The sequence below is a fragment of the Pholcus phalangioides genome, unplaced genomic scaffold, assembly GCF_987345545.1.
Source record: "Pholcus phalangioides strain wild (caught in Gottingen) unplaced genomic scaffold, Ppha-v1.0 ptg000009l_1, whole genome shotgun sequence".
Classification (NCBI taxonomy): Eukaryota; Metazoa; Arthropoda; class Arachnida; order Araneae; family Pholcidae; genus Pholcus; species Pholcus phalangioides.
Genome location: NW_028301602.1, coordinates 48,100,067 through 48,221,962, shown reverse-complemented (window position 1 = coordinate 48,221,962; position 121,896 = coordinate 48,100,067). Strand labels below are relative to the sequence as shown.

Genomic DNA, 121,896 nt, shown 5'->3' with positions numbered 1-121,896 from the left:
GTGAAATTGGCTTCGTGAAGATCGTGAAAAACCCGGATATTTTTGTGAAAAAGTCGGGACAGCGAAAAAAATAGGAAAAACCGGGGCTGTCCCGGCAAATACGGGATGTATAGTCACCGTAATAAAACCCGACTCTAAGCTGCAATTCTAATGTTCCACTTTTGTTTCGACAAAATATAGTCATAGTGTGATGCACAAAAATGATTTTCAGACGGTTGACCTTCTGATAGTTGGCAATCGCATTTGGGCAGTTGAGTCAGCCATTTTCGCCTGCAGTTTTTCGTGGACATATTGTCGCAAGATAATACTGAGGGAAGACATCTCGAAGACTTGTTTGATTGTTAGTCAATCAATAGACCGAACATCATTCGCATTGGCATTTAATAAAGGAGAGAAAACTTTGTTAATCGTAAGTGTAAGTCGCCGTGATCACTATTGTAGTTAGTCTATCAGCAATCATTTGTGAGCTATTGCACACTAACCTAAGCCTATTCGCGTGAGATAATCTCTGAGAATTGAATGTGTATTTTCAAATGTCATTTTTTGTGGAATCGCATATGGCCAGTGCCGTCTCAAGTCATGGGCCCACCTGGGCACCTCAAGCGAAGAAGGGGCCTCATAAAAACCAGATCTGGTTGAAGTATTTCGAGAGTAAGCCTCCTAGGGCCTCAGAAAAATCACTTGGCCTGGGGGCCCATGATGCTCTCAAGTCGGCCCTGCAGATGGCATTCAGATATTTGCTTCTATTACACGCTAATTATTGCTAATTATACTTTTACATTTTCCCCCTTCCCACACACGTTTTAGGGATGTGCATATGTCGAGATTCTAATTTATATAATTCGAAAACTGGGGAGTGAAGATATTAGATTGTTCTTGTGAATTAGAGTTTTAGATTTATCTGAGAAGGGGTGAGGGCAGAATAAAGCCCTGGCATACTCCCATCCCCATAGGGCAGTAATTCTCAAAGTATACGTTGAATTCTATATGCAATAAACTTGAATGAGATGCATTGAACTTGAGTTCAATGTACAAAACAGCACAGTTTCATGATTTTCGTTTGAGAATTAAAAACTCGGCATTTTTATATAGGCAGTGGATATGTATACAGATCTTGACTATTCGGTGCACAATAGATTTGATTTAAGCCCTGTCACTGTCTTGCTGTATCTTTTGAAAATAATGGTTTTTTCACTTGTATTTCAAAACTGATATTACGTGTTCGCAGAGATGCCACTGGACTCTAATTTACCTGGGTCCCTCAGGTTATTTGAAAAATCTGGGCCTTTTTGAGTGAAAGTGGGTCCCTCTCAAAAAATTATCTTGGGGAAAAAAAAATTATGCCCCTCCCCATAATTCATTGGTATCTCTCTGAATTTTCTTCCAGCATGCTCCAGGTATTTGAGATCACCTGCTTATATTTCTTCATTGAGACTGAGTGGTGGGTAAGATAAGAAGGTACCTGTGTGAATCAAGTATAATTCATTTCTAAAAACATGTTCTATCCAAAAAGGTTCATTTACTGCCATTGTCTACTAGTAGGAAAAACTTGCAAAGAAGCTTTTCATTAGCACTGAGAATTTAACGTACGGAATTCTGCACATGTAATAAATCCAAAAGAAATATACAGTTGATCCCGCTTATAACGTTTCTCCCATTTAGAACATATGAACTTATTTTCGTGGTCCTAACAATAAGTAATTCTCATTGACATTTCCTGTTAAAAGTATTTTCCTATTTATAACGTTTTTTATGACGGTTTTTGTAAAACGTTATAAGCAGGATCTACTTTTAATTAACAGTTGACGGCACACGTTTATATATTTACTATTAATCAATGTATAAATTCCCTTCTGATTGATTTTACATTTCGTTAAAAATATCTTAGCATTTTCAATATCTTCTGATCAAATTTAAAGTAAATTAATTCTTTCTCAGACGCTTATCTTCTGATTTCCTATTCATACCTTGGTTTTCCTGGCAAAATGATTTTATTTTCCTTTCCTGATGGTTCACCATTCTGATCTGTGGAACAGGTGCTGTATAATCCAGAGATTGGCGATTTTGGCGACTTTTTTCGGCGCCAAACACGTCCATCTGCCTGGACAAGGTCGCCAAGACCGATTATCGCCGAAAGAAACAATCGCCAGCAAAAAAAAAAACAACAATAGCGGGAAAAATATCAATGAAACTCAACATCTGAACAAAAATATAACAATAACAAATGTAAATATTCTGGATTAAAAATATTCTGGGTTAAAAGTAAATAAATTTCTGGGTTAAAAAGAAATAAATTTTTAATAGTGGCGGCCGGAAAACATGGAAATCTTGTACTCTTCCCATTTAACCTCTCTATTTCCAAAAAGGTATTAAATTTGGCTTTTTTTTCAATGCAAGCCTTTTTGAAAAGAAATAAGGCCAAACAAAATTTGAAATCTTTCTGCCGATTATATTCGGGCAGCAAACTCTTAACGTGTCGCCAAAAGCTTTCGATGGTGTTTGTGTGGGAACCTGTCTCTGAGTTGACAAATTACACACTGTGGTTCACTTTTAAATGGGTGTACCCTCTCTCACCTAGACTATTATACGTCTTCCAGCAGTCTGAGTGGATTGTCGTTCCCTTCTCTATCCATGTCTCGATGAACCCGAGGAGCGTATCCGCAGACCGATCGTGGATGGCTACCAAGAACAAATTGTTTCCCTCTCTACTCCCCAAAAACTTATTGACCCTCCACTCTATGACCTCTATTATATTTCCTCTTACTAAATTTAGATTCGTCTATCTCGACGACCTTACCTGGCCCACCTATTTTCTCCGACTTCAGCTCAATGTGGTCAAGTATAGTTTCGTTTATAAATTGACGCCAGTCGGCTAAGGTATGTTTGGAGAAAAAAAATTCCTGCGGTATCCTAGAGGTGCTTTCACCTAGCACCATTGAGTACGTTAGCAGCAGAATCTCGTCGAGATTCAACTTGCTGCACCCAAACCACGACCCATGCCCAATCGATTTCTGGGTGCCACACCTGCAAAACCAAACGAAACCATCTGAAAGGGATTTTTTAACACCCGGTCTCATGTCGGAGCCACATTTTGGGCAAAGCATCTCTAAGAAATTGTAGAAAAAGGGGCCTATTTCGGCACAGGTACGCCTGATAAAAAACGAAGTTACCTACTCCCTCATTGCCCAAAGTTGGCCTACCATTAGAAAATTTAAGATCCAGTTCATTTGAAATAACGTCCTGGTACTTCTTGACCACACTGAGGACTGAAAGCATGATAAAATAGTTGAGAAATCACAAAAATCTAATGGCAAAAAAATGGCAAAAATCCGGAAGAAATAATCCGAGGGGAAGTAATCCATTGGAAACTAGAAACAAAATGACCCTATTGCACAAAGGGAAAAAACGCAGTTGTCCGTTTGAATCGCCCGCGCTTTAAATGCCATCTATAATGGATGGGTAATAGAAGCTTCTAGAAAGAAGCCACTGAGGAACAATCTAGAACAACTACAACCTGGCAAAACAAATGAGAGCACTGGCATTGGCGACTTATAGCGCCTTGGCGATCTGGATTATATTGGACCCCTCATCCGGGCAATGGCTAAAATTGACAATGGTCGATGGAGCCTGGAAGGTGCACGGAATGAAATGGATTATATTGGATTTGGCGGTCTGGATTATACAGCACCTGTACCAATTTGTGTTGGAGAAACTTAACAGTGTGCTTATGTGTGTGCCCAGCATTTGGCATGTTTTGTGTTTAGTAGGTGGTGCCATCTATCTAGCGCCGCAGCTAGATACTTTTTCAAATGGGGCAAGTACACATTTTTGCACACCCATGTAATGAAGAAGCAGTTATAAAGGGTGAATTTGGTGCCCCCCCCCTAGTCCAGGGCCCAGGACACTAGGTCGCCTGCCCCTCCCAGTTGCGGCCCTGCATCTATTCTCCAAGCTGGTAATGTGTGCATTTGAAGTTCAATGTGCGCATATTTGTGTGTACGTCTTTGTGATAGCTGTTTCAACCAGAAGTTTTTTCAAAGAAATAGCCAACTCAAAATTTGAAAGCCTGAGAAAATCACATTTTTAGCCGATTACCATTGTGCAATCGCCAGTTCCAAACACTGATTTTCACCAAAAGCAAAATTTGGGGGGGGGGGGTTATAAGGGTAAGGGGCCTCTTCCTTTCCTCTCCCCCCTCTCCCGGAGATCAAAAATTGAAAATATTTTTGTAGAGAATTAATATATGTGAATAAAATAATTTTTTATACTATCTGTGAAGAATTAGATCCTTGTGTCCCTCCAAAAGCCGATTCGGCGTATACACACCTATGATTTCAGTAATGCGAAAAGGGGAATACTACATAGCAGCTAGATGAGAAAACTGGATATTCAAGGCCGAGTTTTTACAGATTTAGTTTTCCACGATATTGGGAAGGTTTTACAATTTGAACGGGTGTTCTAATCATTAACTATTTTTTAATAAAAACGTGCATTCGCAATATTGTAGGAACAAGAATTCACACTGTATAAACGCGGTCTTTGAATGCTGGCCAATAGCCGCGAAAGTACTGTAAGTACGGAAGGGGTGCAGGTGTAATCTGCAGGGTAATAAAAATCCAAATTTTGAAACTTCTGTACACGGCCCCTCATTCAGGAAAGCAACCAAATATCCCTTCTTCAACAACCTGCGTGTATACACCCACGTCATATACATATCAATACAGTAGTGTGCAAAGTAGTAAAACCAGTTTTTCAAGGTCATGCGATCATGATACATGGTAAAAAGAAAAAAAAGAAAGTGGGAAAAGTTGGGGTGATTTTTCTCTCGACCTTTTTCTTAGAACTAGGAAAGAACGCATCCCGGAGGACGCGTGAACAAAATTTTTACACGTCCTTTTCCGAAATTCCAGGTGTTTGGCGCGTTTTAACGTGTCAATAGCATCTCTGGTGTTTGGCCATCCTGGAGGATTGCCTTTGCACGAGCCTTGACAATTCATTTTTAATTACAGTGGAACCCCGATTATACGAACACATCGGGACCGAAGGGTGTTTGGAAAAGTGAGAAGTTTGGAAAATCAATTTTGAAACTAATTAGATAACACAAAGGAATGAATTGAAATTCAGCAACAAAAACCTTAAAATTAAAATTTACCGACTTATTCTGAAAAGTAAATGAAAAAAGCATCACAAAAGAAAAAAAATGAATCCATCTTGCGTATATGACATGTTGCCATTTCATCCCGTAATATTTTTGACATTAAAAATTGAAGCAGATCAGTGTTAGACCGCGATTCTAATCACGTGAGACATTTTGTGACTGCCGTTGGTTCATCTTCATCACTTTCACAGTCATCCTGATCAACTTGATCGTTCATAATTATTTCTTCGTCATCCAAAAAAAAGAAAGTGGATCAAAATTTTTTGTTGAAATCGAATGGTAATGTGATGTTGGTGTAAATCTTGCGTTAATGTCTCTCACATTAGTGATCCAGAGTATATCCAGTGGGGAAGGGGTGATAGAGCCAGGGAACAAAAATAATTAGGGAAATAATTGTTCTGTCCCATAAAATACAGAATGTATTGTCATATAACCTTTATTCATATTAAAATGCCCCTTGTGCCACATCTCCCTCGATATGTGTCTGTCAGATATTTTGACAATCTGTAATATTTAATATTCGTATTTAACTGAAAAAATATACAAATACAACGCCACAACAGGCAAATTGCCCAACGAGGTGGCTGACTTAAGAACATCATGGATCCCCGAGCCATTTTTTGGAGGACCTACCTACTACTGCTACACCACACATGCACCCCGCGGAACCCCCCAACGAATTGGTACATGCGGGAATGTGCGTGTACGTGTAGTGAAACCTGACGTGGAGTTTTTGTTAATTTTCTGTAATGCTTGTTATGTGTAGTGCTGCCATCTGCCACCAGTTTTTCTAACTATGTGTATGGGAGAATGTGGTAAAGGGTTTAAATTGAATAGGTAACTTATTAAATTTAAGTTAGAACTTCAAAACCTGTTAACTAAGAAAACTTAACTTTCAATTATAGTTTCTGTTCTGTTGCGTTGGTGGAGTTTTTGGAAGACGAAACAGAGCGCACAAATTAGCCTAAATTATTTTTTTTCGTTATAAATTTAAATGATTTGTGAAAACTTGATTATATTTTGAAGCCTATCTCCATGTGCTATCACTAGATGCTGCTGATATAGATGAAAAAACTCTTAATTATTTATGATAATGACGTGACAGTGGACATCTGACAGAGAAAAATCTGGTTACTAAAGACATAAAATGAATATTAAGTCATTTTGCAAAAGTCAAATCCAAAATTGTTGATCAAGCACTAAAAGTAAACCTTTCAATGGGCTCCAAAGTTTTATCAGATTTATCTGGTATAAAAATATATTTCCCAAATGACCGTAACGGAGTGGACATTTGAAAATGGGAAAATTTTCGGGACACAGATTTTTCATAAGAAAAAAAATTTTTTTTTTCTAAATTTTATTTATCTATGGCATATATACAGTCGAATCCTGTTATAACGAACACCAAGAGACAGAAGGAATCACTTCGTTAAAACGAAATTTCGTTATAAAGGAATTCCAGGTTACCTAGCATTGTTCCCATGTAAACTTATTTAGGGAAATTAAAAAAGTTTTTGTTAAAACAAGATTTTCGCTATAATTGTATTCGTTAAAACGGGATTCGACTGTTTAAAGTGTGATTCCACGTTTTCAAAAAAAAAATCCAGATTTGCACCACGTCTTTTTGTTTAACACTTTTTTGAAGCTGGGACAGTCAGATTTTGATGTTACAATGATTTTGTTAAAGATTAGATAACATCTGAAACAAATTAAGAAACGCATGACAGAGAATTAAATGAAGAACTAGAAAAAAATTGAAATTACCACCAGAGTGCTCAAAAATTTTGTAAAACAAAGTTAGTCTCAGAAACAGTTTGTACACTTTTTTTGGGAATGACCCATACACACCCGTGATTTTTGCGATGCGAAACGGTGACTACAACATAGCAGTTAGATGACAAAACTGGATATTCAAGGTTGCAGATTTTTTTCTGAGCAATCAGAAAATGTTTTAAAATTTGAACAGGCATTCCAAATCTTTTATAATTTCTTCAAAAATGCACATTCGTAATCTTGTAGGAACAAGGTGAATTTATACTGTATAGACGATGTCTTAGAATGCCAGGAGATAGGCGTGAAAGTACTGTAATTTTCAGTATGTAACTGGGGGGGGGGGGGAAATTTGCAGGTGAATAAAAAGAAGAGGAAGAAACGAGAGGAAAGTTGGAGTTTATCTATCCTTTTCTTGGAACTAGGAAAGAACGTGTCCTCAGGGATGCGTGAACCAAATTTTTATGAATTATTTCCCAAAATTCTGGGTATTTTACACGCTATAGCATGTCATTGGCATCTCTGCAGAAGACTAGGTAGAAGTGATGTAATTCTCATGTGCAGGGTTTAAGCTAGATAAAAAATTCCTTAAGCAAAAATGGAAAAAAACTTTTGCAAACTGCTAAAATGCTAATGATTGATGGATGGATGTCTACTTGTTTCGTACCTGCTGTACAAATTCTTTACGAAAGTGCTACTACTTTTGCACTTTGCATAAAATGTGACCGTAGCTCAAACCCTGCTCATGTGTGCTATTGTAAAAAAAATATATATTAGAACTGTTTAATGCGCCAACCGCTGTCAGTGCAGGCAGTAGTGTGTTGAATCAGCATTGAAGGTGCAGGATTCATTGTTCCAAATCCATGTAGATGACATTTGAACTTTTATTCCTTTATCAGTTTTTTATCTTTCAAACCAGCTGATTTGACCATAGATTTAGGCGGGAGACTGGATTTTTCACCCTTCTTGCTTTCCAGAATTATTGGAAATTTTCTCCAATGTTAGCCAAAAATTAGATTTTCCACACAATGTTAGCAGGAAAATTTTCAATGTTTACTGCACGTATATCATTTTCAGTATACTCTTTGGGGAAGAGGAATGAACTAGAGAGAGAGTTGCCAGACGATCGCAGATGGCAAAAATCTCATCGCAAATGATGGGCAAGGGTTTTTTTTCTATTGTGAAACTGGCTCCTTTGTAAAAAATAACACTTGTATGACAACTTATGTAGTTTGATAACCAGCGTACAGCGATAATTGCATTCATCAGGACTGGGAACTCTGTGCAAAAATTAACATTTTGTGCCATCGTGCTGCAATAGTGTAATTTCATATTTTTGTGCGCAAAATAGCGAATTTTGCTTCAGTATGCTCAGACTTTCGGAAAGGACGGCAAAGATTTTTTTCCTGCTTGCCGCGAAACGATTCTTTCAGAGAAGAGTGTTTTATTCCTCTGTACTTAAACTATCGCAAAACCCCAATATTATCCGTGATCATGGAACTGAAGATTATTTGCAATGGTCTTTCAGCGTTAAAGCACAAATGCGAGTCAGTTTTCATTAAAAAAAAAAGTAGCCACTAGAAGCAGCAGAAATTACTGTAGTCAGGGTTGGCAAGGTTTTGGACAGCATGATAAAAACCACGGTAAATACTGTGGTTTTTACCGTACTGTCCAAAACCTCCTATTTATAACTATAAGTGAAAAACTGCAATTTGATGAAGAGATAACTTCTATAATCAAATAATAAACTTTGTTATATAAATTATATATTATATTATTAAATTACATTAAATATAATAAAATTTTGAAATTCAAAACAGTATGTGAAAAAGGTTATATGACTGATATTAGGTTATCAAACAATTGAGAACTGAACTGTCTTGAGGTTAAATATTAGATTTATGGAAACATGAAAGATATAAGAATGGGATAGAAATTTGTCACATGAAAATTAGAAAGAAGCAATAGATATGACTACAGAATGAAATTAAATTTACATAATAATTGAACACTAATAATCAAGCGCAGCTGCGCCTTTTAAAATTTGATAACACATAACTAATTTAGCTGCCTTATCTGTGCCAAGATGATTTCTAAGATACAAAATTTAAAAATATTCTTTCACTTGATGCATAACTTGGGGGGTGATGCATAACTTGGGGGGGGGGGGGCAAAGCAGAATATGCCAAAATCTGCGATGTAGATCACAGAACAATTAGCGCTATTGCAGAACAATTTGGAATAATTTTAAGAAAAAAATATGAAAAAAACACTATTACATGTATGGGGACTTTTACCGAAGAACATTCGCAGTCAGCTGAGGGATGGTCGCAGAACAGTGCTAAATATTCTGCTTTGTGGGGGGGACGACACGAAAATGAAAAACTCTGTTAAAGACAGTCTTTCGATAAGCCTTCAAGTGTTTTTCTTATTGCTGTCCTCCATGTGATAGAATTGTAAATATAGCTTGAATTTATTCGGTGAAATATTTGCTTCTAGTCTCATAAGAGCAACAATTTAGATTTAACAAAAATTTCGGGTCTTGAAGTCTGCGTAATCAGTGTTTGTGAAACTGTGTTCTGTTAGTCATGAGTAGGTGCTACATAGTGGCCTCATTTTCTTGGGATATTTTCCTTTATTTATAATTAGTTTTAAAAAAATGGAGAATGTAAAATAGAAAGATCAATTTTTAAAATTTAAAGAAAAAGTTTGAAAAGTCAAAATAGAACAATTTGCATGAAATAAACACTACACCATTGATATATATATTCACATTATATTGTTATCTAATAAAAAATAATATTTATGCTGAGTTTCACAATAATGCAATGATTATAACTGTGACTATGCATATTTGGTACCTTCAATATAATGTATTTTTTTAAAGAAAAGTGTTTGGAGAGATTCCGCAGGGTTTTGGACAAGCACTGTCTTAAATACAGTACCTGCTTCATAATCACACATGAAAAATAAGATGTGAAGTAGAAATAACATTTACAAGAAACTAAAAAATTTAAAACAGTGTTTATTTAAACATTTATATGAGCGATATTAATTTATCAGATTTTCAGCTTAAAATCATAAATTTGGTGAAACAATTAACCAAATGACTCCTTTTTGAAATATTTTTGATTCAATTAGTTTTATTTTTTGCTAGTATTTTTTTTTAACATGTTAGTATCATAGGAAAAAAACCAAAGGTTTCCACATATCATTTTGAAACTTGGAGGTTTTGGACAGTTTTTTCCACGTGTCCTGTCTAAAACCCCAACCGTGACTGTAGTTGATCGTCATTGCGTCAAATCCTGATGTTTCATAAAAAAAATTTTCATTCTGGGAGTAAAAAGAGCAGCATGTCAAACAAATTATGATTGCTAATTTAAAAACTTTGCCGAATAACGAGCTTTAAATTGCCAATCTCGCCAAATAATGAGTGCTGAATTGCCAAACCGTGTTGATTCTTCTTAAACTAATTTTGCAAAAATTTCTTTCCGAGTAGAAAAAATTGAAAACGTGTATAGAAAATTTTTAGCCCATTTGAAGTGCTGCTGTTCCAGACAGCAAATAGTTCCCTCAGTAAGCAAAAATCATGTTAAATAGACGTGCGAAAAATATCATGGAAGCCACTCTTTCAAACAAGGTGTCAAAAGCCTAAAAAACACGCTGATGAAAAAAATGATAACAAAAGACAGTGCAGTTTTATTTTGAAAAGGGGTTTTATTTTGACAAATATTGTTAATTTCACTGTTCCAATTTATAAATATCTTCTCCAAATCCTATAGGCCTATTTTGCTGCTTTAAAACTTCTCTGAATCCTGAATTTTGCTGTTCCGAAATGGACTTCGTCACTTCCCACCCCTGTTATGTTTCAGATCTACTACATGCAAATCATTCGGAACTTCCTCTCCTAATTCTAGTGAGGGTAGGATCAAATCATGTTTCTTATTTTTGGCCAGGTACGGCATTTCGATTCTAGGCACTATCAGGAACCTCACAGCTGAGATTGAATGTCCGCTTCGTAACGCCTTGAGTTTAAGCCATGATGTTGGGCCCCAATTTCATAAACGACAGCAGATGGAGGTGCATCTCTTTTCCGTGAGGTCGTGGAATATTGTTAGACACTTGATATTGGAGGGGTTTTAAATTAACGCACGAGACTACGGAATTTAACTGACTTTATTTCAAAGCACTCTCAAAACAGACACCCATCGAGGATGAAAGCCCCATTCTAGCTTCTCTTGGAAAATAGATTTTCCTGTTCTCACTACCTTTTAGCAACTTATATATAAACAAAACACGTGGTATAAGGCCACATAGAGTTAGTAAAAATGTCCATACTGAATAAAATAGATTCTATACATCGATATATAATATATATATATTTAATTTTCATTCAAAAATACCGATTTAGTTTATAATTGTGATGAATTTTAAGAAAATTGATATTTGCCCATCAAATATTTGGTATTTTGCCAAAAAATTAGCAATGTATTTGGTTATTTGACCAAATCATTATTTGTCTCGTCCATAATTTAGTTCCAATGATATCAATACTCGTGAAGGGAAAAAAAAACACAATTGGATTAAAAAAAGTGGTTTAATATCAGTAAAAATGTAAAACTTGAAAAAAATCATTTGTCTTGGTGCTCAGCTAGCCTGTTCTGCCAATTTATTGTTTTTAAGCTGGAAAATAAACGACTGTTTGACATGGCCGTTTTCTGAATTGACAATCTTTTACTTTGATATATTTTTTATTCAGTCTTATATTACATTTATGGGTTATTGTAATGAGTAGGATAAGAATTGGTAATTTTTCAAGGTGTTCTCTTAAATTAGCTAGTTAACTAAAATGAATTTTTCTTTCTTTTTCAGTCTAGCATTTGAGTGGCTATGCATCACCACAGGCGACATTCGTCTTCTGAAGAAAGTGATCTATATAGTTCCAGTCAAACAATTAGAAAACGGAAACCTTCACCATCTACTCGTTATAAATTTGATGGATGTTCCAAGAGAAAACGCCACTCAAAATCTGATAGGTAAACTGCACAGTTTTTTAACTGGTTTTTTTATTGCAGCTGCAGTGTTGTTTGGTTTAAACCAGTTTAAAAAAAAAAACATAAGTGGGCTAAATATACTTTTTTTCGTTAAAAATATCATTGAAAACTTTTTGCTAATAAATGAACCATTCTCACCACATTTTATATGCTTGGGGGTACACTCTGATGATAGGTCATTAAATGGTATAAGATGATAAAGTGGTTTTTTTCAAGAAATCTCATAAAAGTAACCTGAATATATATATATATTTTCATTTAAAGCAGGGTTGTTTGGTTTAAACAACATTGGTTTTAAACATGTGGTTTTTAAAAAGAAAATAACACAAATGTGGCTTCAGTATAATTTCCCCCCCCCCCTTCAAAAATATATTGGCTCATTACTAGCCAAAATGATTAATTCTTGCCACATTTCCTATCCGTGGGATATATTCTGATGGTATATCTTTAAATGGTGTAAGATGATATAAGTGGTTTTTCAAAAAAGTCTCATAAAAGTGATCTGAATAAACATTTTCTTTCATATTAAGTACTTTAGTTGCTGAAAATTATATACAGTATTAAAATTGATCATTCTTATTGCATTTTCTAACTTTGCGCTACATTCTGAATATTCAGCAAATTCATGAATGAGGATTGCATCAAACCTATGTGGTGGTGGTGTATTTTTTATCTCCCAGGCTTTTATATTCCTTCACATAGAAGCAGCAACAGTGGTAACTTTACTGTCGTGCTAAGGGAGGGTGGTCCCTTAATCCAAAAAGACACCAGCTGTTCCTAAAAGACAAAAACCAGTGTACTAGTTGTTACATTACCTCACAGACATTTTCATTTTCTTTCCATAGGAAGCCGCACATATCGTACTGGATATTGCCACCAGGCATGATATTGAATTATTTTTTTTACATATTTTCAACATTACCCCCAGTTAATCAAGGTTCTACTGTACATTAGTAAAAACCTGAAATTGGCTAGTTTGTGAAGTGACCTCTCCAAATAATTTTCAGAAATTCCTTGGAATATGGACTGGGTCACCGTTTGGTTAGGATGTACAGCAGTAAGTGATTTATGAAAAATAATTGGCTATATACAGGGTGATTATAATCAAAGTTCTAAAAAAAAAACTCTGGACTTTTTTGGGGAAAAACATGCTTTGTTCGTAACAAATTTGGCTGGCACCTTTTTTTTTTGAATTGTCCAGGCCTGGTGGATAGCACAACTTGTATCAACGGTGATGCACATTGCAACACCAGCGAAGCAGCTGCTGAAGAACCATTTTGACAACAAAATGATATAACACCCACCTGGTCAGCATGATCACCTTACAGGTTAACTCTACTATAACTTTTGGAACAACCCAAAAAGTTATGTGCAGTGGTCGGATTGCAAACTTTGGTGAATTGAAAGCACCTCCACACATCATTGTCATAAAATATTCTGATCCGTAGTTGAACTAGCATTTTTGCCCTTCCACCTCACAGCCAGAACACGGTGGACAACATATTTAACATTTCTTGTGTAAGTTGTAGTTGTGTGTTTAAATGACTTCATTTTTGGGATGTTTTCATGAATTACAAAATCATGCCATACTAATTGCATCATTTTGCATTGACTGGCTATCATATCCATTCTGCAAGCAAATTTCCCATGTGCTGAATGAGTGCAGCATCATCTATTTTGCATTTTGAAGTATTTTTCTCCCCTTCGCCATACAAAATTCCATTGCCTCATTAACATTCATGCAAATTTTTAAGTCATTCTGACCAGTGGTTCTTATTTTAGTGTTTTGAAATCAGAACTTTAGTTATAATCACCCTGCATATTGTAAATCATTAGTAATAAATTGCATTAATTATTCTTCATTGAATACACTTTAATTGCATAGTTTTTATCAGTTTTTGCAAAATAGTCATAATTAAACGTATTGAAAGTAACTGGAAAAATCATCTTTATTATATGATAATAGCATTAAGAATTCTATAACAAAATAATTTGAGTTAAGCTATAGAATGATTAAATTGCAAACGTTAGTTTTTATTAAAATGTAAGAAATATTTATAGAGTAACAACTATGGGAATTGTGTAAATTACATTAACAAACATTTTATTTTAACTAATTAGAAGCTGGAATGATTTTTCAGAAAGTTTATTTTTGTTTTTAATGTAAATGTTATTGAAACCAAAAAACTTGGTAAAAGACCGGGGTTTTCGGTTTAAAAAACTTTGATATGAAGTATCATAGTTAAAGTTATATATAGAAACCAGAATTTCTCATTCTTGAATTTTCTAATTTTTGGCTACATTCAGATGCTCTATCTTTAACAAATTCATAAATAAGGATTGCATTATGCATCTAAATGTAGTGGTGTATTATCTTAGGGTTTTTTTCCCACAAAAGAAGCTGCAACACTAGTGACACTATCCTACTAGGGGCAACTGGTCTTATAATCCAATAAATATACCCGCTGTCTCTAAAGGACAAAGGACTAGTGTACTAGTAGTTATATTATCTCAGACATTTTCATTTTACATAAAAAGTGGCATATCATGTACTGTATGTCACCCAGTCTCAGGGTTGGTCCAATTTAGCCCAAACCCGAAAAAACCCTTGAAAAACCACACCTTAAAACTGCATTTACTCACAAACAGTATACTTTCTAATGAAGTTATTGCATTGTCATACTCTATCTCAAAAGAAATGCATAAATAAATATGTGTATTCAATGCTATTTGAATTATATTTCTCCCCATCGTAAATGTCTTTTGTTTACAAGTAAAGAAAATAAACATTTTCATTAATGTTTTCTAACTCACAATTATATATACCAATCCTTTTCAATAACACCTGTTGATTTTTTTTGAGTGATCTTTCACTTATATAATATTTCTTTGTTTTTTCACATCCATGTTTATTTCTCAGTTTTGACCATACCAGTCCAAAAGTAAAAAAAATACGCTCAATTGATGCAGATGTAATTGAATGCAGTTCTTCCAAAAATTTGCAAAAGTCTGCATTTAAAATCTTATTTTTCTCTGCCTTGCAATGCATGAATTTCTGCCACTTTTGTGCTTAAACTGACTCCATGTTTTGTGAAAACATTGTTCCTGGATAGAACTCTGCGTCTTCTATTTGAAACATCTGTAGTGCAATAAATTCTGTATTCAGTTTTTCGATCCATTGTTCAGCGGAAGCTTCTTGTTCCTTAGTTAATCTTTTTTCTTTCAAAACAGGATCAGTCATATTTGCAAGGAAATTAAATGGAGCTGATGTGTAACATACTCATACAAAGATAATTTTTTACTTTCCAATACATCTCTAGCCATATTTCTACTATCTGTCCAAGAGTACATCTATCTCTTTGTATAAATTATCTCTATGGCTTTACCAATACTCTAACTTCATTTGCAATGATAATAAATTTGCAAGATAATAAAGTAGAAGGATGGCTGTACAGAGATGGCAGCACATGTATGACAAATTATTTCGTCATATCTATGTGAAAAAGACCAAAAAAAGTCTGTGCTTCGGCAAATGCTGTCGTAGGCACCAACATTACGTATGGCAGCGACTGCAAACGCTGTCATAACCACTTGACTGGTTAAGTGGGTGCTCTAGCTAGTGTGGATACTCACTGCGATCATGGAGTCAGCATTTCCATTTGACCAACCATCCAACATCAGAGTGATAGTTGAATTTTTCAATTTCTCTGTCATTAGCATATCGACAGCTTTATCTGCCTTATCTAATAATGATCCAGTTAATTTCTTCCTATTAAGAGGGATATAACCTGGATGCAAAGCATTAACCACTTCTTTAAATGCATCACTGTCTGCTATGTTAAAAGGTATATTATTAGCATAAAAAAATTTGGATACTTTTCAAGAACTAATCTCTAGCAGTCATTTGTTTTAACAATAAATTGTCCTATTGGCCTTTGGTTTTTGATATGTTCCAGCATCCACAATAATATTTGAACTTCCGCATGTAGAAACATCTTCAAGAGGTTGCTTTCTTTTCAATGAAGTAGATGTCTCTTCACTCATGGTTTGTACGGTTCTTGAAAAATCCTTGAAAAAAAAAAGTTCATTTACAAGGCCTTGAAAATCCACAAGAGTCCTTGAAAAAAACCAGTGTTTTTCCGAAATAGTTTCCGCCACTTATTTTTTGCTCCGTAAGTGACATCCTTAAATAAAAGTGCAAAGCTCAGGGAAAAGGCCTTGGCAGCCAGTAACCCTGGATAATTTGATTTAAAGCACGTTTTTTTCCCATTATTCTTAAGCTAGGTTTTCCTAGGAGCAGATTTTCTGTGCCGTGTGCAAAGTGAGTCGCCCAGTGTGACACGCCGTCCACTCACCAATAATAAGAAAACAGGTTCGACTATTTTCCTAGAGAGCGCAACAAGCCTCATGCCAGTGTTTTACGTCAGCCGTGATTGGCAGACTGCTTCTGGAGGAGTCAAATGCGTTGTGCGCCACGTGTTTCACCGATCTTCTCTTCATTTTTGTTGTTTTCTTTCACTTCCCTTCATCGAGCTTGATGCTTCTTTTCAAACCGGAGCATGCAGACGACAGAGTAGCTGATGCACCACGGTAGTAAAACACAAACGCGTAGTGTGATTATGTAACGTGTTTCTGTCAGCGCGAGATGATCCAGTTCGGTTCATGTGGCGCCAAAAACCTATGTTTTAGAATGTCTTTTCCTGTGCCCGTGGAACAGCTCGGCTTGACACAATATGTAAATCGCTGGTGGCATGCTCTCACCCTCGAGAAAGCTCGACTTTATATTGTATGCTGGTTTTTTTCTGTGTGTATGTTGGGATTGCTTTTTTCTCCCTGAGATGGCCGGTTATTTGTCGGCCGTTTTATTCATTTTTTTATGATCGTAAATGATCTTGTTTGTTTTTCTTTGCAACTTCTATGGAATAAAAGCTAGAGTTCAAAATGAACTTCCGATCATTGTTTTTTTTCTTCAACTCAGTCGGCACGCTCTGGCCCCCAACAACCCACTTCTAGGAAAACCCAGCATGTGTCCTGCGATCGTATGTAGACGTATTTGGAGTCATTAGAAGTCATTAAACTTTTGTACTAGGTATTTTTTCTGGAGGACTTGAGAAATCAATATCTTAGAAAAAAAAAGTTTCCTAATTTTTGCCGAAATAATTTCAACCTTTTGGTCCGTAAGTGAGCGAAGCTTCCTCTGATTACTGTCAATCATAGGCGGAGATTGACTTGGAAGTCTGGGGGGGGGGCACGATGATGATGATGTCAATTCATATATGCATATATACATTAGATCAGTCAACCTCACCTTTCACGCTAGGGCCCCCCCCCCCCGCCGTATCTCCGCCCATGCTGTCAAGAAAATATTTATTTAGGAGTGATGTGAAGCGCTTGTACAAGGTTCTTTAAAGAAAGAAAACAAAAAATGAGTAGCAAGTGAGTGTACTTTTAATTACTTGTGGCTGAAAAATCCCTTCTATCAAGATTGGTTGCTGAGCGTGCCAGACAAAAATGCCGCCAAATGTGAGCTGTGCTTCAATGGGTGAATCGGCGCTGAAATCCATTGTGCTTATATTACTGGAGGGAGTATGACGCAGGGCCATAACTAGGACTTTTGTTTTGTCTTGCCGCCCCCATCAATTCGGAATTCGATAATTTTATAACGGTGTTCACCTAAAAATTGCCCACCCCGTGCCCTATAGTAGAACTCCTTAATACACGATGTCTTACCCTGTAGTACCGGTGCTGGTATGGCGTCAGCGGCCTATATCATTCCTTGGAAGATCACGTGATGCGTTGAATGTCGGCGCATCTCAGTTATTTTCTAATGGCATCCATAATTGTTTAAAATAAAACAATAAATGAAAGAAATAATTTCAGTATCGATGATATGGTTCCAAAATTAATGAAAGAGATAGTTCCAGAATTAATGAAAGAGATAGTTCCAGAATTAATGAAAGAGATAGTTCCAGAATTAATGAAAGAGATAGTTCCAGAATTAATGAAAGAAAAAATTACAGAATTAATGAAAGAAAAAATTCCAGAATTAATGAAAGATAATTCCAAAATTAATGAAAGATAATTCCAAGATTAATGAAAGACAACTTCAGCATTGATAAAAGAGATAATTCCAGAATTTATGAAATAATTTTAGAATTAATGAAATGATTTTAGAATTAATGAAATGATTTTAGAATTAATGAAATAATTTTAGAATCAATGAAATAATTTTAGAATTAATGAAATAATTTTAGAATCAATGAAATAATTTTAGAATCAACAAAAGAAAGAATTTCAGCATTAGCGAAAGAAACAAATCCAGAATTGATGAAAGAAATAATTTTTCTTTTTCTATCTTTAGAAGTGTTCTTTTTTTTTAGTCTTTAAAAGAAAATTAATTGCAATATTTAGAGACTAAACTACGTTTCAATAGGGAAATTGACATTCACAAACTATGTTATTCAATGTGTCATATGTATGATATATATGTGTATGTGGCCTCCTTTATTCATTACGGATAATGTGAAATAAAGTAGGTAGAAATGTAATCTCTGAAAGTTTTAATCAAAATTAAATATGAAGCCTATTCATGTGAAAAATATGCGTTTGTAAAAAAAAGTCCTTGAATTTTCAAGTTTTACCTTGAAAAGTGCTTGAATAGTCCTTGAATTTTTTTTAGTTGGAAGAGTACGAACCATGATTAATGAAAGATAATTTCAGAATTAATGAAATATAATTTCGGAATTGATGAAATATTCAGCATTAATAAAAGAAAGAATTTCAGCATTACCAAAAGAAACAAATCCAGAATTGATGAAAGCAATTATTCCAGAAGTAATGGAAGAAATAATTCCATAATTGATGAAAAAATTCCAGAATTAATGAAAAAAGCAAATCAATTCACCAAAGTTTACAATCAGACCACTGTTCATAACATTTTGTGGTACCCCAGACAGCCAGAAGTTGCAAGGGTTAAGGTCAAGTAAACTGACAGCCGGCCAGGTGTCGTGCCATCCTGTTATTGTCAAAATGTGTCTTCAGCAGCTGTTTTGCTGGTATTGCAATGTGCATCTTGATAGAAGTTGTTCTATCCACACACTGATGCTGTGGAAGTGCCGAAATGATATGGTTACACAAAATAGATTATACTGCTGGCCAGCATCATCTATTTGCACATTTTACACTTTTTTCTTTTGCGAAAGAAACTTCCATTGCTTCAGGAGTATCCATGTAAATTTTTAATTTACCTTATTATAACTGACAGGGGTCTGTCCAGACTTTTTGCACAGGGTCCTGTTTTTGTGAAAATGTACCTTATTTTTGTGAAAATGTACCTTATTTTTGTGAAAATGTACCTTATTTTTGTGAAAACGTTCAAAATAGCAGTGAAAGTAATACTAATTAAACAGCAACCTCATTTTCCTATTTCATTTCATTTTTATTATCATTTTCCTAGTTTTTGATGCACTCACAGCTTGTTTTGTCTTTCTGGCTATATATATGCTTGTTGACACATCCTGTTGGGTGATCACCAAATTGCACCCCTTGGTCAATCCAGGGTCCCTTATCAAAAAATGTAGAACATATTTTGCAAAGAAAGCCAGATGCAGAAATGCTGTAACATAGCCAACTGTGAAGCTTCTCAAAACGTGCGATGTTCAACAAATTCGGTACTTTTGGACCCATTTTTCTAGCTTCTATAGATGAAATTTTCTTTAAATCCGGCTCTACCGACGAATTCGTAGCATCTTTCAGCGCTTCCGATAAATCAGCAATGTCTTCCACCGCTTTCGACGAATCGGTAATGTCTTTCGAAGAAACGGAATTGTCTTCCGCCACTTCCGATAAATCGGTCATCTCTTCCGCCGCTTCCGACGAATCGGCAATGTCTTTCGAAGAATCCGAAATGTCTTTCAGCGCTTCTGATAAATCGGTAATGTCTTTAGGCGCCTCCGATAAATCGGTAATGTATCGCGCCGTTTCCAAGGTTTCGACAGCGTGGTTCGAAACCGATGAAGGAAGCAATGTTTCAGTAATTTTTTCCGGGTTAGCACAATTGGAATTATCTGTATCTGACGTCTTTTTGGTGACGTTTTCAGATCCTCGTTTAAAAAACGATGTTATGGAGCTGCATCCCCGAACGTCAGTTGGCCGTATTTTTTTTAATGTAGTAATCACTATTCCTTGAATTTCCACCTGTTGGTGGTCGACCACGCTTCATATTAAATTTTCAAAAATGAAAGTGCATAATCCAATTCTACAATAAGCATCAACTACACCGATTTTACGCCTAACAAGAGGTTGTGATTCAAAGACCATTTGAGGAGAAGTGCAGGGCTAAAGCGTTTGTATAATGGCATAGGTTGTGCGATAAAATATCGGACGCGGTCAATCCGTGGTCAACCAGCGGGATGTCCTAACAAGAAGACTAGAAACAAGGAAAGCCCTCTCAAGGCCACGCTCTTTCTCCGATCGCCTTTTCAAGGTCATGTTTTCCGGTATCCAACCAACAACTTCTATAGATAAGATTACTCATCTATGGGAGAGTGGGTGGTGGTGTTGGGCCAACAATGCATGCTTAAAAAAAAAAGATCAATGGCTTTCTATTACGACTAGGGTCATAACTGATAAGAATTTTATCGCACAGCAGTCGCAAAAGTTCGTTTTTTACGACGTAATTTTCATGAAGGGTTCGTTTTCTGGAATTTTGTGATGGATCCGTTTATTATCCTCCAAATTTTGTGAAACATCCTTTTTTTAGCCCCGGAATTTTGTGAAGGGTCCGTTTTTTAGCCCCGGAATTTTGTGAAGGGTCCGTTTCTTAGCCCCGGAATTTTGTGAAGGGTCCGTTTTCCGGACCCAAATTCCGGCTGGACAGACCCCTGACCATGATTAATGAAAGATAATTTCAGAATTAATGAAATATAATTTCGGAATTGATGAAATATTCAGCATTAATAAAAGAAAGAATTTCAGCATTACCAAAAGAAACAAATCCAGAATTGATGAAAGCAATTATTCCAGAAGTAATGGAAGAAATAATTCCATAATTGATGAAAAAATTCCAGAATTAATGAAAAAAGCAAATCAATTCACCAAAGTTTACAATCAGACCACTGTTCATAACATTTTGTGGTACCCCAGACAGCCAGAAGTTGCAAGGGTTAAGGTCAAGTAAACTGACAGCCGGCCAGGTGTCGTGCCATCCTGTTATTGTCAAAATGTGTCTTCAGCAGCTGTTTTGCTGGTATTGCAATGTGCATCTTGATAGAAGTTGTTCTATCCACACACTGATGCTGTGGAAGTGCCGAAATGATATGGTTACACAAAATAGATTATACTGCTGGCCAGCATCATCTATTTGCACATTTTACACTTTTTTCTTTTGCGAAAGAAACTTCCATTGCTTCAGGAGTATCCATGTAAATTTTTAATTTTATATTCTGACTAGTACTTATTGTATAGTTATGGAATTAAAACTTTAATTATAATCACCCTGTATATAGCTGATTATTTCTCATAAATCTGTTACTACTATAGAAGAGAACCTTAATTAACTGGGCTTAACCATGAAAGTATAAAAAAAAAACCTGTTGAATATTAAGGATGGGTGATATATAGTGTGAGATGTGCTACTTCGTAAGAAAATTAAAATGTCTGTGAGGTAATGTAACTACTAGTTCACTAGCCGTTGTCCTTTAGGGACAGCTGGTGTCTTTATTGGATTATAGGACCACCTGTGCCCCTAACATGATGGTGTCACTACTGTTGCTGCGTCTTTGCGAAGGGAAAAAGAAACCCTGTCAGATAATACACCACTACATTTAAATGTGATGCAATCCTTATTCATGAATTTGGTAAAGATATATAGAGCATTAGAATGTAGCCAAAGGTTAGAAAATGTTGTAAGAATGAGAAATGTTGGCTTCTGTATATAACTTTAAATAAATAAGATACTTTATATGATAAAATATATATTCAAGCCACTTTTATGAGTTTTTGAAAAAAACCATCAGAATGTACCCCAAGAATATAAAATGTGGTAAAAATGAAAAATTTTGGCTAATAATAAACCAATATGGTATTTTTCAAGGAAAAATTATATTTAGGCCACTTTTATTTGAATTTTATAAAAAAAACCACTTGGTTTAAACCAAACAACCCTGATGTATAGCACAACTTTTATCAAGATGCACATTGCGATACCAGCAAAGCAGCTGCTGGGAAAACATTTTGACAGTAACATGATGACACGACACGTGGCCGGTTGCCAGTTCACCTGACCTTAACCCTTGCAACTTCTGGCTGTGGGGAGGTACCTCAAAATGTTATGGACAGTGGTTGGATTGCAAACTTTGGTGAATATGAAAGCACATCACATAGCTGCCAAGTCTTACGAATTTTAGCTTCATTTCTTGACCTCCCGAAAAGTTCTTAAATACCCCAAATTTTTACGAAAATCGCAAAGAATCCCTAATTGTCCCTAAAAATTCCTTACTTCATTTAAAAAGAATCTCTGCTTCTGAAAACGATCCTTACCCTAAGGAATTTCTTGTAGGGCAAAACGTCTTTTGCCTCTGTTTTTTTCCCATCCGAAATGATATCACATGTCGTAAATGGAGAAATAGTGGAAAATGGCTTTTTTAAGAAGTTTGTAAAACTTCCTTAAAAAAAGCAATTTCCCACTATTTTACAAACCCTCTGATGGTATCAAGAAAAGTTGTTTGTCTTATCGTGCAGGGAAATAGCTTAGCAGCTAATAGTCATGGATAATAATTGAAGATTAGTGATGAGCATGTGGTCAAAAATTTTTTTCTTTTGTTCCAAATTACGTACGTGTGATAACAAAACATGGATACTGATAAGCAAAAAATGTTTAATCAATTTTAAAGATACTTATTCCCCGATGAATTTCCTTTCATCGAAGGTTCCAGAGTACAAGTTGTGTTGCGGACATAGACATTGGTCATGGTGGAAATACTGACATCATCCATGTAAAATCAAAAAAACATCAAGCGTCACAAAAAGGTCGTGTTCTTCAAAAATTGGCATTTTTTTCCCTTCATTTTCTGATGATATTGGGGTCATTCGCCCAGAATGTTTGTTCACATCGTTTCTGATTAAACACATTTTTTTTAGATCACTATTGAACTTTTGGCCTCCAACTTCACTTGTTTTTTGCATAGGGATTTTATTCCGAAGGGTTTTAGTATAAAATACAGGTCCCTGTGAAAATCTCCTTAATTTTCATTTTCAAAAGTTGGCAGCTATGACATCATTACCATGACATAGCCAGATCTGTTGTTAAATGGGCATTTTTGTGGTTTCATCTCATAGACAGAACACAGTGGACAACATATTTGTTTCTTGATTAAGTTGTAGTTATGTGTTCAATTACTTCATTTTTGTGATGTTTCCCAGAATTATGAATTTGTGCAATGCTAATTAAGTTATCATTTTGCCCTGACTGGCTATTGTTTTCATTCTGCGAGCAAATTTCCCAAGTGTTGGATGAGTACAGTAATTTATTTTACATTTCTAATTATTTTTTCCCCCTTTGCCATACAAAATTCCATTGCTTCAGGAATATTCATGTAAATTTTGAAATCATTCTGACAATAGTTCTTTTTTGTAGTGCTTCATTAAATATATTATATTCAGCTAATTTTTATCAATGTTTGCAAAATAGCTTCCTAATTAAGCAAGCCTAGTTTTTATGGACGGCCGCTATAAACTACAGAGCTGTGGGAGATATTCTCAATACTACAAAAATCAGTTGAAAAAATATGGGGTCTTTAAGTTTCTTTTGGTGTGTGTGTGTTTTACTTATTTTTATTTTTTTTAATTCCATCCATCTTTACCATAACGATGAATTTGTATATGCATGTGAGAGTTGAAGCAGATCTGTTTTAGTCTGTGCGCAGAAGGCAATCTGTAAAGCTGCATCTAAACCCGCTGCTTTACTCAATGCTCAAACACGTAAAAACCTTGTGTTCCATCGAAACCGCCCCCACGCTGTGGTCTAAAATCAGGTTTTTGAGTGGTTCAGTGCGACGGGTCGGGACACGGTTTCATTTCCATGTATGGTCCGTCTTACAGAATTTATGTCGAAAAGAATGTTTCATTGTAGGTGCCATAGGAACTCTGATATGATGAAACCAGGGATGGCGGTCTAGGTTTTTTAGACGTCCGTATATACGGCCCACCAGAAATATGCAGGTTAGGATTGCATTGAATATTCATGAATTATTAAAGGCAACCTTAAAAAGTTGTTTTGGGGGGTGGCTGATGTCATCTGAGCCTTCTAGGTTCCAGTGCCAATGAGCGGTATTTAATGAACTTTCAATTAAAGTTTTTGAGTGATTTTTTTATTGCATTATGATTATGTTGTCCTAGGGGGGGTCCCCCCCCATGACAAAGCTTAATATTCATTACTACTGACATACTGACATTACTTCCTTTAAGCCAATGTTGGCATCAGGGTTGGGTTTTTGATGTGACAACTGTCAAAAACTGGTTTAAATCGTCAAAAACTGGTTTAAACCGTCAAAAACCTAAATGAATGCTTTGGGATGTTTCGAATAGAATAGGTATATAACCTAATGATGAGGCACTTTGATATTACAATGTTTCATTTTCAAACACTAATTTCTTAAAATTGAAACAAAATATTTATAATTTGCGATTTTGAATTTGAGGTACAAAATGTCTAGAATAGATATATAATTAATAGTATGGTTCATTCTTACCACGTAGCATCCGATAACATGTAACTAATTTTGCGCATTTTTCTTCACCTAAACGATTTCTAAGTTTTGAATGGACAAATCCAAAGTTAGAAAATACTCTTTCAATGGAGGCTGAGCTGGTGGGACTGGACAGCAAAAGCATTGCTAGTTTTATGAGTTCAGATGCAGGCTCAGCTGAAAAAGCATTACATTTAGAAAGTCCTTTCCACCAAATCACAGGGTTTGTCATTCTTCCTGCTGCACTGAAATAAGAAGGTGGAAAAGGAGTTTCTTCCGCTTCATATGAAATTAGCAATGGCAGACAACCTTTAATTTTCTCTGTTGCCCATGTGCGAGCCAAATCACTTTGCACATCAGTCAGTCCTTCACCTTTATATTTTGGGTGCAAATTATATGCCAAATAATGAAATGGTCTCAGAATCTGGTTCATCCTGTTTTGTATCTTTTCAATGTGAGGCTGAAGAGCACTTTCTTTGAGAAGGCTTAGCCAAACACGGCATGAGTCAGCTATTGTAGCTGTATCTGTTTGAAGAATATCCAATGCAACACTTATTGGCTTGAGTTGGAATGAAAGATCTTTACACTGTTTGTATAAATTATAATTGTTGATTAAAATAACAATTCCTTTGTCAATGTCATTTTCGTGATCTACTATTTTCTGAAAAAATGACCTATTGTGTAAAAATGTTTCAAGACAAGTGTACTCTTCCATCGAGTATCACCAGGTAATTGGGGTTTTATTGACTCCATATGTTCATTAAGCCATCCCGAAGGCAAATGATGGTTTCTAAAGTATTTTTGTATTTTAACCACCTAAATTTTAACCACCTGTTTGAACACAGCTTCAGGTGTTAGATCTTGTCCGAGTAAGTTGAGCCAATGAGTAGAGCACCCATATTCTATTAAATTTTGGTCAATCTCATTAAGCAAAAGTTGCCTGGCTTTCTTCATTACTTTCGCATTATCAGTTACAACTGCCTTTACTTCACAAGAATATTTATCGTGGGCCAAACGTATGGAATTGTCAATTATTTGCTTGTAGTAATCTGCATTTTTCATAATAGCACCACACTCAACAGCTTCAAGAAAATAGGATTTACCTTCAGAATGTATACATGTAGCTATGACTGGATCGTTATGAATATTGCTCCATCCATCTTCAATTAAAGTTACAGCTTTTCCACTGAGATTGTCTTTTGCAGTTTTCTCAACCTCTCTTGTAATTTCATCAAGCAATGACTGAGCCAAAGCTTTTCTACTTGGGTTATTATAACCAGGTCGCAAAGCAGAAACTAGATCTTGGAAACTTGAATGTTCAACAACACTGAATGGGATATTATTGGCATAAAAAAAACTTTGCCACTAATAAATCAATTTTTTTAGTTGTAGCAGAATTTGATTTCACAATGAAGTCATCAATTTTTTGCTTCTTTTTTTGAGTGAAAATCTGTTGATTCCGACAAAATAATAGGCTGTGAGGCAGTGGACTCTGTAGATGTTGATGTAGTTGCTTTTTGTACATCAGGTATTTGTTCAACATCATTGCCCCTTCCAATACACTGAGCTATATGGCTCTTCATCCTGTCCACACTTAACTCCACAATTAATGCATTTTGCATATATCTTTACATTTTTCTCTACTTTATCAAAATTTTGCCAGGCTATATGCTGTGGCCTTCCACCAAGATTCATTATATTTTAAACTAATAATAGACTAAATATTTATGATTTGTTAGAAATTGGTTTCCATATTAATCCTCACTACTTTACAATTCAAACAATAAATAGCAAAGTTGGACTTTTCTCTAGTACACTGGTCTTTGTCCTCTAAGGGCAGCTGGTGTGTTTATTGGATTATAAGACCATCTGCCCCTAGCATGATAATGCAGTCACTACTGTTGCTGCTTCTTGGTGAAGGAAAAAGAAAAACAAAACCCTGTGAGATATATAATATACCACTACATTTAGATCTGTGATGCAATCCCCATTCATGAATTTTCTAAAAATAGAACGTCAGAATGCATAGCCCAAGGTTAGAAAATATGGTAAGAATTAGCAATTTTGATATTGTAATATAACTTAAGTAACTAAGATACTTTATATAAAAAATATGTATATTCATGAGACTTTTATAAGGTCTTTTTGAAGGGGAAAAAAACACATTTAAAAATATACCACCAAATGTAACCCAAGAATAGAAACTGTGGTAACAATGAAAAATTTTGACTAATAATGAACTAATTAATTTTTCAGGGGAAAAATTATTTTAGGATAATTTAGTATTTTGATTACTGGATATATATATTCTAATGTTATGTACAATAAGAATATATTTTTATCAATAAGAATATTGTTTTAAATATCTGGGATCGTCTAGATAATATAATAACAGAAATCAACATTATATATAGCAAGCATGAAAGAACTTTTTAAACATGTATCTGTTGTAAAAAAAAAAAAAAAAGTAGAGCAGATGTTGATATGCAAATATATATATATTCATGTATAAATAAACAGTTGAAGAAATTTTAGAAGGTTGAAACTATCTTGAATACATTACATATCCTTCCGTAGTTTTATGCTTGCTCTACTCAAATTCTATATTTTACAAGTATATATACATGTATATAATTGTCCAAAATAATTATGTAGGGGGGGGGGGGAGATTATTTTAAAATCACACATTATGTATTGCAGTATAGTCACTTTAAGCATTACATGCAATCGATGTGCGTATTTTCAATGGGAATTTATATGTTGAAAAGCAGTATTTGAGGTTTTTGACAGAAGTTTTTGATGTGAAAGTTTTTGACATGACAGTTTAAACTGCGGTTTAAACCGTCAAAAACTGACATGCGTCAAAAACCTGCTAACCCTGGTTGGCATGTCTGCACATGTAAAATCTTATATATAAATGTGAAAGTATAATGTTTAACGCCAGCTGATGAACTCAATTCTTCCCTCAAATCATCAACACTCTGCCACGAAGTTAAAAAATTATCATTATTTACCAACATGCAAGTTCAACTGTAAAATGACTCGGCACTGCTATAATTTTCACATGAGTTGATCAAACTTGGCCGTAGAATTCCTGTAGACCCAAGCACTGGACTGATTACGTTCCCTAATGGATTTTGCCAGTTGTTAAACTCGGTTCAAGAACTTGTAGACAGTCTTTCCAAATATTTAACAAAATCACTGAAACCATGAGTGGCTTTGTGAGAGAGCGATTCTGACACTGAAAAATGACAGTGTGAACAAGATCAACGAAAAAATCCAAAAATTATTCCAGGAGATTCCACATCTTACAAATCAGTTGACAGACACAGCACAGACAGTTCTGGAACTTTTTGAATATTCTGAGTGTGCCACCACACAACTTGACCTTCAAAGTCGGAGCACCTATAATGCTTTTAAGAAATTTGGAGACACAGAGACTCTGCGTGAAGAAATTGCACAATTATATCATTGAAGCAACTATTCTAACCGGATGTGCCAAAGGAGAAGGCATCTTCATTCCACATATCCCAATTATCACTGAAGAAATGCCATTCACTTTCAAGTGATTACAGTTCCCAATTCATTTAGCTTTTGCCATGACAATCAACAAAGTGCAAGGCCAGTCGTTAGCAGTGGCAGGGATCAACCTACTTGAGCCCTGTATTTCTCATAGGTAGCTTTTTGTCGCATGTTGGTGATCCCAAAAATTTGTACATCTATACACCAGATGGAAAACAAAAAATATTGTCTATCCACAAGCGATTGCCTGAAGTTTTGAATTAAGATATTTATAAAAATAAAAGTAATTTTTTCTTACTTGATGCAAAAATTTTTTGTTTAAGAAATAGTAAGCTATATATATATATAAATATTTTACAGGACGGGCAACATTGCCGGGTATCAGCTAGTCAATTATAAAAATTATATCAGTCCTTTGACCAAGATCACACATCTTGCTGAAGCTCTTCATCAGACCTAGAGAAATTTCATTGAAAGCTTAAAATCCATTAATCTAATTTCAATCTAATTGCCAATAACTTTTTCAGTAACAAAACAATTAAACATTAATTTATTAAATGACACTGATCTCTTCCGCACTATTAGAAAATGAAAATTGTTATCTTATTTTAAAGATTGTTAGAAAACATTATTACAAATAATAGTTACAAAATATCAATGTTACAAAAATCCTCATTTTTCTCACTGCACTGCAACATTAAAAAACAAAAGTGTTTTTAGCAGTTGTATGCTGTAATCGATTTCTCAGCTTAGAACGAGCGAAAAGACGAGGAAATTCTTTTGAGTTCTGCAGAACTTGAAAGGGTTCTTAAAAGCATTTTGACTTATCTACCACCAAGTTCATCAGGTATTGCACTGCCAAGATTAGGAAGCTCCTTCAGAATTGGAAAAAATCATGGAAAAAGCAGCGGGAAGAAATATGTTTCTTCCACTAAATGTAAGAGATTGAAGAAATAGCTTTCTAAAAAATTACTTCCTTTCATACTCATGCAATCATAAGCTTAATTTACTGCTGTTACAGGAGGATTTTATCAACTGTAATGTTAATATAGTAGGCCTATCAATTTTGAAAGGATTTATTTGTATATTTGAATAAAAAGTTGTTTATTTATGAACTTCAAATTGCTTTTATTGACAAGTAATATAACCATTTTAAAATTAATTCTCTTCCATCAGTACAGTGCAACATTGTGTAACAAAACCTTTTTGTTATGACAGCCATTAGGCTGTTCCAAAATTGAGTGGGTGAATCCAGAAACATAAAGAAAAACACATGAAGAAACCCAACCCTGGACCTCGGGTTTGTGTTTTAACATTGATTCGTATGAACACACTGGGAACTGCTATATTAAAAGTTCAACTTAGTAATTAATGTGAACCTTACCTTTCATTGATGCAGTACTTTGCAAGACAAATGTTTTCACATTTTCTGTGATCATGTCATCAAATCTCATTTCTGAGGTGGCTGCAAACATTAATTTTAGTTTATAAAACCTGTACTGTATATATAAACCCAAGTTTGTTTAAAGACATGGTAAAAAACGAACACAATTACATATAATTTTTCAAAACTTATCATAAAGCTTTTGGATTGAGCAGTATTGGATAGTAAAGCAGTCTTTTTCCTTGATGCTATACTATTGTTAAAGTGGTTTTTGAATTTGTGTTTCAGTCCAGACAAACATCGCAGTAAGGATCATTATTACCAGAGGCAGCATAGTCCTGATAGAAGACGGTATAGGTATCGTGCTGACAGTCTCTCAGATAGATCATCAGGCACTGGGTCCAGTTATCGTAAAACACATTATGATTCCACTTGGTATAAAAAGAGAGGCCGGGACAGTGATATTTCTAAAGTTCGAAGGAAGAAACACCATGACTCTCCACCTCATTACAGGGTTAGTTCACAACTCTTCATTGCAAACCTTAAATTTTTATTTTTTGCTTATTTTTAAATCTGCAGTATGTTAAATGGTGAGAAAGTGAGTATTTCCTGATGAAATTAATCACTTGTTAGTCGATATTTGAGTTTTTTCCTTCAGAGCACGCGAATCATTTAAAACACAGAAAGATGAATCTGTAGCATGTGCGTATAGTTTTTTATAAAATTGAAAAATTCAATGTTTTTATATATATTCCATTCCCAACAAATGATTTTTTTTATACCAGCTTGTCAAATGGGGCTTTGTGTAAGTGGTAGGCAAGTTTTGATTTTTTTAAGTGCATATAACCACCTGTTGCTGATGTTTCTCTTTACAGTTAACATCAAAAAAGGATTAGGCTATTTAGCATGACTATAGATGTCAGATGTGTATAGATGGTTAATGCCTTGTTTTTAGTATAGTGGTATCATTATTACTGAAGATTTTTATAAATCGGGGGGAGAGTTAAATGGGAGAAAGGATTAGCTAAATTGACTATTTGAGTACTTGTCATTTGGAAAATTTGATATTTCATTTACTTGCCAAATTTAACATTCCCTTTTTCCCTTTCTGTTTGGTGCAGTGATGATTGGCAACAGGAGTTTTTTTAAAAAACGTGTATAACAATGTTTTTTAGTCTGGGATCCCAGGATATTTTGTGGAGTGATACGGTATGTAATTAGAAATGCAAAACGTTTTGTGGTTGTATGAACTTTGAGATATGTGAAAAATATTTTTTCTTTGAAATAAGCACTCCAGCATAAGCCGATACTGGTTCCCTGTATGTCTGGAATTTGTCAAGCCTTAATTTTGCCTTAATTTGGGATTACACTATAAAAACTTGATAAAAAATCTATAAAACTTGAAAAATACAACCAATAAGCATGTTTTTTGTTTTATTTTCAAGTTTTGTAGATTTTTTTGTTTGTTTTTTTAAGATCTTTTTCAAATTTTTATATTGTAATTCTGGCCTTACAAGTGCCCGATTTAAGTTCATCAAACTTTGTTTTCAACGTATCTGTCAACTGACACCCCATTCACCCCAGTTTGTGCATTGACTAATTGTTTTAGAAAATGTCACTATTGGAGATGTAAAATTCTCGAGAATCTTTAGGAGAATATTCTCATCAAAGAGAATATTCTCTGTTAGGACTATATTATAAATAACTTAAGAATATTTTGTTAAAATTTTCCTGCTGAAAATTAGATTTTACGCGAGCTTTCGTTGTCATGACGTCAATGGCTGCCGTCGTTCTTAAGGAAAACACCCATATAGGACAGTAGTGGTCATTTCCATCGAGCAGCCATAAAAAAGAGGCTTGGTGACTGCATTTAAGCAACTGGCAAAGTTGTGACTTTGTTTATGTAGTGTATATCGACAATCATTTATCGGGCATGACCTTGGTTGCAGAAATTCTTGTATAATTGTTATTGTATTCCATTAACAGCCGTGTGGTAAACAAGTTTTTTCATCAGCAGCTTTGTATTTTGAAGTTTTTAATTGTTTCCTCTGATTAAGTATGTCTTCAGAAATAAAATATAAAACTTTGAGCCATATAAAGCTTTTGAGTTCATGAGTGCCAGGGGCGTACCCCCCTTCGGGAGAATTTCTGGATTTCAAAAGTTGGCATGTCTGCATGTATTATAATAAATAATCTCGATAAATAAATTGATAATTATTATGTTCGATAAGAATATATTCTCTAGTAATTTATAATAGTAGTCCTTTGAGAGAATATTCTCTGTCCCTGTCTTTCTTCCCATCAAGATGATGAAAATATTGGAATATTGTAGACCACAATATTAAAGTTTGAAAGCAAGAAAATTAAACCAACCGAGCTGATTTGTACCACTTCTAAAGAAATGTTAGTGATACAGAATTTGAGTGTGCATTGAAGAAAACAACAGTACTGTATCTTAGAATGAAGGTGATTATATAAGAATAGCTTCCTTTATCAATCAACTATGGTTTAATTTTTTTTGTTGTGAACTTATTTCTGAAAATTTATCTAATTTTAAAATAATTTTTTAAGGTTTTAATCTAAAGGTTTCCAAAATCTTTATAAACAAACTTTTAAGGCACCTCATCATGACCTGGATTATTGGGGGTGATTATACCAAAAATTGTTTTGTAGTAAATATTTCAGGCAATGAAAACTAATTTATATTTCACAATATAAACAAAATTAGTAAAAAAATTTAAATTATTTAAAAGGAAATTATTCTATAATTATTTCTTGATTATTCAATTTTTACATCCTCACCTCATGTCACCTCGCATCTCTAGTCCCTATGACGAGAATGAGTTTGTCCTATTTTTCATTGGTCGTAACAAATTTTTACTCATTTGATAACTTAGTCTCATATTGCCTAAACTTTTTTTGTTCTACGGCTTTTTTTCCGAATTTTTTTACCTCATCCCTCTTTAGTGACTCAGCTGACACTCAAGATCCTATACTATACTTATCGCTCTCCTGGACTCTTCTATCACCAACTTTGAGAAATACTGGTCTATGGGAATTAGGAATATACAGCTATTATTCATTTCCTTTACTTTTATTCATATGGAATATAAGGTTATATTTTTTTCTCTTTAAGTATAGAAGTTAGGGGCCATTGAAGTGTTATGTTGATAAATTTTTAGCTGTTTTTGCCAACCCCCCCCCCCCTGCCAACTAAAGCAGGGTTTGTACGGTGCTTAAAAACTCCTTAAAAAGTCATTAATTTTCATTTCCTTTTTAAGGGCTCTTAAAAACTCCTTAAAATCCTTCCAGCTGTTTCTAAAAAAAAAAAAAAAAAAAGTAGACTTTCCCCCGCTCTCGATTTTGTCCCTGAAAATCGGATTGTGGTAACTGCAGCTCCTTATTCAAATTATCAGCCCCTCATCAGGCAAACCCGATCATATCCTTGATTGTACAGCCGAAGATGGGTTACTCCAGTCCAGTGTTCTTTAACAACCGACCGCGGTTTCCGTTTTCAACATGTTTAACATGTTGCAGTAAAAAACAAACATATCCATACTTAATCATCTGATATGATTCGAATCAAAGATTCATCCCACGTTCACTGGGATGGATCCCTGCCACCCTCCATGAAGAGGAGCTATGCTATATATGTTATGGTGAAAGTGATAAAGAGCTGTTATTATATGAATAATCACCGGCCATTTCGGTAAGTTTGATAAATTTTGCTCATATACCGTGAATCTATCACATTTGTAGGTCATTATGCATAATTGTCAAACCATGGTTAATGTGCCAAATGAGTCATCGCTGTGTTTACGTTATCAGACCTGCCAACTCTCCGGATTTAGACGGGAGACTCCGGATTTTTCATCCTTTTTTCCGCTCTCCGGGTTTTTTAAAATTTCTCCAGATTTTCGCAGAAAATTAGATTTTAGCGAGCTTTCACATTGTCGTGACGTCAATGAAAATAGTCTTTAGGGAAAACACCCATAGAGGACAGCCGTGGTCATTTCCATCAAGCAGCCGTATAAAAAAGTCTTGGTGACCGCAACTGGCAAAGACTGTTTAAGTAGCGTTTATCTGCAATCATTTATAAGGGGCATGACCTTGGTTGCAGAAATTCCTGTATAATCCTTATTGTATTCCATTAACAGCCATGCGGTAAACACAAGCTTTTTTCTCAGCAGCTTTGTATTTTGAAGTTTTTTAATTGTTTCCTCTGATTAAATATGTCTTCAGAAAGAAAGTATAAAACTTTAAGCTATATAAAGCTAGATATAAACCTTCTGAGAGTTCATATACTCAAGATTATCAATCACTGATAGCATCCACAAAAGGAAACTTATGTTTTATAAACATTATAGGTAGATGTGATTTCTCTATTCTGCATGGAAAGACTGACATGGAATTATATTCTGCGTGGGGGGAGGGAGGAATGGAAGTTTTTCATAATTTATTTTTAAAAAATGTTTTCGAAATTTTTTTTTTGATTGAGTCTATGAGTGCTGGGGAGGGGGTGGGGGTTACCCCCCTTCGGAAGCAAACGCAGCAGCAGGTTAATGATGATTTTTAGTTTATGTACAATTATATTTCAGCCAATTAGAGCTTTACACGTTCAAAGTTTTCAACTTTCCCATACAACCTTCAGATAAGTTTTCGATAACTTGAAAAGTCTGACGAACTCCTTATTTGAAAATAAAAATGCATTGTTAATTTTTTTTTAATTTTTTAAAATATAAATCATAAAAAAACTTTTATTAAAGAAAGAATTTAAGTTATCTCGCATAGAAGAAAAAAAATGTTTTCTAAGAATCAAGCTAAGAAGTGGGTAACCTTGGTTCTTAACTCGATTCTTAACTATGGAATAAAAACGATTCTTAATTAAGAATGTGGTAGCAAAGATCTTTCTCAATTCTTAATTAAAGATCAAATCCATAGTTAAGAAGCAGATTCTTATTAAGAATCAGAAGGTGGTACATCCCCTGTAAAGTCAGCAAAATTTCGTCGGCACTGCCCCACCTCCTAACGCATATTGGTGGGGTCAGAAACGTACATGGGGGACATAAGGGGCTCGTGCACCCCTCTCCCAGAAAAAAAAAAAATTTTTAATGTAAAAGCAACACAGTTCCAGAACACTTAAATGATCCGTGGCATATTTACAGATTTCTTGAGTGACATGGGGCACAATTTTAGAGCACTGAAGCGAGGCCCCCCCCCCTACTTCAGTGTGGTTCTACATCACTCAAGTTACCCGCGGAACATTCCCAGATAATTTAAGTGATTCGTGGCATAATTACAGATCACTTGAGTGATGCATTGCATATTCCCAGAGCACTTAAGCGGCCTGGACACATTTCCAGAGCACTTGAAGGATCTGTGAAACAATTAGAGATCGCTAAAGTAGCTCTGTAAGGGATTTATCATTAGGGAGAATGTTAGTTCAGGTGCCCAATAACTATCAAAAGATTTTTGTCGTTTTTGACGCACCGAATAAGATGAAATTAAGAATATTTCATATCTTCATAAAGGGTGATTGATGACGTAAGCATCGTGCAATCCCCCTCCCCCCTTGTCATCAAAAATCAGCAAATCGGAAACCCTCTCCCCCATCGATGCTGACGTAATACTTGAATAACCCCTTATATTCAGGTCATCAATATAGAAATCAGCGTCTTAAATGTTACAAATACTATACTATATGTCAAACTTCTTTCCATTAATTTAGAATGCTTTCATCCACCTTCTCTATGGTCTTTTTGGAAATTAAATAATTTTTTTCCTTGATTTAAATATATCATTCTACAAATGTATGCCTTACTCTTCCATTATTTATACAACCCTTTCTTTTAGTAGAAAACTTGAGATACATTTTGCATTTGAATAATTTTTACCTGTATGAGTTTTGGATCACGTGATATTTCCCTTTCTTTTTTTTTTTTTTAAGGGACATACAGCATAACCAATATGGCTACTTCCTGTGCAATTCATGAAAGAAACAAATCTAAATTAAAGAAACATAGAAATGAATTGTTTTTTTTTCTTTTTAATGGGAGCTAGAAATTTTGAATTGTTTTTAAACTTCAAGTTATCGATCTGCCTGTTTATATCTCACAATGAATGACATTAAAGCATTAAGTATTTATACACAGTCACATCTCAGTTGTAAAACTATTACTTTTAATGTCATAATAGCAACATAAAATCAGGTTTACTCATTAAGTCATCCTTGTTATGAAGTAATTTTTTTCAGTCTCCATAGCAGTGGTTCTTAACAGAGTTGAGGTTTTGACGTAAAAAACATAACAAGCGTCAACAACTGGTTTAAACTGTCAAAAACCTAAATGAATGCTTTTTGATAATTTTTTGAACATAATAGGTTATAACATGATGAAAAACTTACTTTTTTGCATATCACAATGTTTTATTTTTAAACATTAATTTATTACAATAATTAAAATAAAATGTTAATTATAATTCACAATTTTCAATTTTTGCAATGTAAGAGTCTAGAACAAAGTTTCCCAACCTTTTCTGTCCCATCACCCTCTTCAGAAAATTTTTTCTCCCATCGCCCCCCAACCAATACCTTCTAGAGCAGAAGGCCTGACCCTGAGATTCGTGACGTCATCGAATTCCGTCCTAGAATCGTCTTCCCTGTAAGATCGTTTTCCAGCAGCACCACGCACTTATATATGTAACGCCGTTATATATATATATATATATATATTTTTTTTTTGATCCACCCTGCTGCAATATATTATATATTTTTTCTTATAAAAAAAGGTTGAATTAGCTAAGAATTGAGCACTCGAATGGACGAGTTTATACTTATAACTCAACATTATTTTCAAGTATCAATTAAAGCCAGAGTTTTTACGAAAACTTAACATTTGAAAAAATTACCATTTGACATCAAAATTTCCCCAAGAGAATTAATTTTTCGGAATTTCATTTGTTGATTTTAACCAAAAAAATATCCATTTAATACCAAAATTCAACTATGTATAAAATATCCTTTATTTTTCATTTAGACATATGCAATATTCACTATATATTTTGTCGTTTAAACAAAAATATATACAAACTTTTCATGTAATGTGTATTTTATTGAAAGGAAGAAAAAAGAACGTATGAACAAATAAATATCCTTTGCTTTGCTCTTTCCAGAAAATTTTAATGTAAACTGTGGATTAGATATAGATTGCATGATTCTCATTCGTACACAAATGCATAACATTTAAGTAGTAAAAAATCAAAAAAATTTTTTTTTCAATATATGTCACCAGTTTCTTCTTTGCATATAAAATTGTTTTATTTATAACTTCTCTTAAAAATTCATTTTTATTCGTAGATTCTTTAGAAATAAGCCAGAAAAAAAAAAAAAACCAAGAATACGTAGATAAATTTTCAGACTTGTGTTATGAAGCAAAGTGTGATCTATGTTCAAGATTATAAATATCATCAGGTTCACATGTTATTTAGGCTGGGGAGCGAAAATTCTATCCAATGTTTTCCACTATACACATGGAATTACACAATAAATAAAACTTGCTAGAATTGAAAAACAATCTTTAATTGAACATTTGCATTAAACACGAATTCATCATTTTTTAGTTTCTCAGTCATGATGTAATTATATAGAACATAACTAACAACTACAGGAGTTGGACACGACAAACCCCTTTAACCAAATTTCGTATGATTATGAAACTTCCATTGTTTAAACACATTTCTTTTCAGTAGTCTACTCTTTCCACTCTGAGCATTTAAGTTTTTTCATGAAAGCATGTGAGCAATATATACATATTTAGAACTTGATGCCAATTTTCTGTGAACGACTAAAATCGTAACCACCATCATTTATGTATAACTTTTTTTTTTAAAAAAAAAGGGGGAGGTGTGAAATGTACCAGTAATGAGACACTTATTTCAAAGATTTAAAAATAAAAAATGAATTTAAGGTGAATTTGAAATTTTGAGCTGATAATGATGGATAAATGTTTGATATTGAAAAGTAATTGAGTAAATATTATTTCAAGTTTGGGAGCTAACTAATTAAATGTTAAGTGGCCCATTACTTATATACTTACCAAACTTGATCAAAACATTCAAGTTTCCCCTTTGCTCATTTTTCATTCCTAATTTCCCCCTTTTTCTTTGTCACCAAATCATTTTTATTCATACACAGATTTTTGAGTAAAATATTAGATGAAATCCATAAAATTTTTTGAGCAATATCAGCTTCCCTGTGACCATTAAACAACATTTATATACATTTCCTAAAATTTCACTCTTCAAATGTGGTAAAAGCTGTGTTTACAAGAACTTCTCTATGCTTACTCTGATTATGCTTATTATATTATTATATGATATGATTATTATATTATGATATGATTATTATATTATGATATGATTATTATATTATATGATTATTATATTATGATATGATTATTATATTATGATATGATTATTATATTATATGATTATTATATTATGATATGATTATTATATTATGATATGATTATTATATTATGATATGATTATTATATTATTATTATGATATGATTATATTATTATGATGATATGATTATTATATTATTATGATGATATGATTATTATATTATTATGATGATATGATTATTATATTATTATGATGATATGATTATTACTATATATATGACACGATTATTACTATATATGACACGATTATTACTATATATGACACGATTATTACTATATAAATGACACGACTATTACTATGATTATCTGATTACTTTGATAAATTCAGCAGTATCGGTAAAATGAGGGATATTTCTGTCTGGACCCAATATATTTGAAGCCTCGCAAACAAACTAATTGAAGACTGAGTACTAGTTTGATGTTTTGTCTCTCTAAATTAGAAGGTCTGAGAGATTTCCATGTTAGCCCTCTTGCATATGAGACAACATTTGCAGAGTCTGTCATACAGTTGTTTCAATGATGCAAAAGATGCTGTACAAAAATTGTCAACTGAAACATCAAAGTTCAGGTAAAAATAGCACTTGCCATCATTTCTTTGATTCAACCAATTATTTCTGGTTTTTTTTAACAAATACACACTATCTATAATAAAAAATAGTGGTCTCGATGGACACTGAGGCTGGGGATACATATATAAATTCTTATGTGGCTTTGTGAACAATCTCATTGCTTTTCTATTGATAGTATTGTTATCAGTGACAACACCAATAACTGTGAAACCAATATTTTCTAAACCTAAAATAACTTAGGATAACATTATGTAGCAATACATGATTTATCTTGAACACAGGTAAAATATGCACAACTTCTTTAAATGAGGACATTAAGCTGGAAACCATAAACACAAAAGCACTCTTTGCAGCTTCTTCTGTATTGAAGGCCATGCCAACAAAACCTCCCTTATAATCAAAATAAGGTTTTATTTAAATCTCGTCAACAAGGGCTTTTTTATCTGCATCAGAAATATATTTTGCTCTGGCTTTTATGTATATCAAGAAATTTAGACTCACCTCCTCGGTTGGTGAAACTGGTAGTCGCTGACTAATTTTCCTCAAAGTTGATGGATGAGGCAGTATCATTTTATTGCTAAATCTTATAAATTTGTACGCTTGTGGCGAAATTGAATGTAACAGAGTAGCAAATACTATGATGTCATTAGAGTATTTAAAGTTGTTTTTTGCACAACAACTAATCTTAATTTGTTCCTCTATAAAATTTATCAGTAATTCATTTTCACCAGTCTTCAAACAAGACAGAGCATCATTGAAGAAATCTATTTTAGAGGAATTTTCCTCACACATAGGATTCATACTTTTAAGTGTGTCTAATATATCAATTAAGTCATTGAAATTTGTGAACTTATACAGGAGGGTAAATTTTGAAATTTTTTTCAATGCAATAGTTTTTAGATAAACGGAAACATTACGATTACTTACAACCACTGAATGCGAAATCTGTGGGTATGGTTGTATATCCAAATGATAAACACAAAATTTGTCACTGATTCGACACTTCATAAAAATTGTCAAGACCAAACACATCACTGTAGATCTTCCATACTGCTGATTTGTCTCTGTTGAGAATATGTTGCTGCCATAGAAGTTGAGGGATATCCTTCGAAGATGCATGGCAAAGCGTTCTTTCTTCTCTTAATTTTCAACGGAGCTGTTACAGTCTTGCCACTCTTTTGATCAAAAGCCGAGGATTATGTTATCAAATCCGTGGCCAGAAAATGCAGTTCACATACCTAGACATAAAATAAGCATAATCAGACTGATGGCTATTGGTAATAACATGAAATTATTTAGTCTCTGACCATTACTTGTTCTCCATAAGAGATGGGACAAATAATCTGCTGCTAAATTATACATAATATACTACTATTATAACTAGTTAAATACTAGTTCATAAATTATATGATGCATTACTAGTTAGGAGTAAATAATGATTTACATTTCCTTGATTGGATATGAAATTCTAATTAAAAACAAAAATCATTTTGTAATATTAATGTACTATGTATCTGTCAAATTTTGTCAGTATCATGGCAATATCTCCCAATTACCAGTTTTTCAATCTCTCTCTATTGAAATAAAAAAAATTCCATACTTAAAATTGAATATTTAAAATTACCAATAATTTCATTTTTAAATTAAAAGCACTAATTTCATTTACAATTGTGATGAATTTTAAGGAAATTAATATTCGGTCACGAAATATTTGATATCTGGCCAAAAGCAGAATTAGCTTTTTATACATTAGCCGAATATTTGTCCCATCTCTATTCTTAATATCGGAGTTGATTTTTTTGCATTCCGTTGTTTTTTTTTTAAATTTTTCTTAAAGAATAAAACAATATAATGTTAGGAAATGAGCACTTACACTACTGCGATCATTCGGTACGAAGTCCTTTCTTTGGATGGCATTCAACCACTTCTTCAGATCTTCACATTTCGGAAAATAAAATAGATACTTTTGGTCCTGACAGATAATTTCCTCTGCAATACGGGTCAGACATATTTCTATAAAAAAATATCTAATCGATAACCACGTGCCTTAGTTACAACCTGTTGTTTTAATGGCGATGGGAGAAGCAGAGCGTGGATCGGGGAGAATGCTGAGAAGAAGAAATTCTCTTTCTCGTTTAAGCCGGAGTGTGGTGACGTCACAGTATCGAAAATATCGCGGGCGAAGGCTTCCTGCTCTAGAAGGTATTGCCCCAACGCAATCTAATCCATAGGATCCTATGTTATACCTGTGGCTTCTACCGCCCCCCCCCCCCGAAACATTCCATTGCCCCCCAGGGGGCGTTCACGCCCATGTTGGGAATCACTGGCCTAGAACATATAAAATGTAATTGTATGGTTTATTTATCAAAGCTACTCATTACCTGTGTCCAATTCGCTAAGCGAAATAGAGCTGCTTATTCAAAATGTGTATGATAGGGCATCAGGGTTAGGTTTTTGATTTCAGAAACTAAATCTATTAAAATGGTCAAAAACATATTGTCGATATTGCCAAATAGTTTTTTAACCTGAAAGATATGTTAAATAACAACACTTTCATGTAGATTATAGGGTTTTATATTAGAAATTATAATTACTGAGAAAAAAATGTAATTTTGATATTTTAAATTTTCTAACTGCCCAAAATTTTATTTCTTATGAAAACTCACATAGCATTTGTTAATACACTAATTAAACTCATTTATTTTCATCTAAAAATTTCTTAACTCTGGGTGTATAAATTCACAAAGTTTTAAAGAGTACCGTGTGTACATATATGAATTCCTCAACTTTGCAGAGCTATTGAAAGAAAACTAAACAAAGTACAAACTTGTTCATTGGAAATCAAAAATAGCAGTTCAAAGTTTGAATTTGACACAGTTATAAGTGTTTGATGTGAGCCCACTTTAGTAACACGAAGGATATTGAGGCGGTATGATGGCTCATCCCACTCTTTTTTCAGCATGTCTGTTGTGATGGTTTGAAAGGCTGCAGCTATGCGTGTTTTAAGTTCGTTAACGTCATTTAGTAGGGGTGGAACAAACACCTGATGTTTGATCCACCCAGAAAAAAAATCGCATGGAGTGATGTCAGGGCTGCGAGGAGGCCATTAATAAAGAGCAAGGTCCTGGGGTGCTCGGCGACTAATCCAACGGTGTGGCAATTTGTCATTTAAAAACCCACGAACAGCTAATTGCCAATGGGGTGGTGCACCATCCTGCTGTAGAATGAAATCTGATTCTTCTAACTGTGGCAACAACAAAATCTCTAACATATCCAAATAAATAATCCCATTAACAGTCTTCTCATGGAAAAAGATTTTGTCATGCGACATAGCACAAAACACATTCACCTTTGGTGAATCGCATTCCACTTCAATGGTGGCATGTGGATTAGATGGTCCTGAGATGCCCACATTGTACCGGTTCACTGTACCGTTTGTCAAATGTTCCTTATTTCTTTGTTTTCAGTAAGTGCTTGTTCAGGTGATTGTATGACTAGCTGCAACTTGTATGGTTTGAATGCTAATCTCCTCCGCAACACTTTCCAGACCATCATAACAGGCATTCACAGTTCTTGGCTGGCATGTCGAATTGATTTGCTTGGACTGTTAACTAAAGTGTTTTGAACATGTTCAACATTTTTTTAACTCACACGTGGGCGATCATAGCTTTTACCTTTCAAATGCACCCTTCATCATGAAATTTCCGAAACCAACATAAGATATTCCATCAGGGTTCGTATGGGTCAGGGAAAACCTGGTAAAGTCAGGGAAAATTTTTTTATTAAAAAAGTCGGGGAAATCAGAGAAAAGGGTTGTTTTAAAACCTGGGAAATTTCAGACAACGACCTGGAAAATTGTCACGATTGTGATCTGATCGGGAAAAAAGATTCAATAAAAAAATAACGGAGAAAAAAATTTCCATCGAGATAAAAAAAAAAGGGAATTCAGATAACATTGTAAATATTGATAATCTGTAAAATATCACAAAAATTATATATACTGCCGAGGAGGAACGAGGATTTCGTAAATCCACTTGGAAAAGCATATTGCTACGACCTTATCGTAACTCTTTCGAGTGTTTCCAGAAACATCTTAACTGCTAATCGTAGAAAGCCATGGGTACAAAGCCCAGTTGTAATAATTTCGTAAGTTGACTTCAGTTAGGAACGGCGTATGACGCATATTACTATTACTGCCCATGTTCTTGATGCGCAAGGTGAATTATTTCTCTATTTTTATGTATTATAGTCTTTATCTCCTTGATCTGTGATCTAATAAAAGGACCAGGATATACTCAGGCTTATGCAGACGATCTAGTTGTGCTTATCCAAGGGCATGATTTACCAATATTGAAGAATCTTGCTCAACAAATTTTACACTATGTCAATAGATGAGGTGACAAACACCAACTAGTATTTTCTGCGGAAAAAACCAAAATAGTGATATTTACATGGAACAGGAAAAAAAATGAACTTGAAAATCTTACTTTCTAGGGACAGGAGCTTACCACATGTGACAAAATCAAATACCTTGGATGTCATTTGGGCTCTAAGTTCTCTTGGAAATTCCACATTCAAGATAAACTAAATGGGGCCACTAATATACTTATTCCATGCAAAAAAAATTATTGGTAAAACTTGGGGTTTAAACCTTGAAACCATCAAGTGTGGTATGACATTAGGTGTTAGTAAAGACCTTGTATGAGACTGCCCTACAAAAAGTGCAAAATTTAGTGTGCATTCTGATCATGGGACCTCTACCTATCTCCCCTTTAATTGCCCTTGAAACTTCTCAAGCTGCCACCTCTACAAAGAGAAGCTTTTAAGACCATGTACAGGCTTGAAAGAAATGTCTACCACTGTCTGCTGTGTAAAATAGAATTTCCTTCTATACTAATGCCAAAAAAAAACCTGTTCCAAAATAAAAATTACAAATAATTATACTATCCACATACCTGGGAGAAATGAAATTGCTGACATAATTGATAACATCCCAACTGGAGCCATCGAATGCTACACTGATGGCTCCAGGATAACCAAAACTAGGGCTAAAAAAATTTCTACCCTTGCAGACTCTATTTTTGGCGCTACTGACTTTTTTTTTCCTGGTCAACAAAGCTTTTTTCACCCTTTCAACTCCATTTGGCACCCCTCCTAGAGCGGCGCCCAGTATGGCCACACTGTCCGCCACTGGATTGGTGGGGAAGGGGCATGCTCTTAACAATAGTTAAGGGAAGGAGTTTGTACTAGGATGCTAGTTTTACATAACTTCTGTGAGATAACTTTTTTATATTAATGTCCTACTTTTCCGAAACATGTTGGAGAGAATGAAACGTTTGCACCCTTTCTTGTTTTTCGCACTCTCCCTCGTGCATTGCTGGGATGGTACATTATTCCCTCACGTATTGCTGGGATGTTGCTTAACATTGTAGCACCAACAGAACTATTAATTATGTGGGATGAATGGGTTGCACTATAATGCAAAGAATTACAAGAAGTGAAATCAGTTCAGAGAATAGAGAGATAGATATTGGGTAGTCATATTCAAACTTTGTAACCTTGAAAGCAGCCCAAAGTTCAAAATTTTTCCAGTTTAGGTGAAGGCTTTTTTATCTTTAGCACATGGTAACGCAGACAGTGAAAGAGAGTTCATTGTTAACAAATAAATAAAAGTCTGTTCGAACATTGAAAAATCTGTCCATCCAATGTTTTAATGGAATAAGACACAAAATCATGTTCAAGGGCATGAAAAATTTGAAAAAAATTGTCATTGAGATGCTGAACTTCTGAAAGCGACTTGTGATTCGTAATCTATTAACATGCTATTTGGTTGAGAAATTGTTCAAGTAAATAAGGTATTTTTTTTAAATATTTTTCTCGTTTTTTGCATTTTGCTTTTAAATTTAATAATTCTTTTAAATTCTGTGAGAAGCTAATTTTTTTTTCACGGAAACCCTTATTATATTCTTCACACACTTTTTTGCTATATCAGGATGAATAAGATTTTGGTGTTCGAGCAGCAGAAATTCCTGCTGCATAGGTTTTTAGTATGCATGTTGCTTTATTTGAAAAGAGTAATAATTTTCATTCGTCATTTCAGTAATGCATGTTTTAGTAGTGATAGATAAGATAATTCAGAAAAAATTTAAATGGATTTTAATTTGTGAAGGAGAGAAATTTATTTAGAATTATTTATTTCAACCATTTTTGGCAAAACTTTTGGGATTTCACAAAAAAACTACTACTTATATTGCAGATATAGTTTCTTTTTAGTTCTGCTCTATTTTCAAAATTTCTGCTCCAAAAATGAAATTTGCTGCTCCGAAATAGATGAGGGGGCGCTTGCACCCCTGACAACAGATTAACTTGGTACTAAGTTTCGTGAGCACTATACACTTGAAATAAAAAAAAAATTCCAATTCAAATGTGTTGAATAATTGATAATGAATATTTCATCACAAAGAAAGCCATAAATTTGTTTTATGCATTTGTTGGGAACATTTTGTAAAAATAGTGTTTTAGTGCTTTAAAATATTTTGCAAAAGCAATGTTTTACAGGGGCGAGCATATACATCTGAATGATTTTTATTAATATATTTATAGGGCTCCCACTCGTTCTACTTTTCCCACTTTTTGGTAAAATATCCTAATTTTGTATCTTGGTTTTGTCCTCCTTTTTTACCAAATCCTATCAACAGAATTCATGTAATTGAGGAGGGAATCATTGACATATTGCCAAATATTAAAATATTACTGATGTGGTAGATTGCAATTAATGATTCTGCTGAAGCAGAAATTGTATCGTTTTTAAGGTTATATGGGGAGGGGTGTGTGTGTGTGGACTGTTTGGTTTATTAATTTTTCATTTGCTTAGTTTGAGGGTTCAACAAGTAGAGTAGTCATTAGAAACTTGTCTGGATGGGAAAAATAATTTTGCATTTACTATTCCATGGCCTTAAACAGTAACTAACATTCATCATTCAAAATTATGGTGCACATTTTGTGTATAGGTGAAACAGCAGTTGCAGACTTGCCAACTTTCCGGATTTAGGTGGGAGAATCCTGATTTTTCATCCTTTTCCCCGCGCTCCGGATTTGTTAATATTTCTCCTGATTTTGGCAGAAAATTAGATTTTACATGAGCTTTCACGTTGTCGTGACGTCAATGACTGCCGTCGTCGTTTGGAAAAACACCCATAGAGTACAGCCGCGGTCATTTCCATCGAGCAACCGTAAAAAAAAAAGTCTTGGTGACCGCATTTAAGTAATTGGCAATGACGTGACTTTGTGCTTTGTTCACGTAGCGTTTAGCGGCAATCATTTATCAGGGGCATGATCTTGGTTGCCGAAATTTCTGTATAATCGTTATTGTATTTCATTAATAGCCGTGCGATAAACACAAGTTTTTTCGTCAGCAGCTTTGCATTTTGACGTTTTTTAATTTTTTCCTCTGATTAAATGTCTTCAGAAAGAAAATATAAAACTTTTAGCTATATAAAGCTTTTAATAATTCATATACCCAAGATTATCAGTCACTGATAGCATCCATGAAAGGAAACTGGTTTTATGAATAGTATGTAGATGTGATTTCTCTATTCTGCATGGAAAGACTGACATGGAATTATATTCTGCTCGGGGTGCAATGCAGAATCTACTTTGGGGGAGGGGGAGGAATGGAACTTTTTCTTAATTAATTAAAATTCTTTTGATTGAGTCTGTGCCGGGGATTTCAAAAGTTGGCACGTCTGCAGTTGGATACATAAGCCTATTCTAGATTCAGTGATTTTGATGCTACCCAATGGCATTAAATTTTCTTCTATTTTTAAGGCGTGAGGAGGCATAAACAATATTTACAATAATCAGAGCTAGAAATACAATTACAATACAAAGAGTTAGAAATGAAAGTTCTTCATTTGTCAAAAATTATTGCACTGGCATTGAACGGTATAATGTAAAATAATCCTTATGAAAAAGGATGTACAATACAGTAAAACCATTTGGTTCATCTTGACTTATTTACATCAGACCTTGTAATTTACACATTTTCACTGTGCTTTTGAAAGTCGTCTGGAAAGAGCATCATTCTAAAAAAACTTACATGCCTTCATAATTTGCTGTGCAATGTCAGAGTTGACAGACTGGACTGTTGAAGACTCCAAAAAAGAATGTAATATATATTGGGAGGAGTGACAAAAAAAGAATTGTGGTTTGGATAAAAATTGTTTTTGTAACCATGTCTTTTTTTTTTTTGTCATTTTGCTTTTGCTTGAGTCAGTGGTTCTCAACTTTGGAATCCCGCCGCCAGGTTTCATTTATTTTTGTAAGTGGAAGGCCGGTGAAACACATGAACACATGATTAACGGAACATGAATGAGGGGAAAAGGAAATGGCAGATTAGTCGCCGCCCGGCGGTTGGGAAACACTGTTTATAGGATGATACTTGAATAGTGCTATAGAATTTTTTTTTAGCGATTTGTTTATTATGCTATGATTATGGTGTCTGGGGGGGGGGGGTACCTTCCCCCGTTCTACTTTTTCTAATTTTTTGTGTGCGATCCCTGTATTTATAAAACTAGTTGCCCTACACTTGTGCTGTCATCTGATAATCATGAAGTAGTTACACAGCTTTTATATTTCAAAATAACGTATGTAAGGGATGTTACGGGGGAGTAGTGTTAAAAAATAGGTGGCAATTTTTAACGTACTGTCAGTAGTGAAAGGGTTAAAGAAAGAAACCTTATTTAGCTGGCAGATACTGTCAAAAACTCATGTTATAAACAGGGTTCTAATGAAAAATCATCTGCTCAGATTCATATAAATCTTTTTTGAGCAATTTCTAGCTGGAAGGATTTTCTTTTCCCTCCCTGATGGTCCACAACTGTGGTTTACCACCATGTGACTGCCACATATTACACACCCGAATGTGAGAGCTAACAGCGTGCTTATGTGTTCATTAGGTGGTGTTACATATCCTGCAAATCGCTAATGCGTGATTTGCAATTTAATGTGTATTTAAGTCTACTGATCATCGTGGCTGGGGTGGCTCGAGACAAAATATCTACCCGTGCTGAAACTGTTTTTTGGCGCCCCTCCTGTCCACTCTCATCCCAATTTTTCCCTGTCCAGTAACTCCTAAAATTATTTTTTTTTGCCATTTCACCTTGGATTTGGCACCCTTCCCTAGAACGTCATCCCACGTGGCCGCATATCCCAAAAACCGCTTCTGCGTCGTGGCAACAAAGCTTTTTTGAAAGGGGTAGCCAACTAAAACGTTGGAAAACCGCAGAAAATCGTATTTAGTTGACCACAACTGCGCATTAGTTGGTCCCCAATCCCGGATTTTCGCGATATCGGTAACTTGACTACGGTAGCTGAAAAAATTGTGGGTGTTTCTGACACAATTTTTACCGAATCGGCTTTTTCTACAATGATCTCTGAAAATTTTTTTACAATTCGAACGGGCGATCCAATCCTTTACGATTCTTCAAAAAGACGCATTTGCAATTTTGTGGGAACAAAGCGAATTAACGTGGTAAGTACGTGGTCTGAATGTGGACGAGTAGCCGCTAAAGTATCGTAATTTCGGATACGTATAACCCGAAGGAAAAAACTTTCAGAAATTGAAAAATTCCGTATAATGTATTCATGAAGATGTACTCTACGCTTGTTAATGCAAGATATCCCTAAAAATTGGCTATTTGTGTAGAGATACTGATTTTGGAAAAATGTCATTTCTGCTGCTACGGGGCCACGAACCTGGGTCCCTCAAATGCCGTTCGAGCACTCTATTAAGCCATAGTATTTCTCCTTTGGAGCGTGTATATTACATTCGGTGTAATAGCCTCTCATTCAGTGACGCAACCTGATATTTCGTCAACCTATCCGTTATAGCCGTCGGGGTTTATATATTTTTATACCAATGCAGTAGCGGTTCTCAAACTTTTGTCACCCACGATTTCCTTACCCAATGCAGGGTTCATATGCGATTCCCCCAGAATAGTTTGGTACGTATTTTCCCGTATAAACGAAGCACTTCTCGAAACATAATAGGTACTCAATTCAATCTCCAGCTCGACGCACACTTTGAGAAAGACTACCACTACTTAACCGTACATGCACCTCGTACACATTCCTCTTCGGAATTTCTAACGAATCGGCAGATGCCGGAATGTGTGTTCTGAGTGAATGTGTGGCCTTAATGTATCTATATGCTGTAGAGTTGCGCTTGTTTCATGTTCATGCTGCCATCTGTCTTCCATTTTCTGAAGTAAAGATGGAAATTCGTGAATTTTCATGTTATGTCAGGGTCATTCCATTTCAAATCACCCGGCAAAATGCCAAAATGACACCCATAGTCCCAGATTTTAGTGATTTTTTTTTTATTTGTTGCATTTACCATCCTTATTAACCGTGTGAAATATTATTTGCATATCTCTAAAACTTTTTGAGAAAAAAAATGTTGAAATTTATCAAAAACTGATGCAGATGACTTTTCCGAGGCTCAATTTTTAAGCGGCATTGTTTGAGAAAATAAATCATAACTTTTTCAATTTTCAGTATATTCAAGTGAAATTTTCACTAAAGTGTTCACAAAAACATACAAAATATGAATAAAAATAATTCATACACTTACATTTGAAATTTACATGCAAAAAAATTATGTAAACTTTGTTTTTGTGGAATTTTTCGTTAGAAAAAATACAATTTTTCAAACGTATTTTTAGACCAGAGGCACAGCAGTTACCAAAACAACTTTTATTTTAAATTTCTCCTAAATATATGAAGTAAAATACTGGAGAAAAAAAATAATGGTTTTTTGATCGCTAATATGTTTATTCTGGCTCGCAACACAAAATTCATCGAAATAAGACTGGATCGTTCCGATTTCAAATCATTCAACTAGATACTGAAATGCAACCCATCATCCCGGATTCCAATCATTATTTTTTGTTTATTGCTTCTACCATGCTTGTTGACCATGCAAAGTTTCATGTACATATCTTAAAAACTTTTTGAGAAAAAAAATGTTTTCTAACCTCACACGAATGACGTCTCTTAGGCTAACCCCATTCAAGCAATATTATTTGTGAAAATATATCATAACTTCGCAGATTTTCAATACATTCAAATGAAATTTCCACTAAAATGCTCACAAAAAAATGTAGATTATCACTAGGAAAGAAAATTTAAACCTTTGCATTAAAAAATTAGATTGCAAAAAAAATTGTTGAAATTTAATTTGATTCTTTTTATAATAAAAACGCAATGGCTCACCTTTGCTTTTTCATTTACAAAAGCTCTCCTGCTTTTCGCACAGCATATTCAGTGACATTGAACTCTTCAGATTTTTTTCCTTGTTCCCCTTTCTTAAAGCAGAGGCCAGAGTTAAAATTTGAGTTTTCCCCTTGTTGTGATGGTTAAATTGTCTTATTTCTAATTAACTTTATCAAAATAATCATATTTGCTTTTTGTTTAATACCTTCATTAAGTGTGCTTTGAGATTCATTTTCTGGTAATTCTTCAAAAACTTTACAAACATTTGATTTTAAAGTGTTGCAAGCAGATTCAACTTTTCTTTTGGCATTGTTTGACTTGCACTGTGGAGCTACCCTATGAAGTTTAATTGGTGACTCTTCTATGTTCTGTAGAGATGAATTTATTTCTTCAATTGCTTCTTGTTTAATAATTGACATTTTTCCAAGTTACTTCTCTACATTACTATCACTGTTCATCTCTTCACAGTATTCAGTTTCTTCACCTAATTTATTGTTGTTTATATTCACTGTCCCTACAGGCATGGCATATTTTTTGCCCTGGAATTGATTTTGTACAACCATTTATTTCATTTATACATGGAAAAATACAAGTTTACTATCCTTAAACCTTTTGTTATTTTTTTCTTATGACATTTTAAAGGATTAAAGCATACTTTCGGATATATTTCATAAACTTTGAGAAAAAAGCTCTATGATGCTTAAACACACAGTAGATAAATGTCCAGAACTTGCTCCACTCTTCAATATTGATGTCCGATAGGTCCAATGATGTAATGGGGAATAGATTTTACACTTTTGCATAACACTTTTTATGACAGTCAGATCCAGTTTCTTTTCCAACAAATTTCAAGTGTTTTTTCTGACATTTTACTTTGAATTCCAAAATGATGATATAAAATATTTAGCTCAAATGGGAATTGTGTTATCACAAGAAAAATTTGCTAACCCTGGAGTAGGCTACTTTATGGAGCACATTCTGTCTTCAGCAAGATCATAATTGAGACTTGCATCATTTGATGGGGGTGGGGGGGGGAAAGGACAAAGACCAGTGTGCCATAGTTTATATCTTCACAGAAGCTATTATTATTTTTTACAATCATCATCACAGCAAGAAACATCACATCTAATATATCACCTCCAGGTATTATATACATTATGTTTTCAATTCTACTCTCTTCCATCTGCCTCATTATTTCATTCTTTGTTATTTAATGCCTCATATTCTGGCTTTTTATCAGCAATTTTAAATTATTTCTTGGGAAAAATATATAGAGGCTTGTGTTAAATATTATAATGTAGATTTTTTTTCACACAAGTATAACCATTTCATATTTATCATATACATTAAATATATGTTTATTCAAATATATACTGTAAAAGTCGAAGTAATTAAAAAAAAATTTAACACTGTTGTGGTAAAATAACTTTATAATTAAGCATGTTAAAAAACTTAAAAAATTAATCTATATATATGATTAATATTATCTGGATTTATCAAATACAAAATAATTCTTTATGCAAAAATATATCAGATTGCAAAAGTTTGTCTTTGTTGCATCATAAGAAATATTTATAGATAAACTAAAAGTGAAATTAATTATTTGGAATTTGAACACTTCTAAGAATCTGAACATGAATGTTTAATTTAAAAAATTATTTCATTCACTGAAAACCTTTTTTTCACCAACTCCCATTTGGCACATTACATTAACATTTCTAATTATTTCATGAATTCTTTTAATCCTAGCATTTTAAAATTTATTAATTGTTTTGAATTATTGCATTAACTACTCATGAAACTTAATTTAGTGAATACTGTAATAAATGTATAAGCGTACATGAAAAATAAAATTTAAATTTCTTTTGACTAAGCATGAATCATTATATTAAGTCAAAATGTACAAATATAATTAATGTAGTCATATAAGTACAATTGTGTTTTGTTACTCAAATGTATTAACAGTCAAAGTAATGTTTACTTTTCTACACTCTTCTTAATATATTAATAGGATTAAATTAAAAAAAAAATATGAAAATTCATGCTGTGCATCCAAAAAAAAGTGTTTAAAAAATTGTGTTAAAAAAAAAAATTAATAAAAAAATTAAATTTAAATGACTTTTTTCCTCTAAGGTTTACATTTTTTCTATTCATAATCTGCATTTTCTTGTGAGCATTTTAGTAGAAATTTCATTTGAATGTATTGAAAATCTGCGAAGTTATGATATATTTTCACAAATAATATTGCTTGAATGGGGTTAGCCTAAGAGACGTCATTCGTGTGAGGTTAGAAAACATTTTTTTTCTCAAAAAGTTTTTAAGATATGTACATGAAACTTTGCATGGTCAACAAGCATGGTAGAAGCAATAAACAAAAAATAATGATTGGAATCCGGGATGATGGGTTGCATTTCAGTATCTAGTTGAATGATTTGAAATCGGAACGATCCAGTCTTATTTCGATGAATTTTGTGTTGCGAGCCAGAATAAACATATTAGCGATCAAAAAACCATTATTTTTTTTCTCCAGTATTTTACTTCATATATTTAGGAGAAATTTAAAATAAAAGTTGTTTTGGTAACTGCTGTGCCTCTGGTCTAAAAATACGTTTGAAAAATTGTATTTTTTCTAACGAAAAATTCCACAAAAACAAAGTTTACATAATTTTTTTGCATGTAAATTTCAAATGTAAGTGTATGAATTATTTTTATTCATATTTTGTATGTTTTTGTGAACACTTTAGTGAAAATTTCACTTGAATATACTGAAAATTGAAAAAGTTATGATTTATTTTCTCAAACAATGCCGCTTAAAAATTGAGCCTCGGAAAAGTCATCTGCATCAGTTTTTGATAAATTTCAACATTTTTTTTCTCAAAAAGTTTTAGAGATATGCAAATAATATTTCACACGGTTAATAAGGATGGTAAATGCAACAAATAAAAAAAAAATCATTGAAATCTGAGACTATGGGTGTCATGGCTGGGTGATTTGACATGGAATGACCCGTCAGTATCGTGTTGTAGGTCTGCCTGCTCTCTGCGGAGAGACTTTTTAAATAGGAGACCGGCTCGCATTCGCGCCTCGAAGTTGGAAAACCTCAGAAAACCAACTTAAGCCGATAACGACTGTGCTGGCAACAGGGTTCGAACCTGGATCCTCAGGACGAGAGTCCAGCACGATGCCCACACGACCGCACATCGGCTTTGAGAAACACTGCAATATAGTATAGTACGTCCTTTGTGTACTCGAAAGTAGTGGAAGAACTTTTCAAGGTCACGAAATAGCACGACCATGATAGTGTTTCCCAGAGTGGGCGATTGAAAGATCCGGGGGGAGGGCGATAGAAGCTACTGGTATAGCATAGGACGCTATGGGTTCGTTTGAGTAGGGGCGATAAGAGAAAAAAATTCCTTCGAAGAAGAGGGCGATGGAATAAAAAGTTTGGGAAACTGATAGACGGTAAGGAAGAGGGGAGAAAAAGTTGGTACAGAGGGTTTTTTCCTGCCTTTACTTTTTTTTCTCAAAATTCGGAAAGTACGTAAGACGTATGAACAAAAATTTTATTCGCCGAAATTCTGGGTATTTTATACGTCATCTCTGACCCTCGCCCCTGCATTAGAATATGTGACATTTCTTTTCTATTTGCACTAAAGTTATGGAGAAAAAAAGTTATTAAACCCCATATCTCTCTTCCCAAAAACGATGGCACAATATTTGTATCTCTTCCTCCATCCTCCGAGGGGAAAAAGGCATGAATCAAAGTTGAATTTTAAGGAATGACTGGTGTCGTGAATCGTGTCCAAACAAACATGACTTTCACACTTCCCGGATTCAGCTTGGCAATGCTGGACTTCACGTTTACAGAGCTTACGGACTATTGAATTCATATTGCTGATTTTCAATTATTGTCATCAACATAAAAAGAATTAAAAAATGAAGTAAAGACAAACCAAGTGCTTCGTTGTTTTCCCCTAATTCCAAACAAAGTCGTTTTTCCCCTTTTTGTCGCTCCCCATTACATTAAACAGCTCTTGTGACATCGCACCTTTCCCCCCAGAAATTTTAATTTTGGGCCCCAAATTAACTTTTCAGAAAAAATATTTTCAAAAATAAAATTTCTAAAGAAGACATCTTTTATATGGTATTTTAATCAATTTTTATCCATTGTGAAGGTTGGTTACTATATTTTTCTGTAAGGAATACCTAGTGCCTTCCCCCCCCCCCCCAAAGGTCGATCCCGCGAGTGTGCCACTGATCCATACTCCAAGCACGGTTTCGTGAGGCGGCCACATGGAGGGGTGTCAAATCCGAGTTAAAAACGCGATTAAAAAAAAGCTTTGTCGAGCAAAGAAACGTTAGCGGGGGCGCCAAAAATGTCCCGATTGTCCTTGGCCCTATCTTATGTGAACTGTGGTCACTGCAGTCTAAATCTAAACGCTAACGAACGTGGCAGCCCGTTCATTATGAAAGTTTTTTGACACGCCCTCCCTGTATCTCCGCCCATGATATATATCGAGGTGGTCAAAGGGTTCTTAACCCTTTTCAGCCGCGACCTAAAATCAGCTTCGCGACCCATGTGACTTTGTTTTTCTAAATTATTGGAAAAAGTGACGCAATAAGTGCATTTATAACAGGACTGTGCGTGGATTTGTACGGCTTATCACGAAAGCCCCTACGAATCACATTTGGGTCGTCATCCATAATCTCAAGGGCCCCTGGCCGTTAGTTGATTTGTACGACACATTTTGCAAGCCCCTGTACAACTACTTTCGGACGTCACTCATAGCTCAAGAATCCCTGGTTGAGTGAATTTGTTTGACCCACCTCGGAGGTCCGTGGCAAGCAAGTCCTAGTAGTGATCCACAAGATCCCCTGGCTGTTTGACTGTTAGTGGATTTTTATGACCCACCTCGGAAACCCCTGCCAATCAAGTCTGGGGGGACCATAGCTCGATTCCCAGGCTTAGTGGATTCGTACGACCCTTCTCAGAAACCCCTGCGAATTACGTTTTAGTCGGCACCCCATAGTTCAGTCTCCTTGGTTGCTAATGGATTTGGACAACGACCCATCTTGGGAACCCGGAGACCCGTAAGTTACCCAACGACCCCCACACCCCTAGTGTAGCCCTTTTCGAAAAGAAACTTTTTCGAAGTGGATGAAAACTCACAATGACACCTCGTAATTACAATCGACTGCAGATCCCAATAATTCCAAAGAGCAAAATGTCATGGGATGGTCGATGTTCATATTGTGCTATCGAACAAGAGAGTTCGACACAAAAAATCGTGTCTGGGGGTGGAAAACGGAGCAGTCATCACTAAATTTCAACATAGCAGGTTGGCATTCCACATTGAAGCAGACTAACACCTTCTCAAATCAAAATATCAATACTCTATTCCAAGAAATATTAACTTCAGAATATGTCAACTTGTATCGCAAATCTGATTCCGTGTAATTTCATGGACATGAAGGCGCACCAGGTAATGGTGGGTGTGCGCATCCTTTCACATGCAAAGGTGGTCTGCCTAGTCCATACGAAGCTAGTACATTTTATCTTGGCACCATCACGGATTTCCCCACGATAACCAATACTATCCTCACGACTGGCTTTTGACACGCTTTCCATAATAAGGGTGTGAACATAGTGTATCCGAATTTCAGATTCTGGAAACCCGCGTTGTCTCCGATTGGTTAAAAACACAAATTTCAAGTTTAAAAAAAAGTTGTAATTAGGGTTTTTAACCAATCGGAGACGACGTGGGTTTCCAGAATCAGAAATACGGACGCACTATGTTCACGTCTTAATAAAACTTCTCTCGAAGTCTGCCGGTGCGTGAATCAATTTCTCGAGCTTTTATTTGACCCGTGCGGCCACCGGTTGCCGAAACAGGAGTGAGGAATGAATATAGATGTAATAAAAAAATATTTTTTTTATGTCTGTAAAATTCAAACTATAGATGTAATTGAATGGACTAATTTGCAAAAAGAATAATAGTTTTTGATGCATTCCATCTACTAGCTTTGAATCAGAAAAACGGTGGATATATGATATATCCTATATCAGTTTATGAAGAGGAGCCCCGGGTAAAATTTTAATGGTTAAATTGCCCATTTTTCATCATATTACTTTGGCGGACACAAATCTGCTAGTTTTCTGCATAATTTTACTGGTGCGACCGCGACTCTGTAGCTTGACTGCTATGTTGGCCCTTGACTAGTGAGGAGGATGATTCAAATTAAATTTGAGATGCACGTGAGACGCACAGCCGCTCTTTTGTAATCAACGGAAATTAATAAGAAATGGCGAACTGAACCAGACTGTACACGCTACCGGGGAAAGAGTTTGAGAACCGCTGGTAGGCCTATAGGGATTTTTTGTCAATCCGTAGCGAGGGAGGGAAAAAAACAATTCTCATTTGCATTCTCTGTCAGCGCCGATGTTTCTCTGCTGTGAGCTCCGCGTCTGCAGTATTGCTCTCCACTGACTAAATTTTGGGAGGGGGGGGGGTGTCAAGGAACTAAATGCTAACTGGTAACCATAGGAAAACATTCCAAAAGTCGTTGAGGCTGAGAAACCGTGAATGGTGCCGATTTCGGACGTTTGTCGATTTCTCACATTTGTAATGGTTTTCATTTCAATTTGATCTTGATAGCTCTCGCCTAACTGCTACCTATTTGTTGAGATAAAAAATTTATCAACAAAAAATAGTATAAAAACACATTGCGCTATATTTGCATCAAAGAAAACCAAATTCTTGAATTGAAGCTTTTTTTTTTTGTTTTTCCTTGAACTCATTGTTCATGTGACCTTTTCGCAACCAACTTCCAAATTCGCTATCGTCTCGATCACGGTACGGAAACGTTTTTACGTGCTGTTCAGCGGATTATCCCGCTTGCAGATGCAACCGGGTTAAACAACGCTGAAGCAGTCATACTATACTTTCAACTGACCTCGAAAGCTCCACCGCGCCGTAAATATTCTTTGTGCGTGGAAAAAATGTCCACAATTTTTTTTTTTTAATAGTTAAAGATGAACGCGAGCACGTCTTCAAAATAAAACCCTTGGCAGCCAAACCAAATGAAGATCGAGTTCTTACGAAAAGTATAAATTTTGTATGATATCTAACCGTGTCATAGCTGAGGAAAGAAAGACTTGAGTTCGTATCTAAAACTTTTTGCACGATGTTGTCCTATACACGATCAAACCATTGGCAAAAAGCAAATTTCGTGTGCTCGTGTGTGGTGCGGTTTGAAGGTTTGCGCAGATGTTGGAACTAAATCGAGCCGACGGGGGGTGGGCGTTGAAATTATTTACGCTAAAATGGGAGTTTCGCTGGAGTGAGCTGTTTTGGAACTTTTCAATATTTGGAATTCCTCAAAGTACCTAAGACGTCGCAAGTAAGCGATCTTGTAGGGTGGGGGGGGGGGTGCCATTATCTGTCTATACATATTCGATTTTCTTTTTCACTATGAAATGGTGTATTTCGTATAAATTTTAATCTGATTTGAAAAAAAAAAAATTATTCAACTGACAAGTGTACGCCAATGAATAATTTATGAAATTGTAAAATTAAATATTTATACAATGCAATTTTTATCTTCGTGTGTTTCACCGTCTTCCCAATAATTTTATCTGGTTTCGTGCGAATCGACGTGATTGTTTCATTTTGATTTAAACTCGTGAATTTACTACTTTTTAAAAATAAATAGAATTTAAGATATTACGTCGGATAGAGCTGGGCTGTGAGATTGTATCGAGTTTTTTTTTTTTTAAATTAAAAGGTCTAACAATTGCGTGCGTTTTTTTCTGTGACCTATCTCAGTAGAGAGTAGTACAAATACAACTGTGTCATGAGTTTTAAATACCAGTAATAACCAACGTTTTCAGCGACACTTTCGGGACTATATTGAGACTGATGAGCTGACGCTTAAAACTTGGTTCGAACATGTGCCTTGCCATTATGTTGGATGCGCAGTAAATAGTGGTGTTTTCCTCGAGTTTCACAATTTCCTTATTCCTCGTAAAAAATGCTTCAGTTGAATTTGAATGCGTAATTCATCCATGACTCGTTCTTCCTTGCGCCTGTGGATGGATAACTTTTGATTTCTAGTTTATTTTTAGATCCCATCTTGGGTCTGTCCCGTGCGCTCATCGTCGATTCTGTCTGAGGTATTTTGCGCTTGTGAGAGATGGAGAGAAGAGACGCAATCTATTTAAAGATGTGCTTGCTGGTCTTCCTTGTCTCTCATTGCCAAAGAGGCAGCTTGCCAGTCCCAAAAACGCTCATAGTTCTTGAAGCACAACTGATGGCATTCGTTGCCGCGCACTCGGGAAATTACTTTCAGTCCGCTAAAAGTGCGCTGTTTTCATTTAAGACAATTTTCGTCTCGTCGGAGTTTCCCTCCCTGTCTTTCTTCTCGTCGGTGGTTCGATCCCATTCTATCGTAATCCGTTTCATTCCCTCGATCGACTCATTTACCGCTTGTTTTTTCCGGGACTTAATCAAACAAGGCCGTTTTTTTTCTCTTCTGTGGTTCGGCATTAAAGTTCGGTGAAAAGTGATATGGGAATGGAGAAGTCTTCATGCACCGTTTCTGAAACCGAATCGTGTGATAATGGTTTCGTTCGTCTCAGTTCGAAATTACTACGTAGCTTTTCCTCCCGAATGAGAATCAAGACCGAAGATTTGAAAAAATACGCGGATCCAGCTCGGCTTCAGAATTCAGCTGCAGCGGCTGAAAGCGTAACCACTATTAATTTCATTAGCATTCTACTTATGTTTAAAAAGAAAAATGATTTTATTTTTTAATTATTGCATGTTTTTGGAGTATGATTTTAGCGAGAACATCAAAACCCCTGTTCGTAAAATCGAAATTTTTTTTTTCTTTGAGTTATGGTAAAACGGATCATTTTCTGTCAATTCGGATGGTCCATATTCTTCAATCATTAATGTGAAGAATCTGTTGAACAAAAGTTCAAAAAATAAAATTTAAATACAGAATATTTCTCAAACGTATTGTAAGAAATCCCGCAAATTTCTATTAAAAAAAAACATTTATGAACACCAGCACAGTAATGTCAAAATGGTCCATTGTGTTGCATTGGGATCAGGTTTTAATTTTTAATAGTGTTAATCTGGCAATGATTAGGCAAACAAAAAGAAAAAAGATTGAAAAAGAAAGGGTTTTTCATTCTAAATAAAGAGATAAATAAGAAAGGATTCCCCCTCCCCCTCGGGAAGACTGTGCTTTTATAGCTAAAATGTTTGAGGTAGTTAAGCTCATTAGAAATATCAGGGATGATTTGATTTAAAAATATCAATGTGCATATTTAGAAGTTCCATTTTAGAAATAGAAAAGATATTGGAATGATATCATAGAGCAGGATAAACTTATAAATATTTATTCATGCATTTTTTTTCACATAAAAATGACTGATCTGTTCAATGTTGAAAAAAATGACTATGCATATGCAATTTAGTTGTTTTTAAATTAAAAAGCAAATAGTCTCTTAATATTTCAGTAATTGTTTACTTTGAAAGTATTATTCAAATGAAAACTTATTTGATTCGAATCATAACTAAGTCTTTTCGCTCTAATAACAATTAGAGCATGTTGTGCTATTAGTTTTATTATTTTACTCATTTTAAAAAAAATTGCAATTTTATTGCTGTCTAGTTTTAACATTGAACAGAAATGATTTTTTCCCTTATTCTATACTCATTATTTTTCATGCATGTTATTTATACATAGTGCTGTTTATTTGTTTGCACTATAAACTAATGTTTGACACGCCCTGCCTCCTGTGTTTGTGTTATTTACCATGTACTTGCCATCATCGTTGGCTGCTGAATTGATGGGGTGTTGGTGTTCCTATGGAATTGTTCCACTTTGTGTTCCTGAATGGTGGTTACTTGAATCTCCCTGAAAACAACCCCCACCGGGTGGAATTTTTCATTCCTGCTGGCATTGCTGATGGTATTGGTGAAATTCCCCTCTGATTCTAATGGAGCAGTCTTCACCTCCAGAAAAGTCAAATTCCTTGCAAGCAAGCGTGGTCGACGATGAAGACGGACATCTAATTTATAGGACCGGCGATGTTCTTCAGGAACGATGTACTCATAAATTTCGTAAACAATTTTTTTTTCATGCCGGTTTTGAATATCATAAACTGGAATAATCTATATTTTTTTTTCATTTCTAAAGATAAATAATGATTTAATTGTGGCAGTTTTACTTTAAAAAAAAATTCTTGCCAAAGGGCTTTTCTCTTAATCTTCTGTAGTCACTTACATAAACATATATGCATATCTTTAGGGGGTTTTTAAAATTTTAATACACGGCCTAATTTTAAAACTGCAATTTTATATCAAGCCGGTATAATCCACACTTTTTCTTTTTAGGGGGGGGGGAAGGATTAATATATATATTAGCTAGGATTCTGTACATGTTGTCCCATTAAGTAAGGGTCAGTATAGCCCTTCTAATTGTGGAGAGGTTTTATTAGACTCTCTGGAATATCTGTCCTTACACTATGTGGGAGAAAATATGATTAAATTATATAAATCAGGTAAAGGTCAAATCCTGCCAAGAATTTAAAAGGTTTTTATTCTTTCAACATCATCATTTCCTTCCCTTTGACTTTGCTTCATAAATACTTTTAAACTTGTTTGTATCAAGGGATTTTATGCCTCTCTTTTGCACTGTACTTTTGCCTATAACATTTTTTTTGCATTGTTATTGCAGACAAAATTATATCTACTCTTGGAGAAGGCACCTTTGGTAAAGTTGTAAAGGTTTCTGATCTTAATAAGTAAGTGTTTTAGTGTTGACATCCTGTATACAGGGTATCCTGTAAGTGCTAGCACAGCCTTTATCTCATCAATCATCCGTCATGGAGGTACGATTCCAATTTAAAAAATGCTCAACAGGCATTCAAAAACTGCCTTGTATTAATTTTAAGAGTGGAAATACAGTGTCACAAAATTAAAAAAAAAAAATCTCAATTTTTATACGGTTCCCCCTGTGCTCTAACTTCCAATTAGAAAGTTGCTTTGTCTCCTGATATCAACAAAAAAAAAAAAAAATCAATATTTCTAAGTGACAGAGATATTCGAAAAACATAAAATTTGGGAAAGAACAGCTTTAAGTGTGAAAAAACTGTTTTACCCGCATTTAAATGCTGTTTCCCAAATTTCCTCAAATCTTTTAATTGAAATATCTCAATGAATATTCCAGTTAAAAACATAGCAACTGAGTTGTGCAGTGGTAAGATGCTCATCTTCCACTAAAATGGAGGTTACTGTCAAGGTCCACGGGTTTGAATCTAGGCTTAGAACACCAGAAGCAAGCTCTTTCTTTCACCTATCAAACCTGGGGTGACCACCAATGGATGGAGCTTTCACTTCCCACCCAGCTCCACTGGTTGGAAATTGCCATATGGCGATATATGACCAGAGTTGGTGTGTGGTGAGGTAGTTGAAAACATAGAATCTCTTTTGTTGGACTCTGAAAAGACTGGGCAACCACTTTCTAATTGGAAGTTAGAGCACAGGGGACCATTTAAAAATTTAGATTTTTTATTTTGTGACACCACTCTCATAACTGGTACAGGGTCATTTTTGAATGCTTGTTGAGCATTTTTTAAACTGGAATCATGCCTCTGATGAACGATTGATGAGATAAAAGCTGTGCAGCACTTACAAGATACCCTGTATAATCCACATATGCAAATTTTACTTTTTGAAAAAAAAACCCCACATCGTACAGAGGTGGGAACTCTGCCCCAATTGTGCTGCTCTGTGCCAATATTAACATCTTGTGTCATCCTGCTCCAATAGTGTTTTCGTTTTTTTCTGTGCCAAATAGCCAAAGTAGTGAATTTTGCTTCAGTATGCCGCATAGGCGGAGATAGACTTGCCTAGCTATTCTAGACTAAATCTGGGGGGGGGGGCGCATGATGATGAATGAATGTCAATTCATCTATACATATATGCATTAGATCAGTCGACTTCACCTTTGGTGCTGCCCCCCCCCCCCCAGTACCTCCGCCCATGGAATGCCCTGAATTTCGAAAAGGACGGCTAAACATTTTTGTTCCTCTTTGCCGCTAAACAATGCTTTCTGGGAAGAGCTTGTTTTATTCGTTTCTACTTTTCAGCACCACCTCCTCGCATCTTCTGTAGTTGTACACTGTAAAGTAGTGTTGGGAAGAAAATTTGCGGGCTAACCATGTGTGTTTTTTACGCTTTGTAAGTGTTAGAGATATTTTTTACATTTGAATGAAAGTTTTCTATTATAAAATATTTACTTTTTATTTACTCTTCGCAACTTTACCCCAAGACAGTTTATTATTATTTTTTAAAGTGCTACAAGCATGTCTAACCGATAATCTATCTGCTCTCTAGTTGAAAGAGTTGCCAGAAGTCCAGAAAGATTGCGAAATTAGAGAGAAGGTAGCAGAGTTCTTTTTGTTTTTTTAAAATCAATTTTCAAATTTTCCTGTCAAGTTCCCGCACAACAGAAATGGCGACATGACTGCGGAAACAGTTGCTACCGCAGAGTATCTCCCATCGGGGAGTTAGCGCAACAACCTCTCAATGTGTATAAAAACACGCCTGCCGTTCGGAATCGACAATAAATTGTAGGTCCCGGTCTAATTAGCCCTTGTGTGCAGAAAATGACAGTGTTGCAACAAAAATGATCAAATGATCTATCTGCATCAATACTCTTATTAGTTATCTCAGGGCTGGACAAATCTCACTCAAACAAAAAATAAAATTAGGCGCTATAAAAAAAATTTTTCTGAAGGAAAAAAGGCTCAAAATAATGCTGCTTTTGACTTTTTCAGGGTATAGTGATCCTCTTTTATGTTGGTAGAAATATGCTGCTATAAATTCCAAACATTTTGTGCTGCTTTCAGTCTGCAATTTATTAACTACACAAAGAATATTTTAGGCTCCAATACCAATTCTTTAGTCGCCACGGCGACCGACCTGGCGCTTGTCCAGCTCCGAGTTATTTCTGAAAAAACTAATTTGGTGACATATTTTTATTCCAACCTCTTGGGAGGATAATACTTAGCTATCTATTACCCACATTAAGAAATTTAGATTTTTTTTTAAAACTTGTAATCCATGTAGGAAATTCTTGGTTTATTTGCTCTACCTTGCATTTGCAGTTTTTATTTTTCTAGAGAAACAATTGTCTGCAGAATAAACAAGTGAGTCTCCTTCATAAAAAAATGCTTGATTATTATTGTGGATGGTGTTTTAGAGTTTACTTAGTCACAAAACTGTTTATAATGCATATGTTTATTAGAGCGGATCAAAAACTGAAGTTTTATGACCACAGTCTGATTGCATGGAAAAATTTACCGAATTTGCCAATGAAAAGTGTTCAATTTGTGAACACACATCAGGTGGAAAATTTGCTGTAAAGCAAGATTTACTTAGGATTTCATTAACCCTTTAGGGTCCAAAGGAGTTTTTTTTTTCTGGTACTTCGTTGTTACTTTATATGATGCCCCCATAATTAAGATTAAAGGATGCTGCACCCCCCCCCCCCCCAATCCCTGGATATTAGCCTTTGATATTTTTGGATAGTGCAGACGTTTTGCTGAGAGACTGAACTTAAAAAGGCCTTGCTGTAATCGTGAGGAGATGTAACGAAGTGTCATTTTTTCCTAATGTGGATTCCACCTTAAGATAAGACTGCAAAGTCCTGCATTAATCCAATTCTAATAATGTCACGCACCGCATCAAAGCCCTCCACCCAGATGTTTCTTCTTACATTCTGAATGTTGAAAAAAATGAGTGGAGAGGACACAGTTTACAGTATATGAGGATTGTGATGTGGAGAGAGATTGGCTTGGTGTGCATAATCTTCGAACAAGGGGGAATTCTTTATTTTCTTTCAAAACAACATTTCTACAATTACATGCATAACCAACAATGGTTATTGATGAAAGTTTCAGTCAAACTCTTTGAATAATTTTATAATTATAATTCTGTTAATAATTTTAATTATCTTCATGAAGCTTCGAGAAGGAGTACTACTGTTGCTACTTGTCAACAGCTCCCTTGTTACATTATTACAAAAATTGATTTCATGGTTTAAAAAGGATTGGCTTAAGTAAGAATTCCTACTGTCATAGATCCCTTTTCTATGAATTATCACTTTATACTACTCAGATGTCTCGTAATCTAGTTATTAAAAATGAATTTATTTTCAGTAATCAAGTAGTGGCACTGAAGATAATAAAAAATGTGGACAAGTATCGTGAAGCAGCTAAACTAGAAATAAATGTGTTGGAAAAACTTGCTGAAGCGGATCCTAATGATGAGCAGTAAGTCGTCCATTGTAGTTAAAAATGTTATATTCATATATAATAAAGTTTTTGTAAACTCATTTTCTGACAATATCTTCTTTCGTTGAGTGATTGGATTTTATGTGATTCGTTATTTAATTTTTGTCATTGGTGCAGTCTTGAAACAACCGATTATTTACAAAATCACAAAAACATACGAGTGTAAATGTGTGAATAATCTTGAGTCTTCATAAAAAAGCGTTAAAATTCTAATAAAATGCAACTGCGCACCAAAAAGGGATTTAGAAATGTATGCATTAGCCATAATCTCTTATTTACCACACTTGTATTAAGCAAGTTGTATCTAAAAATTGTTTTCCAATTTTGGTAAAAGGGACCAAATTTCACATATAATGCAACGTGCCAATTATAACGTGCAAAATAACCCGCCAAGTTGTTTACTACCAAATTTGGAAAACCAGACATGCCTCAGACACAAAATTCACTTTAGGTCAACAGGATTTAACAAGTCCTGGGTTGCCGTGCTATTTAAAAAATTAATATTGATGCCTCAAATTTTCTGCTTTAGCTTCTAAAATCTAATACTCTTGGCTCCTTAAATATTTAATTGTTTAGATTTTTTTTCTCAATTAGTCAAGCTCCCAAGGTGCACATGTACAGATAAATCTGCATATTCCGACTTGTACCAATTCGTTAAAGGTTCAGCAGATGAATATTTGTGAGGTGCATTTGTGCGCTTTTAAGAAATTCCTCCAGATTGTTCTGTAACGTACGTTGTAGATTTCGGCGCCTGACTCACTCCGTATGTAGTGGTGGTGGCCTGACATTTAAAAAGTCTGATTCTAGAGTTCCACATATTCTTATACCCGCATACTCTAAACTGGAGGTTGGGAAAAAATAGAAAAAAAAATGTATACACAACCTCATAGAAATCAGATCTTGCGCTTCACAGGGAAAATGTCACCGCATGAAAAAACTGTGAGGGGAAAGGTACCAGGTATTGTATATCCCCCTTTTTGTAATTGTATTTTTAATTGGGTTCTATTTTAGAAATATACAAATACAACGCCACAACAGGCAAAATGCCCAACGAGGTGGCTGAGAAAAAGAGGCCCATACATGACATCTATATTTTTATAGGCATCTTTTTCTTAGGCATATGCCTTGTTGGGCCCTTGTATTTGTATTGGTGTAAGTAGTGGTAGACTAAATTTTGAATAATGTACTCTCTGTTTTGGTTATAAATCTATTCCTTGCCATGCAGGGTTATAGTGATTTAAATCAACTGGATTATTTTTTAAAAATCACTGATTTAAATCAATTTACTTCAGATATGAAAAAAAATGTGTTTTAATCAAATAAAATTATTTATGCAGCTTTAAAAAGTGATTTAAATTTTTATTAGATTATTTTAATTATATTTTTAAGTATTATTTATAGTGTATTAAAATATACATTAATATATATATATTAAATATCAGATGTGATAGTCCTACCAATTTAGCTGACAAATGGTTGCTCAAGATTTACAGTGATAAAGTTGTGGTAAGTAAAGCTGACATAGAAAATCAGACAGTTAGCATTGCAATCGAGAAATGGATATTCATACATCCATAATGAACCAATTGTGTGTGTTATCAAACAGTGTAGCAAAGTCGCCCATGTTGATACTATTGATACATTTGGCTCATCGCATACTGGAAATTATTTAGCAAATTTGGTTTTTAGTTCAGTGAAATCAACAGAAGAAAACTTCAAATGTAATGTATCAAGTTTTATTACAGACAATAACTGCAAATATGGCTTCTTCCAGAAAGACTCTGGATGAAGAGCTTGCCTTATCGGGACTTACATATGGGTGCAGTGGCCCTATTTTAAAACTAGCCAAAAATTTCATTAAAACTAATGTAACAAAGCATGTTATAAAAGTACAGTGTATTTAAATATTGTCACAATCATCTATCGAAAGCATGGTATAATACATAAGGTGAAAGTGTATTGATACTTTGTGTAAAGAGGCACGATGGAATACTTATTGTCATTCTCTTAAATCTTATGTTAAAATTGGTCAGTTGTTACCTATGTTTGTGAAGACCACAGATCTGAAATAGATAGTGACATCTCGAGTAAAATTATAAATTTTTGGTTTAAAAATAAATATCAAGGACATGATTGCAATTCTGAAATCGATAGCTAAAACTATTGATTTTGTACAAAAGAACAACTGCTCCCTAGCTGAATGGGTGTTCCTAACTAGCATGGAAAAGGCTGCAATTAAAGATAAAAGAAGAATCAAACAATGAAAAGGTCCTGTCTTCAGCATATAAAAATAGATGCACACTTTGCTGCATTTATTCTAAGCTCATCAGTGTTAATTTCTAATATGGGAATTAATGTCACAAAAAGAAGAGAGAAATAAGGGTCTTGAATTTATCAGACAAAACTGGCTCTAGATTCCCGGCAATTACATTAAACTTTTTGGGGAAGGTGGAACCATTTCATGCGGAAAATGTTTTTTTAACCCTAAGGTTGTTATGTCTGATTTTGAGTGGTCGAATAGTTTTTGTTTTTGGTAAAGATGTAATTATGAAGAGTGATATGAGATTTTTGAACCTGCTAACCACAGTCAAAGTATCGACTGCCTGTACTGAAAAGATTTTTTTCAATATTTGGTGTAGTTCATTCCAGATAGTGAAACAGATTAGGAGTAAGCAAAAGCATCAAAACTAGTGTTTCCGATTAAGCAAATGAACAATTATTGAGGGTAAAATTATTCAATACGATATATGTAAGATATCTATTCAAGAAATGTGAGGTTTTTTTTCTTATATTTTTCTTAATAAAATGTTCTGACATATCTCACAAGTATATGATTATTTTTCTTTAGTTTGCAAATATTTTTTAAATAGTCACTATTTTTATAAATTAAAATTTCTTTAATTGTTTATTCTAAGAAAATATAGAGTAATGACTAGCGTGTTAGTAATATATACATTTAAATATATATTTTGTTAAGCACACGAAATTTGTCAAAACAAAATTTAACCATTCAATTACTGATTTCTTGTATGTTATAAACAGATATCTGTTACAAAATGCTTGGCTGGATGCTCAGAATCAATTTTAAATTGTTGAAAAGAAATTTAATAATTGAGATTTGAATGTCGTGATAACATTCGTGATCTTTGAAATTTGTTTCCTGAAACAAATTAGCATAAGCAATGCATCTAAGTGCCACAAGCTTCCAGAAACATATTCATTTGATATCATGATATTCATTTCAATGAAACTAATTCATTCTACCACAGTGGAATGAAGTACAGTAATACAGATCCCATTACCATAAATACTGTAATTACATAAAGTTTAAGTTTAACGTGTGTGTGAAATGGAATGTCATGAGACCAAAATAATATTACATTTCAGACTGTTTCCCGTTCTATAGAAGTGCACTAATCATCTCAATGGGACTATCTTTTGATTTCATTCCAGACAGGCTTCACTGTGATATAGTTGAATACAACGTTCAAGACGTCTTATCAAAATGGTGCATGATGTAGGGGGGTGGGGTGGTGTAGTTGAGTCAATCACAAGAAAAATTTGAACAAATTGAAAAAAATATTCTGTAAAAAAAACTTGCTTCATGTTTTATATTTGATTGTACGATTCAGAGGTGATTTGTGGTTTTAAATACATTTTCAGTTTGTGCATCCGCATGTTGGACTGGTTTGACTATCATGGACATATGTGTATTGTTTTTGAGCTGATGGGCAGGAGTGTTTTTGACTTTTTGGTAAGTAGGTTTGTTGCAAAATATTCAAAAATACTTGCATGTTTATTTATTTATGAATTAAAACTTATTTATTTTTACAGAAACACAATAATTACCATCCGTACACTTTGGACCAGGTGAGGCATATTGGATACCAACTTTGTTATTCAGTTAAATGTGAGTATAATATCACAATAATATAATATATATTTTTTCAACTTTTAACTAGGCATAAAAGGTAGGGATAATGTCAGAAAATTAATCAGTCGCTTGTAACAAAATTGAAAAAAAAAATAACAGTGGAACTATTTATATATTTTTTTTATTAAACAAACAGCACAATGGACAAAACAGACAAAAAAAAATTTAGACAAACACTTTTTGACCTAAAAGGATATGAATAACCTTCCATGGGTCGTGTTGATAAATTACATAGAGAATTTGAGTAACATACAACAGTATATTTTACTACAATTGCTGCAGGCAAGTCACACCAAATATATTGCTTTATTTAAAATGTTACACTATAGTCTGATGTGTTAAAATACAGATATATTTTCTTGTAATAAATAAATAATTTGTTTATAATAAATATATAAACAAATTTTACTCCTTTTAATTTGCAATTTCATTAACCATTGAACGAAACGAACCTCTCAATATCTGCTATTTCCAGTATACAATCTTTTATAGCCTTTTTAAACATGTAAAATCATTGCTGTTGTCTAATAATATCAAATTCTCTACATATTCTTGGAGCAAGAAAACATTGATTTTTTGAAAATTGTTTTTTTAGGTAATGGTATATGATATAAATATTGTGATCTCATAATGCTTCTTTGTATATTCACTCTGGGATACCAATCAGGGTTCTTATACATGAATACTAAAACTTTATACAGATAAATTTGACGTATATCAAATTGGATTAATGTTACTCTATTATGTGAAGAACTGTTTGTTCGTATAATGTCAAGTCACAAACAATCATAAAGATTATCTATAGTATAGATTGGATTTTTATATGCTCCCCCAAACTTGCAGTCCATATAAAATATGTGGGAACACCCATGCAAAAAACACTTCTTTCAAACTTTGGTGTGAGATGATAACCTTTAATTTATACGTCATTGCTGTAATTGCTCGTAATTTATTAACAACTTGATCAGTATGATCTTTCCATTTTAGGTTAGATGAAATGATTCCAAGATATTTATAATGCTGTACTCTTTCAATGTATGAACAGTTACATGTAGTATTTGAAGGAAAGTCGTTACATTCATGAAATTTCATTAAATCTGTTTCTGTGCTTGAGTTAGTTAAATTAAAAAGAACCCATTTAGTTTTGTTAGCATTTAGCCTAAGTCGAAGGTTTCGAACTCTTTTATTTATTGTATAGATGTCCTTTTCCAAATTTATCAGTTCTTCAGTTGTTTCAGCAGAGGAAACAAGAACTGTATCATCTGCGAATGAAACAAGTTGACTGGAAATATTGATATGAATTTCATTAATGTCAATGGATTTTTACGAAGCGTCATATATAGTTTTTCCTTAATATTTATCATTTTAATTAGGTCTTCCATAATACATTCATTAAGCTTCACCCTATTTCTGTGTTTGACATAATATTTTTTTATAAATAAGTTTGAATTCAATCTAAGGATGTCAATAAAAAAAACGTATATAAGCCTTATTTGTATCGTTTTCATCTATAACCTGCATGAAATCAACACCCCTAACAAATCGTTCAAATAATTCATAATTTATCCAAGTTTTTAGTATATAATTCGAATCGGTATCACTATTATGTGGTGAACATTTTCTTATGTAACCAATTAGATGATAATCAGTAATTCCTGCATCATATACGCCCATTTTACGCTGAAAATTATTCTTTAGCGAACGGTAAAAAACATGGTCAACATAAGTTGAATCATTAAATCCGATTCTTGTAACACATTTTTCAAATGAAGAAAAACCATTTAAACAGAATAAATTCAAATATTCATTAATATTTATGTCAATATCATTGAATAGGTTCACATTCATGTCACCCATAATTACCATTTCCGAGTTTTTAAATTTGTTCAAATATATAAGTTCATCATTAAATTGTTCGATGGTATAATTATGAGATCTATAAAATAGTGAAAAAATAATATTTAAATCACAAATTTTTAGTGTTAAAATTTCTGTTGTCTGAAATTGACTAGAAATTGAATTGGTTTTTATACCTTCTCTAATGTATATGTAAACCCCTCCTGATTTATTATATTCACGGCAATTATAAAAACTATGATAACCTGGGATTATATACATATTCACTTCACATTCCTTAATCCAGATTTCAGTTAAACATATCGCATCAAAATTTTCATTAGTGTATTTTAAAAATATAAAATTATCAAAGTTTTTCCTCATACTTCTAACATTACAAACAATATATTTCAGTGTCACTATGGTATCTTTTGTCTGGGCATTCTCAAATATATACAGTCGATTCCCATTGTTACGAATACCGTTACAGCAGAAATCTTGTTTTAACAAAAAATTTTGAGATCCCCAAATAAGTTTACATAGAAATGAAATAATGTTATCTGGAATTACTTTATAGCGAAATTTCATTATTACAAAGTGATTTCTTCTGTCTCTTGGAGTTCGTTATAACAGGATTCGACTGTATTTAAAATATATATATAGCTCTGATAGAAGTGTATAGGAAAACCCCAAATTCACCATCTTTAAAATTCAAACCACCTATTTTCAATGAGAACTCAATTATATTATAATGGAAGACTATAGGATTCAACAGAGTAAAAGTGAGAAGCAGCAAAGGATTTTGCAGTGCTCAAAAGCATCCTGATAGAATGTCTTCCAGGAGTAAAACAAGGAGGGTATTACCAGCTGTAGTGGACATCGTGGAAATGTAAATTTAGGTATAAGAAGAATGAGTTAAGATAAAGAAATTTGTGTTTAAAAACAGGTTATAAATTTGCTATATATACATTGCGGAAATTGGTGTTTATTATAAGTATTCAAAGTGACAAAGATAACCAATAAGAAATTCACTGGACAGTTCTGTTGCACATGAATTTATTTCTCACACATGTTACAAACAAGTGCTAGATTGAGTTGAAGGAAGAATGAAATCATCTACAGAACCCAAAATTATGTGGTCTTTTAATGAAACATTGTTGAAAGAGTACCTCTTAAATTATTTTTTTGTTTTTGAAATTTGAATACAAATAAATTTTATTTTGTATGTATGTAGTTCTACATGACCACCAGCTCACGCACACAGATCTGAAGCCTGAAAATATACTTTTTGTCAATTCTGAATATGACTTGGTATATAATTCCAAAAAGAAGAGAGAAGTGCGCAACATAAAAAGAACAGATATCAGGCTTATTGACTTTGGTTCTGCTACATTTGATCATGAACATCACAGTACCATAGTTTCAACAAGGCATTACCGAGCACCAGAGGTCATATTAGGTTAGTGGGGAATTTTATTTTTACTATATATTTAGAAAGTTAAAAGATAATTATTGTTTTATCTACAAGTGTTTCTCACTATATGCAAATGCTTCTATAGCTTATTCCTTTAGGCCTGCTGGAAGGACTTTTCAGTCCCTTCAGGCTACAAAGTGTAATATGTGTGCTTTGTGTATGTGTAATGTGTGTATATGTGTAAATAAGTGTTTGTAATATGTGTGTATCTATTTTTGTGTGTGTGTGTATTATATGTTTGTATTCATGTAACACATGTTTGTATTCATGTAACACATGTTTGTATTCGTGTAACACATCTGAATTTGTGTATTACATGTTTGTATTTGTGAAATTAAAACTTAAAAAAATTGCCTGAAGCAAGTTGAATTTAGAACAGGCGAGATGGATATAATGGGTATCTTTGGAAGAATATATATGGATATACACTCGTGAAATAAACTAAGAGAATTTGCATATTTTATTGAATTTCATGAAAAGAACTGAACTGAATGTAAAACCACTGATTCTAGACAAAAATGCAAATCTTGTACGTCAAATACGTAAGCGTACACGTGTGTGTAGGCGGAACCAGTAGAGAAACAGGCTTTATAAGCGCACGTAAGTTAAGGTGCATTTCGTTCCCTAGCACACCTCGGTGAATTTCTTGGTGTTATTTTGCAGCAATCGGTTAATTTCAAATTGTAACAGTAAAAATGAGTAACCACCAACGTTTAGATGATAGAATGAGGTGATGAATTGTGGGGAGGCTAGAAGCAGGCCAATCTCAAGTCCAGATTTGCAGAGAGTTCAATTTAACGCTCAGCGTCGTGTGTAACTTATGGAAACGGTTGCAGGATACCGGATCCATCTAGAGAAAGCCTGGGCAAGGTCGTTCAAGAGCCACGACGGCCAGAGAAGATCGCCATTTGTCGATTATAGCGAGGCGTAACAGGAGTGCTACAGCTTCTCATCTCTTTCGTGACTTGTATGCAGCCACAGGAACCCGTATATCAAGGGTGACTGTTTCCAAAAGACTTCATGAGAGAGGGTTGTTTGCAAGAAGACCTGCTGTTTGCGTCCCGCTCATTTCTACGGACAGGAGAATCCGTTTATCATGGTGCATAGAGATTGGAGTATGGATCAATGGGCGACCGTTCTCTTCACTGATGAGTCCCGGTTCAGCCTAAGCACCGATTCTCGCTGTACGTTCATATGGAGAGAACCAGGGATCCGTTACCTACCCTCCAATGTCTGCGAAATCGACGATTATGGCGGAGGAGGTTTAATGGTCAGGGCAGGCATGTTGGATGGCCGCACACCTCTCCATGTCTTTGAAAGAGGCACTGTGACTGGTGTGAGGTATAGGGATGAGGTCTTGGAGCCCTATTTTTGCCTTTTCAGGGGTGCAGTTGGCCCTGAGTCCATTTTAATGGCTGATAACGCGAGGCCTCATAGAGCTCTTTTGCTCGACGATTTTCTAGAGAGTGAGGATATTCGCCGGATAGATTGGCCAGCCAGATCTCCAGACCTTAACCCTATAGGGCATGTCTGGGACACTCTAGGGAGGGCAATTGCAACTCGCAACCCCCCCTCCAGGAACCATCCAGGGAATGAAAACGTTATTGCTGAATGAGTGGGACCAATTGCCACAGGAAATGATAAACTGCCTTATTTCAAGTATGAAATCACGCGAGACCTGTATATCTGTAAGAGGGGACCATACCCCCCTATTAACCCTTTTTTTTTTGTTTGTTCTGCAACCGCTGTTTCATACCTTCCGACTCCAACGAGTGTTACGCACAATCATGCGTGTGTATTACAATTATTGAATGGTTATTTGTTTTGTATTGTATCAATGTATGTACATATAAAATTTCATTAAAATCGGTACAGTAGTTCTAGAGATAATCAACCAAGTCTGCAAATTCTCTTAATTTCTTACACCAGTGTATGTATATATATATATAGAGGATATTCAGCAGGTAGCGAAGTTTGTGTTCAAATTATCGGCCCCTCATCTTGCTTTTCATCGTTAACCCCGATCATATCCTTGATCGTACAGCTGAAGATGGTTTACTCTAGTCCAGTGTTTCTCAACAACCGACCGCGGTTTCCGTTTTCAAAAAAAGAAAAAAAAAAGTCGCCACTGCAAGCAGCAGAAATTACTATGGTAGATCTTCATTGTGTCAAATCCCAATGTTTCGTGGGGGGAAAAATTAATTTCATGAATAAGAGCTAGTCCGCCAAATTATGAGAGTTAATTTGTAAATTTTGCCAATTAACAAGTGTTAAATCGCCAAAAATTGTGTTGAATGTCCTGAAATTTGCTTTCATTTTGCAACAATTTCTTTCTGAGTACAACTGAAAAACAAGAAGGAAAATTGAAAAACTTTAAGAATATGTGTATGTGTTGATCCACTTTGAGCGAGAGATGAATAAAGAGTTGCTGCGAATATAAATAATTTTGTAAGAAAAATCGTTGTCAGCTGTGGATTTTTATTTTGAATAATTGGAAGGGAAATGAATATCATTTCTAGAATTTTTATAATTTATGTGATGCTGTTATGAATTATATTTTTGACCAAAACTTCAGTTTTAGAATACTTTGGTGAAAACAGAAAAGTATGTATGTAGATTGATTATTTTATGAATTCTGATGGTGCTGAGTAACAAATCAAAAGTTGTAATTTTTGAACCACTACTACATTTATATTTTTGAGAAGAGGGAAAACTTTGCAAATAAAAAGTAAATTCATATGTGTCCCCCCCCCCTTTTTTTTGTTGTAAAACTTATTAACTTTTTTATTGCTGTAAAAGTTATCAAGTTTGCCATGACTCCTTAAAAACTCCTTAATTTTTATTTAGGAAATTTTGTATGAACCCTGATTTTGTCTCGAGCCACTCCTGATAGATTACATTCTTGTTTGTGGTATTGCAATCCCATGCTTTGTCTGTTCCCTTGAGTTTTCTCAGCATCTCTGTTATCAGGGTATGGCTTAAAAGTTTGGTTTCACGTTGATTTTTACTGTTGAAATATAAATATTTTTGTGTCTGTCTAAAATCTACGCTGCTGCCTGGGTGCACCACACCCTCACTTAAGCCACCCCTGATCACAGGTTTACAATTACTTTTATAAACTTCTCAAAATTGTGTAAAAATGTATGAACAGATGGTACCTCTATGATATTATATGTAATGGGACTAATTGTGTTTGTTTAATTTGCTTTCAGAGTTGGGGTGGGCGCAACCTTGCGATGTTTGGAGTATAGGATGCATTCTTTTTGAACTTTACCTTGGGATAACTCTGTTTCAGGTATGCCATGATTTTTTTCCTTGTTTTCAAGGTTGTGATTTTTGTTTTTCCTCTACATAACTCCGGATTATAATGCCAGGCAAAAAACATTTTCCCTTACTTCAAGATAATCTAGAAGTGATAATTTAATAATTGATGTTTTATGCAGTCTATCATAGTTAAGCCATTAATTACTAACTATTTATAAAAAAAATGCTGGGAAAATGGAATTGGCATCAAATTTCATGTTTGTGACTGATCTATTGCCATTTATTTTGAAATTTACTCAAACTTACAAGGAAAGGATCTCTTGAAAGGTGACGTTTTGAAAAAATTATCACTGATTCTACACATGTACTCACAAAAATATGAGAAAAAAATCCAGCAAAATTATTATAGAACACTTTCAAATAAAAATTTAAATATTAATATTTTGAATTCCAACTAAAGTCAAGAATTTAAAAATGCTGCAACCCTATAATTAGTGACGTCGTTCAAACAACACACAGGGCTCGGCACGGGTCACTTTTTTAGAAACTGGTCACTTTTATTACATATTTTCAGGCCCAGGTCACTTTTTCCACTTTTTTAGCAAAAAAAACTCTGTCTCGTGCGCTTTTCTGCTGTCTGTGTTTTTCTTTTCTTCAAGGAGGAACTTTATCTGTTCAATATCGCTAATTTTTTCCCTCCCTTCATTGAACTATGATCGAAGGCATCTTATCTTTCCGGGAGCATACTGTGTGACGTCAGCATAACTTGATTTCAAGGCGCTTGGAAAGAAAGCTTAACCTTGTTAAAGAATCATTTTATGGAAAAGCCGGTCGGAAAAAAAACTAGCATAAAAGGTGTATACTTACAACAAAGAATTCCCCCCTCCCCCCACTACCATTCTTTCTTTTTTCCCCATGTGCTCACTCGTTCTTTCATTTTCATCTTATTTTAAAATTGATCCTTTATTATTTTTTTTGTTTTAAAAAGTTTTAGTCCTAAGGGCTGAATTCCTTTCTTGGAGCATCGAGCAAGTTACATTTGTTGTTTGTTCTATCGTTACTTTTGTTAATTTTTTTTAAATGTTATTTTAAATGACGATTTAAGAGAGCCCGTGCAGAAGCTAACTTACGCGCAGCGGGAGAATACTGAAGCGGGTATTAAAGAGGCGTGTTATTAATACGTATTAAGCGTATTAATATGCTTTGGAGAATACTCTTGTAGCTAGCCAAAGTTAAAGAAGCTCGCAGATATTTTGAATTTACTTACAATAAAAAAAATCATCCGATTGAAAATCGCGATCTATCTACGAATAAAATTCATACTATTTTGGATTTGCTGCCTCATTCCATCATACTAGTGATGATGGAAGGTGGTCGGTTTTTTTTTCCTAGTATTTATAGGGTTGACTGTGTAAGGAAATGTACTATGTAGTTGTAATTGTGTTAAGGTGTGGGTGGCTGCAGACACCCATACTTTTGCAGTGTTTTGTTTTTTGTTCTTGTTTTCAGTTAACAACTCTATTGATAATGGAGTTGGTTGATCCTAATGGCAGGATCATTTACTATTCTTGTGTGACGTCATAATTTGGTCTTAACGACCTTGACCATGACGCCAGAGGTCGTTCCCTCCGTTTTTCTATGACATCACCTGAAACCAAAACCTGGGATTGGTTGGCTCTTTTGGCTGCCAGACCTATTGTGGTGTGACTGCCGTGGTTTTTCTGTTATATAAGAAAACCGCTGTGGTGGTCGAGTGGTTATAGTGACGGACTCAGGATGCGAGGATCCGGGTTCGAACCCCACAGTGGTGGTCGGCTGAAGTTGGTTTTCTGTGGTTCCCAACTTCAAGGCACGAATGCGAGCCGATCTCCCCGTTAAAGTCTCGCCACAGAGAGCAACAGGCCTACAACGTTACAAATATTCAATCATTACACTTCACTCACAATTTGAAGTATAGATGGCGGCACTGAAATATCATACACAACACAAGCTACACACTCAGACTGTTAGGTGCACTCACTTTGTTCCAGACTCTGCCACGAAGCTGGGCTAGAAGAGATCTCGGAAACGGGATAAGTCTGGTGGCAGAGACCCTGGCGTTCATTTATTCATTGCGCTATCCTGCTCCAATAGTGTATTTTCATATTTTTCTGCGCCAAATAGCTAATTTTGCTTCGTATGCCCGGAATTTCGGAAAGGACGCCAAAAATTTTTGTTCCTGTTTACCGCGAAATGATTCTTTCTAAGAGCGTGTTTTATTCCACTGTACACCTTATTTAAACTATCGGCCTTTCCATCGCGAAACTCCGATAATATCCTTGATTGTGCAACTGAAGATAGTTTGCAATGATCTTTCAGCTTTAAAGCGCAAATGCGAGTCACAGTTGCCGTTTAAAAAAAGTCGCCACTGGAAGCAGCAGAAATTACTTTAGTCGATCGTCATTGCGTCAAATCCTGATGTTTCGTGAAAAAAATTTTCATTCTGGAAGTAAAAAGTGCGTTTTCGCCGAATTACGAATGCTAATTTAGAAACTTTGCCAAATAACGAGTGTCAGATCGCCAATCTCGCCAAATAATGAGCACTTAATTGCCAAACGTCGTGTTGATTCTTCCGAAATTCTCTCCCATTTTGCAACAATTTCTTTCCAAGTATGAAAAAATTGAAAACTTATATAAATTTTTTAGCCCATTTGAAGTGCTGTGGTTCCGGACAGCCAATAGCGCCCTCAGTAAGTAAAAATCATCTTAAATAGACAGGTGGGAAAAATTTTATGGCAGCCTTTCTTTCGAACAAGGTGTCAAAAGCCTGAAATACCAAAAACAAAAAACAAGCTGATGAAAAGATGTTTGATAACAAAAGACAGTGCAGTTGTTTTATTTTGAAAAGGGGTGAGGGTTAATGAAAATATTCTTGTTAATTTCCCTGCTCCAATTTATAAATATCTGCTCCAAATCCTATATTTTGCTGCTCCAAAACTGCTCCAGATCCTGAATTTGCTGCTCCAAAACTGGTCAGAATCCTGAATATTGCTGCTTCAAAGCTGTTCCGAAATGGACTTTGTCACTTCCCACTCCTGTGTTTCTGGGTAAAGGAGTAAATGTGTGGTTTTTTTGAAGGGGTGTATGTTGTGTGTAAAAAATTGTATTTTTACAAATTTTTCTCTCAAAAACCAAACAATTTCAAAACTGATTTATTTTCTCCCTCGCCCAAGAACAGTATTATTTTTGTGGCCCCCCCCCTCCCGCCTGTAAAATAGTAGACTAGCCCACTTTTCCCAGTCCAGCCATAGGTGGAGATAGACTTGAAGGTCTTAGGGGTGTGGCACAATGACAATTGACAATCATATATATGTATACATCAGTAGGCTCTGGCATTGACGCTGGGGAATAATTTAGTGAATTTAATAATTTAAATACTTTATTCAATTTATTAATTTTAATACTTTATTCAATTTATTAATTTAAATAATTTATAATTTAAGTAGTTTTTTAATTTAATAATTTAAAATAATATTGCTAAAAATTTAATTTTAGTTTATAATCATTACAGTAAGTGTCTTAAGATTTGTTGGAACGTATTATACAAACCTAGGTATGTAAATCAAATTTGTACTAGTTAAAAAGGTTTGAGTACATTTTGTATACTGTCATTCATAGCATAACACGAATGAAAAATCCACTGGAATGTAGATGGGACAAATTCTCTCATCAAATTTTGTGTTATTTCATTTTTTCCCCTTCTTTTTTTTTTTTTGAATGTGAAAACTTTTTCCCGTTTTGAAGTTTTTCCTGCTTAAATTGATTTTAAGATGGGTTGTGGAAAGCAACATGGGGGAAGGCATTGCTACTGTTATTCTCTCACACATAGTTGATAAATTTGATAAGTTATTCAAAACTTTTCTGGTTACAGAATGCATTTGAGTTTGATTTAATTATTTCACACTATTATGTAAAAAACAATTCCAATGAGTTCTATTGAAATGCAAAGTTAAAACTAAATTCAATTTCAATTCATTCAATTTGGTAATAATCAAAATTCATTGTCCATTTGGTCTCTTTCCAAAAATATTTTGGTCACTATTTGGTCACTTTTTTAAAAATTTTGGTCACTATTTTCACTAGTTTTGAGGCCATGATCCATGCTGACCCCTGAACACATGATCAGGTGCAGACCAGACGGAGAAATAAAATCTTGGCTGTTAAAGTGTCAGCACTGATTACAACAAAGTAAACTAAGTTAAAATTTTCACATGATCTTGAGAGGCTGGGTCTAATAACAGATCTGGAAACATCTATTACAGAACTCGTGTTGGGGGGAAATAGAATTATTATTTTAGATTGCATGTGTGTGTGTGTAAAATTGAAATGTAAATAATGAGTTGCCTTTTTTTGTTTTTTCAGACACATGACAACAGGGAACATTTGGCTATGATGGAGCGTATTTTAGGTCCACTTCCCTACAGAATGTGTCGAAAAACTAAGTATGTTAGTTTAAAATTATATAGAATATTGATAGAGAGAGCATCACAGTTCTTAACTATTTATAGCCACAACCTAAAATCAACTTATTTATCTACAGATGTAATCTGAATTTTTTCAAAATACTTATTAAATATTTCTTACCACAAGTTTTTTTTGTTTTCAAACTTAATACTCAGGTTCTACTGAAAGCCAGTGATGCAACAAGTGCATTAAAAACAGGCATTTTCTTGACCCATGAGTAATTGCTCATTCTTGCCGGTATGGAACATGAATTATTTTTTCAGGAAAAACTTAATATACTATACACAGGGTGTCCATAATTAAAAGACCCCTATTTTAAAGTAGCCTACAGGCAAAACCTGGTCTTCAGAAAATTGTGAAATTTTGTGGAGGAGTTCATGAATTAATGGGAATTTGTTTCAGGGGGGAAAAAATGGTTGCACATGTCGCCAACAAAGGGTGTTTCACTTTGAATACCTGTAGTAAACATGTTACATTTATGTGATATCACGCAGCAGCTCTTATAAAACCGTTGGCTGTTCTTCCTGGAAAAGGGAAAAAACCTATTTCTATAGACGCAGTACAGGAGGTTTCATTTCAGGTGGAGGAGGACAGAGCTTCAAATTCTCATGGTAGCACTAGTGCCAGGCATTGGATAAGGGGCGTTCAACTGTCCACAAGATCATGCGGAATATCCTCTGATATTATCCATACAAACTTTCACTTGTGCAGCTGTTGCTTCCACATGATTATGACGCTCGACTCTGGTTCTCACTGCAGTTTCTAACTCGTTGATTCAAAATGGCCTTGGAATATCGTCTGGACAGATGAAGCACATTTTCACTTGGATGGTGCAGTCAATACACTCGATATGCATTGCTGTTACTGAATGAAATTGTTCCGGCTCCAAGCACGTCACTGCCTTGCAGACACAATCTTTATGCAAGACGGAGCTCCTCCACACATTTTTAATCACACTATTAAATTTCTAAGTAATAGTGAATATTTATAACAAATTCTAAGAATTTGTAATAAAATTCTTAGGGGTTCAACAAAATTGTTTGGGTTCAGCCATGACATGGTTCTCAGAAACCTGGAAAGTCAGGGAATCAGAAAATGTTCAGGGAAAATTTGTCAAAAGTCAGGGACAAACTGAAAGGGAAAAAAATTAAAAGGGGGTGAATTCCCATTCCAGTGGTTCCTCTGGGAGAGAGTAAGTAAGCCTTATCAACAATCTTTTTCTGAATTTTCTTCTGGATCCCTTACTGAGAGGCAATTTGGTGTACATGAGCAAAATGTCTTATCAGTTGAAGGGTGAGATTTTACATACTGGAAACCAATGCCGGTCAAGATCACTGAACCTGCTTTTTTCAGTAAAATGGATGGGGGGGGGGGGGAACCCTACTTTCCATTTTCAACACCGTTTAAAACAAAGCTCTAATTTCTTTTCTATGTCTTCTGAAAAATGGTTTATCCTCTTGGGTTTTTTTTTTTTTTTTTTTTTTTTTTTTTTTTTACAGTTGGATGGGATAAAAAAAAACTCAGTGTTATATTTTTGTTTATATAAATTCTCCTTGCTACACAGTTCACAGACATTACAAGACACCACATTGGATGAAATTGAAAGAGAATTGTTTTCTGAATTTTTTTAGTAAGGCCGGTATTACACTTTAAAAGTTTGATAAAAGTTATTTTATAAAACTTTAAAAATGCAGCCAATAAGACTATCGGTTGCATTTGCATGAATATAATTAGTACTATTATTGATTGCATTTTTCAAGTTTTATAAAATAACTTTTATAGTGTAATCCCAACCTAAACCAATGCGCTTATGGGTTGAATTTTTCCAGTTTTATAAAAGATCTTTTATCAAAATTTTATAGTGTAATCCTGGCCCTAGAGATGAGTTGAAAATGTATAATGCTTGGAAATAGCTATAGGGGTCATTCAAGTGTTACGTCAGCATCGATGGGGGGGTTGCCGATTTGCTAACTTTTGATGACAAAGGGGGAGGGGGGTTTGGATGATTTTTACGTCATCAACCATCCTTTATAAAAATATGAAATATTCTTAATAGCATCCTGAACTGGCACCTGAACTAACAAATATCCCTATTGATAAGTCTCCTAGAATCTCTAAATGTTTCGTGGATCCTTCAAGTGATCTAGAAATGTGTTTGGGCCGCTTGAGTACTCTCGAACTGTGCCACGCATCATTCAAACGATCCGTAATTATGCCATGGATCACTGTAATCTGGGAATGTGCCTGGGTAACTTGAGTGATGTAGAGCCCCACTGGGGGGTCGCTCAAGTGCTATAAAACTGTGCCAGCTGTCACTCAAGGGATTTCTAAATGTGCCACAAATCGTTTAGGTGTTCTGGAACTGTGTCACGGGTCACCTAAGTGATCTGTGAATGTGCCACAGTCCTACTTGAGTGATGAAAAAATGTGCCACAGTCCTACTTGAGTGATGAAAAAATGTGCCACAGTCCTACTTGAGTGATGAAAAAATGTGCCACAGTCCTACTTGAGTGATGAAAAAATGTGCTACGGGTTACCTAAATGCTCTGAAATTGTGCCACGGATCACCTAAGCGATCTGTAAATGTGCTGCTTAGTTCATTTGTACAAATTAGGTTTGGGGGCAGGCAACATCAGATACCCTCCTTCCCGGGCCACATTTGGTCCACAAGACAAGGATTTATCATTATATGACTTAGAGGGTGGATCACAATGAATTTCTTAAAAGGAAATTTTGAGTTATTAGCCTTTAAATAGCATTGAAATTAACAGAAATTGATTATAACATATAAAGGTATTTTCTTTCGCAATTTTGATTTTAAAAAATATTTTTATCATTTGGGGGGCTATGTCCCCTCTTTCGTAGAGTCTCTGATCCCACCAATATGTGAATGGAGGTAGGGGGTGGAGATGAGGAAATTTTGCTGAGGGGGGTTAAAAATGGCTGAACAATTTCTGATGTTATACTTGAACAGCCCCATAGACATTTTTGACAATGTGGAATTTATATAGAACAAGTCTCTTTGAGGTAAGCCTGCTACCTTTGTTGGCCGTGCAGTAAAAGATCCTCCATTAAGCTTGAGAGAAGTTTTTTAAGACTGCCCCCCCCCCTCCCCCAGAGTGCAAGTCATTTCTAAAAAGATTTCAAAGCTCCAAACATTTCTCTATTTTTGTTTGAAGCTCTTTTAAGGTCTCACGTGTAAACTTATTGCAAGATTGGAATCTGATAAATTGGAGGCTGCAGCTTCTGCAAAAAAATTTCCAGAAATTGACCTGGGGATGTACCACCTTCTGATTCTTAATAAGAATCCGCTCTTAACTATGGATTTGATCTTTAGTTAAGAATCAAGAGAGAACTTTGCTACCACATTCTTAACTAAGAATCGTTTGTGTTCCATAGTTAAGAATCGAGTTAAGAACCAAGGCTACCCACTTCTTAGCTTGATTCTTAGTAAACATTTTTTTTCTTCTATGCGAGGAGATAACTTAAATTCTTTCTTTAATAGAAGTTTTCTATGATTCATATTTTAAGAAATGGAAATAAAAAATTAACAATGCATTTTTATTTCACAATAAGGAATTCATCAGACTTTTTAAGTTATCGAAAAGTTATCTGAAGGTTGTGTGGGAGAGTTGAAAACAGTGTTAGAGTCTATATACAGCACATATATGTTGATAATAGTGATATAATATCGGATTATTTCAATAAAGTTTGAAAAATTTTGCTACATTTATCACATTTACCAGTGATTATGCATAATTCTCAAATTTTCAATCCATAAATATCATGAGCGATGAGTCGTAAATACAATTTTTTTCATAATATGGGAACTTGTAGATTTGAAATTTTTTATTAGTTTAAAACTTGAGAGAAAATTGAATTTCTCCCACAAAATATGTGAGATAAAGCTCTAACCGGCCGAAATATAATTGTACATAAATTAAAAATCATTATTAACCTGCTGCTGCGTTTGTTTTTTTTTCACATACTTCGGTGTACGTGAAAAAGCCAACATTACAGAAGCGATGACCATTTTTAATATTGGTGTATTATCTGATCACTATATATTATTTTTATTTGGCCACGAAGCAGCCATTTACCACGTTCATTACCACGTACAGTACCACGTTCATTTCGCCATGACAATTAATTTAAAGAAACATGAAGCATGTTATAAAAATTATTGTTATTCTTGTAATGTTAGCTTCACTTACATACATAATGTAAACACAACGATGATTCATTTATCGCATTAACCATGGTTTGACAATTATGCATAATGACCTATAATGACAAAAGAATTACAGTGCCTATAATAGCAGAGTAAGCTGTCAATAGCTCTCTATCAAATATTTCAGGCACATGGTTGAAGGCCATTCATTCGTCCTATACACGGATCAGATGCCTCTCATATATGCCTTCAGCCAGACTACTGACAAGTGCTCACCTCGTCAGCTTCGACACCTCGATTTCATCAGTCAGTTTACCACTGATATCCAGAAAATGTTGTGGCAGATGCATTGTCTTGGATATCCATATCTACCATGGATCACACCATCTTCCACTGACTTCAAACGAATGGCAGAGGAACAACTCGAAGATGAGGATATTCAGCAAGTACTCGCCAATCCTTCATCTACTTCCTTGAAGATCCACTCTCTTCCTGTTGATGAATCAAAGCTTCAGTTGTACTGTGACATCTCTACAGGTTGCATTCGATCACTGGTTTCATCCTTGATGCGTAGGGATATCTTTACTGCCTTGCATGGACTGTCACATCCTGGAGTAAGGTCCTCTGCGAAACTAGTTCAAGAGCGTTTCGTGTGGCCCGCACTGAAGGCTGACATTACCACTTGGGCACATACATGCATTCATTAACTGTCAGAAGTCTAAAGTGAGTCTACATACAAAGAGCCCACATGGGGAATTTTCACCAGCTGATGCCAGGTTTGAACACGTCCACTTTGGTATTGTAGGTCCTTTGCCTACATCAGAAGGCAACAAATATTGCCTCACGTGTTTGGATCGCTTCTCCAAATATCCTGAAGCCTTCCCTATACCGTATACCTCTGCTGACGCTGTGGCAAGGTTTTCTATGCTGGATGGGTTTGTTGGTTCTGTTCACCTTACAGAATTACCTCAAATCAAAGTGTCTAGTTTGAATCTTTTTTGTTCAAAGCTCTAACCAAATTCTTGGGAACCAATCGCCAGAGGACCACATACCATCCAGAAGCAAATGGTCAAGTAGAACGCTTCCATCTAGACCTTAAGTCTCGATGAGGTGGCTCGACGAAAGTCGAGAGGGGCCTTGGGTGTCCCCCCTTGGGAGGACACCCAAGAGAACCCTCTCCCTCTTGTGGGCAGAGCTAGAAGAGAGTCAAAGATGGGGGGGGCTTTGGGTGCAGTGCACCCCCACCCCATCCCGCCCTACGAGCCAGGGCTGGTGGCCCCTGTGTCGGTTATCAAGGCTCATGCAACTAATCGCCTGGGTAACAGTACTTCCTATGATTCTCTTGGATTTTCGAGCCACCTGGAAGGAGTACTTGCTAGCTGCAACTGCAGAAATGGTGTATGGTGCACTTGAACAACTTCCAGAGAGTTTTTCGTATCTAGTCGTCATCAAGCTTCGTTGATCGGTTAAAGACCACCATGGAAAACTTAAGTCCTAGACAGACTGTTTGTCACGGAAAACACACTGTTTTTGTCAGTAAGGACCTGCTATCGTGCTCGTGTTTTCCTCCACACGGATAAAGTGAAGAAAGCCCTAGAACTTCCGTACGAGGGACCTTACCAGGTTCTGTCAAGATTGGAAAAGGTGTTCCAAATACTAATAAAGGGTCAATCAGTATCTGTGAGGATAGACAGAGTGAAACCAGCTTACATCTGCGGTGATGACTTGCCCTTCAATGCCCACAAGTCTTCCAACAATCAGCAGGCAACAACTTCAAAAGATCAACAGACTCCCAATGACGAGGACCAACTTTTCATGACCACCCACTTGGGTACTTGGGTAGACGGGTCAGGTTCAGGTTGTCCTGCAAGTAGTTCTCTCACTATCACTCGAAAGAGCGTCGTTCTTAAAAAAACTTGCATGCTTTCATAATTTGTTGTGTATTGAGGAAGAGAGTTTATACACTGGACTCTGGAAGACTCCTTAAAAAATAAAAAAATAAATAAAAACATTGTGAGGAGAGAATTATCAGTGGTTGCGAGTACACTGTTTTGGCCAAAAATTGTTTTTGCCACCAGATCATTTCTGTCATTTTGCTTTAACTTGAGTCAATCTTATAGAATATTGAAATAGTGGTGTGAAAAAATAAATTATTTTTGAATTTTTTTACAAATAAAAAGAATTTCTAAGGGACATAATTTTTTTTAAATTATGCTATTATGTCTTGGGGGGGGGTCCCCTCGTTCTACTTTTTTTTCGTGTGTGTGTGGGGGGGGGAATCCTGTGTATGCGTTTTGGCCGGAAAATTTTGAGTCATGGTCAGGAAAATGATAGAGCAGATTTGGCTGGGAACCCTGCATGATTGCACCATATAACTTTTGAACTCCCCCCCCCCCCTCCCCTGTGTCCCCTGACAGTGTAAATTTTTAAAAATCACTTGTTAGTGAGTTTTCACATTACAAAATAAAACTACTGACCAAATTTCATAAATATTGCCTCAAGCAGTTTTAGCTTGGGATGATTTCTCTAACTTTTGAACTCCTTTATGACCCCTGTAGGGGTAGAATTTTGGAAAACCCCTTCTTTAGTGAGTCTTTACGTCATGAAATAAAACTGACCAAATTTCATAAATACAGCTTCAGCCGTATCGGCTCGGCGATGATGAATCAGTCAGGACATCTTATCACAGTATACATATGCGTACAGAATTTTCTGGAGGGGGTTGTTTCAATTTTCTAATTTTTTTTTCCTCGGACGGGGTTTAAGTTTTTTCCTGTAAAATAACACAACACTATAATCTCGGCTTGGGGGGTGGGGGGTTAGAGCCCAAAAACCTCCCCTTTGCATACGCCAATGACAGTATATATGTAGATTAAGGGACTCTGCAACCTCAAAATGTTTCGGGAGAGGGGTCTCATGTGGCCGGAATCCTCTAGTTTCCAGTGCCACTGAGGTGCTGCTTAATTAACTGAATTAAAATTAAAAAAAAAATTTTTGAGTGATTATTTTTTATTGTATTATAATTATGTTGTCCTGGGGAGGTACCCCTTCCTATGGTAAAGTCAAACATCCATCACACCTGATGAGCTTTAAGCCATTTTTAGCATGTCTGCATGTGTTAAAATGTCTCTATGTTGAAAGTTGATATTGTAGAGAATGTAAAAATATAAATATCAAAAGAAGGTCTCTCAAAATTTATTTTTTATGATTTAAAAATAAAAAATAATTTCTTCTAGAGGAATTCTGTATGTATTTTGTGCCTTCGGATGTATGCTACTGTATATATGTATAATTTTTTATTACAAAATTTTAAAGTGTTACAAAACTGATAAATGCTGCTACAAAAATCAAATTTTCATTTTCCATCCCCTGTGTTATGTTATTCATACGATTCAAAACTGTCAAAGTCAATGAAAATGTTCGTTGTACTTTCTTCAAACCTGTTCAAGTTTTCAACGAGATTGTTGTTAAAAACAACAAGATTGTTCAAGTTTTTACAAAAACTGTTTTTTGCTTTCATGGAATTTTGATCTAAATTGAACATTTTTAATTTTTATTTGTCTAATACTCATTTCCTTTTTCGAATTGTGAAGTCTTTCAAACATATTCCAAAGGATTTTATTCTGAATTTCGACCACTCAATAAGAGTTGATAAACTAAGGTTGTCTGCTTAAAAAGCAACAAATAATTTATCAACTAAGTCCAAACATCTCTTAAGAGACAAATGCTTGCAACAAAGGTGAACTTGGATACTACCTCTAAAACGCTGGAGGATTTTGGTGCCAGCCTCCCCTTTTAAAAATGAGGGTAGGTAACAAGCGTTATACGGGGATCAAGTTACAAATAAGCTTGCGTAATCAAGTTAGAGCTTCTACACGGCTAACATCTGAACCCTCCGTATACTATTCATTTTATGTTTATTGTCTTGTATATATTTATTTTCAAAAAATAAATTCAACTTAAATTTTGAGGAATATTTTCACCCCCAAAAGAAAATTTTGAGTATTTTAACCCGCTAAGAAAATTTTGAGGTGGGAAACAAGTCTAGATGCGTATTTCCCAGGGTTGGGTTTTTGACGTCAAAAACTATCAAAAACCTAAATGAATGCTTTTTGATTATGTTTTGAACATAATAGGTATATAACATGATGAAGAACTTACCTTTTTGCATATTACTGTGTTTTATTTTTAAACATTAATTTATTACAATAATTAAAACAAAAAATTATAATTTGCAATTTTGAATTTTTCAACATAGTCTAGTACATATAAAATATAATTTTATGGTTTATTTATCTAAGCTACTTATTATCTGTGTTCAATTTGCAAAGCGGAATAGATAGCTGCTTATTCAAAATATGTATGATAGGCCATTAGAGTTAGGTTTTAACTTCAGAAACTAAATGAGTATTAAAACAAATACTTATTGTTTAATACTTCAATGTTGTCAAATACATTTTATTAACCTAATAGATATGTTAAATAACAAAACACTTTTATGTAGATTAAAGGGTTTTATATTAGGAATTATAATTACTGAGGAAAACGATATAATTTTGAATTTTCTGATATGCTCAAAATTTTATTCCGTATAAACTCTCATGCATCTGTTAATAAACTAATTAAAATCATTCATTTTTACCTAAAAATTTCTTAACTAAGGGTGTAAAAAAACAGTTTTAAATGGTATTTTCAACCAAATCAGAGCTGATAGGACTTGATACCCAAAGCATGTTTAATTAAATACAGCTTCAATTGGAAAACCATTGCATTATAAATGCTAGTAAATATACTATATCATAGTGCAAAAGTAAGAATAAGTAAGTTTGGCTAAGGATAAGTTACAGGAGTTTCTTAAGCAGCATATACAAGCTAGCATTGCCAAATTAAATGACATTTTAGTCCTACACTTTAGTATTTTGATCGCTAGATATATTTCAATGTTATGCACAATAAGAGTGTCGTTTTAAGTATTAGTGGTTATCTAGATAATTTAATAACAGGAATCGCACTATATAAGCAGTTGAAGAAATTTTCAAAGGTCAAGAACCATCTTTAATCAGGGAATGTCAAATGATTCCATAGTTTTCCCTTCAGTGTTTATGCTATGCTTTATTCAAATTGTATATATTATAAGGTAAAAAACCATATATATATATATATATATATATATATAATTTTTTTTTGTGCAAAATCATTCTATGGAGAGTAGCAAATTAATTATTTTACTGTCATATCAAAAACAACTTTTTGGTTTCAAATCATATTGAAATATTTCTAACTTTAAATTTATTAGATTAAAATTAATTTCTTCTTAATCTATATAAATTTTTGTGAGACCATTGTAATATTCTGTAATACAGTGAATCCTACATTAATTTATTTCTTCAGTTTCCCAACTTCAAGGTATGAATGCGAGCCACTGTCCCATTTAAAAGTCTCTTTGCAGTGAGCAGGTAGACGTTAAACATGAATAATATTTCTGAAATGTCTAAAATTTTTGTTGGGAAAACTGTTTTGCATTGTATTTTTTCTTATTGTGGCTATTCTTGGATATCATTGGTAGTGATGCACGTTTAAAATCAATTCATATTTTTTGTTTCTAAACAGTTATGTAGATTAATTTTTGTTTTCTAGGACCAAATATTTTTATCATGGAAGATTAGATTGGGATGAAAAAAGTTCTGCTGGACTTTATGTACGTGAAAACTGCAAGCCTCTAAAGGTCAGCTTTTACTTTTAGTTTTTTTTCCATAAGACATTGTTTTAAAAAAAAATCTACAAAATTAAATCTGGTGCATTTTTTTACAGCTTAACTTGTGTTAGAAACAAATCTTAGGTGAACAGTTGGGCTTTTTTTTTTCATTGCGTATTAACCCTTTAAGCAGCATTGATGAGATATCTTTCCCCACCTTCTGAAAAGCCTTTTATTTTAGCATTGACAAGCCCAGACAGTCTTTAAAGTTTATTTCTCAATGGAACACTTTTCCTTATACCCCTTAGTTTGTACCTGCTGAAATCAGAAGACATCCTACTTTATTAAAGTTTAGTGATGACCACCATGCAAAAGGGAAAACTCCCTTTCTGACAAAGCCACTTTGTCACACTTTTCTCACTTGCCCTGTTCATAATTCATCTGGCTCTCCAGAATAGTGTATTAGATATTGTGTGCATTCATAAATGAACCACTTCAAAGCATAAGAGGTCATTTAAGTATTATGTCAGCATCAATGGTGGAGAGGGTGTTGAATGATGTTTGTCATCAACCAACCTTTATAAAAATAAGAGATATTCCTAATGGCATCTTACTCTGTGCCAAAAACGAGAAACCCTTTCCTTAGTTTGTGGGCACCTGAAGTAACAATAAGTTCTCTATAGAACCAATTTAGTGATCTCTAAATGTTCCGCTGATCCTTCAAGTGATCTGGAAATTGAGTATGAAAAATCTTGATTTTTTTTTTTTTTTTTTTTTAAATAAAAAAAAAATCAATTTTTTTTATTTAAATCAGATTTTTTTTTTATTAAAATTAACTGACTGCTTATTAATTAAAACAAATCTTGTTAATCATTTAGAAAACATTTTGATATCACTTAACTGCTTTTTTTCCTAATCACTCAAATTTAATTCAGCATTAATGAATAAACTACAAGCAAAAATACGAACACCAGAAATCTGTGTTTATGTAACATGAAAGGTCATTGAGCTCAAATTAACTTCATGGATTAACATTTTTCTTGTAGAGAGTGCTTTTATTTATGAGAGCCCACTCCCCATCCAAGTGAATGAGTGGTGGGGAGTTAGTATCACACATATGGTGCAGGTATCTTGATTCAATATACACCAAAGGGTCATTCAGCATCAACTAAATAAAACAAAACTAAAAATTTGACAAGATTGTTTCTTGCACAATTGGTGGATGTATTTCTGACCTGCATGATGTTGCTCAATAGTTTATACATTTTTATTCTTTCACAGATTCAATGAGTTTTGGTAAAAAAATGAGCAAATTCAAAATTTTAATATTAAAAGTTGTCAAAAGCCCAATGATATTTATGTTGGTACAACATCTATTATTATTTTGAATCAGCAATTAGGACATAGAATTTGAGGCTTTGTAATGCATTGAAAATATTTAGTGCTGTTTAGGTAGTGCTAAAAGTTCAACTCCCTATGTTTTTCTGTAATTTTTTCCATGCACAAAATTTAGAAATGGAGAAGCTTTTTTTCTGTACTGTATTAAGGGATTAAGTTCAAGTCTTTATCTACCTCAAAGATCTTCTATACTTTTAATTATGAACTTTACCATTATGGTATGGTCATTATGGTATCAATGACATGTATACCATAGCAGGTTACTTTTCATCGATATCACTGACATTATGTAAAGGATTTAAATCGTATTTTCAATCGTTATTTAAATCAGTGTACCCTGCCTAGAAATATGTTCGAGCTGCTCAAGTGTCCTAGAAATGTGTTGCGGGCCACTTAAGTGTTCCGGAACTGTGCCGCATGTCACTCAAATGATTTGTAATTTGGAACCGTTCAAGTATTACATCTGCAAATTTTTAGCCATCCCCCCCCCCCCTGTCAGCAAAACTCGGACCCCCTCCCCAGTGTCAGCAAAATTTCGTCATCAGCTCTGCTTCTCTGAATCCTAATGCATATGGTTAGGATCAGAGACGTTCACCCCCCCCCCAATATATATATATATATATATTTTTTTTTTTTTTTTTAATTGAAATTTCGGAAGAAAATGCCTTTACATGCTATAATCAACTTCTGTCAATTCCAATGCTATTTGAAAGCTATGAACACAAAATTTATCCTTAATTCATTGTAACCAACCTTCTAAGCCATATGTGGTAAATTGCATAAAGGCCCTTGGCCCGCAGACAAAATATGGCCCTGGGTTATCTAATGAGGCCCCTGCCCTCCTGAAACATAATTTTGTAAAAATTAACTAAGCGGCACATTTACAGATCGCTTAAGTGGCTCGTGGTACAATTCCAGAGCATTTTAGCAGCCTGTAGCACATTTTCAGATCACTTAAATGACCCGGGACACAGTTCCAGAACACTTAAGCAATCCGTGACAGATTTAGAGATCCTTTTAGTGACATGTGGCATAGTTTTAGAGCACTTTAAGCTCTCCCAGTATGGTTTTGAATCACTTAAGTGACCCTCAACACAGTTCCAGATTACTTTAGTGATGCATGGCATAGTTCCGGACACATTGCCAGATCACTTGGATCCACGAAATATTTAGAGATCACTAGAGCCCAGATTATATGCACTAAAAAGTGGCAAAATATGCTTTAAAAATATGCAAATGTGCACTTATAAATGCAAAAATAAGCACTTAAAATACAAAATATGCACTGAAAATCCCGAAATATTCATTAACCCTCTGGCTGCTCATCCCGCGATTTCCACGGGCATGTGTTTTTCTTCCTTTATTGAGGAGCACATCCCGTTTTTTCCCCGTTTAACCACTGAAATAAATTATAATACAGTATTAGACATTTCATTTATGTTTTGGCCAACAGATGTCGTTTGTTGTCCACTAAATTGCGGCATTTGTAGGCACGTGGTATTACCACTCGAACTTCACTTTTTGAGTGAAAAAAAATTAGACAATTTTTGAAGCAATTTCGGTCCACAAATTGAGGAGTCAGAGGGTTAAATACCCCAGAATATGCACTAGAAATCTTGAAAAAGTCAAATTCTGAAGTATCTGCAAAAAATGAGAAAATATGCATTAAAAAAAATCACTATGCAAGAAAAAACATGTGTTTTTAAAATACATCTTTTCTATTTTTTAGTGCATATGTATTAATTTATAAAAAAAATATTCCCTCATATATATATACATACATACATACCGCATGTATGCAAATAACTTCTACATATTTTTTATTCAGGCATTTTTTAATTTTTAGTTTGCCGTAGCTGCTTAGTAACGAAAACACCGGTAACAAAAGAATTTTGACATGTCTCTAGAAATAGCCTTATAATAAAACGCTAAATGTTCGTAAAATACTTGATAAATATGTGTTAATTCACTACATTTCACCTGCGGGGAAAAAAATTGATGTTATTAAAATATTTATTTGAACAATATTATTTGTATGAACAATTTATATGAACAATATTTATTTGAAAAATTATTTTAAAAAATTGAGTGCGCTTAAATAAACCTTCAGAAATATGCACTCATACTGAATTCTTTGATTTTATTCATTTATATACGTTAATGCTAAAAAAGGCCAAAATATGCAAAAGCATATGCACATATGCATTTGCATATAATCCGGGCTCTAGAGATCACTAAAGCGGCACTACAGGCACTTATTAATAGGGGAATGTTACTTCATGTACCCACAAACTAGCAAAAGATTGTTCTTGTTTTTGGTGCACCGAGTAAGATGCCATTAAGAATATTTAATATTTTCATAAAGGGTGGTTGATGACGTAAGCATTATCAAACCCTCTTCCCCCCCCCCCTCCCCCTTGTCATTAAAAGTCAGCATATCGGAAATTCTCCCCCCCCCCCAATCGATGCTGAAGTAAGGCAAAGCGCAAATTGTGCAGCGTTCGTGACACGAAGCAGGGCAGGTGACACTACGCTAAGCGCGTGTACGCGCACACTCGTTGGAGCTGCTGTTGACCTGCAGATTTTCGTGTCCCGCACACGATTCTTCGTATTCCGTAGGGGTTTTTTAAAAATTAAACCGTCATTTTGATAGTTTGTATACTCTTATGAAAAATGTTGTTTAATATCAACGTTATTTACATATATTATCAATAATTTGTATAATTATTTCCTGAATTATTTTCTTTCTTTCTGAGTTTTTATTAAATATTATTGTTCTTTCCAAGGTTTTGACTTTTCATTAGCTCTAACTTTTAATTCATTATGGAGTTATTTTTCGGAATTCATTATGGGATTCATTAATTTGAGATTTTCATTAATACACAGAATTTTCACTAATTTTGAGATTTTAAATTTAAAAATTTGTCATTAATTCTGAATTTTCATTAATTTTTAGAGAAAAGAAATCCGCTTTTGTTTTTTTTAATAGCCTACGAAATATTTTCCATTAAATTTACGAATTCTCCTTTAATTCCGAATATTCATTAATTATATTTAATCGATCGATAGAGGAATAATATTTCATTAAATCTGAAATTTAATTATTAATTTCACTAATTCTGGTCTTCCTTTAATCGATTTTTCTTAAATATGAATTTCCAGCAGTTTTGGAATTATTTTAAATTTTAAATTGTGATCAATCGTTTCATTTGTTTTAACTTTTCACAAGTTCCAAATTTCATTCATTATGGGATTAATATCGGAATATTAATTCATTCCAATTTCTGTTAATTATATAATAATCTTTAATTAAGTTTATTGTGTGATTCATTCTAAATTTTGAATTTTATATTTTCATCAATTTTCGTAAGCTCTGAATTTTCATTAAAATTTTTATCCCTCTTAAATTTATCTTCATTTTTATCCATATTCAATTTTGATTAATTAATGTAAAGTTTTCATTTATTTATGTACCTTTTTAGTTTTTTTAAGGAATAATTCATCAGAAACATCTGAATTTTCAATAGTTTTTGAATTGTCATCAATTTCTTTGTGTTCACGTTTTTATAAACTGTATTTTAATGCATATTTTCAGCGCATACTCGTATTTTCCTTTTAATTAATGTTATGTATTCATTAACGTCAACTTTAATGACCAATAATCTAGGATCCGGGAGCCTCCCGAATGACAAGGTTCCAGTCCCCCGAAATCATTTCCTTTCGAAAATGCTCGTGCACTGGGAACGCGTTCCAATATGCGCATCCCCTTGCTACGCGTAGGGTATGCTGACGTCATTGCACTCTGGTCTCGCGAACACTGCACGAGACTCAATTTGCGCTTAGCCTAATACTTGAATGACCCCTTTGGGCACAGATCACTTAAGTGATCTGGGAGTGCAGGGATGGGATTGCTGCACCATTAGCAATTTCATGCTACATACTGCACCATAACTTTGATTTTCCGAGGAAATTTGGTGCTTCTGCGCCAATTGGGGTTCTCTGAAATTTCCCTCTTCAACTTTTGCTTTCGATGTCATTTGAGTCATGCTGTGACGTCAACCTCTGCGTTGCTACTGTAACTTATAGAAAACCTCTGTCTATGTTCCAGTTTTTTTTTTTTTTTTTGTAGAATTCAGCAAGATACCAGTTCTGCCAAGGTTTCCTGCATTTGGGTGTGAATATAGTGCGTCCGTATTTCAGATTCCGAAAACCAGCGTCGTTTCCGATTGATTTTAAAAAACTGAATTTCGTGGTAAAGTTTAGGTTTTTAGCCAATCGGAGATGATGCAGGTTTTCGGAATCTGAAATACGGATGCACTATGTTTGCATCATCAAGCTGGAGGGAGTATGATGCCAGCAGTCTTCGCCTTGGCAGTGCTGAGAACATCGTCCGTGACATAATCATTTGGGTGTGAATATAGTGCGTCCGTATTTCAGATTCCGAAAACCAGCGTCGTTTCCGATTGATTTTAAAAAACTGAATTTCGTGGTAAAGTTTAGGTTTTTAGCCAATCGGAGATGATGCAGGTTTTCGGAATCTGAAATACGGATGCACTATGTTTGCATCATCAAGCTGGAGGGAGTATGATGCCAGCAGTCTTCGCCTTGGCAGTGCTGAGAACATCGTCCGTGACATAATTCATCTGAAGATCACATGACTGTGAAAACGCACACAATCCCCGTTATTTTCTTATGGCATAAATATGAGTTTAAAACAATAAATGAAAAAAATAATTTCAGCGTTGATGAGATCATTTCAAAATTAATGAAAGAGAATTTCAGTATTAATGGAAAATAATTCCAGCATTAATAAAATTCCAAAATTAATGAAAGCGATAATTCCAGCATTAATGAAAGATAATTCAGCATTGATTCAGAAGTAAGGAGTGGAGTCCAGATAAGACTCATCTCGACATCATGAAATTCAGGTAGTCCTTTCAGATAAAAGTGTTTTGGTGAAGGCTTTGTTTCTGAAAGAAGCATTGGGACTTTTTGATGGCTTTCTGACATTATTTCAAAAAGAAGAGCCCCTCGTACACATTTTGTATGACGAGCTAGGAGCTCTTGTTAGAAAGATTATGGCGCGTTTTCTGAAATCAGCTATGTAGAAAGCAGTGAGAACTGGAAGGAAAATGTGGTTGTTGGTGCTGAAATAGAATCCCATATTGCTGAGCTGGGGGATGTTCTCAAGGAAAAATTTCTATTAGAGGTGCAAGCACTTGCTCAAAGTTTTACACTTTTAAAACACCATTCTGAAAAAAACGAAGTGTTTGCATTTGTCCTTCAGATACCCCTGTTCTCTTGGATGAATGAATTTCTCTGTAGTGTGAAGATATACAGGTGAGTTATCAAAGGTTAGATAAGTATTGAGGATTTATATTTGATCTGAAAAACTTGGATGGAAGTGCAAAGTTTGAAATTGTGCCTGTGCTCGTCAAAGCCTTATTATGTCTTGCCCACGTGGAAATGAAGACTGCGAGAGGGACTTTAGTTTAGTGTAAACAAACATTTCCTGCAACATAGATCAAATTTTTCGATTGAAAGTATCAATGGCATTAGGCAAATAAAATCTTATGTACAGCATTCTCAAAATGCTAAAGATATTGATGTCGATGCCAATCTTCTGAAAGCTGTTCACAGCTCGCATCAGAAGTACCAAGACAGACTTCAGCACCAAAAAGCTTTTGATAAGAAAGTTCCATGACCAGATGAGAATCAAAGACTAAAAGCGGAAGAAAGGGAGTTGGAAATTCAGTTATCATCGAAAACTATGCTGAACACTGCAGAGAAAATGATAGAAGTGGGGATAAAGAGAAAAACTTCATAGACATTGAAAGCGGGCAAGTTCGCCTGAAAACACAGAAAGAAAAAATGTGTAGTGCTCTTGAGAAACTATAGGGAAGCAGCATCATGAGCAGGGTTTAAGCTACGGTCTCATTTTTCGCAAAATGCGAAAGAAGTGGTAGCCACTTTCGCAAAAATGCATACAGGAGGTACGAAACGAGTAGACATCCAATCATCAATCATTACATTAGCATTTCAGCATTTTGCTAAAGCTTTTCTACCCATTTTCGAATTTTTTATCTAGATTAAACCCTGGTCATGAGTCAACTGAAACAGAGTTAACAAAATGTCATGAGGTTTTTTTTTATAATGTATGCTTATTCGTTTGATTTGTAAACTTTTTCTTACTCCCAGCTTGGATTATAACTAATTTTTACATCCCTACAAGTGGATGCAAGTTTCATCAAACATATAAAACTGATTTTCGACGCCGGAACCCTATAACTGGTTAAAATGTTCAAAATTTAATAATCTGATTATCTCAGAACAAAAAATTTTCATTTTTCACTAAGGTAATGATTCTGTGCACTGTTCCGACTTGACAGATTGCTGCTCCGAAACACTAAATTTACTGCTCCGAAAAGAGTGAACAGCAATCCCATCCCTGGAGTGTGCCGCTGGTAACTTGAGTAATGTAGAATGCACTGCAGGCCGCTTAAGTGCTCCAAAACTGTGCCACATTAGGAATCTCTAAGTGTACCACAGACCGCTTAAGTGTTCTGGAATTGTGTGGTGGGTCACTTAAGTGATCTGTAATATTTTGCCACTTAGTTAATTTTCACTTTGAACTTTTTGGCAAGTGGTGGATTGCTCTTTGCAGAACAAGAGAGACTGACACCCCCAAAAGCTAAAAAATGTAAATTGTTAAAATGATAATCATCTTTTCCGCTTATTTTCTTATCCTCTCTTTGTTGTGGTACGACATATACTCTTCTTTAGTGATCAGTGTTCTTTGCAAGTCTGAAAAAAAAAATAATTAAGGGAAAAAGATGACAAACTTGGAAAAATTCATAGAAATTTGCTGAAATTGAATGAGTATATGAAAATATGCACTTATTTTGAAAATTATGCAGTTTTATGCATTTATATGCTTTAACGACAAAAAATGCTGAAATATACAATTGCATATGCTCATAATCCAGGCTCTAATAATAACATATCAAAGTATTTTCTTCTAAAATTTTAATTTTAAAAAAAAAAATTTTATCGGAGGACCACAGTGGTGCACACATGCCCCCCCCCCCCCCAAGGTACATCTCTGATTCTTAATATGCATTAAAAGGGGGGGTGTTGACAAAATTTTACAGACGATGGGGAGGAGTCAGAGTTTTGTTGACACGGAGGGGGTTGAAAATAGCTAAAAAATCTGCTTATGTGAAGCTTGAATGGTCCCTAAAGAAGCATACACATCAATATTTCTGGCTTGTCGCTATGCTCCTGAGGAAACTTGTCATGAAGGGAGTTCTCCCCACTCTTGGAGTTCCCAGGAGCCTGTGACGCAGTATGAAGCTCTCCAGGAGGTTGTGGTGTCACCCTTGCTTGAGTCACCGTGACTTTTGTTTTACTGATGTGAAAATTGCAATGTCGTTATGAATATACTGCGTTTACTGCTTTTGCCAGACACATGCCTGATAGATTTGGGTGTGAAATTCATACGTAACATTATTACTAACTTATCCAATCACATTTAAAAAATAAATTGTTTTAAAGTTTTTTTCTTATTTCATTTGATGTTCTAGAGATATTTCCTTTTCGACGACGATGATCATTTGCATCTTTTTGAACTGGTGTCAAGAATGCTAGAATATGAGCCAAGTCAAAGAATTACTTTAAGAGAAGCTCTTTCACATCCCTTTTTCGCAAAATTACCAGAAGAGATCAAATTACACAAGCATGAATCATCTACAGAAGCAGGAAGAGAAAGGTCACACAGCTTGAGCAGATGATAAGTTGTTTTTTTCTCGTCCTCCCCCTTGTTGTTCCCTCAATGATGATTGAAATGGCTTTTGTGTTGCAGATATTCCATTTGGTGAACATTGCTGCATATCAAGAGGAAGCGAAGTTTGTGCATGTATAAATCGAACTGTATATTTATGTAACTCGGCTCATCTCATTATTAAAATTCCACCGCATCATCTTTTGTAAATAGATACTCACAAATTTATGTGCAGATGTGAATATATATATATTTGTGTATGTTATGAAATATGCAGATGCTGCGTATGGTAACTATCTTGTGAATCAGAATTTATATGACACTTTTTTTTTAAACAAATTTATGTTGCAGATGTATGAATAAAAATTCTTCAGTTTTGAACGTCTTTGATTTAAAAGTTTTTGGTTCTCGATTGAAGAGCTTAAGCAAGAGGCGATTAGCTCCATTTTTCTTCCATTAGGTCAAGAAAGAGTTTGGCCCCATTACTTTGTCTGCTGGAATTACCTTCATCTAGCACCAGAAGAATGAAATACAGTAAAACCTGTCTTTAACGGGAAAAAAATTGTGGTCCAATGATTTCAATGCTTAAACACATTAAAAACCTGTATTAAACGTAACCTGCCAAACATAGAAATGGAAAGGTAAATTTTATCCTTTAATGGAAAATTTCACACGAACATTTCGATCGTTTTGCTACCACTTGATCATGCAAAATATTAGTGTTCTGTCAAAATTTTTAATGCAATGACTGCTTGTCACAATGAGAGTTCTACTTACCCACCTTTACATTTGTAAAAACCATTACTGTACTTGATGCTGTGGTTTTTGAAAAGCCACGTGTAGTAAAGCAGTTGCTTTCTGAAATTGGAACAAAATTTTTTGGTAAAACAGGCTTTTCTATGGGAGAAATCAGTGAAATGGTTAGATTTCCAAGTGACCTAAAAAATTGTATGCAAGCTGCTTTCTATGATCGCAAGTGCTGAGCAGGGCCTGAATTAGATGGTGGGGCAATCGCTCGGGTGGCAAAATTTAGGTGGAAAATTTTATTTATTGGGGAAATCAAATTTTTTAATGGTCAAGACAGTGAAGTCATTTCTTCCCCCCCCCAAAAAAAAAAATCCTAGTTATGGTCCTGTCCTGGTGCTGAAGATTACATAAACATAGACAACAATGTACAAACTGAACCTGACAACGTAAATTTAGTCATGTCAGATGAACAGTGTGGGGTGAAGTGTCATACAGATGCTGTGAAAACCTAAATATATAGTAACAGACCTGCCAACTCTCCCGATTTAAGCGGGAGACTCGGATTTTTCATCCTTCCTCCCGCTCTCCGGATTTTGGCAGAAAATTAGATTTTACGCGAGCTTTCACGTTTTCGTGGCGTCAATGATTACCATCGTCGTTAGGGAAAACACCCAAAGAGGACAGCCGTAGTCATTTCCATCGAGCAGCCGTAATAAGGAAAAGTCTGTGACCGCATTTAAGCAACTGGCAAAGACGCGACTTCGTTTTCGTAACATTTATCAGGGGGAAGCCCTTGGTTGTCTAAATTCCTGTATAATCGTTATTGTATTCCATTAACAGCCGCGCGGTAAACACGTTTTTTCGTCCGCAGCTTTGTAATTTGAATTTTTTTAAATCATTTCTTCCGATTAAACTTCTTCAGAAAGAAAATATAAAACTTTATACAGCTAAATATAAAGCTTTTAAGAATTCATATACCCAAGATTATCAATCAATGATAGCATCCACGAAAGGAAACATACTTTATGAACAGTATGTAGATGTGATTTCTTTATTCTGCATGGAATTATATTCTTCTCGGGGCAATGCAGAACCTGCCTTGAGAGGAGAGGGGAGAATGTAAATTTTTCTTAATTTATTGAAAAAAAAAAATTCGAAAATTTTTTCTATTTTTTTCTTTTGATCGAGTCTATGAGTGTCGGGGGGGGGGGGGGAGTACTCCCCTCGGGAGAATTTCTGGATTTCAAAAGGTCTCAAGTCCGATAGTAATTATAGAGTAAATAATGTGCATTATTTTATGTACATTTAAATTAATTAGTTTATTTACAAGTGATTTATTTTTATTACACTGTACTTTAATTACGAGATCGGCACATAATTTTACACATGTCAGTTGAACCTGTATTAAGCAGAAACCTGTGTTCAATGGAAAAATATCTCGGTCCCTTGCAATTCTGTTGGACAGATTTTACTATGTATTTTTTAACAAGAAAGTTGACACGCAAAGCTGCCGAAAATAGAGCTAATCCCATCTTGCAAGCATTTCAGTAATTGATAAAATCACAAAACAATTGGATAAACTGCATAAGGTTCTGCACACAAGAGCAGTCATGATTAAACTGTTCTGGTCCAACATCTTGATTTTAAATTAGTGCAAGATGAGAGATAGTTGATGATCTCCAACTCGAGTAGATTTTTATGGCTGAAGTTGGCTTTCTGTGATTTTTTAACGAGTTCAAATATGAGCTGGTCTCCTATTTGAAAAGTCTTCCTACAAAGAGCAGGCAGACCATCATATTTACATAAGACAAAAATTCACACACCTGCTGCTTTCACTTGCAATGTGTAAGACACCTGAGAATGGTCTCATCGTCCTCCATCGTTGTTCATCTGGTTTTGCCATTCCAAAAGATGTCTAATTATTCAAAGAAAGAGTAGGATGGGAAATAAAGATTGTGATACTGATGTCACCTTCACTCAAATGTTGTGGTTGAGTTAGCTTGGGGCTAATCTATATACTTTTTTCCAGCAATTTGATAGACATCACTTGCAGCAACGAAATAGTTCTCAGTTCATAGATGTGTCCGCTCCCTTTTATTGGCTCCTTACGATTGAGCGAAAGTGTAACTTTAGTATTATCACTATAGCCAATCGCTGTTCCCTATCCTGTTTTTCTCCCCAACATGAATTGACATCATGGGCTACCGCCTATGCGAAGATTCGATTCGAATCTCAGCCGACCACCATTGAACCGGTAGTCCGCTGGGTTTTGTGCGGTTTCAAACTTCAAGGCGCGAATGCGAGCCGGTAATCCGATTTAATGAGTCTTCCCGCAGAGAGCAGGCACCTTTGACCCGATACTTTCATAACACGCAGTGCAAACCGCACTTCATTATGCCAATTGGCTGGTTTATTAAATTTAAATTTGTTCTTGGCTCGATATTTATTTTTTGGAGAGAATAGTACTTTTCCTGAGGTCATTTTGTACTCGATAGGATAATGGAATTCAAAAAATTCCTTGAACCAAAGAAGTTTCTGAAAAAAACCAGTTTCCAGTTTTTCGCGATTCGCCGTATTTCCGTATTTCATTCTAGAAATCCGTAAATTTAGTTTGCAAGTCATTGTTTGCAAGTATGACTTATGGATCTGCCATTTTCACGTCAACTTGTGGAGGACCCTTTGTTTGGCATATAACTAACCGTTAGAAAAATGACTCGTCACAAAATTTTAAAAGCTTATAACTCACTCAATATTCGTCCGATAGAAAAACGGAAAACACTTTTCTATATTAGTTTTTCGCAAGGAATCGTGTAATTATTGAGCGGTCGATATATAGTTACCACCCTGTATATGTATGTTGTTATAATCGATTTTTGTTAATTTCAATGTTATTTGAAGGATAGGAACTCAAAAATTTCTTTAAAAAAATTCATTGCGACCCACCCTTTAAGCCATATATGCCAAACCCTTGACCCGAAAACTAAATGTGGCCCTGAAGGTTATCTGATGGGGCTTGCCCCCCCCCCCCCACAAACCTAATTTTGTAAAAATAAACTAAGCGGCACCCGTGGCACAAGCCCAGAGCATTTAAGTGGCCCGTGGCAAATTTTCAGATCGCTGAAGTAGGCCTGAAAGATTACCTAAGTAACCCGTGACGCAGTTACAGAACAATTAAACGATCCGTGGAACATTTAGAGATCTCTTGAGTGACGTGGCACAGTTTTAGAGCACTTAAGCGGCCCCCAGCGCGATTCCACATCATTCGCGGAACATTCCCATATTACTTTAGTGATCCGTGGCGTAATTACGGATCTCTTGAGTGACATGTGGCACAGTTCCAGAGCACTTCAGCGGCCCGAAAACACTTCCAGAGCACTTGAAGGATCCGTGAACCATTTAGAGATCATTAAAGTGGCTCTGTAAGGGACTTATCAATAGGTAGAATGTTAGTACTTATGCTCTAGAACAGTGGTTCTCAACCGGGGGCCCTAGGATATTCCAGGGGGGGCCACGGATGAAAATCTTGCAAAAGGGGAGCCACGGCTACTGATACGGGGGCCACGAAGAAATTTTTGACATTAAATTTTTTTAGTACTCTGCTAAAAAAATTGAATTTCAAATAAAATGTGCATAGAATATCTTTTTCGTAATTTTTCCACATTCAAGTAACATTAACATGAGGAAGAAGGAAATAAAAAAAGTGGTTCATGTAATCTCGGTGGTTTTACGACTTGGGGGTGATAGTAGGCCCTGACACAAAATATAGAAGAGGTTTAAGCAAAATGGAATAACTGTAAAGACAGAAAATTGTGTGTGTTCAGACTTTTCATTCAAAGAGGGCTGCCATAAAGAAAACAAACGAAGATTTGTTGACCATTCATTGACATTCTTTTGAGTGCTGGTAGTAAATGTAATCCAAGAAGTAGATGGGTGAAAAATGAAAGCTTGTAAAAAACCCATCGTTTTCATGCAATTACAGACGGATAGCCATCTAGTTTAGCACATCTTATCTTCAGCCAGCACTGAGTGGTCTGATGGGGAATATATTTATAAAAATCGAATAGAGAATGATTGCTCTGGGATATTTTTTTTATGAATTTTGAAAGGGGGTGCCAATCCATTGCCACTGCTGAAAAGAAATAAAGTCGAATTCAGTTATAACGAACTCCAAGAAATCAAATCATACATGGGGAAAAATACCCGCGAAATTTAAAATTTTTTAAAACTACATTGCTGTGATAATGTATTGGGACAGGGGCGGCTTAAGCGAGGGTGCAAGGGGTGCGGTGCACTCGGGCGGCAGGTTGTAAGGGGGCGGCAGCGTAGCCTTTACTTAAGACAACAAAATTTAACACAGTAAAAATTCACGACATCTGAATTTCCAACCAAAAAAAGGTTGAGAACCACTGCTCTAGAACAGTGGTTCTCAACCTTTTTTTGTCCATGGCCCCCTTTCAACCATTTCTCATTTCTGTGGCCCCCCTTGCGAACATGACTAACTTTCCACCCCCCCCCCCTTTCCACCGTTTTCCCATTAGAAGATAGTTATTCAAAAATTGTCTGAAGTGTAAATATTTTTGAATTTCATTGATTTTTAATTAATGAAAATAAGAAAAAGCAAAATGAACAGAATACAGTAAAAAAAATAGAATACATTATTTTTAATCTCTGGGCTGGAAGACGGTACAATGTCATCAAGTTATTGTACTGGATGAAATTTGTATTATTTCCAAATTAGTTTTTTTTTTGTAAAAGATTATGGTTTCATTGAGAAATGTCAGTTGTAGCTTCCAAAATACGCATTCTTATAATGACAAAAATCGCAAAAAGTGGTAGCAAGCAGTTTTGTTAATTTTATTCTCTTCATGCGGATAAAAGTAGTAATGAGGGAGTAGCCACACAAATGAATCACAATTGAAAAGTTCAACCTTTCACATCGTTTTCAACAATAATACATGTACTAAGGATATAGGTTCATGTTGTAGTCCTGCTATGAATTTAAAAAAATGAACGTGTGAAAAATTTTTAAATATTAGTTTGAACCATTTATTCCAGAGAAATCATGTACGCAGTGACAAAACTGTTCGTGCGAATATAATAATGATTCATTATCAGGATTTCAAGCCCATCGGAAAATATAAATAATCAGATTCTCAAATAAGAAAATTATCAGTTTGTTGACTTCAATTTCGAAACGGTGAAAATCTGATTTTTTCGTTGGATGACAAGCTACCTTCAAGTGGCTTTTTGGTTCATAATGTGGCCGCTCTCACAGGCGGACGAAGCAACGTGTGAGTTGGCTTAAACACAACATAATATTTCACATAACAGTCCGCACTATATTTAATATACAGGGCGCAAAGGTAACGGGGCATATGACATTTTACTAGCGAACCATTGGTCCTTGAGGCATACTTCCAGTTGGAAAAAGTACCCGAATAATATGCAGTACACAGATATTTCATTCATATTGCCAGGGGTTGCATAATTATCAAAATAAAAATGTTAACTTTTTATATGGACACCCTGTGCCAAAACCCAGTTGGAAAGTTGTATCCCTGTCTCCAACAAAAAAATTCAACATTTCTAAGTGCAATATTCCCAGAGATATTCTGAGAAAGTTGGAGGAAAAAAACAGCATTAGATGCGGGGAAACCATTTTACTCACATTTAACGCTGTTTTTTTCCCAAATTTCCAAAATTTTTCGAATTTGCGTATCTCGGTGATTATTGCACTTAGAAACGTGAAATTATTTTAGGCATCGGGAAAGACAGAGCAACAACTTTGGGTTTTTTGGCCGACGGGGACGATATAAAAAGTTTTTTTTTAATTTCATAACTATACAACCCCTTACAACATAAATGACATGTCTGAGTTGTACACGTGATTCGGATATTTTTTCTAGTTGGAAGTATTTCTCTATGACCAGCTGCTCTCAACCGATGCTCAAAACTTCCCAGGGGCTCCGCGACCACTCGAGGATAATAAAATAAATCAATAAATTTGATAAACAAACAAAAAAAAAAAAAAAGAGTCCTAAAGGGTACCGCGATATAAATAATATAGAAAAAAGGGCTCCGCCATAGAAATTATACACTGAAAAGGGCTCAGCAAATCAGAAAAGGTTGAGAATCGCTGCTCTAAGACTAACGAAATACAGTCGACTCCCGTTTTAACGAATACCGTTATAACGGGAAAAATATCATTTTAACGAAAACTTTTCTAATCCCCTGGATAAGTTTACATAGGAACAACATAAAAATCTGGAATTCCTTTGTAACGAAATTTTGTTATTTACGCAGTAATTTCTCCTGTCTCTTGGAGTTCATTATAATATGGTTTGACTGTATTCCCCCCCCCCCCTCCCAAAAAAAAATCGGACATTTTTGCACTAAAGTAATTGAACTTTGGCAATTTAATCTGAAAACAGTCTTTTTTACTTTTATAAAGTTAGGAAGGAAACAAAGGGAAGAAAGGGTGGGGGAGAAAAAAAAGGAAAATGGCCAGGAGGGGCTCGGTTGTGCGTAAATGCCTCGAAATTTCACTTTTGCAAAAGGGGATTCAAAGCTCACTCTCAGTTTTATGACAAAATTTCACATTTATGAGACGTTTGACTACGGTCACGATTAATCTCTATATATAGGTTTCAATATTAAAGTATTTCATTTATATGAAGCACAATTTCAATTATTTGACATTTTCATTTTGATTCGAACTCCAAATCTTTGGCGTTTAGACATCATTTCCAGCTGTCAAATCCATGCAGTTTTTTGCAGATTGTGAAAACGCGTCGGTGAATTGGTTTTGGATGCGTATTATCAACACTAAAAACCATAAATTTTAGGTTGACAAATAGAAGAAGACGCATTGACGCGGGTTATGGACATTTGAAAGTGAAGACTTACGCACTTTTAAATTTATTGCACTTTTCTGAGAAATCAGCAGACGCAGTGAGTCTCAAATAAACGGATTTAAATTGCTTTAAATGTGGTCATACGCCCTTTTAGAAATTTTTTTCTAATGTCCACAATATTGTTCTTGCAGGATAGGAAAATTTCATTGAAATTATTTGGATGTTGCAGGCTTAAGTAGTAGGGCTGTTAATAGGAAGCTTTACAGTATCGATTAAAAAAACTTTAAAGATGTGGTGTCGATCTTAGAGGAAGTCCCAATACATTATCTGCTTGGATTGCTCATAAAAACCAATCAGCAAACCAAATGACGTTAAGACCATCTTAAATATGTTCAAAATTACATTTTCCTGTTAAATTGAAAGGAATGGCATATGAACATTTGCGATTGAAACAACAGTAATTTTATGCATTTACAGTTTCTTAAGTTATACCGCACAATGTAGTTTTAAATAATTAAATTATGCGGGTTCTTTATTCAATTTTTATAAATATATTCCCACTCAGTGCCTGCTGAAGATATCTTTGTGCTAAACTAGATGGCTATCCGTCTGAAATTGCATGAAAACGATGAGTTTTTCTTTTACAAGCTTTCATTTTTCACCCATCTACTTCTTGGATTACATTTACTACCAGCACTCAAAAGAATGTCAATGAATGGTCAACATATCTCTGTCAGCTTTTTTTATGGCAGCCCTCTTTGAATGAAAAGTCTTTGAACACACTCAATTTTTGGTCTTTACAGTTACTCCATTTTGCTTAAACTTCTATAGTTTGTGTCAGGGCCTACTGTCACCCCATCGAGTCGTAAAACCATCGAGATTACATGAACCACTTTTTTTTATTTTCTTCCTCATGTTAATATTACTTGAATGGGGGAAAAATTGCTAAAAAGATATTCTATGGACACATTTTGTTTGAAATTAATTTATTTTAGTCAGAGTGGCAAAAAAAATTTAATTTCACAAACTTTTTTCTCTCTCTTCGTGGCCCCCGTATCAGTAGCCGTGGCTCCCCTTTTGCGAGATTTTCATCCGTGGCACCCCCCTGGAATATCCTAGGGCCCACCTGGGGCCATATGGCCCCCGGTTGAGAACCACTGCTCTAGAAGGCTCAGCTGCCGCGACGGCGTAGACATCAGATGCAAGGAAACCACGTGACTCGGTGAAAACAAAGTTCGTTTTCCCATAGAAATGTATAGTTCGGTCTCAGTGTTTTAAAAATTAAAAGAAAGGATGGAGAACTCATCTGAAAATGAAAAAAGATTAAATTTTTTATTTCATCAATACTGGAATCATTTCTTTCAAAAATGCTGGAATAATTTTTTTCGTTAATGCTGAAAAATTTCATCAATTCTTGGAGTTTCCTTCATTAATTCTTGGAGTTTCCTTCATTAATTTTTGAATTTTCTTTCATTAATTCTGGAATTATTTCCTTTATTAGCTGGAGTAATAATTGCTTTCATCAATTCTGGCTATGCATATAGAAATGTCCTCTCCACTTGTCAATACAAGATTCATGGAAAGACTGGTTATTTGTGGAGATGAAGATTACAAGAAAATTCAAGGAAGTAATTGCATGTATCCATCTGGTTGGCCTATGTCATTCACGAGCTATTAGTTGATTGTAGACGCCGTCCATGTACGGTGCTTTTCAACATATATACACTGCTGGCCACCCAAATTGCAACACCAAGAAAGACAAGAGATATCGCAACAATATTTATTTTGTAGATAACATGTTGACCAAGCATCAAATGATTAAATTTATAGACTTCTGTGAAGTGTGGTTCCCGCCAAAATCAGTAGCCAGAGTAGCCGCCATTGTTGGAGATCACCGCTGCCACACGCCTCGGCATTGATTCAAAGAGACTTTGATTGTGTTCTTGGGATACAGCAGACCAAGCAGCTTCCACGCGTTGCCAAAGTTGATCTGGTGTGGCAGCTGGGGATGTAATCTGGGTCAATCGTTGAGCAACCATGGACCACATGTTTTCTATCGGCGAAAGATCCGGAGAGCGAGCTGGCCAGGGAAGCAATTCAATCTGGCGATTGACGAAGAACCTTTGGACAATGCGTGCCACGTGTGGTCGCGCATTATCCTGTTGAAATATGGCTGTGGGCAAGCCCTGAAGGTAAGGAAGGACAACTGGCTCCAACACCTCGGAGATGTAGCGCTGGCTTTTTAAAGTACCGGCAATGCGTACTAGAGGAGTGCGAGAGTGATATGCAATACCTCACCATACCATAATACCCGGTGCAGGACCAGTGTGGCGGTGCATAACGCAGCTGTTCAGCATCCTCTCTCCACGGTGTCTCCAGACTCGAATCCGACCATCGTGGTGTTGCAGACAGAAGCGTGACTCGCCAGTAAAGACAATTTCATTCCATTGTGCCGTCCATATTCTTCTTTCATCGCACCATTGGCGGCGGAGACGTCTGTGGTTCTGCGTCAAGGGTAGACGAAGCAATGGACGTCTTGCGGACAGACCACTCCGCTGTAAACGGCGTCGAATGGTACGCGCAGACACTGGATGATGCGGTACAGACTGAATGTGCTGTGCTATGGTTCGTGATGTGGCTGAGCGATTCGTCACTGTCATCACGTGAAGTGGTGCACTGAGGTGGATGCGATCGAACACGTCGGTCCGTCGTACCCTCCTGCATCCAACGATCACATATCCGCATTACAGTTGTTTGGTTACGACTACCGATTTCCCTGAAAGATAATCCACAATCTCGGTAGGCCACTATCCTTCCTCTGTCGAACTCGGATACTTGATCAAAAGATGATCGCTGTTTCCTACGAGGCATAATTGATCGTTTTTTGGAAAAAACCCACAAGAAAAACACAATTGCCGTACTTCAAATCGTCGAAATCTCCAAGCCTTAAATAGCGCTTTGAAGTGGCGCCACAGGCGCGCGTGATGTGCGTCTGCGCTGAAATTCTAATCATTTGCATATCTCACCTCCGCTAATGCATGTTGTAAATTTCATATTATTTGCATGCTTCCTTCAGGGTGTTGCATTTACGGTGGCCAGCAGTGTATATATGCTCCAAGGTTGAAATATTCTATCTGCTTTCATAGCTTAGATGGTAGAACAATCGTCCGGCAAGCGAGAGACCGGGGTTCGAGTCCCCGGGGGGGGGGAGATAAATTTTCTTCCTCTTAATCTCCACCAATAACCAGTCTTTCGATGAATTCTGGATTTGTTTCTTTCATTATTGATGGAATTATTTCTTTCTTTGATTCTGAAATTATTTCTTTCTTTGATTCTGAAATTATTTCTTTCTTTGATTCTGAAATTATATCTCATTAATTCTGAAATGATCTCTTTCATTAATTTTGGAATTATCACTTTTTCATTAAGGCTGAAATTATCGCTTTCATTTACTTTGGAACTGGCAATGTGGCAGTGATTCCAGTGCTGCCAAGGGGTAGTAGGGGGTATAGGAATAGGATCCACCAATTCAATATAGGCCTGAAGGACATTTGCTCCTCACTTGGGGTCACGTTCTTGGAGCTTCCCACATTTACCGATAGGTGGCTTCGTTCGGATGGGATCCATCTAAATAAGAGGGGGGTCTGGGAGGTTTACGATAGTCTTAGGTCAGGTTTTTTACTCCCAGACCACGTAGGCGGGAATGCGGGTTAGTTAATGATAATCACAACAGTACTGACGGGGAATTACCCACCTCTGACTTGGATGGCTTCTCGATTGACACTAAATCACCGGGCAAATTAAAATGTGTGTTAATAAATGCCAGGAGCTTGGGTAATAAGAAAGATTTTTTAGAAACTATGATGGTTGTGGAGGGCCTGGATCGTATAGGAATTACAGAATCTTGGGCAAACGGTGGGGATGAATCTTTCTTACACATCTCGGGATATGATACTTTTTTGAGAAATAGATCTGATAGGAAAGGGGGTGGAGTGTTGATATACGTGAAATCCTGTTTGAAGGCTAGAGAGTGTAACGTGCAGAGAAGTGATATTGAAACTATGTAAGTTGAGCTTGAGAACAAAAGACGTCATAAACGTATTGTTGGGGTTTGTTACAATCCACCGAATAGGGATCAAAACTACATCGCCAAATTGCATGATGAAATTCCCTACATGTGTAAGTGAAAGAGGGTTCTCATACTAGGGGATTTCAATTACCCGGGTATTGATTGGGAGAAACTTTCATCTGGAAATCAGAATGAAAGAGACTTTCTTAAGTTGGTGCTTGAAAATTTTTTGTATCAGCATGTATCAGAAGCCTCTAGGGGTACTGCTATTTTGGATTTAGTGCTTACTAGTTCTGAGGATCTAGTTGAACATGTTTCGGTGGGGTAAGAGTTTTCTTCCAGTGATCATCGTATCGTCAGATTTCACTGTAACTTTTCCTCGGGTAAGGTTGATAATAAAAGACTGGTTCCTTGTTTTCGGAGAACTAACTTTGATGTTTTCAGAGGAAGGTTAGCGGAAGTTTTCAAAGACCGGTTGGAATCAGTAGGGGTGGTAAGTCACCTCTGTTTTGCACGACGTCATACCCTTTGTTCGAAAAAAGCGTGTTTGTACATCGCACCCTCTATGGTTCACGGATAGCGTGCAAACCTTTATCTTGAAAAGAAAAGAGCATTCAGAGAGTATAAAAGTGGACGAGGTGACCTATCATTGTTTACTGATAAAAGAAGACTGTTGAAGAAAGCGATAAGGGATAGTAAAAAGGAAGTTGAATCTAGGTTGGCAGATAACGTTGGCTCTCACCCAAAATCTTTTTTTCGATACGTCAATAATGGATGTAAGGGGACAGTTGACCTCCTCTCGATAGGAGGCTCTAGGGTAGAGAGCAATGTAGGCATGTGTAGTGCTTTCAATGACTTTTTCGCGTCGGTTTTTAATGGAGATAATGATATTGGATATACAGGTGTTGCATGGGGTAATAAAACCCTCAACGATATTCAAGTAGAAGACGTGGAAGTCCTAAATCTTCTAAGACAGGTATGTGCAAGCAAAGCACCAGGACCAGATGATATGTATCCCAGGGTCCTCAGGGAATGTGCTAATGAATTGTTAGGGCCAGTCGCACAGATATACAGGAGTAGTGTTGCTGAGGGTAGCGTCCCAAGAGATTGGAAACTTGCTAACGTTGTTCCAATATTTAAGAAGGGTAGTAGTGAAGCGGTGTCAAATTATCGTCCAGTGAGTTTGTCGAGCTCCCTCTCGAAAATTTTGGAAATTATCATCAAAAGGCAGTTTGTGAAGTGGATAGACGAGAATAATGTATTGTCGGATAATCAGCATGGGTTCAGGAAGGGGAAGTCATGTGTAACTAACCTCCTTTGCTTCTATGATCACGTGACTAAGGCTTTGGGTAAGAGCAAAAATGCAGACGTTGTTTACCTTGATTTCCAGAAGGCATTCGATCGGGGTCCAACATGGTAAACTCTTGAAGCGTTTACACGAGATTGGAATTGGGGGCAACTTGCTAAATTGGATGGAATCGTGGGTAAGAGATAGGTCGCAACGAGTTATGGTGAACGGGGAATTCTCTGGTTGGACAGACGTCACAAGTGGAGTTCCTTAGGGAAGTGTCCTTGGCCCCATACTTTTTTTCACTTTTTATCGATAAACTCGATCAGGGTATCGATGGGATTACTAGCAAATTCGCAGATGATGTGAAGCTAATGGGGGTAATCGGGAATGAAAGCGATAGGGAGTTGCTCCAGACCAACTTAAACAGGATTGCAGCATGGGCAAATGAATGGAGCATGACGTTTAGCGTTGATAAGTGCATGGTCGCTCATTTTGGTTCGAACAACCCACGGTTCTCTTTCGAGTTAAATGGTGTCACTATCCCGGATGCAACTAGGATCACCGATTTGGGAATTCTCATTGACGAGCGACTTAGGTTTTTCTGATCATTGTTCAGCGGTGGTCAAAAAATAGAATAGAATGCTTGGTCTCATTTTCAAAAAGGTCTCTTCGCGTTCTCCTAAAGTCATTCTTCCGCTTTTTCGAGGCTTAGTTCGTCCTGGACTGGAGTATGCTGTAAGGTTTTGGAGACCATACCTACAGAGGGACATAGACTTGGTTGAAGGGGTGCAGAGAAGAGCTACGCGTGTCCTTATTGGCATACAAGGGTTGAGTTATGAAGAGAGACTTCATTTTTTGAATATGTTTACATTGGATGAACGCAGGTGACGAGGAGATATGATCGAAGTGTTCAAAATTTTCAATGGGATGGATAGGATGGACCATGAACTTTTAGTACACCGCCAATCGACTGCTTTTACAAGGGGACACCAGTATCGATTGGTGAGGGACAGTGCAAGGTTATGGTGTCGCAAGGAATTTTTCTCTAATAGGGTTGTTAATAAATGGAACAGCTTACCTCCGGAGGTAGTAAACTGTAATACAATTGACACGTTTAAAAAGAAATACAATAAACATGTTGGGGTAAATCGAGAAGCTATCCACTCTTAGAATAAGACAACCATAAATATTCTTTATGGGCGTTGTATAATATTTTATCATGTGTATATATTGTTTACAATTTGTGTTAATTGCATTTTTAATGGGGTTGCCGTATTTTTGAAACATATGACATCCATATTTTTATGGGCATCTTCTTATCAGCCACCTCGTTGGGCATTTTGCCTGTTGTGGCGTTGTATTTGTAATTGTATTTTTATTTTTTTGAAATAACTGAAATTATCAGTTTCATTAAAAGTAGAATTTTTCTTTCATTTATTCTGGAATCATCTTTCATTAATTCCGAATTATCTTTTATGAATTCCGGAATTATCACTTTAATTTTCGTGTTTGAGAAGATATAAATAAAAAGCTGAAATTAATGTTATTTCATGGATATCCACCTCAAAAGGGGGTCTGGCTCATTATTTTATATTTAATTTTGTGGGCTTCGTATTTCTAAGCGAACTAAATATTTGAAAAATCAAAAATTCAATTCAATTTTTTAAATTACTGAAGTGGCGGAAAACCCCACTAAATTTCCGCATTTCTATGCTAAAATCGGCAATTTTAACATTGATCTCTATGGGGTTCAGTTTATGGTTCGTGTTTGTTTTCACGTGATCTTCCGACGGAGATGTTGGGGGACACAGTTCTCAGCACTACCCAAAAAAAAAAGGAGGCGGAGACGCATGTTCATTATATCTACAGACAAAATTTTAGAAAACCCGTATTCTGTTCCCTAATTGGTCGATTTTGTAGAGACGGTCAGGCCTGGCCATTTATCGTTAATTAATATCGTTAACTAATAATCCCAACTAATATCGTTAGCAAACATCTTGGCGAAAATACCGTTAACTTCTGACTGAGATTATTTGAAGCGGAATAACAAAAATTAAAAAGAAAAGCCATTTTTTCCCCTTAAATGGATTTTTTGTGATTTGAATATTAATTTCGAGAAATAATCAATCACTGGAGGGAAATTTTTTGCAATTTTTTCATTTTTTTTTTTTTTTTGCTGTGTAAAATGGCAAAATACGTAGATATGCAGACGACAGAACAGATCATGCTCTACGCTTGAAAAACGTAAGCGTGATAAAGTTACACGTTTCTGCCGACCGAAAATGGTGCTTCTCGCAGAAAAACCTGCTCCTAGGAAAACCCGGCCTAAAAGTTAACTGTTTGCAAGATTCCTGTGATGACTAAAGCAATTCGCTGCTTATAATGAGTTAAAAACATGAGTTTATTAGTATAGATTATAATTAAAAAATACAAATTTCCGCAAAAAATGCAGGATTTTTTCACCCCCTCTCCCCCAAGTCGAGGGGGCTGTTTAATGTCTGCTTTGTCCAGGGCCCTTTCCATTGCAAAAGTCGGACTCTGAGATCCCAGCCACAGGCATATACAATATGAATTGGCATCATCATGCCCCCCGGTCAAGTCTATCTCCCCCTATGTGGGTGACCCATATCTAGCCACAAGGATGGGTCTGACAGGGCTCCAGCTCGGACGATTCTTTAACCATTTTTTTTTCCCAGTACAAATTTACTGTGGTGGGGGGGGGGGGAGTGCCGAAGACCCCAGTTGCAAGATGTAGGATGACCTGTGGCAACACTGTGCGACGTATGACGCTAGCCACCAAGAGTATATATAGCTGTGTAATACTCACTCGTTCTTCCCTTTTGCCTTTGCCTGTTCTAATTTTTAGTTTACGCGCACGCAAGTTGCAGAATTTAATCATGTTTCTAAAAATAAATATTTAAATGTCAATGCATCGCTGTGATTTTATTCCGTAGTGCTGAACAAAAAAAAAAAATTCTAAGCAGCTCGTGACTGCTTAAAATGGTGACCAAGGGCGCGAGTCTAATCCAAGTGATGTATGACGTACTCATCGTTCGAAAGACATTCATCGTTCCAACGATGGACTGAAATTATTGGTGTTGACGGACGAAAGGCTCTGCTCGTCATATTCTTGATTCTGGAGTACGGAGCGTGCGACACCTTTTATTTTTGAGGTATAACATTTTTTTTCTCCGTTTTTCGTATCGCGTTAAGTGGTATTGTGCTTGTGCGGAGGATCGCGATGAACGAATCAACCGCAAATCAAACGAGACCCCAGTCAAGAGGTACCGAGTTGGCTCGAGTAGCTTTTAGGCCTCCGACATTTTGGAAAGTCAATCCAGATTTATGGTTTCACCATATAGAGTCACAATTTATTATTTCGGGTATAGTAGCAGATGAAACAAAATATCATTCGGTTATTTCAGCTCTAAGCTCCGATATTCTTTTGCATGTGATTGACTTGTTGAGAAATCCTCCAAGCACTCAGAAATATGATGCTCTGAAAGCTAGAATTATTGGTCAATTTTCGGAATCGGAGACCGCTAGACTTCGCATGTTGTTGCAAGAGTTAGACTTGGGTGACAAAAAACCAAGTCATCTATTGCGCGAGATGAAAGAGCTTGCTAATTCAAATTTCAAAGATGATGCGATACGTGCTCTATGGCTACAGAGACTTCCGGTTTCTGTTCATCAAATTTTGAGCGTTTCAGCCGACCCGCTTGACAAACTGGCTCTGATGGCTGATAAAATCGTCGAAGTTTCGGCTGTATCCGCAACAATCGCGCACGTTGATGATCAATCCGAGATCGCCTTGTTGCGTCAAGAAATCGCAACCTTGAATGAACGAGTACGAAATATGATGCGATCGACATCGAGAGACAGGATATCGCGATCCAGAAGCAGAAGTAGGTCTAGAAAATTTGAAACTTGCTGGTATCATTTTCGTTTTGGTAATAAAGCCACTACTGCAAGCCATGTAACTTCGAGTCGGAAAACTAAATCGTCCAATACTCGCGGCGACGGATGATGTTGGACTTGATGCTAGTCGTCTTTTCGTTTTCGACCAGACTACCGGAAATCGGTACCTAGTCGATACCGGCGCAGCGGTATCCGTGATTCCGCGTAGTAGAAGTTACAAAAATTTAAAACCCACGAAATTGAAATTGTTTGCTGCGAATGGCTCGCAAATAAAAACTTTTGGCACACATTTTGAAACTGTCAATTTAGGGTTGAAACGAAAGTTTCCCTTTACGTTCTTGATCGCGGATGTCACAAGATCTATTCTCGGAGCCGATTTTTTGAGTAAATTTGAATCATTAGTAGACATAAGAAATCGACGCCTGATCGATCAAGTAACTTCACGCAGTATCAGGGCTAGAACTGTGTCTGGTCCTTCGATCGGTTTAAGTTTTGGTTCTAATGATTGTGAAATTCATAAATTACTTTTAGAATTTCCAGAGATGGTAAATTCGAACTTGTCTCGATCACCCGTACTGCACAATACCACTCATTGCATTCAAACTACCGGTGCCCCAGTTTTCTCGAAGCCACGTAGATTTTCGCCGGAGAAACTTAAAATTGTTCGACAGGAATTTGGCCGTATGCTTCAAGAGGGCGTTTGTGTCCCCTCGAATAGTCCGTGGGCCAGCCCCATTCACCTGGTCCCGAAAAAAGATAATTCATGGCGCGTTTGTGGTGATTATCGCCGGTTAAATGCGGTGACAATACCTGATCGTTATCCGATACCACATTTACATGATTTTTCACATAATCTATTTGGTAAAAATATTTTTTCAAAAATAGATCTTGTTCGCGCCTATAATCAGATACCTGTCGAGGAATTAGATGTCCAAAAAACAGCAGTTGTTACACCCTTTGGGGCGTTTGAATTTAAATATATGCCTTTTGGGTTGCGTAACGCTGCGAATACATTTCAAAGGTTTATACATGAAGTTTTACGCGGACTTGACTACTGCTTTCCATATTTAGATGATATATTGGTAGCATCTGAAAATAAAAATATTCATCGCGAAAATCTTTGTACAGTTTTTCAACGACTGAAACAGTATGGGTTAGTCATAAATGTTGACAAATGCACTTTTGGTGCTCACGAATTACCATTTCTTGGTTATTTGGTCAAAGCATCAGGTTTGTCACAATTACCCGAAAAACAGCTATTTTCCAAAACCCGACACTGTCAAAGAATTACGTCGATTTTTGGCGGTTCTAAATTTTTATCACAGATTTATACCAAAAGCCGCAGAAATTCAAATTCCGCTATATCAATTCGTAAAAGCTAAAAAGAAAAATTATGAAGCTGTAATTAATTGGACAGATGCAGCTCTTAACGTTTTTCAAAAGTGTAAGGAATCTTTAGCGACATCTACATTGTTGGCTCACCCGGTAGTTGATGCAGAAATTTCACTAATGGGTGACGTTTCTTCTATCTCTGTTGGCGCAGTTTTACAGCAGGTAGTGGATAAAAATGTGCAATCTCTAGCATATTTTTCCCGTAAACTAACACCTGCAGAAGCAAAATATAGTGCTTATGATCGTGAATTGATTGCTGCCTATTCTGCTGTGCGACATTTTCGTTATTTCTTAGAAGGCAGGAATTTCGCAATATTCACGGATCAAAAATCCCTAACGTTTGCTTTCCAACAGAGATTGGAGAAATGTTCTCCACGACAGCAAAGACACCTCGAATATTTAGGGCAATTTACAACAGATATACCTTATATATCTGGTAATGAAAATGTTGTAGTGGATTCCCTTTCACGAATTTCAAGTATTTATTTTCCTAATGAAATTAATTATGAACAGCTCACAAAAGAGCAAATTAACGATCAGGAATTGGGGGTGTTGCGCGGTCCCGACTCTGATCTCGAGATTAAGGACTTGATTTTTTTTCACCTACAAACGTTTCGGTTGCATGTGACGTATCTACTGGCGTAGTTGGGCCATATGTTCCAGCAGTATTTCGACGAATGGCGTTCGATGCGGTGACTCTCATATCCAGGAGTACGTGCTACAGTTCATCTCACGACGCAGAAATTTGTGTGGAAAGGACTTAAAAAAGATTGTGCCGCCTGGACACGTTCATGTATTTTGTGTCAAAAAATCCAGCGACACGCGTGCCCTAGTTGGAAATTTTCCTCTGGTGGACGAAAGATTCCAGATAGTGCACATCGATTTGGTCGGTCCGTTGACAACTTCACAAGGCTGCCGTTATTGCCTGACATGCGTGGACAGATGGACAAGATGGCCAGAGGTTCTCCCGATCACCGACCAGACAGCAGAAACTGGCCAGTGCCTTCGTCACTGGTTGGATATCCAGATTCGGCTGCCCACAGGCGCTCGTGTCCGATCAGGAAGCCCAGTTTGAGTCTCGGTTGATCAGTCAGCTTGCGAAACTGCTCGGTATCGAAAAAAGGGCACAACTGCTTACCATCCTGCTGCAAATGGAATGGTAGAGCGGTTTCATCGAAACCTCGTCATCTATTCGTTGCCATGCTACCGAAAGATGGGCCGAGACAATTCCATTGGTCCTTTTAGGATTACGCTCAAGTCTACGAGAGGATATTGGCAGTTCCGTGGCGGAACTCGTTTACGGGACTACTCTTCGCTTGCCAGGGGAATTTTTTTGCTCCGAACAGCAAGTGCCATCGTGTAACGTGCACGAGTTCGTTTCTCGTTTACGAGAGAAGATGAACAATCTTCGAGCTGTTCCAGCGAGCCGCCATAATCAGCCAGCCACCTTCATTCATAAAGACATGAATCAGTGCACGCACGTCTTTTTGCTTACCGATTCAGTGAGACGACCACTATAGACACCGTATGAAGGCCCCTACCGTGTGCTCCAAAGATAGGACAGAACATTTCTCTTAGAGGTGAAAGGTAAAAAGGTCAATGTCTCGATTGACCGTGTCGAACCCGCCTTTACAATAGAATCAAAACCTGCTGGTGTGCTACGTCCAGTGCCGACTGAAGTGAAATCCACAGTGCCTACCAAAGACACGTTCACCCGAAGTGGCAGAAGAGTCCGATTTGTGTTTCCACCTACTTCTTAACGGGGGGGGGGGGGAGTATTGTGGCCTTTGTGCGACGTATGACGTCAGCCACCAAGAGTATATATAGCTGTGTAATACTCATTCGTTCTTCCCTTTTGCCTGTTCTAATTTTTAGTTTACGCGCACGCAAGTTGCGTGTCGCAAATTTCAGAATTTAATCATGTTGTATTTCTAAAAATAAATATTCAAGTGTCAATGCATCGCTGGGATTTTATTCCGTAGTGCTGAACAAAAAAAATTAATTCTAAGCAGCTCGTGACTGCTTAAGACCTATACATTTTTTCGCGTTATACCGTAAATGTGATAAATCCGGTGATCATGCGCAATCGCCGACCATTATGTTATGTATTGGCATCATCGTGCCCTCCTCCACACCTCCCAGAACTTCAGATCCATGTATGCCAATGGGGTGGATCAGTGCCATCTTAACGCGAGTTTACCCAATCATGGCCCAGCGAAGAGGGCTTCAAGATTTCCACAGTAAGCATATAAATTCGTAGGCAGACCGTTTTTAGCCAGGTGGGGGCCTCAGGTAAATCATCTTGCCCGGAGGCCCCATGAAACGGACCCCCACCAATAATAAATACATTCACCCATGTGTCTCAGGTTCAGGCACTTGTGTTTAACATCTCAAGCATTCTCACATAGACAGAAATTTTTTATGTCGGGAAACTACAGCGATAAAGCAATGCTCTTAACCAGTCTGCTCGTCACATTTCGGGGGGGGGGGGGTACCCATTTTTAATGACATTGTATATAACAACCACCATGCTTGGACTATACCCAGCATAATGAACATATTCTTGAATGTGATGAACGCATAATACGCAACTTCTTAAAAGCATAATGAAAATCTCATACTTGAATGTGATTTTTCAATTGGGCTGTTGAACAGCACTCTTGGGTGCTCGCAAGCAATAGGCGAGACGAGTTTTAAATCATTAATATATTGGGAAATATGGAAATTCAGAGGCATCTCATTTTAGCCTGTGCCCTTCTGGACCATTCCATCACCCCCTCAGAAGGTATGGGTTGATGAGGAGGAAAAAAATTAAAGAAGGAACGCGATGGAACAAAAAATTTTGGAAACTGTTAGATCTACGATAGAGAAATCTAAACCGTTAAATGGCTAGTGTTTGAAGTCTGGCTATGTGGCTGGTCACTTCTCTAATGCGTCAGAAGTGTTTCAAACATGTAGGTGCTTAACTTGATCTTCACTTAGGAAATTTTTATTTCTGAATCGATTCGAGGGGAGCTGAGACTAATGTCAAAAATTAACACGAGTGCTCACGTACCCTCGTGCATCTTCAACCGCAACGTATACTATTTCGATTAAATTACAGAAAAACAAAGATATTAGATATCTGAAGAAATGACCTATCCCATTTATTGCAATACAAAATGTCAGTAACATATTATTTCCAAGTTCATTTTTTATACCTGCATATGAAAGCTATAAAAATAACTCTCAGGCTGGGATTAGATTATAAAAGTGGTATAAATGTTCTTTTATAAAACTTGAAAAATGCAACCAATAAGCGTATCGGTTACATTCGAGCGAGTAAAAAACAAAATAAATTTGGATTCTGTTGGTGTTACGAAAAAATAAATTTTCGTAATAAAATTTACCCGATTTTTCCAGTCAAATTTTCAAAAAATTCAAAAAAGGTAGTTTTTTAATCTAAAATTTAATATAAATCAATTATAAAAACTAACTATATTAGTTACAAAATAGTTACAGGGTGTTTCACGAAGGACCCCTAAATTTGAAAATTAATAACTCGGAAACGTGATAGAAGCACCAGTGGTATGTTTATTAAAAAACCGTAAGAATCTGTTAGAAACCCCAAAATCTAGTTACAAATTTCGCCGATAGATGGCGCCACCAATAGGCGTGGCATTACCCTAAGTAGGCTGTACGTAGAGGGTAATGCAAGCAGACCTCGTTGCATTCACATCAAAAGCGATTCAAAATGTGCACTTTTCACACAACACACATGTCGCAAACGAAGAATGAAATTGTCAGTGACTCTCTGTAGTATGTCACCGGAAATCAACACACAAGCTTGACAAATAGCCTCCTCCAGCTCATCGAGTGTTAAAGGATTGTTGCGGTAAACAATGTCCTTCAATGTGCCCCACAGAAAGTAGTCGCAAGGGGTGAGGTCAGGTGAATACGGAGGCTAGTCCATGCCTTTTCTCTTAACTGTCGAATAGTTCAACGCAATAACTCGAAATATTCGTCCAGAAAGTCAAAAACGGTTTGTGTACGGTGTGGGCGAGCCTCATCTTGCGTGAACCACGCCGTGCATGGTCGATCGTCCAACGCTTGTTGAGTGGCGACAAATTGTTTTAAAAGCGCAATATACCGGTCAGTCGTTACCGTTTCTCGCAAGAAAAAGGGCCCAATGATGTCTTTGCGGGAGATTGCAGCCCAAACGGTAAGTTTTGGGCAATGGAGTGGTCGTGCGTGAAACAAATGTGGATTTTCGGTACCCCAAAATCGCCAATGTGTCTGTTAACGACACCATCCAGATGAAAATGCGCCTCGTCTGTAAACCATATTCGGGCGACATCGAAACCAGAACCATCAATCGTGTTGAGCATCTCGTTAGCGAAATCCTCTCGTTGTCGTTCAGTTCGAACTGGTATGGCGTGCCGGCATTGAATCTTGTACGAAAACATGTGTAATGTTTTCCGAACGATTCCGGATTCAGCTGCAAGTCTGCAGACAGATTTATTCGGATGACGCTCAATAATTGCAGAAAGTACCGTTGCATTTTCAGGTGTAACGACGGAGTGGGTGGGGGTCCACATTTCCGACTAACGCATCGGCCACGTTGCCTGTATGTTGAAATTTTTTTAATAGCTCACGAATTGTTTCCTCATCTCGGCCTTTTGCGACTTGAAATCGCGTTTGAAAACTTCTCCTTGTGGCAGTAGGGCTGTGATTTAATCGGTGGTACTCCAACACAACAAACACACGTTCTTCCATGGAATGCATCACTTCCGGAATTTCTTTCAATATATGCTAATAGCAGTCACGTTTCAACGGCGAAATCTTCGACGACTGATCGCTCTCGGCTTCTGAGCTCTCCTTATAGGAACCGGTAATGCCTCCCGCCTGTGGCGCCATCTATCGGCTCAATTTGTAACTAAAATTTTGAGGCTTCTGTATCAGATTCTTACGGTTTTTTTAAATAAAAATACCACTTGTTTCATGCTTCTATCTACATCACCATTTCCGAGTTATTTATTTTCAAAGTTAGGGGTCCTTCGTGAAACACCCTTTATATTAATTATATTATTATCACATACTATCATGATCGTAGCTTATCAATTATTACATTTTTTATACACGCATTTATGCGTTTCAAATACGTTTAATGTGGAAAATTGGAACACAATCAAAGAATGCAAGATTTCCCTTTTCTGCAATGTCGCCGTCTGAAAATTATTGTTCATCCAAAACACTGGGAGCTTTGACTTATCGTTTCCC

The 121,896-nt window shown here is 35.6% G+C and overlaps 2 protein-coding genes across 4 annotated transcripts; both read left to right on the top strand.

The window, feature by feature from the left end:
* Nucleotides 1-202: 202 nt before the first annotated feature.
* On the top strand, nucleotides 203-98,747 carry Doa (CDC like kinase darkener of apricot). 3 transcript variants are annotated; one of them, XM_089236448.1, is made up of 13 exons: nucleotides 203-409; nucleotides 11,801-11,964; nucleotides 29,923-30,148; nucleotides 59,959-60,058; nucleotides 60,690-60,756; nucleotides 64,177-64,290; nucleotides 67,975-68,065; nucleotides 68,146-68,221; nucleotides 71,316-71,540; nucleotides 74,768-74,850; nucleotides 79,221-79,300; nucleotides 89,131-89,218; nucleotides 98,170-98,747. In XM_089236448.1, exons 2-13 carry the CDS (start codon nucleotides 11,819-11,821, stop codon nucleotides 98,374-98,376), a joined length of 1,503 nt encoding a protein of 500 aa, XP_089092574.1. In that variant the 5' UTR covers nucleotides 203-409; nucleotides 11,801-11,818; the 3' UTR covers nucleotides 98,377-98,747. The 3 variants fall into 3 exon arrangements, with proteins under 3 accessions (XP_089092574.1, XP_089092575.1, XP_089092576.1); XM_089236449.1 differs by having other exon boundaries at nucleotides 254-415; XM_089236450.1 differs by lacking the exons at nucleotides 203-409; nucleotides 11,801-11,964; nucleotides 29,923-30,148 and adding an exon at nucleotides 58,230-58,687.
* A 15,821-nt stretch (nucleotides 98,748-114,568) lies between these two features.
* On the top strand, nucleotides 114,569-115,354 carry LOC149083234 (uncharacterized). The gene has a single exon (XM_089236795.1). The coding sequence runs from the start codon at nucleotides 114,569-114,571 to the stop codon at nucleotides 115,352-115,354; it is 786 nt and encodes a 261-aa protein (XP_089092921.1).
* Nucleotides 115,355-121,896: the final 6,542 nt, after the last annotated feature.

Coding starts and splice junctions, on each gene's coding strand:
- Doa (XM_089236448.1), top strand. CDS start 11,819: ATGCATCACCACAGGCGACATTCGTCTTCTGAAGAAAGTGATCTATAT. Junction 60,059..60,689: donor CGATGTTCTTCAGGAACGAT/GTACTCATAAAT, acceptor TTGTTATTGCAG/ACAAAATTATATCTACTCTT. Junction 60,757..64,176: donor AAGGTTTCTGATCTTAATAA/GTAAGTGTTTTA, acceptor ATTTATTTTCAG/TAATCAAGTAGTGGCACTGA.
- LOC149083234 (XM_089236795.1), top strand. CDS start 114,569: ATGAACGAATCAACCGCAAATCAAACGAGACCCCAGTCAAGAGGTACC.